The sequence below is a fragment of the Vicugna pacos genome, chromosome 20 (genome assembly GCF_048564905.1).
Source record: "Vicugna pacos chromosome 20, VicPac4, whole genome shotgun sequence".
Taxonomy (NCBI): Eukaryota; Metazoa; Chordata; class Mammalia; order Artiodactyla; family Camelidae; genus Vicugna; species Vicugna pacos.
The window spans coordinates 20,122,423-20,264,470 of record NC_133006.1 but is presented as its reverse complement, the minus strand read 5'-3'; the positions used below and the strand labels follow the sequence as shown (position 1 = coordinate 20,264,470).

General features: G+C 44.7%; 4 protein-coding genes and 2 long non-coding RNA genes across 16 annotated transcripts in view; 4 read left to right on the top strand and 2 right to left on the bottom strand.

Annotated features, from left to right (window-relative positions):
* Positions 1–1,891, top strand: part of MAPK13 (mitogen-activated protein kinase 13) — an 8,118-nt gene extending 6,227 nt beyond the window's left edge. For all 3 annotated transcript variants that reach the window (XM_072945130.1, XM_072945128.1, XM_072945129.1), the window contains 5 exons: positions 3–74; positions 648–727; positions 976–1,054; positions 1,135–1,311; positions 1,577–1,891. In XM_072945130.1, the coding sequence (XP_072801231.1) occupies positions 3–74; positions 648–727; positions 976–1,054; positions 1,135–1,311; positions 1,577–1,659 (491 nt within the window). In that variant the 3' untranslated portion in view covers positions 1,660–1,891. The remainder of the gene's footprint in view (positions 1–2; positions 75–647; positions 728–975; positions 1,055–1,134; positions 1,312–1,576) is intronic.
* A 28,875-nt stretch (positions 1,892–30,766) lies between these two features.
* Positions 30,767–64,276, top strand: BRPF3 (bromodomain and PHD finger containing 3). Of its 4 annotated transcripts, XM_031688461.2 has the most exons (13): positions 30,783–31,338; positions 34,343–35,822; positions 38,656–38,812; positions 41,177–41,308; positions 43,304–43,432; positions 43,710–44,022; positions 44,752–45,054; positions 46,661–47,170; positions 50,056–50,149; positions 53,645–53,742; positions 56,580–56,677; positions 60,372–60,526; positions 61,888–64,276. In XM_031688461.2, the coding sequence occupies exons 2-13, from the start codon at positions 34,369–34,371 to the stop codon at positions 62,069–62,071; spliced, it is 3,627 nt and encodes a 1,208-aa protein (XP_031544321.2). In that variant the 5' UTR covers positions 30,783–31,338; positions 34,343–34,368; the 3' UTR covers positions 62,072–64,276. The 4 variants fall into 4 exon arrangements, 2 of the variants coding, with proteins under 2 accessions (XP_072801228.1, XP_031544321.2); XR_012062177.1 differs by lacking the exon at positions 61,888–64,276 and having other exon boundaries at positions 30,768–31,338; positions 56,584–56,677; positions 60,372–60,425; XM_072945127.1 differs by lacking the exon at positions 46,661–47,170 and having other exon boundaries at positions 30,779–31,338.
* Positions 32,845–35,011, bottom strand: LOC140687711 (uncharacterized). The gene is made up of 3 exons (XR_012062179.1): positions 34,917–35,011; positions 33,922–33,993; positions 32,845–32,918 (listed from the first exon to the last, which is right to left on the bottom strand). It is a non-coding gene; the product is annotated as an uncharacterized lncRNA (long non-coding RNA).
* Positions 64,277–65,306: 1,030 nt separating the features above from the next.
* On the top strand, positions 65,307–66,332 carry LOC140687598 (uncharacterized). The gene is made up of 3 exons (XR_012061997.1): positions 65,307–65,492; positions 65,680–65,738; positions 65,983–66,332. It is a non-coding gene; the product is annotated as an uncharacterized lncRNA (long non-coding RNA).
* Positions 66,333–90,669: 24,337 nt separating this feature from the next.
* Positions 90,670–128,527, top strand: PNPLA1 (patatin like domain 1, omega-hydroxyceramide transacylase). 6 transcript variants are annotated; one of them, XM_072945125.1, is made up of 10 exons: positions 90,670–90,851; positions 110,336–110,373; positions 110,449–110,568; positions 112,356–112,421; positions 113,523–113,732; positions 114,670–114,730; positions 119,881–120,444; positions 122,849–122,915; positions 124,377–124,499; positions 126,215–128,527. In XM_072945125.1, the coding sequence occupies exons 1-10, from the start codon at positions 90,689–90,691 to the stop codon at positions 126,222–126,224; spliced, it is 1,422 nt and encodes a 473-aa protein (XP_072801226.1). In that variant the 5' UTR covers positions 90,670–90,688; the 3' UTR covers positions 126,225–128,527. The 6 variants fall into 6 exon arrangements, with proteins under 6 accessions (XP_072801226.1, XP_072801225.1, XP_072801224.1 ...); XM_072945124.1 differs by having other exon boundaries at positions 90,670–90,893; XM_072945123.1 differs by having other exon boundaries at positions 110,336–110,568.
* Positions 128,528–131,351: 2,824 nt separating this feature from the next.
* On the bottom strand, positions 131,352–141,812 carry BNIP5 (BCL2 interacting protein 5). Its single transcript, XM_072945817.1, has 11 exons — positions 141,194–141,812; positions 140,189–140,308; positions 138,517–138,581; positions 138,051–138,291; positions 136,862–136,993; positions 135,642–135,703; positions 135,068–135,314; positions 134,103–134,234; positions 133,126–133,190; positions 131,492–131,749; positions 131,352–131,405 (listed from the first exon to the last, which is right to left on the bottom strand). The coding sequence occupies exons 1-11, from the start codon at positions 141,810–141,812 to the stop codon at positions 131,352–131,354; spliced, it is 1,995 nt and encodes a 664-aa protein (XP_072801918.1).
* Positions 141,813–142,048: the final 236 nt, after the last annotated feature.

Genomic DNA, 142,048 nt, shown 5'->3' with positions numbered 1-142,048 from the left:
AGTGGACATCTGGTCTGTGGGCTGTATCATGGCAGAGATGCTGACAGGGAAAACTCTGTTCAAGGGGAAAGATTGTATCCTTTGCTACAAAAGCCATACTCCATCCAGGGATTCATTCCTTCAACAGACACTTTATTATTTAAATCTCTTTTTCCCTTAATGTGAAAGTGATACTTGCTCTCTGTGGAACAATTTTAAAATGCAGAGAAGCAAAATCATGAAAACTAGTCACCTGTCATTCCACCATCATGTAGAAAATACTTGAAGTTTTAGCACCACATATAGGAATTGAGCACCTGTGTGTGCTGCACAGGGATTGAGAAGATGTGGGGTCTGCCCTGCCAAACTCAGAGTGTGAGGGGCAAGATGCGAAGAAATGGATGGAGGTGACTGAGTGAGATGAGGCTGGGAAGGCAGCACGTCCAGGAGCATTTGTGGGGAGGGACCCTTAACCCAGCTTGGCAGGTGGGAAGCCTTCCAGAGATCTGAGTCCTGAAGGATGAACCTCCCTCCTGAAAGAAGGGGGAGGTGAGTGTCTGCAGCCTGGATGGTCCATGGTGCTGGGTGGGCCTGATTGAGGGGCAGCAGGAAGGGCACCTTCAGACCTGCCCCCAAGGAGTAAGGCTGAGCCTTAACCTGATGCCAAGACCTGGACCAGCTGACCCAGATCCTAAAAGTGACTGGGGTGCCGGGTGCTGAGTTTGTGCAGAAGCTGAATGACAAAGCAGTGAGTGGCAGTTGGGCCCAGGCTGGCGGGGGCTGTGCACCTGGCTGATCAGGGTCAGGTGGGCTGTAGACCTTTGGGGCGGTGGGTCCACCTGCACCTCCCCTCTGCCCTGGCAAGGGCTCTTGCCTTCATCTTACTTTGGATTCTGACCTGAGCCTTCTGCCCCACTCTGGGGGAATCACTGCTTTATACCCCATGGCCTGAGGGGCTGACAACTGGGGATTATTCAATGCTTTTCCGTGTTCCAGGCCAAATCCTATATCCAGTCCCTGCCACAGAGCCCCAAGAAGGATTTCTCTCAGCTCTTCCCACGTGCCAGTCCCCAGGGTGAGTCTTGGGGCCTGCAGTCTGTCTCAGCAGGTAGGCTCTCCCATTTCCAATGTGAGGCTTACACGCTGTTACTGCAGCTGTAGATCTGCTGGAGAAGATGCTGGAGCTGGATGTGGACAAGCGCCTGACGGCCTCGCAGGCCCTCACCCACCCCTTCTTTGAACCCTTCCGGGACCCTGAGGAGGAGACAGAAGCTCAGCAGCCACTTGATGATTCCTTAGAACATGAGAAACTCACAGTTGATGAATGGAAGCGTAAGAGCTGGGGGTCTCAGGCTCCTTCCTCTCTGCCTGCAGCCTCCCTCTCCTCTGCCTCCTTCGTTTTCCTGCCTGGCCTCAGCCGGCCCTACTGCTCTCCTGGAAACTATAGCCTCCTTCTCTGAGCCGATACTGTCTCTTGTGTGTACTTTTTTCTTCCTGAGCTGAGCTGACTTCCTGTTCCACACTATGTTTGAGGTGGGAGGTCTCTGTCTTGCCCTCACCAGTCCCTACCCACCTTGAGCCACCCTGCCTTTCTTAGAGCACATCTACAAGGAGGTTGTGAACTTCAGCCCCATCGCCCGGAAGGACTCTCGGCGCCGGAGTGGCATGAAGCTACAGTGACCCTCGCTGAGCCCAGGAATGACCACATGGCACTACCTGCCAGGCACTGCCTCTGGGACCAGTATTTATTTGTTGCTACTAAAGTTTCAACCCGTTTTGGATTATAGCCTTCCAAGCAGAGGACAGAAGGCCCTTGTCCTTGTGCAGGAAACAGGCAGAATTCAGAGTTGTTGATTGGAAGAAAATAGCTCTAATCATAACCGGCCACATTAAAGCACCCATCTGGAGAAAAGCACGTGTGTGGGGTCCTTTCCTTCATGGCGGTAGTGGGGCTGAGGAGTGGGCGGAACCGGGACAGGGATCTCTGGCAATGATGGTGTATTCGTTTGCTAGGGCTGCTGTAACAAATCACCACAAACTGGGTGGCTTAAAATAACAGAAATTTATTCCTACCGTTCTGGATGCTGGAAGTCTGAAATAAAGGTGTTGGCAGGGCCATGTTCCCTCTTAAGATTCTAGGGAAGAATCCCTCCTGGTCTCTCTTTTTTTAATTGAAGTATAGTTGATTTACAATGTAGTGCTAGTTTCTGGTGTACAGCACAGTGATTCAGCTTTATAGGTTTCTACTACAGGTTATTATAAGCTATTGAATATAGTTCACTGTGCTATACGGTAGGACCTAGTTGTTCATCTGTTTTGTCTATAGTAGTTTGTGCTAATCCCAAACTCCTAATTTATCTCTCCCCTACCCTATTCTATTTTCTAAATGAGTTCATTTGTGTCATGTTTTTAGATTCCACATATAAGTGATATATGGTATTTGTCTTTCTCTGTCTGACTTCACTTCGTATAATAATCTCTAGGTTCATCCATGTTCCTGCAAATGGCATTATTTCATTCTTTTTATGGCTGAGTAGTATTCCATTGTATAAATATACCACAACTTCTTTATCCAGCCATCTGTAGATGGACATTTAAGTTGCTTCCATGTCTTAGCTATTGTACATAGTGCTGCTATGAACACTGGGGTGCGTGTATCTTTTCAAATTAAGAGTTTCCTCCAGATACATACCCAGGAGTGGAATTGCTGGACCATATGGAAAGTCTATTTTTAGTTTTTAAAGGAATCTTCATACTGTTTTCCATAGTGGCTGTACCAAATTTCATTCCCACCAACAGTGTAGGATGGTTCCCTTTTCTTCACACCCTCTCCTGTATTTATCATTTGTGGATTTTTAAATGATGGCCATTCTGACCGGTTTGAGGTGATACCTCATTGTATTTTTGATTTGCATTTCTCTGATAATTAATGATATTGAGCATCTTTTCATGTGCCTATTGGCCATCTGTATGTCTTCACTGGCGAAATGTCTGTTTAGGTCTTCTGCCACCTGACCTCTTTTTAGCTTCTGGTGGCTCCTGCAATCTTTGGTGTTTTTTGGTTTATGGTTCCTTCACCCCAACCTTTGTCTCTGTCTTCACATGGCCAGCCTTTTCTGTGTGTATCTCTGTCTTATAAGAACATTAGTCACTGAATTTAGGTCCACCCTAATCCAGTATAATCTCAGTTCTTACTAATTACATCTGCAAGTACCTTATTTTCAGGTAAAGTCACATTCTGGGGTTCTGGGTGGACGTATATGTTAAGGGCACACTATTCAACCCACTACAGATGGCCATGAGGGAGGGGCCTTTTCCCAGGGCCTCTTTGTTGTGGAGCCAAATGGGTTTGACTGCTAAATTAAGGGAGTTGCAGAGAGAGCTGCAGCTGGTGAGACGCTGCATGCAGGTTATTTTGGGTGAGTGATCAGCAATCAAGATATGAAACAACAGCAGGCTTGTTAACTGGGAGCTGCAGAAGGCAGAAATAGGCTTTTTCCAGGAAGACGGTTCTTCTCCTTCTCCTTTTGGGAATTGTACATCTCTCCTGAGGTTTAACCTGACAATGGATTGGATCCTTTGGTTTAGGTTTGAAAACTTTGGTAGAACAAATTCTTGTGCACAAGCAGTCAGGAGCCTGGCCTGGTTGTCCCTGCCCTGAGCACATGGTGGGTCTCAATCTTCCCTGTGCACCAGGCTCTGGTTAAAATGCAGATTCCTGGCCCCACCCCTGAGATTCTGATTTAGCAGGTCTGGGGTTGAGACCCTAGAATGTTTGAATGAGGACCTCCCTCCTCACCTCAACACAAGCCCAGTGACTCTAATATCAGACCACATTTAGAAAAACATTTAGTGGACTTGAGTACCACTTAATTTGTCAAGAGGCCTAAATTAGAAACCTACAATGGGAGACTGAGGGGCTTCAGGTGAGCTTCACACTGTCATTTTAGAGACGTTAAAACTGAGGCTGTCAGAGCATTTTTAGGCCAGTGAAACTATTCTGAATGATGTAGTGGTGGATACATGACATTATGCATTTGTCAAAACTAGTGGAACTTACAACACAAAGAGTGAACCCTCAAGTAAACCATGGACTTTCTTTAATAATAATGTGCCAATATTGGTTCATCGATTTTAACAAATGTGCCATATTAATGCAAGGTGTTAATATTTAATATTAGGGGAACCATGAGGTGGAGGTAGGGAGGGAGAGAGTATATGGAAACTTCTGTACTTTTGGCACAACTTTTCTATACACCTGCTCTAAAAAATAATGCCTATTTAAAAAAAGAAGAAAAAGAAAAAGCTTGAGGCCCCACAGAGACATGGCAGACACCAACAGTTACAAAGTGGTGAAGTCAGGATTGGAACCAGAGCAGCCTCTGTGCTGAAGGCTCTCAACCCAAACTTGGATTCAAGGATTGCCTTCCCACACTTCTAGCTGGTCTCTCTGAGCTCACCTGGGGCAGGGCTAGACTGGTATGAAATGGGGGCAGCGCTGCTCCCAGTGAGGAGCAGCACACAGGAGGGTAGAAATGGAGGAAATGCCCACAAAAGAGAGGCATGGCTATCAGAGCCTGAGAGGCTAGAGGCTCCGTTAAAAGAGGGCTTGGCTCAACTTTCACCTGGAGCATTGAAATAGCTTTTGCTCTCCAGGACAGTGTGGGTGTCCCTGAGCCGTGCTACAGACAGAGCTGGGGAGGGAGGAATCCCTCTGTGACTCTTCTCCCCACACTTGGCTTTTCTGTCCTTAAATTCAGCTGAAACAATTCTCTAAGAAACAATGCTGGGTGCTCCCCTCCCTTTATTCTACAGTGAGCTCAGTCTTCTGTCCTCATTATCCCTAAACCACCCTGTGATTTAAGGTAAGAGTGGTGCCTGGTAGGATTCTCACCTGGTTCCTCCTGTGGGGCCCTGTGCTCAGCTGGGCAGCTGCCCTCACACTGGGCCAGAGTGTCAACAAGGCCCCCCTGGGCTATGGGCTCCTGAAATTTTTGGTGCCATGGATCTCTTAAAATATTTTCTTATGCATTAAAAACAAAAACAAAAAACCAACACAGGATCACAAAGGAAGCTAGTTATGTTGAAATACAGTTGTGAAAATATTTAAGTGTGTGATGTTGCAATACATGGGTTTCTTTACTAACACATTAACAAGATCAAGGGGTGAGCCTAATAAACTACTGTGAACTTTAAGTAGAAATGAGCATAAACAATGTTTCAAGATATCTGCATCAACTGTGAAGGGAAATGAAAAGCCCTGCTTTCTACTGGCCCTGTGAATGCAACTGTAGTTTGCTGCCTTTATTCATAACTGAGGAAATGGAGGCGAGTGGAAGTAAAGTTGTAATATTTTCCAATTCAAGTTCATGGACCTTGAACTTAGACATTCCAGTGTACATTCTATGGTTTATGGACCCCAGTTAAAAACCCTTGTCTCAGATACTAAAATGTGACCTTAGGGATCCTCTGCTACTACTTCTTTTTTTTTTTTTTTTACATTTTTTTATTGAGTTATAGTCATTTTACAATGTTGTGTCAAATTCCAGTGTAGAGCACAATTTTTCAGTTATACATGAATATATATATATTGTCACATTTTTTTCACTGTGAGTTACCATAAGATCTTGTATGTATTTCCCTGTGCTATACAATATAATCTTGTTTATCTATTCTACATTTTGAAATCCCAGTCTGTCCCTTCCCACCCCCAACCCCCTTGGCAACCACAAGTTTGTATTCTATGTCTATGAGTCTGTTTCTGTTTTGTATTTATTTATTTATTTATTTATTTATTTTTTTAGATTCCACATATGAGCGATCTCATATGGTATTTTTCTTTCTCTTTCTGGCTTACTTCACTTAGAATGACATTCTCCAGGAACATCCATGTTGCTGCAAATGGCGTTATGTTGTTGGTTTTTATGGCTGAATAGTATCCCATTGTATAAATATACCACATCTTCTTTATCTAGTCATCTGTTGATGGACATCTAGGCTGTTTCCATGTCTTGGCTATTGTAAATAGTGCTGCTATCTCTTAACCAACCCTCACTGCACCATAAACTGTGCCCACATCCCCCACCTTGTATGATGATAGAGACAGGTTGGAAATGCTCAGATCTGTACCTGGACACCTACAACATATATTACCCACCATTCCCCTGTGTTTCCCAACCTCGCTATCCAGGTAGGAATAGGTCAAACTGGGGCATTTGCTAGGGAATTTGCTGAGGCTTCTATGTCTAGTTTTCAACTAGGTGGAATCCTCCCTTCCCTACTCCACAGTGTTACCTCTAAACCATTTTACCAATGAAGACATTTGGGCCCAGAGTAGAGACTGGGGTCCAAGTCTCCTATTTACCACCACACTGTTCTTCCCACTGGAACAGTGGCATGATCACACACTGAGATCAATGTGTGCTTTTCTCCCAACATTACTGCCCCGTCCCCTCAACCACCACAGGCACAAAGGTAGCTGGGCCTTTGTGACAGGTTTGTGTTAACTGGCCAAGAGAAGAAACTTCCAGAAAGACATTTGTTTCTCTCAGTTTTCCCAAATGTCTCTTGAGAATATTTTGCCAGGACACTAGGAGAGAAAAAAGTTAGGAGAGGGGGAAGTGCATTTGAGAAGCTAGGTGGTTTCTCCTGACCAGAAGAAAGCAGAGGAACATTAGTGCCCACATTCTGTTGGGACCGTGTCCAGCTGCCTGTCAACACTCCGGAAAAATTCAAGAAAAGGCTGCTGGGTACACTCAAGAAAACTGGACCCTAAGCACAGGGCTCCTGGTCTTGGCTGAAATTCTGTATCCTAAGTGTGTTCTGGGGCAGCAGAACCATGCACCTGAAAGAGCCCTGTGCACTGGGACAGTGGTCTTCTGTGACAGACACAGTTGGTTCCTACTCATCAGCCATTCTCCCTTCTTCCTTAAATAACCCAAATTTGTTCAGGCCACACCTTGCCTAGGAAGGTAGGTCTCTCTTGTAACTCAAGGTGGAGACCCATGACTGTTCTAAACCAAGTGAGCTCAAGCCAGTGATTGGTTTAGGACTCAGTATGACCAAGAGGACTTGGGGGAAGTCTGGAAGGAGATCCAAGCGGTCTGTACCTGATATCTGCCCTGAAGATGGTTTTGTGAGCACTGTAGCTGTGGCAGCCATTTGGTGACCATGAGGAAACAAACCTAAAGATAAAAAGTCCACACACGGAGGATGATAGAATGTAAGGATGGAAAGATCCTGACTCCTTGGAGACATCAGGAAGCTGTGAAACCACTCTGGGGACCGCCTGCCTCCAGACTCCTTGTTATGTGAAATAACTAAATACTTTTACAGCTTAAGCCACTATTATTCAGGGTTTCCCCCAAGGATGGCCCTCACATTCTTAACTGATGCAGCATCTCAGTGGTTTTAGGTATAGATTGATGATCAGGGAGGGGGATTTCTTCATATTGTGTGGTCCATAAGATCCCAGAACTTTTATGTAATTCCAAGGAGGAACCCTAGTAAAGACCCTTGCTGAATCTCCTCCAGCCAAGCAGGAGGAGCCTTGGTTTTAGAAACTCTGGTTTAGTCCAGCCCCTCCTTTTTATTCTCCATCAGTGGACTGGCACCTCTGCCTCACCCTGTTCTTTCCCTGTGTGGTATACTAAGGTAGTTAAGTGTTGGGCTCTGCAGGCACACTGCCTGCTGCTTTGCCACTCACCAGCCATGTGACCTTGGGTCTCAGTTTCCTTGTCTATAAAATGAGGATAGTAATAATAAAGAAATTAATATAAGGAAAGAACTGAGAACAGTGCCTGGCACATGGGAAGTGCTCACCAAGCATTAACTGTTATTTTAAATTATTTTCTCTACCACATCCTTTTCTCTCCTTGATTACCCAATCTTCCTGACATCTTCACTTCCTCTTCCTCAACAGCAGTTTTCTCCACTCACCTGGTCTCCTTCATGTTAAATCTCTTGATAAGTCCTCAAGGGATCTAGTCCCAGTCACTTACATTACAGCTTATATTTCAACTCCAGTATCTGCAACTTCTCATGCAGGGTCTGGGAAGCAGCAGAGTGTGGAGTTGAGAATGTGGGCTTTGCATGCAAAAAGACATGGGGTTGAGAGAGGAGGAGGATAGGTTTAAGGAACTGGCTCGTGTGACTGGGTGGGGAGTGGTTGGAAGGTCTGAAATCTGTTGGGCAGGTGAGCAAGTTGGAAGTTCAGGCACAATTTCTATACATACTACATTCTTGAGGCAGATTCCTTCTTTCCTAAGAAACCTCAGTTTTTGCTCTTAAGGCCTTCAACTGACTGAATGAGAACTACTTTACAGAGGGTAATCTGCTTTATATAAAGTCAACTGATTGCAAATGTTAATCATATCTACAAAATTTCTTTCCAGCATCACCTAGACTCATGGCTAATGATACAACTGGGCACACAGTCCCACCCAAGATGACACATAAAATTAACCATCACACCGTGTGTTTGGAGTCAGGGTATTTACTCCTCTAAGCCTCATTTTCTTTCTCTAAAACAGATGAATAGAAGAGCCTGGTGAGAGGTAATGCACACAAAGTGCACAGTAAATGCTAGCTGTTGTACCAGGAGGTACCCCAAAACACATATTGACAACGACAATCCTCTTGGGAGTACCGGGAAGTACACACCATGGTGGCTGCTCTCAAGCTTGTGGCTGAGTTGTGGAGGAATCACACAAAACCCCGGAGGGGCACTGTGCTTATTCCCATCTGCTACTACCCAACAGACTGGCTCAGAACCTTCAGTTCATGTGAAAACTCCCAAAGAAATGAACCTTCGCTCTCTTTTTTATGGGGAGAGGAGCAAAGTTTCTCCATTGGGTTCTTCATCTTTGAGCCAGTGGAGGGCTTGGAGCAATATGTCAGAAAGAATTAAATTTCACTTTTTCAGCAGCCATTTCACATTTTGTGAGAACTGCATATTCATGTTGGTAAACAGCCAAGTAGGAACCAGATGATGGCTCAGTTTTCCTGGAAATCAGGAAATCAATCAAGCTGCCAAAATGAGATGACTGCATTGTGAAATACTGCTAACATTCCAGAAAGTTGTTTTAAGTAAGGAATTTTGTAAAATGGAAATTCTCTCTCCCTATTTCTCTTTCTTCCTTCCTCCCTCCTATTCTCCCTCCCTCCCTTCCTCCCCTCCTTCCTTCCTTTCTTCCTTCTTTTCATTCCTTTTTAAAGCCAGAGTTACCCACTGTTCAACTACTTCTAGTATGTTCAGCTTAGGCATGAGTTTTTAAGAACACGTAAGATGAGATACAGGTCTCTCTGCCTCTCTCTGAGACCTTTTCATTGTTCCAACTAATTGGCACCCTTCTCTGCCTATCCAGGAGTATGCTTGGCTTTGTCCACACCTGTCTCTCCTGTTTCTCGTCCTTTTTTCACAGTGAAACCACGATTTCAGCCACCTCCTTCAGAATCAGGAATAAAATGATTCCAAAAATCCTTCTCTCTGTCCAGTATCAAGCTGTACCTTAAAATGTATTTATTTAAATATATAAAATAAACTTTTTATTTTAGAATCATTTTAGATTTACAGAAAAGCTGCAAAGAGAGTACAGAAAATTTCCATGTACTCCACACCCAGTTTCTTTATTATTAATATCTTACAATAGTATGGTACATTTGTCATAACTAATAAATCAATGTTGATATATTTTTAACTAAAATTCATACTTTCAGATTTCCTTAGTTTTTATCTATTCTTTGCTATTTCAGGATCCCATCCAGGATGCCACATGTCTTCATAGGCTCCTCTTGTCTGGGACAGTTTCTCAGACTTTCCTTGTTTTCAGTAACTTCAACAATTTTGAAGAGTACTGGTCAGGTATTTTGTAAAATGTCTCTCACCTGGGGTTCGCCTGATGTTTCCTCATGATTAGAGTGGGATAATGTGTTTTGGGGATGAAGACCACAGGGGTAAAATGCCATTCCGACCACATTATATCAAGAGCATAACTATCAAAATGATTTATAACTGTCAACGGTAACCTTGATTACCTAGGTGAGCTTGTGTTTGCCAGCTATCTCCACTATAAAGTTACTTTTTTCCCCTTTTCATACTATTCTCTTTGGAACCAAGTCACTAAGCACAGCCCTCACTGAAGGGAGGGCAGTTACACTGTACCTCTTGAGAAGGGTGTGTCTGCAAAAATTATTTAGAGTTCTTCTTATAAGAGATTTCTGCAGCAATTTATATCAGCATAACTAATGGATATTTATTTTATACTTTGAGTTATAATTTAATAAATAATGTTAATAAAATAAAAACAATAAATGATAAAAGGTTCGCCTTTGATTTAATTTGTAGATTTTCTTCCTCTTGTGTGGATTGAGCCCATATCCCTGAAAGGACCTGGAGATAGTGCCCACAGTCAGAAAGAATCCACTCATCAATCTTGCAAACATACGGGGTCCTAGGGGTAGTGAGAAACACTTCACTTCTCCCATTTAGATGCTGGTCAATATGCAGAGTCCACTTTCGATAAGCATCCCGAAGGCCCTTCCCTGTCTGGTCTTTTTCCTTATTGATCCTCTCAGTCCTTTCCATCCCTATGTTCACCTACCCCTGGCAAGGAATTTGAAGGACCTTCATTCTATTTGCATGAAATAATAAAGCTAAATACAACAAATAACATTCATAGGGATTATAGCTCTCCTCTTCCTGCACACTTCCTAGTGTACTGTTTTGGGTACTTTACATATATTATTTCTAATCTTCACACTAATGGCAAGGTAATTGTTATTCCCATTTTACAGATGTGGAAACTGGGACATTGAGAGTTTAAAAAGTCCACCCAAGGTTTTCCTCCTACTATACAGTCTGCTCCTTCTCAGTAGTCTCCTTCACTAGCCTCTCTTCTTCTCACCCACCTCCTATGTGACTGCAGGCAAACCACTTTCCCCTGAGCCTCAGCTTCTTGTCTGGTGATACTGCTGGACGAATTCAATGAGATGCATAGAAAGTCTTCCTCATTGGTTTCAGTAAAAAGCATCTGTTATTACTGCTAATTTCATGAAGATTAAATTAATTTTAAAAACTATCTTTCTATTCTTCATTCCGTTTTCTACTTATGCTTGCTTCTTAATGGTCTCATCTATTCTCATGTCTTTAAATACCCATCTATGTCAAAAAGTACCAAATGTATATATCTACCTTGGATCTTTCCTTTAAATTTCAGACAAGTCAACATCTTCACTTGAGTGTTTTAAGATACAAGTTGGAGGTTCTGCTTCCAGCAGTCTTGTATTATACTAGCCTGTATCATATTATAATAATTATAGACTCTGAACAAAACAAAAGAACACAATTATCTGAAGAAACTGAAGAAACAAAAAGCAGGAAGAAACTGGAGGGAAGTCAACCACTGATAGAAGGGAGGTACAGTGGATAAGATTTGTGATTAAAGGATTTTTGCCTGAAGGCACTACCCAGAACACGTAGCATAGGATGGCCAGAATTCAAGTATAAGGTTGCTAGTCTTACTGGTTTGACAAGTCAGAGAATCAAGTTTAGAAAAAAAAAAAAAAACAACCCAAGAAAGTAAGAAGCCACAGAGACTTCTTTAAAATGTGTATAAAATTTGACCAAATCCTTGGCTGACTCTCGACCTGTGCACGTGCAGGGGGTACTCCAAGGAGCCCAGCAGAAAACAGCCAGAAAAAGAAAACTGGAAACTGAAAGAAGTGAGCAGAAATTTTAGCTGCTGACCATCTCAAGAAACACAGAATTTGGAATTTTATGCCTGCCAAGTTAACTGATAAAAATAGTCTCTAGAGGAAGATAAGAAAATCTAGATTTTCTACAATGTATCCTCTACAATGTCCAGTATTAGAAGACTTTTTTAAAATGGTAAACTTGCAAATAAGCAGGGAAATATGAACAACAGCCAAAAGAAAGTCAGTCAATAGAAAGCAATTCTGAAATAACTCTGATAGTTAATTAGAAGAGGAAGATTTCAAATTGGCTATAACAAATATGTTCAAGAACCTTAAAAAACACACTCATAATCAATGAACAGATGGGCAAATTCATCAGAGAACTAGAAACTATTAAGAAGAACCAAATGGCAATTCTAGGATTAAAAATTATAATATCTGAAAAGAAAAATTCACTAGATAGGCTTAATAGAAAAACTGAAGATGGAAGAAAGAGTGAACTTGAATAAAAATTTTAGAGAATTTATACCAATCTGCAGAACAGAGAGAAAAAATATTTTTAAAAATAAGCAAAGCTTCACTGACTTGTAGGACAATATCAAATCATCTAACATACAAGTAATACAATTTCTAGAAGGAGAGGAAATAGACAATGGGACAGAAAAATTATTTGAAGAAATAAAGACTAAAAACTTGCCAAATTTGGTAATAAATATGAACTTACAGATCCAAGAAGCTCAGGAAAACCAAAGCTTAATAAATACAAATAAAACCATTCCTGAAACATAATCAAACAACTAAAAAAATCAAGTATAAAGGAAAAATCTGGAAAATGACCAAGAAAAACAACATGTACATACAGGGGACCAGCAGTAGAAAAGTTAGCTGTCTTCTCATCAAAAATAATGGAGGCCAAAAAAGCCAATGGAATGTCTTATTCAGTGTGTTAAAAGTAAAAAGGTATCAGCCTAGAATTATATATCTAGCAAAAATATCTTTAAAAATTAGGATGATGAGGGCGGGGGGAGGGTATAGCTCAGTGGTAGGGCAAGTACCTAGCAAGCACGAAGTCCTGGGTTCAATCCCCAGTACCTCCATCAAAAATAAGTAAATACATAAAAAAAACCCAATTACCTCCTTCCCCAAATAAAATAATAAATAAATTTTTAAAAATTAGGATGACAGGAAGATCTTTTCAGATAAAGAAAAAACCCTAGAAAATTAATTGCTAGCAAATGTGCACTACAAGAAATGTTGAAGCCAGTTCTTGCAGGGGAAATGACAACAAATGGACTTTAGGTCTCCAGGGAAAAATTAAAAGCACTGGAAATGGTAAAGTGCAGGTAAATTTTAAAATGTATATGTATTTATATATTTTTTCTATAAAACTATATATATACATAGACAGTTGATCCTTGAACAACACGGTTTGAACTGCACAGGACCACTTATACGCGAATTTTTTTCAATAGTAAATACTATAGCACTACACGATCCGCAGTTGTTTGTATCTGTGGAGGCAGAACCACGGATACTGAAGATTTGTGTATATGAAGTGCCAGCTTTAAGTTATATGTAGATTTCTGACTACATGGAGGATCTGCACCCGTAAACTTTGCATTGTTCAGGAGTAAACTGTGTATTGTTCTGATAGTTTCTTTAAAAGAGACATGAATATTTTAAGTGAAGAATATGTATCACTTTGTTGTAGACAGCATAATATATATGTATGTAATATATATGAAAACGATAGCACAAAAGACAGGTTGAGGAAGTTGACTTTTTTCCTAATTTGTTAGTTTTTTTAAAAAATTGCATGACTGTTAAATTGTATTGAATGCCTTTTATGTAAAAATTATGTTTTCCCCTTTAAACCTGTTAATATAATGAATATATTAATAGATTTTCTAATGATAAATTATCTTTGGATTCCCATGGTAAATCCTTCTTGGTCATAATACATAGGCACACATCTATTATTAACATCTTGTGGTACATTGGTCACAATCAATGAACTAATACTAAATACTCATATTAGCTAAAGTTCATAGTTTACATTATGGTTCATTCTCTTTGCTCTGTAGTTCCAGTGTGCTTTGATAAATACACAATGTCATGTAGCCACCATTACAGCATCATACAGTATCATTTCATTGCTCTGAATGCTCCATCTATTCATCCTTCCTTCCCTCCTGCTGCACCCCTGGTAACTACTGATCTTTTTACTGTCTCTATAGTCTTGCCTTTTCCAGAATATAGGTGGACTCATCCAGTAGGTAGTTTTTTTCACACTGATTTTTTTCATTTAGCAATATGCATTTAAAGTTCCTCCATGTCTTTTTGTGACCTGATAACATTTCTTTTCTCTCACTGAATAACATCCCATTGTCTGGATGTACCACTAGTTGTTTATCTATTCACCTCTTGAAGGACATCTTGGTTGCTTCCAGTTTTGGGCAATTATGAATGAAGCTGCTATAAATTTGTGTGTAGTTTTTGGGTGGGCATTAAGTTTTTACCTCAGTTCAGTAAATACCTAAGAGTGTAATTGCTGGATTGCATGGTAAGCATCTCTTTAACCTCACAAGAAATTTCCAAACTGTTTTCCAAAGTGGCTGTGTCATTTTGCATTCCCACCAGCCAAGAATCAGAGTTCCTGTTGCTCTACATCCTCATCAGCCTTTGTTGCCAGTATTTTGGATTTAACCAATCCCATAGTTGTGTAGTGGTATCTCGTTGTTTTAATTTGTAATTCCTTAATGACATATTAAGTTAATCATCTTTTCAAGTGTTTATTTTCCATCTGGATAGCATTTTGGTGAGGTGTCTGTTCAGATTTTTCCCCCATTTTATAAAATAAGCTTTTGTTTTCTTTTTGTTGAGTTTTAAGGGTTCTTTGTATATTTTGGATACATGTTGTCTTATCAGATACACACTGTACAAATATTTTCTCCCAGTTTGTGACTTATCTTTTCACTCTCCTAACAGTGTCCTTTGGAGAGCAGATGTTTTCAGTTTTAATGAAGTCAAATTTACCCATCTTTTTTTTCATGGATTATGCTTTTGGTGTTGTATATAAAAACTCATTGCCAAACCCAAGGTCACCTAGATTTTTTCCTATATTATATATTTACCAGACTTGAAATGTTTGGCTGTTTGTTCCTCTTCACAATATCACCCCCTTTTGACTTCATCTCTGAAGTTTCTGGGCCATTCACTTAGTTTTCGCTATTTCAGCAGTCACATTTCTGAATCCCTTATTTTTCAGACACTAGTTTTCTTTCCTCTTAGGCAATCATCTCCCTGAGTCAGTAAAAGCCAATTACTTTTTCAGTTTTCTAGTGTCTCTGATCTCTAACTGTGTTCTCTGACTTTTGGACAGCCATCACTCCACTCTTTAATCCTCAAACCACTGCCACAGAGGTCTAAAAGGAAAGAAAGCAAATGATATGAAGGTAGCGTTTGCTAGTTTCCAGAACCAATCTCGGGAGATAAAAGAGCAAACACTTCCCAAACTCTGTAATTGCAGCCTGTTTGATCTAAATTCATATCCAGTGCTCACTTGTTAATTAACAGCCTTCTTTATTGATTTTCCTTGCAGACTTAGCAAGGAAACTTCTGTAAGAAAAGATTTCAGTTACAGAATTTAAACTGATACTATCTCTTACATCAGAAAGAGAAAACTAACTGGTTTCTTCCCATTTGCCTTTTCTTTTTGTAATCTGAGTTCCTAAATGTTCTAATAATCATGTTTTATTCCGTTTGAAAATAATAACAGTAAGAAATGTGTTTTATGGACTTGTTAGGTAATTGATTTTATAAATGACTGCTATTTCTGATTAAGTGTGCTTCTTATAGAGATAACCCACTAAATCATTTACATAAATTTCTGACATGTTTAATTTAAACAAGCTGAGGCAAAGTGTGTATTAGTTTCCCAGGGCTGATGTAAGAAATTTCCACAAACTGGGTGACTCTAAATGATAGAAATTTATTCTGTCATAGTTCTGAATGCCAGAAGTCAAATCAACATGTTGGCAGGGCAATACTCCCTTTGAAGGCTCTAGGCAAAAGAATCCTTCCTAGGCTCTAGCTTCTAGTGCTTACTGGCAATCCTTGTCATTCTTTGGCTTGTAGCTACATCACTCTAGCTTTTGCTTCCATCTTCCCTCTCTGTGTCTGTGTCTCCAAATCACCTTCTCCTTATGAGGACACCAGTCACTGGATTTAGGGCCCACGCTATTCCAGCATGACTTCATCTCACTGTTACATCTGCAAAGACCCTGTTCTAACTAAGGTCACAGTCAGGGTAACAGATATCAGGGTTTAGGACTTCAACTTATCATTTCGGGCAACAAATTTCAACCCACAAGAGTACTGCTAGAGGCCTAGGGTATAAAAGTCAGATTCAAAGGTGATATGCTAAAGAAAGAAAAACACAGGACAAAATATGCTTCAGGAAGAAAAACTGGGGTGATGGAGGTATGATACGTGCTTATAACAGCTTTGAAAAAGGGCTGCTTCAGATGGAGAGAGTTCCTATTCTAAGCCTTCCAAGAGAAGCAGGGTCTAAATATGCTTGACTTTAGCCCCCATCCCCCAAAGAATGAGGAAAACAAAGAACACAAATCTCCAATATTAACTAAAGGAAATTGTCAAAAGTGACTGAGAAAAAGTTAAAAGCAAAATAACCACAGGTGAATATGGGTAGGATGCGCTAGACTAGGTCTCATAATTGGTCACCAGCCAAGTTATAGAAGGCAATACGCTTGCTAGACTTTTAACTTTTGCTTCTTTGTTTTGCTTCATTATTGGTTGATCAGGTGACTGGTAAACATTTCTCATTTGTATTATTGATTGGCATTTTCCTCAACCATTTGCTCAAATCTCAAAAGGCATTAGCTGTGCTATCATGCCACACAAGACCCCTGGAAGTTCAAGGGGGAAAGATTTCAGAGTCCTTTGACTATTATCTGGAAGGAGAGGATAAGCCACTGGACTGTGACTCTTTTCCTCCAGCGCAGGGACACTTGAGGAAAGTTTGACCCCAAGTGGAACTTTTTATATTAGCAAGTGAAGTGATGTACCCATTAGAGAGAAATGAGGGTCTTGCTGGGGTTGCCATGTGCTGACTACCGATTCGAGGATGCCCTAGGCATGCTGTCCCTGCTTGTCACGATTGCTTTATATCTAGAATCCTTTTATCTTTTTCTGCATTTTTATCTTAAAATTTTCTTTCTTTTCACCTTATAATTCTCTTAAGGTATCATCTGTTGTGTTTTTCCCCCCGAACTTCTTTTAATTAGGTCTTCATTTATGAAATGATCTTCTTTTTATTTCTAATTATTTTCTGAATTCTGTCACTTAATCCTGAATTTTGTAATTCTGATGTAGGGTTAGTTTTCATACCATGTGTTACTTTACTTTAATGTCTCTTAGCTTGTTTCAAAATAATAGGTTAAAGCTTTGATCTACTGCTTGGGCTTGTCCTGGCATGTGTTCATTAGCTATATGAATGTTATGCTGTATATTATTCCCTTTTTTATTATAATAATTTTAATGGGATTAATATTGATTTTTTTTGTTGCTCATTTTTTTCAGTTTTTTTTTTATTGTGGTAAAATACACATTAAACAATAACTGCCCACTCCCCCTCAAACCCAGGCAACTTTCTATCTCTATGGTTTTGACTACTCTAAGTACACCATATAGATGAATTATACAATATTTGTCTTTTTGTGACTGATTTATTTTACTTTGCATAATGTCCTCAAGGTTCTTCCATGTTGTAGCATACTGCAGAATTCCTTTCATTTTTAAAGCCAAACAATATGTATATACTACATTTTGCTTATCCACTCATCTACTGACGGACACTTGGGTTGTTTCATGTTTTAGCTATTGTGAATAAAGCTGCTAAGCATATATGGGTGCATGAATATCACTTTAAGACCCTGTTTTCAATTATTCTGGGTATATATCCAGATATTGAATTGCTGAATCATATGGTAATTCTATTTTTAATTGTTTAAGGAATTACCTTAATTATTTTCCACAGAGGCTGTACCATTTTATATTTCTACCAACAGTGCACAGGTTCCATTTTCTCCACATCCTCACCAACACTTGCTGCTTTCTGCTTTTTTGATAGTGGCTACCCTAATGGGTGTGAACCAGTATCTCACTGTAGTTTTAATTTGCATTTTCCCTAATGGTTACTGACGTTGAGCATCTTTTCATGTGCTTATTGGCCATCTGTATATCTTCTTTAGAGAAACATCTATTTAAGTCCCTTTCCCATTTTTGCACTGGGTTGTTGTTGTTGAGTTGTAGGAGTTCTCTACATATTCTGGATATTTTTTCAAATTTTTTCCTTTTCTTTGTTGTTTTTTTTTCCTTTCTATATATTCTGGGTATAAATCTCTTATCAGATATATGATTCTCAAAATTTTTCTCCTATTAGGTAGATTGCCTTTTATATTTCATAAATTTGAATTTTAGGATGAGTTTTTCTATTTCTGCAAAAAACATCGTTGCGATTTTGATAGGGGTTACATTAAATATGCAGATTGTTTTAGGTAGTTTTAACAATATGAAGGCTTCCAATCTATGCCTATATGATGCATTTCCACTTATTATGTCTTCTTTAATTTCTTCCAGCAATGTTTTGTAGTTTTCATTGTTTTTCACCTCAATTCCTCAGCATTTTATTCTTTTTGATGCTGCTGTAAATGGCATTGTTTTTGAAATTTTCTTTTCAGATGATTCATTGTTAGTGTGTAGAAAAGCAACTGATTTTTCTGTGTTGACTTTGTATCTTGTTACTTTGCTAAATTTATTTAAGTCCTAACAGGTTTTTTTTGTGTGTGAAATCTTTAGGGTTTTCTACATATAAAATCATATCATCTATAAACAGAGATAAAGCAGGCAACTTTGCCTTGTCCCTTTTGTTGCTCATTTTTACATGAAACTAGTTTTCCTGTTTAGGGGGAGGTGTGGTCAGTAGAGCTTTTCTAACTTCAGAGTTCTCTTTTCTGTTTTTGTGTAGCGTTCAATAAATGGCAGCTTACTTTCTGGGGTTTCCTGGCTCTATCTACCCCCATCCTCCACCCACTTTATTTTGCCTTTATGTTTCCAAAGTACTCCCTCCCCTTCTCCCAACATACACAGTTTTTAAAAACTTATTACGTCACTCTTAATATTGAGTAAACTATCAAGAATCAATAAATACATGAGGGAAATCTCATGAACGTCAGAACCCAAAACAAAGAAGCAGAAGAGAAAGAGTTAATGTAGAGAACCAAAGAAGACTTAACAAAAATCTTAGCCTCAAAGAGTAGCATCCATGAAATGGGAATGCGATAATATTAGAAATGAAAGGAGGCAGAATGAAAAGAAGCAGGCAGAAAATAAAAAAAAGTCTTGGAAATTTAAAATAGGAAAATATGAGAGGTTTTTAAAGATACAGTGGAGAATTTGGAAGGTGAAGTTGAAGAAGTTTCCCAGAAAGGAGAGGGAAATAGGGAAGTAAAGAGAAGAGAAAAGAGAATTTGAGGATGAATTCAGGTCATCCAACATCCCATTTATATAGTAATTCTAGAAAGAGAAATGAATGAAAGACTCCCCCAGTGCCCTGGCACAATGAATGCAAAAAAGACCTAAACCAAAACACTAGTGATAGAAAAAGGAAGGATCCTAGAAGCTTCTCGAGAGAAAAAACTGGTTACGTAGGAAAGATTAGGAATCAGAATGATACCAAGTTAGAAGACATCAGAATAATCCCTTCAAATGCTGAGAACATTGTTTTCATATTCAAGTCTATGCCTAGCCAAAATATCTATCAAGTATGGGAATAGCATAAAGACATTTTCAGGCATGCAAGGTCTCATTTATCTATTCTTTCTCAGGAAGCAACTGGATGACATTTTCCACAGAAATGATGGTGGAAATAAAACAAGAAAAATAAAAGTCATGGGACCCAATACAAGAAAGAAGCAAAAGATATCCCCAGCTAAGGTGAAGGGAAATCACAGGAAGAGTTGTGTGGCAGGCCTAGGGTGCAAACATTGGGAGACTCCAGAAACAACAGAATGGATAATTTACCAGATACAATTAACCATGTGAGAGGAGGTTTTCAGTACTGATGGAACATTTAGAGATGGATATAGTAATATGTACATAGAAAATTAAAATTTTAAAACAGGCAACTATTAATTCCAGGAAAGACAACTCACATGAAAAAGAAATATAATTTCTGTGTGGCTCATTTGCAAACATTTATATAATCATAATAATGAAAAACAGAATAGAGATTTAACTAAAAATTATGATAAAACAATTTTGGGAATATGAAGTGAGTGGTAGGAGATATAAAAAATTAAATCCTCATTGTCTATAGTTAAAAGACAACAGATAATGTATAAAATTGAAAAATCAAGAACAGTAAATGTGTGTTATTTAGAAATGAAAGGTAAATATTAGAAAGAACTACTAGAGTTTGAAATAGTTGCTTGTGGATTGAGAGAGGAGTTGGGGTGAAGCAAGGATCTCTGGGTTTTACTTTAAGCCTCATAATATTATTTGACTTTTTAAAACTGTAATTTCATAATAGTTAATATGAAATATATTTAAAGTTAAATGATATTATTTCAGAGCTAAGTGGATGGATTGAAAAGTGGCTGTAATAAATTGGCCTTTCGGAATTCAGTATGGCAGAAAGAATGTGCATTATGCAGAAAAGAGTTAACATAGCCAAACTGACTGACATCCTTTGAAATGCCTGCTTACCTGGCTGGCATCTGGGAACCTCCTGGATTTCAGAAAGATTCTCACCACACTCACTGATAAGAGTTGTTCACTGTGCCTAAATTATTTGTGCAAACAACATGTTTTATGATAGACACCTGTTTTCCTTCTGGAAGTCTGGAATTTGAGTACATGCCACCAGGCAGTGGGTGCCTATGTAACCAGCCCCCAATAAAAACTCTGAACAGTCTCTAATGAGCTTCCTTGGTAAACAACATTTGACGTGTGTTATTACAACTCATCGTTGAGGGAATTAAGAGCATCCTGTGTGAAGGATTCATGGAAGCTTGGGCCTGGTTTCCTCCAGACTACACCCCATGTGACTTTTCTGTTTGCTGATTTTACTGATTTTGCTCTGTGTCCTTCCTCTGTAATAAATCATAGCCGTAAATATAGCTGCATACTGAATCCTGATTCCCCCTATCGAATTACTGAATTTGGGGGTGGTCTTGAGGACCCCTGACACGCGTATTTCATTCCAAATACTCGTTAAACTAATAGTGTAAACACAGGATGTGTGCGTGCAAGCAGTAAAACTCAATTCTAGCTATCTCAGGAAAAAACAGAATTTATTGGATGGGTTGAAGGGAGGAGCTCACAAAATTGAAAGGAGACTGGAGGAGGAAGCTAGAAATCAGATATAATCTAGCCAGATCATTGCCACCTCTGCCTATGTTGTAAATAGTATCTTAAAGTTTTTTTTCTCTCAGTTGCTGGTATCAGAAATACGATTTATTGTTGCATCTTATATCTAGCCACCTTGCTAAACATTCTTATTATACCTAATAATTTGGTTGGTTCTAAAGGGTTTTCTCTATAGAAAGTTACATTATCCATTAATAAGTTTTGATCTTCCCTTTTCAAACAATAGACCAGACCTCTCTTTCTCCCTCCCAGTCTCCCTCCTTCCTTTCTCTCTCTTCCTCTCCCTCTTTCTTCCTTCTTTCCTCCCTCCTCCCTCCCTCCGTTTCTCTCCTTTCCTTCTTTTTCTGTCTTACTGACCTTCAGCACAATGTTATGCAGGGCCTATGGACATCCCTGTCTTGTTACTTAAAGGAAATGCTTTTGATATTTCCTTATTGAGAATGATGTTTGCTTTAGGTGTTATGTCAGATACCCTTTAACAGATTCAGGACGATCATTTCTATTCTTACTTTACTAAAAGTTGTTTTATTATGATGAGTGTTAAATTTTATAAAATGCTTTTCTACATTTATTAAGATGATAATTGGTTTTCTCCTTCACTGTTAATGTGAAGAATTGGTTCTCTAATATTAAACCATTCTCATATCCCTGGAATTAGCCTGACTTCGTCATGATTTATTACCTCTTTTTTACATCACTGATTTGGTTTGCTAATACTTTAATACATTTGTATCTAGGTTCACAAGTGAGATTGGCTTTAATTTGATTGCTTCGGGAATTAAGTTTCATTAATCTCATAGAATGAGTTGGAAATATTTCCTTTTTTCAGTTTTCTGGAAGAGATTGTGTATGAACGACATGAACTGTTTCTTGGAAAGTTAGTAGAATTCACCTAATAATTATTTACTCCTGATGTATTTTTTGTAAGAAATTTTAACAATTTTCAGTTTCTTTAATGGGCATAGGATTATATGAGATTTTTACTCCGTTACATTTTTCTAGGATTTTGTTCATCTAAGTTTTGTAAAATGTTTTCTCTTAAATCTCTGCTGCTTCTATCGTTATGTTCCCCTTTGCATTACTAATATTTTTTCTCCTCTTTCCTCTCCCCCCTACCCCTACTGCCTATCAATTTTATTACTGTTTCCCCCAGATAGCTAACTTTTGGCCTCGTTGATCATCTCTAGTCTATTTTTCTGATTGTTACTCTAATCATTTTAATCTGCTTTCTTCCCCTTTGTTCTTTTTCTAACTTTTTAAATTTTTTAATTTTCAGACATTCTTCATTTCTAATGTAAGCATTCAAGGCTGTAAGCTTACCTTGAATTACCACTATTCTTTGTTCCTCACGTTTTAATACACAGTATTCATATTACTGCTCAATTCTAAATATTTTGTACATTTCTTTTATGATTTCATCCTGGACCCAAGTCTTGTTTTCGAAGCATGTGTGTGCTAAATTAACTTTTTTATTTTGAGATAATTGTAGGTTAATTAGCAGTTATAAGAGATAATACAAAGAGATTTCATGTATACTTTATCCAGTTTCCTCCAATAGTAACATCTTGCAAAACTATAGAAAATATCACAACCAGGATATTAACATTGATGAGAATTCAACCTTTTATGTGATGAGTCATATCTCTTGCTGCTTTCAAGATTCTCTCTTTGTCCTTGGCTTTTGACCGATTGTTTGCGATGTGTCTAGATATAGATCTATTTGAGTTTATCTTGAGTGTGTTGAGCTTCTTGTGTGTGTAGATTCACGATTTTCACCCAATTTGGGAAGTTTTGGGACATTACTCAATTTTTTTGGTTCCTTTCTCTCCTCTCCTTCTGGGACCTCCATTATGCATATGTTGGTACACTTCATGGTGTTTCATAGGTCCCTGTGGCTCTGTTCATTTTTCTTTATTTTTCCTCTCTGGTCCTCAGACTGGAGAGTCTCACTTGACCTATCTTCAAGTTTGCTGATTCTTCTTTCTGCCAAGTTGAATCTATAGTTGTGCCCATCTAGTAAAATTTTCACTTCAGTTGTTGTACTGAAGTTCTCTTTTTGTATTAGTATTTATACTTGTATTGGTTCTTTTTATAATTCTATTTCTTTACTCATAGTCTGTATTTGGTGAGACATTCTCATACTTTCCTTTATTTCTTTAGACATGATTTCTTTTAGTTCTTTGAATATATTTATAATAGCTGACTCAAATTCTTTATCTAGTAAAGTCTGTGCATCTAGGCTTCCTGAGAGTTTCTATTAATCGTTTCCTCCCCCACCGCGACCCCATGTCTGTCATATTTTCCCATTTTGTTGTGTGTCTCATTAAGTTTTTTTGAAAATTAGACATTTTAACTAATATAATGTGGGCAACTCTGGAAATCACATTCCTCTCACTTCACAGGGTCTGTAGTTGGTGGTGTTTGTTGTTGTTGCTTCTGTTGCTGTTTGTTTAGTGACTTTCCTGAACTAATTCTGTAAAATCTGTATTCTTTGTCATGCGTGGCCACAACAGTCTGCTTGCTTAGCTTAGTGATCAGGTAATGAATGGACAACTATTTCCTTACATGCCTTGAATTAATAAGTCTCCCAGCCTTTGTCAAGGGTGTGTTTTGTGTGTGTGTGTGTGTGTGGTGTTAGGGTATATCTTCAAGATTCCAGCAAAATGCAAACAACTCTGCTTTAGTCTTTACTTCCCCCTTGTGCAAAGCTTTAAGGTATCCTAGCCATGAGAGAGATTAGGGTCTTCTCAGAACTTTCCTGGGTGTGCACACAGCCCTGCATGTGTGGCCTTCTAGATTTCCAAGAATATGTTGGAACTTTTCAAAGACTCCTATAGATATCTTATTCTGAAGTTTTTCCTTTTAAGCTTTTTGTCAGCTTCTTCTTTGCCCTACCCAATTGTTACCACCTAAGATACCTGTGATGTTAAACAACTGCCACTGATTATTTTTAATAAATGCTCCAGGGAAAAGGGTATTCACAGAGAATGAACTCTGAGTTTATTATTGCTAAGTAATAATCCATGATATGGATGTACCACAGTTTGTTTATCCATTTACCCATTGAAGGACATTGGAGTTGTTTCCAGTTTGGGGCTTTTGCAGATAAAGCTGCTATGAACATTCATGTACATGTCATTATGTGAACATAAGTCTTTATTTCTTAGGGATAGATGCTCTGGCATGCAACTGCTAAGTCATATGCTAATTGCATGTTTAGTATTTTTCAATAAACTGCCAATCTAGAAGACATACAAAAAATGAAAAGAAAGTCCATGATTGTGGATTGGAATAATTAATATTGTTAAAATATCCATACTGCCCAAAGCAATTTACAGATTCAATGCAATCCCTATCAAAATTCTAACAGCATTTTTCACAGAACTAGAACAAACGATTCTACAATTTGTATGGAACCACATAAGAACCCTAAATAGCCAAAGCAGTCTTGAGGAAGAAGAACAAAGATGGAGGAATCATGCTCCCTGATTTCAAACTATATTACAAAGCTATAGTAATAGAAAAAAGTATGGCATTGGCATTAAAAACAGACACATAGATCAATGAGACAGAATAGAAAGCCCCAAAATAAACCATGAATATATGATTAATTAATTTATGACAGCCAAGAATATATAATGAGGAAATGACAGTCTCTTTAATAAATGACCAGTTGGAAAAACTGGACATCCACATGCAAAAGAATGAGACTGGACCACTATCTTACACCATACACAGATGTTAACTCAAAATGGATTAAAGAAACCATAAAACTCCTAGAAGAAAATATAGGCAGTAAGCTTCTTGACATCAGTCTTGGCAATGACTTTTTGCATTTGACACCAAAAGCAATGGTAGCAAAAGCAAGAATAAACAAATTAATCAAACCAAAAATCTGCTCATATTGTTTTTACTTTTGAGAATTTAGTGAGCTTTCATGTGTTTGTGTTTTGAGATAATGTGCTATATATATAGTTTTGTAAGATATAACCACTGGGAGAAACTGGGTGAAGAGTACATAGGACATCTTTCTCTGTATTATCTCTGCAACATCTTGTGAATCTATCATTATTTAAGAATTGAAAAATTTTAAGAAGGAGAAGTGAAGTATTGATATATGCTACAACACGGATAAACCTTGAAAATGGTAAAAGAAATCAGTCACAAAACAACATATATTGTATGATTCAATTCACATGAAATGACCAGAACAGGCAGATGTACAGACAGAAAAGTCAATCTGTACTTGCCCAGAATTAGGGGGGAGGAGGGAGTAGGGAGCGCCTGCTAATGGATATGAGGCTTTTTGGGGGGGTGATGAAAATATTCTAAAATTAGATATGCTGATGGTTGCACAACTTTGCAAATATTCTAAAAATCACTGAATTGTATAATTTAAATGGATGGATTTTATGGTAAATAAGCTATATCTCAATAAAGCTTTAATTAAAAAAAACTCTGCTGCTATCATCTTCCTAATGTTAGTTTAAATTTCAAATTCTTTCTTGTTCTTTGTTCATTTTTTATAATATTATGACTTGTCTTTGTAAAAAACCTCTATCTTTGAGGCCAACAAGTCCTATGATCTGTCATCTGCAAGCTGGAGAACCAGGAAAGCTACTGGTATAATTCAGTCCAAGTCCAAGGCCTGGAAACCAGGAGCACCAAAGTCCAAGGGCAGGAGAAGACAATGCTCTGGCTAATGAAGAGAGCAAATTCAGCCTTCCTCTACTTTTTGTCCCATTCTAGCCCTCAACAGATAGGATGATGCCCATCCACATTGGTGAGGGTGATCTTCTTTACTCAGTCTACTGATTAAAAAGCTAATCTTTTCCAGAAACACCTTCACAGACACACCCAGAAATAATGTTTTATCAGCTACCTGGGCATTCCTTAGCACAGACAAGTTGACACATAAAATTAACCATCACACATATGAATCACCTAGGGGAATTCTGTTAAAACGCAGGTTCTAGTTTGGTAGGTACTATTATTTTTGTGCATTTTCTCTCTTTAGTAATATTATACCAAGTAGATGGCTACTTGCAGGGTCAGTTCTTTTGCTAAAATATGGAAACATTTTATGGTGTCCTGGTTTCACTCACAAGTAAAAGTTTAGGATTTAACAAAAATGCTAATTAAAAGTTGAAATGAAAAGACATTAAATCAGGTAAAACAATTTAGACTTGCCACATACTATTTACTTCCAGGTTTGTGGGTTAGTATCCCACTGAGTATATGGTAAAATGTTCTAGCCAGAATTCAAGTCCAAAGAGGCCAATGCAAGCCATATCAAGTGGATCTTTCAAACCACATTGTACCATACTCTCTTGCCTGGCTAAATCTTACAGCTTGAATTATTCAAGCCATTTCCCTGCTTTAAAAATCATAAGGAACTACTGCCCCTTCACATCCAGTTCCCTACCCAACAGATTCTATGCTCCGACTTTGTTTTACCTTTCCAGTCTTTTCTCTCACATCTCCCATTTTTGGTCAAAAGGGGTAACCTCTTGTTCTCTGAATCAATCTTATGGTGTCCCATCTTCCTCTGCTCATCCGGGTGCTCAGCCTGGACCACGCTCCCTCTACCATCCTCCTAGCTGACACTCAACACAAGATTTAAGGTGGAGTTCAAATGGTACCTTTCTCACAGAGCCTTCCCCTCTTCTTTAAACTCTCATGCCACTTTGCTTGCATCTCTCTTGAGGTGCTTATACCTTGTCACATGTTTTAGTTATTAAGATACATGCTTTCTTCCTGTGATTAGATTTTAAGTGACTTCAAGAGTAAGAGCATAGCCTTTTCACCCTTGTGGTCTTCACAGGCATATAACAGAACCTAACAGGCAGCTCACAAATAATTACTGAATGAATATGTAATTTAGTGTGACCAAAAGAGGCTCCCGAGAACTTGAGCTGACTTACTTCCTTAATCCTGGGCCCTTAGACCCAACAGGGGCTCCTGAGTAACCCTTTGCCAGCCTCTTAATTTGCAATGATTGTACCAGTGTTGTCAAAACCTCCTAAGTTTGAACTTAGATTCATCACCGATCTTCTCCTTTGTTCCTAAGTTCAATCAGTCATCAAACTGTTGATTTGTTTTCTGATTCCTGATTTGACCCTTCCTTTCTCTACCATCTCTTCTACCATTCTGGTTAATGCTCTTTTACTTTCACAAAGCCTAATTATCGATAATAAATTCTTCCTGGTTTACCCAATACTATTCCTGTTCTAGTTTATCCTATGTATAATGGATACCATAATACTAATAATTTCATAGTTACAAATTGATAAATGAGGTATGGCATGCATACTGGATCTATTTGGTAGTGCCCACTGTATCTTTAGAGAATTCTGCCCACATCCTCTGGTTCTGGACATGAATAATGACCAGACCTCATCAGAGTATCATGCCTTTCTGGCCACAGCTATTGTTCAGGTTGGCTGAGAGACAGTAAAAGACCGTGTCCCAGTGACATAATTTGAGTCCCTTGACTTGATCTTACCTAAAACCAGATGCACCCCTGCACTTTCTGGTTATGAGAATCAGTAGACGTCCTTTATTAATTAAACTAGTTTGAGTTTGTTTTCTAAGTGCAATAAAGATTTTTAAATAAATACAGTGTGTTAAAGCACTAAACACAGTACCTTGCACAGAAGTATTAGGTATTATTTTTGATTATCCCTATACCCTTGCCAAACTCACATCCAATTCGACCTTTTCTTTTTTTTTACATCTTCCCATACAGACCAGCTAGGATATTTTCCTTATTATTCCCTGCATATTGTCCCTTTGCCTCGGCTGCCCTATCTTCAGCCTAATAATGCCATTCCACGCTCTTTTCACCAATTCACATCCATCACTACTTAGAACCAGGCTAAAAGAAGTGTCCTATCCTCCATTTGAATAGTGGTGGCTCTACACTGTTCACTGCCTTACCTAATGTCTCCTGCATGTGTCTTCCAGTTATTTCTAGCTTGCTTGATTGTACACTGTTCAAGGCAAGGAAAAATATATTCTATGCTTACATATCATTACTATACCCTTTCTAGGTTGAGATTTTGTCATTATTTTCCAAAGCAATTTACACAGTGTTGGACACAGAGTAGGTGTTCAAAAAGGGTCTGTTATAGGAATAAATGAGTGGAATTAAATTTAGAGGGTGTGGTATTCAGTTTAAAGCCTGTTGTCAGCATAGCTAAATTTTTTCTTTTTCTAAGCAAACTATATTCTTAAAGCATTTTCATTACAGCATAAAAATATCACAATGATTCCAACCTCCAATATTCTTCCCACTATGATTTCAGAATTCTTTTAGCCAAAGTTTAAGGAAGGAATATTCCATTAAAAATGATTTAACACAACATTGTAAACTGACTATAACTCAATAAAATAATTTAACACTCAATTAAAACCTATTTTCTTCACATCACACATATTTTGTTAATCCAGTGGGTATTGCATCTGAGGTTTCTTGCTTTGGTAAACTACTGATAATACTAAAGCACTGACAAAGCTATCCTGAGATGCTAGGGGAAAAAAATTGAGGGAAAGTTTTTGTAGTCACGTTTCCTCTCTCGGTTCTAAATGGTAAAACATTCTCTTACTCCAAATAAGTTAGTCTCTACTTTAAAAAGCAGAGTCTTTAAAAACTACTATTTGGAATCAAAGATCTCTGTCTCTTTTTGTTGAATTTAATTGCTGTATGGCTTAATGGAAAGGCCAAGGGCTGGTAAATTTAATCTCAAGATAGCTAAAGATTAAAGTGAATTAAATTTAGTGCCTATGGGATTTTTGATACCTGTTCCAAATTTGTTTTTAATGACATAACTGTCCCGTGTTACATTTGAAATTACATCATAGTGAACTGGTTATGTGTGCTAACAGGAACCAATTCCAAATATTAAAAATAAAAGTGAGGACAACTGTAATGTTACCATTAAGAAAGTGGAAGTAGAAAATGAAAGAAACACTTAGGTTGAATTAGGTCTTACTATGAAAGCTTTGAATAGAAAAACCTGGAAATCATATGTATCAGGTTAACAATTAATTTTCAATAGCATTCAAATCATCATTTCACTTTCTGTTACAAGTGCAGACTAATATATTTTCTGAGAGTATTTATTCATTTTTTTAATTTCAGTAGAAAAATATAGCTCCCAATCACACAAATAGAATTGTACATTTTAAGAACATCTATCAAGAAATGAAACTTACTAGTCATATGTAGAAATGGTTATAGTTCACATTTTAAAGGAACAAGAAATGAAATTCAGTATTCTTGTTTCTATTAGAGACAAATCTTTTTTTTTTTAAACTAAAAGTAATTATAATATTCTCTTGCCTCTGGGGTTTTCCCTTCCACAGTTAATCATCTTTTCTTCCACACCTTCCTTCTAAATGATTATTCCCCCAGCCTTAGAACACTTGACATTAATTTCATATTATTTCACCTTCACAGCTTTCAAAACATTGCCCTGCCCTTGCTTACCTCCACGTGCCACTCCCTTTTTCTTTAAAAAAGAATTGGTTAATGAAGTAATTTTGCTATCACTTTGCCAGAAGGTGCTACCAAGTAATCAGGAAAACATCTTTATAATACAAATTTGCTTCCTTACCTTTATCAAACTTTCAAATTCAAAACACAATATGCTTATATTTCTTAGGATAATGAACACCTATCATTCAAAGGTAGCAGTTCGTTCAGTTTAAACATTTAGAAGACTTGGATCCTAAGCCTTAATCCTTCTTTCTCTGACTCTAGAATCTGTGTCCTTGATTATCAGAACCAAGCTAGAAATTGTCTTATCAAGCTACACCACCAGCGCGGGCATCGGAAACGCTTTCAAAATATGCCATTCATCTCCACATTTAAAGGCAGCCTATTCATACACCCATTATAAACATCATTAAATATTGGTGCTTCAGACTTCAGTTATACGAGGTATAAGTTATCCAATTTATAGGCAAAACGGGGGTGACAAAGAAGCCCTCTTCTCTTCTAAATTTATTTACCAAAGGAAAAGCCAGTCTGATCACATCTGAAAATCTTAAGTCGCCGTTTGTCAAACATCTGTTAGAAAGCCGCTTATTGCATTAAAATAACCGACTCCTAGCCGAATCAGGTTTAAGAGTTTCCCTTATCTACAGTGACCAACCAGACGTCCTTAAATAGATTGTCAAACTTTTATGTTTACTCTTTTAAACACAGAATGGAGAGGATGGCACACAGCGAAAAGTCAGGTCTGTTTCTTAAGAAGGATGTCTTGTGGGGAACAAGAAGCTCACCTGTACACAACAGAGGCGAGTCTTCCCCGGCGGTCCTCACTGAGAGTATGGACATCGACAGACCTTTGTCCTCCGGACTGGAGCACGGGGGGAGGAGGGCGACTTTCTGCGAGTAGTGCAGGCACCTGCACCCCAAGAAACTACAGACCAGTTTTGACTTAAATGATTGTCCTGGTTTAACCTTTGGAGGGACCCTTTAGCTCAGGAGGGGGTTTGTTGTCCCAGACCTTAGCCACCTTCTTCGCAGGGCTGGGGGGAGGGGACGACTAACCACTCTAAAGTTAAGAACCTCTGTCTTTCCCAAATGGACCCGAACGTCCCCCAGCTCTCACATCGGGCTCGCCCAGGGGCAAGCTGAGCCAGGGTGAAGCCGCGGCTGAGGCGGACACAGATCCCGTCTTTGCTCCGCGCCCCTGCCGCGTCCGCACCGCCACCGTGAGGCCGAGCAGGGGACCGTGCCCTGTGGCGGCAGCAGCTCCGCGCTCCTCTCCGCGCCGCCCCGGCCGCCGCCGCGCCGGGCACGGGCGGGGGGATTTTTTCCCCCCGTTTCCCCCCTCTTTCGCGCTCTCGCTCCTGTTCAGCGGGAGAGCCCGCAGAGCCAGGGAGGGAGCGAGGGAAGGGGTGGAGGTGGCGGCGGGGGGGAGGCCGGAGGGGCGGATCCTGCCTGGGGGCTGATCCCTCCTCCCCTCGGCCGGGCTCCGTGGCGGCAGCGGCGGCGGCGGCTCCATTCCCCCTCCTCCCCCTGTAGCGGCGGCGGCGGCAGCCGGGCCGGGGCCCCAGAGCGGGCCGGGAGGGGGCACGGCGGTGGCCGCGGAGGCCAGCGCAGTAGGAATCTGCGCTCCTCTCCCAGGGCCGCGCCGACCTGCTCGACGGAGGGCTGGCCCGCGCCCAGGGGCCCCGAACGGAGGGGCCGGGCTGGCGGCTGAGGTAATGGGGGCGGCAGCGGGGCCGGACGGAACGGGAGCCGGGGCGGGGGCAGCGGGGCCTACGGGGACCAGGGACTGCTTGGGGTTGGGGAGGGAAACAGGGGACTTCCTGAGCAGGGCAGGGGCGGCGCGAAAGCTCTCTCCTAGAGCGAGGGCGGCGGCGGGGAAGAAGAAGGCGGGTGAGGGGGGAGCTGAAAATCGAGGACCCCCTCCCGCAGCCGCCATCTTGTTTCCCTCCCCCGGCCCTGGAAGCCGAGCCGCCGAGCCCCGCCTCCGCCACGCTCTCCAATTGGTCAGTCCAGATGAGAGTTCCACCCCTTGAGCGTCTCTTGGCCCCACGATTCCTGCTGACGGGCAGGTGAGGCGGCCAATGGACGCTCGCCTCCGTGCCCCGCTTGTTCGCAGGAGCTAGCTTTCTGAGGGATCGGACTCCGCGTCAGTGCCTCTGGCGCGCTTGCCCCCTCCCTTCTGGTGAGGAGATGTTATTTCCCTCCTTTCTTCTCCGAAGGGTCAAGATTCTTCTGGAAGAGGTGCCCCTTTAAAGGGGCAGGAGACTTGGCCAGGGTCCTTACTTGTCTCATGAGTATCTCGTGTAGAGTGCAGGGGAAACAGTCTAATTGCAGAAACTCCTCATTCGTCGCGGACCTGGGTGAGGTGGGCCAGTGAGGGCTCAGGGGGTGCCGAGAAGATCTCTGGGGATGTTGTGGAGTTGTGTACGTGGGAAGGGCTGTGTGGGATGAGAAACTCCCGCCAAAAAACTAGACTGTAAGCTCCTTGCGGGCGAAACTGATTTCATTTTCCTCAGCAGCATTTTCCTTCCCCTTCTAGAGTTTTCCCTCCAGTGTATAGAGGCTTGGGTAGCACAGCAGAGCTCTCTGTAGATGCTTGCTGCTTAGTTGAGATACCTGCTACGAGCTGCCTAGGTAGCGATAGGGAGGGAGAATACACAGTGGCTTTAACAAAGGAGGGGCCACACCCCCTCTCAGAACTATTTCAGGTTACTATTGAGGTAGATTTTCACACCTCTGCAAGTGTCTCCATGCCCTTGAAGGGATGGGGGCAATAAAGTAGGTCTGTTGGCCCAGGTTGCCCCCCAGGGAGTTGGCATTTGTTAGGCGGGTAGTAGCCAAGGGCCGCTGGAACCTAGACAGGATTCCTGTGATGATTCTGTTTCCTTTAGTTCCAAGTGGGGTGTGTGCCTACTTGGCACTGTTCCTCAGTCAAGTTGGTTTTTGTTTGTTTGTTTGAGTCACACTTTGAGTTTGGAAGGCCTTTTAAATAAGAATGTTCGTAATACCTTATTAACAAATAGCAACCCTTAAGTGATAATTTTATTAAATTCATTTACTGATAGAGTATGGGGGCACAGAGAGATTCATTGACTTTCTCTGGGTCACACAGGGCCAAGATTAGACCTAGATAACCCCAGAGCCTCTTTTTGTACCCGACCATGGTATCTCTGGTGTTCTTACATCGCAGGGAGATGAGTTGAGCAAATCAGAAGATCCAGGTTTGAATTGTAGCTTTATTACTTACTAGTTTTAGGTTGAGTGACAGCTTTCTGAGCTTCTGTTTCTTCCACTGTAAAATGGAGATGAGAATATCTTTTCTACCTTCCAAGCTAGTTGTGAGAAATACTAAAAGTAAAAAGGCTTTGTAGTTTGTAAAAGTGTGCTAAATTATCACCATCTCCTCTTTATAGATAAAGGTGGTAGATCCCACAGCAAGGGTGACAAATTCTGTTTTTCTCCTTGAAATCCTCTGCCTATTCATACTCTTCCAGTCTCTGCCCATACCACAGGACACCATATCCCCAAAGGTCTTTCCTGGTACTGATGGTCTCAGTAACTGCCTACCACAGCTCTTTATGAGCTTGTCATAGTTCCCTCCATCCAGAGAATGATGTGAGAAAAATTTAGAGCTTTCTCTTTGTTGCACAAGGATAGACTGGGTATATTTTGGGAGAGAGGGACTTTTGGGGTAACAGAATGCATTGAAAGTTTACCTCAGATATTGCCCCAGTTAACCTGGCCTTAGATCCACTGAGGGTCCCAGATAGACCACTTATAACTTCAGTGACACTTGGACCACTCCCAGAGCTTCCAGGGTTTCTGCTTAGAGATGTGCACTAGCCAGTGCATCCTGAATGCTACCTTTTGCAGACAAAACCTTGCATACGGTAGTTTGAAGTCCTTAGACCACAAGTGGTAGACATTTTAGGTGCCTTCACCCCTTCACCCCCAGCATGGTCAGGGGATGGGGTTTCTAATCATGGTAAGATAGGTTCGGAGAGGGCTCTAGACCTGTGGATTTTTGATTCCCCAGTGGGGCCATCGTTCATGTACAAAGCTTGTAAATGGATGCTGTCTTGTTTTTTTATTTAAAGCTCTAACCACCCTCTCCTCTTTCATAATTAGCTGTTCCACAGCCTTATGTACATCATTAGGACATTAGATCTCTCCCCATGTTGCACTGTACTGATTTGTTTACTTCTCTGTCCCTTCAGTCAGACAACTCCTTGAGGGCAGGGATCATGCGTGTTTGATTTCTCATTTCATTTAACTAATACTTATTAAGTGCTTACTTAGGAGCCAGGCACCATTCCATGTACTGAAGATACAGCAGTGACAATCTCTCCTCTCATTGAGCTTACATTCTAGTGGAAGGAAGCAAACATACGTGAGAAATAGGTAAATTACATAGCACAGTAAACAATGGTAAGTGTTACAGTGAAAAAAAAAGCAGGGTGAAAGATTGCTGGTAGAGGAGAGGGTTTTGCAATTTTAGATAGAATGGTCAGAGAAGGTCTCACTGAGAAGCACTGTTTGTGGAAAAACTTGAAGAAGGTGAAGGAGCAAGTCATCTGGATGTCTGAGGGTCAGGATATTCAGACAGAGGGAACAGCCAGTTTGCTTGGTGGCTACTTGATCAGATAGAAGGGTGAATGATTGCATGCATGCCTGAACATCCAGATCACTCACAGTCTCCTGGCCTTCTCTCCTTAGGCCTATCCCTTTGGTTCCCAGGTGCCATGAGGAAGCCTCGCCGGAAGTCGCGGCAGAATGCCGAGGGCCGGCGCTCGCCATCCCCCTATAGTCTGAAGTGCTCACCCACCCGGGAGACCCTGACATATGCCCAGGCCCAGCGGATTGTTGAGGTGGACATTGATGGACGTTTGCATCGTATCAGCATCTACGACCCACTCAAGATCATCACAGAGGATGAGTTGACTGCCCAGGATATCACGGAATGCAATAGTAACAAGGAAAACAGTGAGCAGCCTCAGTTCCCTGGCAAGTCCAAAAAACCCTCATCCAAGGGCAAGAAGAAGGAGTCCTGCTCCAAGCATGCATCCGGCACTTCCTTCCACCTTCCACAACCCAGCTTCCGCATGGTGGACTCAGGCAGCCAGCCAGAGGCACCCCCGCTGCCTGCTGCCTACTACCGCTACATTGAGAAGCCACCTGAAGACCTGGATGCAGAGGTAGAGTACGACATGGATGAGGAGGACCTTGCCTGGCTGGACATGGTGAATGAGAAGCGGCGAGTAGATGGGCACAGTTTGGTGTCGGCAGATACCTTTGAGCTGCTGGTGGACCGACTTGAGAAGGAGTCGTACTTGGAGAGTCGCAGCAGTGGGGCCCAACAGTCACTCATTGATGAAGATGCTTTCTGCTGCGTGTGCCTGGATGATGAATGCCACAACAGCAATGTCATTCTCTTCTGTGACATCTGCAACCTGGCTGTACACCAGGAGTGCTATGGTGTCCCCTACATCCCCGAGGGCCAGTGGCTATGCCGCTGCTGCTTACAGTCTCCCTCCCGGCCTGTGGATTGTGTTCTCTGCCCCAATAAGGGTGGCGCCTTCAAACAGACCAGCGATGGGCACTGGGCCCACGTGGTGTGTGCCATCTGGATTCCTGAAGTCTGCTTTGCTAACACTGTGTTCCTGGAGCCTATTGAGGGTATTGATAACATCCCGCCTGCCCGCTGGAAACTAACCTGCTATATCTGCAAGCAGAAGGGGCTAGGTGCAGCCATCCAGTGCCATAAGGTGAACTGCTACACAGCCTTCCACGTGACGTGTGCACAGCGAGCTGGGCTCTTCATGAAGATTGAGCCAATGCGTGAGACCAGCCTCAATGGCACCATCTTCACAGTGCGCAAGACCGCCTACTGTGAGGCCCACTCACCGCCAAGTGCTGCCACTACTAGGAGGAAGGGTGACTCCCCTGGAAGCCTCAGTGAGGTTGGGGATGAGGAAGGGCTGAAGGAGGGCTGTGGGGAGGAGGAGGAGGAGAAGGATGAGGTAGAAGAAGAGGAGGAAGATGAAGGTCAAGGTGGGGTAGGCAGCTCCCTCAAGGGAGTGTCCAAGAAGAACAAGATGACTTTGAAGCAAAGGATCAAGAAGGAGCCAGAGGAAGTGGGCCGAGAGACACCCTCCACTGTCCCCATGGTCGCTGTCCCACAGATACCCTCTTACAGGTGAGCCTGCCCAGGAGGGCTTCCCAGGAACTTGTGGTTTCTTCTTGGGCTGATGTTGGCCCTAAGCCAGGCTTCCTTCCCCAAGGTTGGTGAATATCTGTTCTCTTCTGTGCTCTCAAATATAGACTTCTCCTTTGGGCCCTGGGCTCGCCTGGCCTGGTTTGTGGTTTTGATTGTGCCCTTCAGAGCAATGTATTTCCTTTGGTTCAGAGTGAGACAGATACTTCAATTACTTAGAAACCCAGGATGTTTAAGGCAGTATTTTTTAGCAGGGCACAAGTGGAATTTTGGACAGGATGGTAATTAATTATTAGGACTGTCCGTATATTTCTCAATGTTTAGCATCCCTGGTCTTTGCCTATATGTGTCATTTGCATTCCCATCATCATTAACTGGCCTTTGTGACAACCTCAGATGCTGCCCACATATGTTTCCAGTAACCCTTTTGGGGATAGAATTATTTCCAATTGAGAACTACTGTTTCAAGGGGTCAGTATGAGTATCTGCTGTCCCGAAGTCTCTGTCCTGGAAATAATGGGGACTTTGTGTAAGGGGATGGTCATGTGGGGAAGATACACTATTCTCCTGAGAAGCTTTTAGAGTTAGAGGAAAGAAGATTACTCAGCTCAGTTGTGTAGCTAAGTTACCTTGGCCCCCACTGAGTCTGTGGAGAAACTGTTGTACCTGTTTTAAACCATCAGAGAGGTAGCTGGAGCAGTTGGAGGGATGGGAGCTAGGCAGAGAAGCAAGAATCAAGGAAGATTTTCCAGCGAAGGCTTATCACACTGATGATGTTCATTAAAAAGTATACAGTGTTAGAGCAGGAAGGTATCTTGAAGATTATTCATCTAACATAGTCCTTGCACCTTCTCCCACACCCCTAGATGAAGAAACTGCGGCCACAGGAGGTAAAGTTGTTCACTCCTTTATTCATTCAACAAGATGTTTATTGAGCACTTACTATATGCCAAGTCCTGTTCTAAGGGCTGAAAGGAACCAGGGGAAAGTGACAGACCTTGGACCACAGCTGGGGCTTATGACATTTCCAGGTTCTGCTCCTGCTGTCTGTCTCCTTGATGTAAAGGATAGAGAGAAAGTACTAGAGGGCAGTGGGGAGTATGTGAGCAGAACAGGCATCCAGACCTGTCAGTCTGGAAAGGAGACATGAGCAGAGAAGATCGGGGTGAGGGGCTCTTGTGAGCCATGGCTGGAGTTAGAATCAGTCAACTGGAAATGGGTCTTCTAGTCACAAAACTGTTCTAGGCTCCCCTCTTCCCTTAGGTGAGTGGGTTCTTGCTTAGTTCCCCTCTGCAGGGTGGTTATGCCCTGGGGCTATACTTTTTGGTTGTCAGGTCTGCTCTCATAGGTGGTGTCTTACAGGGACCAGCACAGCATGGTGGCTAAGAACCAGACAGACCTGCATTTGAATCCTGCTTCTATCACTACTTACCTATGTGATCTTACCTATATGATGAGTTACTTAACTTCTTTCAGCCATAGTTTATTTGTAAATGAACCTACCTAATAAGGTCATTGGGAGAAATAGATGAAATAATGTGAGTAAAGCACTCAGCACAGTGCCTGGCAAATAGTAAGCGCTCAATAAATGGTGGCTACTGCTGCTGCTGCTATTTTATTATTATTATTCTTTTCCCCACCTGCACAAATGCTGTTGGGACCCTCCATGGCCAAGGGGTTGTAGAGGGAGGGGGCTGCCTGCATCTGGGCAGGTGTGCTTGGCATGGGCGTTGGTTGGGGAATCTGTCCTTTGGGGAAAGGCCTAGGCCTTGACTTTGTAAGCTTGGCTTTGGGGCAGGGATGTCTGACCATGGAAAGACACAAGGCCTAGGTGAGCAGTGTCCAGCTCGACATGAACATCCTTCTTAGTGTCCATCTTCTTGTTTAGCCCTACTTATCTTCCTTTCAGTGGAAATACCACAGGAACACTGAGCCAATTTGGGGACACAGCATGGTTTAACAGAGAGATCATGGGTTCAGATCCTGCCTGGCTTCACCATTTTGTTAGCTGCATTAGTGACTTTGACAATTTATCAGCCTCTGTTCCTAAGTTGCCTTTCCATTTTTTGGAACATGGGAATAATGTGACCCACCTTACAGTATTGTCATTAGGGTGGAGATTATGGGCTCTCATGAATTCCCTTCCCACCTATTCCCCCCCCCATGTGTTATTGGCTTAAATTCTGACCCCAAGTCTATTTTGGAGTAGTTTAGCCAAATAAGTTTTCAGATTCTCCATCTTCTTACACCTTTATATCCTCTCCCCCTCCATTTGGTTCAAAATTAGGCATTTTTGGTTACTGAGATTTTTTAATGAAAAGCCAGAGGTCAGACAACTCCAAGGGGTTGCATTTTGGCTCAGAAAGCTGTAGCCTGCTGTATTCCTACTTGGCTGTAGACTACTCCCTGGTCTGGTGGGACCCTTAGCCACAGGGGGCAGGTAATAGTGACCACATTGCCTACAGCTTACTCAAGTTCCTGTTCTCTTTTGCTGCTCAAGAGAAGAGGGCAGGTGTTGGGGCACAGGCCTGTTTCTCAGAGTCCAGAACTGCAAGATCAGGGTTCCTGGCAGAGGGTTCTTTTGGTGGATCAGAACTGCAAGGCAGGAGGTGGAAAATCAAGTGAAATATCTCATGCTGAATCTGAGCTGCTTAACTTTGCTGTCCTTTTCAAGCCTTTCTCTGAGGTGAGGCATTTGACTACTTTATTCTGTCTTCCTCTGTAAGGTTCAGAAATGAACCAGAGTATGGAGAGGAGGCTGTAATCTGGGCTGCCCACTGACCCTGTCTTTCACTTCCCTGTACCTCTACTCAAGGTTGAACAAGATCTGTAGTGGTCTCTCCTTTCAGAGGAAAAACCAGTTCATGCAGCGGCTTCACAACTACTGGCTGTTGAAGCGGCAGGCGCGGAACGGTGTTCCCCTCATCCGGCGCCTGCACTCTCACCTGCAGTCCCAAAGGAATGCCGAGCAGGTAGGTGAAGTGGTGATTTGAGGACAGTGGAGGGAGGTGGAGAGTGAAGAAGGAGAGACGGTTGGTGTGCCCCTCCATGAGCACTCTGCAGAGCTTTGCCTATAGCCATCACCCAGGTGCTCCATCCCAGGAGCTACCTCCAGCACTGTAGAGCTCTTCAGACCAGACAGCATCTACTTCTGGGTGATAGAGGCTTGGCTTGGAGCAAATTCTAGGGGAGAGTGGAGAGCAAGCCCAACTTGCCCTGTGTGGAGGGAAACCTTTTAGATATGATGGAAAGGAAGAAGGCTGGGAGAGTCAGGCAGCTGTGTTGCAAGAGTTAGGAAAAGGGGCACTTTCCTCAAGACATTATACTGCTGTCTGCCAAAAAAAAATTTCATAGAAAATACACAGATTAACCATCTAAATTGTAGCATGCAGCCTGCCCAACTGTGGTGGCCTTTCAGCCATTAGCAACTGGAGTTGCTGCATGTTTAGTATTTTTTGAGACAATCAATAGAAGCCTCCTGAGAGACTGTTTTGTTTTTTTCTGGTTTTTTTTTTTTTGGTAACATATTAATCTCTTTCCTCCTTCACTTGTTGCATTACTTCCACCTTTAGGTATTCCCATACCACTACTTCAGAGATGAAGGAAGCCTTTCCATGACTCTGGTGTCCTCTGTGTTCTGTCTGATTTCACTTTTGCTTTTTGTAACTGAAGTCCTGAAGGGAGGGTATATATTTGATCTCTCCTTGAAATGGTCTGCCTGCTTCCCTGTAGCCTCCTCTAGAACACCAGTGACCCCCTCCCAGCCCAGCAAGTCTTTCCTCACATTCTCAACTTATAGACCATTGGACTGCATTTGACACCATGATCTCTTTGTCTTAGAGCCTCTCTGTGACACATTTTTCCACCTCCTCTATACCTCTAACTGCACCCTGTGCTGATCCTAATTCTTCCTCCTTTATGGTAACATTCCCGGGGGCTCTGCTGCCTGCCTGTCAGTTTGGAGAGCTTGTCCACTTTCATAGTTGTCAATAACTGTGTGGCAGTAGCTTCAGGTTTCTTGTCTTGTCCCCTCCCTTTTTTCTGTCCTCAGTCCCTCTGAGGCAGAGGAACTATAGATGTCCATGTAGATGTTGTTTCCTATAACTCAGATGTTGGAAACTGAATTCATTATCTTCTTTCCGTAAACATATTTCCCCATTATTGTCATAGAACTCTTCTTCCTTCTGACCTCAGATGTTCCCCACCTTGGAGTTACTTTTGACTCTTCTCTCCATAGCAAGCTGCAATTAACCATCCCCCGATCTCTTTCAGGGCATTTATCAGTATATTGCCCTTTGTCTTCATTTCACAGCCACTCTGCTCACCCATCCCGCCCCGCCTCTTGATTTCAACAGTAACTTTCTAGGTGGTCTCTAGCCTCTAATTCTTTCTTTGCTCTACAACTGGTATTGTCTTACTTAACCATTTTCCATCCTGTCATTTCCTTTTCCAGCATATATTCTCCCTCTCCACAGAGGCCATGTCCACGCTTTTTGCTAGCTGGATCTTGGGTCTTCTTTGGCTTTTGTGGTTCTCCAGTTTCTTTGCTCTGGCCAGCCCATTTTTCTTAAAAAGCAAAGGATCACCAATTCTGCCCCCCTGCTTCTGCCCTCTGCTCCCTTCAGTTCCAGAAGAGGGCTTTCTTAACTGCTTCATTCATCCATGTCCATCACTGCATGTGAAAACCCTAGTAAGATTGCTTCTCCCAGGAATCCCTGACCTAACCTCAACCCACTGAGATCCTGTCTAATTTATGTCCTCTTAGCATTTTATATTCAGTTTATCTGTTCAGTTTTTGTTGTCTTTATGCTGCTGTGCCCTTGTGCATCAAGCCCTGGACCTTTTTCTTCCCTCAGCTACACTGTGACTTCTTTTAGGGCAGGAATCATGATTTTGGTGGTGGTAGTGGCGGTGTTTTAAAGTGTGTTCAAGTCAGTTAAGTACAAGCTTATAGTAAAAACTTTGCTTTGTTTCCTTGCCAAGTCAAAGCTCTACGGTGAAATTCTTTCCACCCTTAGGTATCTATTAGCCTCCTTCTGAAATTCTTTCCAGCCCTGAGGATGCACATCTGCTCCCTGATGTCCCTGGGGGTTGGGAGAGCAGTCCCAGCTCTCAGGCTAGCAGTGGTTATTGTGCTACAGTGAAGAAACATTGTTATAAGGCTGGGGAAGCAAGGAGGAAGGCATGGGATATAGAGGGAGTGGAAGGGCTCTCCAGGACCATGCGTCCAGAAAGGAGACAGGGCTCTTACCTGCTGAGGCCCCATGAGGCTTGAGCAGGGAGGGAGAGGACTTTGGGCAGGAAAGTTCCTTTTTCCTTTCCCATCCTTCCTGCAGCGAGAGCAGGATGAGAAGACAAGCGCAGTGAAGGAAGAGCTGAAATATTGGCAGAAGCTCCGGCACGACTTGGAGCGGGCTCGGCTGCTAATTGAGCTGATTCGGAAAAGAGAAAAGCTCAAGCGGGAGCAGGTAAGGAGGAGTCCCCAGGGCTCTTGTTCAAGATGTTTCTCTCCTACTGTCAGTGTGGCTTTAGGAGACCCAGGAGCCCCTGCCTGGTATCAGCTTTCTCACCTTTCTGCCCAGCACTGTGGGCTTCAGGGCCTGTCTACTCTGCCTTGGGTGTGATGCTGCTGATAACTTTGAACTTTGGGGTTTCAGCTACTGGTGGCCTCTAGCATAAGCTTAATATCATATGCCTGGGCCCATCCCTGGATTTTCTGATTTAGGAAATCTCAGGGGGAGCCTGTCCTTGAGTATTTTGAAAAGCTTCTCAGGCCGTTGTGATCAGTGGCAACCTTTGGCCTGGAAGCTTCTGAGAGTTCTCACTTGGCCCTTACAAACTTATTGTCTTGAATCATTTTAATTTTCCAACCTCTGTTGAAGGAGATTCTAAGCCTCTGAGCATGGGGAATGTTGAGGTAAGTAGTGTAGCATAGGAGTTAGGAATATGAGCTGTGGCACCAGACTGCCTGGGTTTAAATCCTGACTCTGCCACTTACTCCTTGTGTGACAGTGAGTAAATTGCTTAATCTCCTTAATACCTAAGTTTCCTTGACTATAAAATGAGGATAGTAATAGAATCTGCCTTATAAGGTTATGAGGATTAGATGACTTAGTTTATATAAATAGCTTAGAACAGTGCATGGCACATAGTAGGGCTATAGAAGTGTCAGCTGCTGTCATCATCCGTATTGATGGTCTTTGCCTCCCTGAAGTGTCCACTGTGACACTCTGCACATGACAGAGAACAAAAACTCTTAATTGAATGGATGATGAGCCAAAACTGTTCTATCTGGTCCAGGAATAACAGCTGTTACTCGCACGCCTGGGTTAAAGATGTTCCTTTTTCTCTTTCTCCAAACTCTGCTTCACTGTTCAGCCCCAGCACAAGTCCTTCTTTCATGGACCTGTAGCCTGAATTTACACATCTGAATCTGGGCAGCTCTTTCCATATTTAGCAAGGGTGGGCATGGAGGACATCTCAGGATCTTGTCCATGGATTGAACCGTCTGTGCTGTCCCAATGCTGGTCCCACAGCTGAGCTTTTCTTCCCATTTTTGGTTCAGAAGAACCTAAGGGGAAAGGAAGCAGGCAGAGGATATAAGCAGGCTTGTTTTAATATAGCCAAGAGATAGGAACTTCTCTTAGTCTAATCCATGGCTTCCCAACCTTTTCACATTGGGGCACGTATCAAAAATAACATTTGTACAGCATACTGCTGCAAATATGTCAGGCTACTTGCTGCCTGACGGGTGAGTCCAGAAGTCCTGTTCACTCTAGTTGGTCCAGACTTACCAGGGGCCAGTGGGATAAATATCTCAGCACGCAAGGTAGGAATTCTGGCCCAACGTACATTTTATGTCATCAGTGTGCCCTTGGACTAAGTTAGACCTCAGTTTAAATCCTGTCTGTTCTCTTCTAGCCAGATGACCTTGGGTTACTAACTCCTCATCATATTCTTTTCAAACCTCAGATTCCATATTTGTAATATGGGGGTAATAGTTTCTCCTTTAGGGCTATTGTGATGATTGACTGAGGTGATGTAAGTAGAGAGGCAGTGAGGCTTAGTAGTCAAAAGCACACTCTGTGAATCCCAGTTCTGACCCTTAATAGCTGTGTGACCTTGGATCAGTCACTTGTTTAGTCTCTTTGTCTTAGTTTCCTCTTTGTAAAATACCTCATTTGTGTGTGAATGTTAATTTGGCACTTAGTAAGGACTAAGTACAATATTAGCTATTATTACCATAAGCTTTGGTGTGGTGCTTAATATATGGGAACAGTTTACAAAGTGGTCGCTGTTGGTGTCATTATTTCTGCACTGAGGGTTGGGTGATAGCTCCTCAAATACTGGTCAGCTTCATATCCTGTAAAAATTTGTACGTGATTGATGAAAGTCAGGTTATCAAGAAAAAGTTTGGTGCCACTTTGGGAGGATGTCCTGATGTCTCTCCACCTTCCTCATAGGTCAAGGTGCAGCAGGCTGCCATGGAGCTGGAGCTGATGCCATTCAACGTTCTGCTGAGGACAACACTGGACTTGCTACAGGAGAAGGATCCCGCACACATCTTCGCTGAACCTGTCAACCTGAGTGAGGCAAGTTCCCCCTATACTTTCTGAGCAGTGAGCCCCTCCTGAAATGGAAACAGGGTGTGAGGAGGCCAGGAGATGGCTGGGCCATAGGGGTTCCTGGCAAGGCTAGTAGACTTATCCATGGTGAGGGCTCAGTAGGCCAGGGTGGGCCAGGGCCCTGGGACTACGAGTGAGCCCAGCATGGCCAGACCAGAAAACGGGGAGGCAAGAGTACTGATGAAGGGTGCGCCTGTTTGGCTAGTAAATGGTTGTTGTAATTGTACAGGTTTTATATGTTTAGGTTCCAGATTACCTGGAATTCATATCCAAGCCAATGGATTTTTCTACTATGAGGCGGAAGCTGGAGTCCCATCTGTACCGCACCTTGGAGGAGTTTGAGGAGGACTTTAACCTTATAGTTACCAACTGCATGAAGTATAATGCTAAAGACACAATTTTCCACCGAGCAGCTGTCCGCCTGCGGGACCTGGGAGGGGCCATTCTGCGGCACGCCCGGCGGCAGGCAGAGAACATCGGTTATGACCCCGAGAGGGGCACCCACCTGCCCGAGTCACCCAAATTGGAGGACTTTTACCGCTTCTCTTGGGAAGACGGTGAGAAGCCTGAACAGGTGGGGAGGGGAGGGGGCATGAGGAGGCGCAGGTACAGGGCCCAGAGAGCCAGAGATCAGGGTGGGCCTTGGAGCAATAGGGTAGACTCCAGGAGCAAAGCTAGGGATAGGCACAGGCTGGGATATACGTGCTTGTGGCTGGAATAGTTTCAAAGGTTTGAGTTTAATTCACGGAGCACTTGAAAAGTAGGAAAGAGAGGAATCAGGTACTAGCTATCTGAAAAGCTAAAGCTTCATCAGGAGTTTTTCTCTCCTGGACTCCCCCTGTGTGGCATTGAAGCATAGGGCAGTGGGAGTGCAATGCTGTGGGTGTCTGGCTCATTCAGAAGAGTGCAGGTAGAGGACCAGAAAAATGGAATTGCCTCTGAGACCCCCACTCTACCTGCCCCTGCTTTTTGCTTCTTGATGGCAGCAGCCAGTCACCACAGCCGGAGGATTGCCAGGCTGCCTCGTGTCTGCTCCATGGAGCCCGTAATCATGACTGTGAACTGCTTCCTGCAGATGTTTCCCAGATTCTGACCTTGTCCCTGTGTCTGCCCTCTGGGCAGTGGTGTTGGCCAGGGCCAAGGCCCCACAGTGACACTGCTGGAAGCCAGTGGCCCAGGCATTACGGGAGAATATTTTGCATCCAAAGGAATCAGCCCCCTCCCTTCCCCTTGCCCTGGGCTGGGCAGGTCCTTCAGCCCCTTCTGTCCTCCCTTTTCCCTGGCAGTGGACAACATCCTCATCCCAGAAAACCGGGCCCACTTGTCCCCAGAGGTGCAGCTGAAGGAGCTGCTGGAGAAACTAGACGTAGTGAGTGCCATGCGGTCCAGTGGGGCCCGGACCCGCCGTGTCCGCCTGCTGCGCCGGGAGATCAATGCCCTTCGGCAGAAGCTGGCACAGCCACCACCACTGCAGCTACCATTGCTGAACAAGACTGTGTCCAATGGGGAACTGCCAGCAGGGCCTCAGGGGGATTTGGCTGTGCTGGAGCAGGCCCCACAGGAGGAGCCAGAAGACGATGGGGACAGAGGTGAGAGACATTCACGGGCAGGCAAGGGGCTGGGGGCCAGAGTAAGGGAGGGTTAAGGGAAAATCCCATCGTGGGAGCATCCTTCCCCAACTTTAGGTCTGATCCTTGTGGGCAAACAGAAGCCCTGGGAGGGTCACACTTCCATGCATACCTAGGGATAATATCAAAGTATTTGACAATCAGTAGAGACCAAAATTCATCAGTCAGAGTAGATGTTGGCTGTTGTATTGGAGGGGGCTCCTGAGAGCCACTGATAGGGATATTTAGTTGCCAATTGTGAGCAGGTTCAGGGAGTTTCAGATGCTGGGGCCCAGAGGCTGTTTGCTAACTAGTAAAGAAGTATTTCAATATTTTTCACCTGATATGGTCATATTGTACATACCAGTTAAATATTAGCTCATCTTATACCATGATATAGAGAGGCTCTTAGAGCAGGTTAGATTGTGGTGTTGGGGAATGGAAAAAAAAAAAGTAAAGATGGTCTGGGATCATGGCTTTTATTCCAGCTGGCCAAGTCTGCAGGCCCATGCCTAAGCAGAAGAGCCCAAAACTACAAAAGATAGCTGGGGGAAGTGGTTCTCAGAGACCCAGGGGCCTTATCTGAGTTGCTTTCCATCCTCTCCACTTTGTTGGGGGCAGAATTGCTTCTTTTATACCAGCCCTTGGATCTGAGCCTACAGCTTGGGAGGGCCTCTCATCTGCACAGTCCAGAAGGTTGGGAGTTATCCCCAGAGGAAAGGGGGCCAAATTGAGGGAATGGCCTATTTTATTTTAGGCTGGCGGAGAGCAGGAATGAGACTGAGAGGTCACATTTAGCATTAGAGGGCTTCGTGTCCATTGTGACCCTTCTCAACTCCCCATATGGCAATCAGCATGCCACTTGTATCCATCCCCACTCCTGGGCTGAGGTGGTGCCATCATGCCCAGTGGACCTGCTGCAACAACTTCTAGAGGTTTCAAGAAATTTCTAGGCCTCACCTCCCAGAGATTCAGGTTAGGGAAATTGTCTCACAAGTTTCAGTTTTTAAGTTTCAAGGTGGTAGGTGAACAGACGTGTTTGGGAAGCACTTTCATTTTTCCACATCTGTAAACTTATTCTTTCTGCTTGTCCTGCTTGCTTCACTTGGGTGATCTGAAATGAAATACATTGACAGATGGGAAAACATCTGTGTCTAATGAGAATTGTAGATCCCTAATCTGTGAGGCTGAGACTTACCTAACTATTGATTAAGCAGGGGGTTTTAGGCTTTCTGTGGTGTAGGGCAGTGGTTTGTAACCCTGACTTTATCAGACTCACCTGATAATCTTTCAAAAAAAAATATGTATATCTTTAGTGATCTGGTCTCAATTGGTCTGGGATGGGACCTTGGCATTGGAATTTTTAAGAAACTTCTGAGGTGATTCTAATACATAGCCAGAGTCTAGAACTACTACTGTAGACACATTTTAGTCCTACATCCTCTTTGCCTCAGACCTAAGACCTGGCATGCGTCTCACGCCTTCTAATAGCCTGTGCTTTTGGTTGTTAGTTATCAGTGTCATTATCTGACTTATAGCGGCAGACTTTTTCTAAAATGTTCAAGCAGGTTCTCTTTTTCTCTAACAGATGATTCTAAACTGCCTCCCCCACCAACTCTGGAGCCCACTGGGCCTGCACCTTCCTTGTCTGAGCAAGAATCCCCTCCAGATCCCCCCACTCTGAAACCCATCAGTGATAGCAAACCTCTAAGCCGATTCCTGAAGCCCAGGAAGGTGGAAGAAGATGAGCTCTTGGAAAAATCACCTTTGCAGCTAGGGAGCGAGCCCTTACAACGCCTGCTTAGTGACAACGGCATCAGTAGAGTGTCCCTCATGGCCCCCGATACATCCCCCACCAGTGCCCCACTCAGTGGTGTGGGGCGCCGCACATCAGTCCTCTTCAAGAAGGCCAAGAATGGGGTGAAGCTACAGAGGAGCCCAGATAGGGGACTGGAGAACGGCGAGGACCATGGTGCAGTGGGCTCTCCTGCCTCTCCTACCAGCATAGAGGATGAACGGCACTCCCAGAAGCGGCCGAGGAGTAGGAGCTGTAGTGAGAGCGAAGGGGAGAGGTCCCCGCAGCAGGAGGAGGAGACAGGTGACCTCTCCTGTGCCTTCTCTCGCTACTTTTCATCTGCTTTCCTGCTTTGCCTTGCCAGCCAGCCCCTCCCCCAGTTGACTGCCTCCCTAATGGCCCCTGAGGATGCCAGTAATAGCACTGAGGGCCCTATAGTTCACAGGCCTGGCACACAGTTAATGGCCTGGGGAAATGGGCTTTAAGCAAGTGTTTTGACAGGGCCAGATTTTGTCAGGGGTTTTCTTTGTCCCGGGGGATAAAATGCTATATATGATGAAATGGTTCTTGCCTTTGTTTTAGTTCATTTATTTCTCAGATTTATATTAGGTGTTATTGTAGGCCCTTCAATATAAGAGTGAGAATCAATAAATAAAACAGACAAATCTCCTCCCTTGTAGGATAGGTAGGTTAAAAGCAAATGAGTAAGTTGTACTTTATATTAGAAGCTATAGAGAAAAGTCCATCAGGGAAGGGGAATAGGGGATGCTGGGGTGGTATTAGAAAGGGTGGCCAGGGGAGCCCTTCCAAGGAGGTGACATTTGAGTAAAGATCTGAAAGAGCTAAAGGCGTGAGCTGTTTGGGTATCTGGGGAAAGAATGTTCCAAAAAGATAGACTAGCAAGGGCACAGGCCCTGGAGGTGGAAACATGCTTGCATGTCTGAGGAACAGTGTGATTGCAACACAGTCAGCCAGGGATGGTAGGAGATGAGGTTCCAAAGGCAAGTAATGGGGGCTCGCCACTGAAGAGTTCTTACTGCATGTTCAGTGCAAGCTGGTCACTGGTGGGTAGTAAACTAAGTCAGACTCAGTTCCAACTCTGAAAGAGTCCACTGGGGACACTAGGTGGTCTCCCGAGAGGCAGAGATGTCACAGTTCTGGATAGTTTGTGGTTAAGTGTAAGGTGACAGCACTGCTAGTGGTGTTCAAGGAGTAAGAGCTGGGGAAGTTGGAAAGTACTCACAAGGAGACAGTGCCTTAGCTGGCCCTGGGGGTGAGGACAGTAGAGCGGAGTAAAAGGCTTAGGCCCTGGTGTGTGGAAACAAGGACAGAGTCCCTGTGAGGAACAGTTTGGAGAGAGGCTTCCTGGAGCATCAGGAGCCAACGCTGTAGGCAAGGTGGGCCAGGATGTGCAGGACCTCCATTGCCAGACAGAATAGTCTTGGTGAGATATGGAAGGCTGGCTGGCTTGGCAGGGAGGGGCCTGCTCTTGGCTTTTGCTCCTCGTGTCCCTCTCATGTCCTGTTATGTGGTGGCTTTGGGCTTTGTGGCTAGCACATGCTTTTCTCTCTTCCTGCCTAACACTTTGTTGCCAGCAATACCTTTCCATCCTGTCTGGCCCAAGCTTCCCTGTATTAGGACAGTAGGTTGGTGTTAAGAGTCAAGAGCTTGAGGCCTGGAGTTAGGCGGACTTGAGTTCAAATCCCCTCTTCTTACCAGCTGTGTGTTCTGGGGCAAATTAATCAACCTCTCTGAGCCTATTCCTTATTTCTAATATGGGGCCAGTGATATCCACATTGCAGGGCTCTAAGGATTTGAAATAGCCTACATAAAGCACTTGGGATATAGCAGTAGATGGTAGTGGTTATTGTTGTCATCCTTTGAACTGTGTCAGGCACAGCCAAACAGCACTGAGAACACTGTGCACTAAAATTAAAAAGTCGTGCTATTGGGAAGTAGATCTAGATATCAGGCTCATGGAGCCAAGAGGGCCCGCTGCATGGGGTTATTGCTAGAATCTCTTTCTCTTCCACCATCCCAGCTACCTTGCACTCAGGAATATTTTTACACAACCCTAGAGGAGTCTCAGAAAAACAGATGTTGATCCTTTACAGATGAGGCACCTGAGACACAGCTGGCTTCCGTGATTTAAAGCGAGATCATAATGTTAGAGGAATAACCAGGTTAGAATCCAGGTACATTGGCTGAGACACCTGCTCTTATAGATGTGACTTGCCTCAGTTTTCTGACTAACATATATGTGACTTAGAGCTCCTGAGCTCTTGGCTCAGCTATGAGACTTACAGGATTCTGGATTGTGGCTGGGAATTGGATAGATAGGAGAGTTAAAGCCTCCACAGTAGATGAGAGTCACATTCCTGTCCCTGGGGTGACCAGTCTTCATTTGCCTCTGTAGGGCTCCCTGCTATAAACAGACCTTCCCTCATCGATACTTAGTAGCATTCTCCATAAGTAAGAAGTACTACTGTCACTTCACAAAAGGAAAAGCCAAGGCTTAGAGAGGAAAAGGGATCCATATTTCAGGGCCCAGGCCAAAACCAAGGAATCTGACTCCTTATCCCAGGAAGGTCTGGTTTGCTTTAGATCTGCTGAAAAGTGCCCCCCATCCTCAACTCTGACTAGCTCTGCTAGATATTTCAGGGTGTGGTTGACACAGCCCTTATCCTGTCCCAACCTCCCCTGACACCATCCCAAAAGAATGAAGTTAGCTGTTGCCGGCTGTGTGATAGATAGGGTGAATGAGTGTTTATCCAAAGAGGCGATGTGGGTGGGCTCCCCAAGAGGCAGAGGAGACTCCCTGATAATTGAGGCTTGAAATTAGAAGCAGTTCCTGGGACTTGTGAGCCAGCCAGTGTGAGGAAGTCTTGGTATTTCCCTTTGTAGAGAAATGACAGTAACTGGAATGAGCTGGGTGCTATTTACCTTCCAAAAAACCCATAAGGATGGGAAGGAAAATACAGTGTCTGCTCTGTGGCCTAGCCAACATTTCGCCCAAAGCTTCATCAGGTTCTCACTATCACCCAAGACCTGTTTCCCAAGAGGAAGGACCAGTTGTCCTCTCCAGCCCTCCTTGCTGAGCCCTCTCAAGGCAGCTGCCTCACACTGCGGCATGTGTCAGTGGAAGAGGGGGTTTCTGCACTCAGGTTCACTCTGTGTGTCCTTGGCAGGTGTGACCAACGGCTTTGGAAAGCACACCGAAAGTGGGTCTGATTCAGAATGTAGTTTGGGTCTCAGTGGTGGACTGACATTTGAAGCTTGCAGGTAAGAACACTTGTGGCAGCTCTGCCACCTCTCCATTTATTTTCCTTTCAGCTACAGATTGAACCTCCTCCTGCTTATCTTGGTTTTTTTTTCCCCCCATCTCTGCTATTTCCTGAGGCCTGTGTCTGGTAGCTCCTGGGAAACAGCATGACCCTTGGGGTTTGTGGAGTTGAATTTGGCTTGAGAGGGTGGGGATAGCTGAGTCTATTGCCCCATGAAGTTAACATTTGAGCTGGTCCCCACCCACCACCCACCCCTCACCCATTTAGATACCCCAGTTATAGACATGGCTTTGGCCTTTGCCTTTCGGGGCATCATAGCAGTGGCCTCTTTGGAGGTCTGGTAGGGGAATAAAAAATGGACAGATAAGAAATTTGGAATTGCCTTTTAGTCAGACAAAGGCCCCAGCTCTTTTACCATCCTTGAGCTAGGAGAGGATGGGTTTCTTTTCCATTCTTTTACCTGAAGGAAGGGTTTCTGAGACCAGAACCTTCAAGTTTCTTCGAAGTTGAAGAGTTTATCGAGTCCCTCCTGTGTGTTGTGTGCTCTGCAAGACACCAGGGAGTGTGGGACCCTTGGAAATGAGAGACTCTCAGGACCACAGAGGAAAAATAACTTGTCCTGAAGGCTGGCCATATGGTCCCTCCACATGGCTGCTGAATGGATCCTGAGTTCACTAAAGGGGAGGAAAGTTCTCATGGCAGCACCCAAAGACTAGTATCTGTGTTTGAAGCACTTCCAAGGCAGGTTAGGTGACTGTTTGGCACTCTGTCCTGGCCGCTGAGCTGCTGGTGGAGCTATGGGAGGCTCCCAGCTACCCCTTGTGCCTGGACTGCTCCCCTGCTGTGGCAGGGCCCAGCTTTCAGTGGCTCCTTTAAGATTTTCCTCCCCACCGAGCCTTAGAAATGTCCTAGCTTTCTCCCTCCATGTTGCAGCTCTAGAGATATAGGAGGAGTGGTTGGGAAAACACAGTTACCAGACACAGAGAAGAGGCAGAGATTTCATAATCTTACCAGATACTTCTAGTAAGATTATAGAGTTTATCTATAATAAACTCTCAGGTTGGCATTCCTGACTCCCTTCAAAATTAGGTTACCTAGAAACCCAGTTCATTGGAGTAGGGTAGGAGCAGGGTTATCAAACTGTCCCCTCCTAGCCCTTGACTAAAGGTGGAAGGTGTGTCTGGCCCTTCCCTTCATGAAAGGTGCTCTTCCCAGTTGTGAACCACAAGAAGCAAGCCCTCTGGTTAGCCTGTTTGCCTTCCTGTCAAAATGCCAACGCCACTGATTCCTCTGGGGCCCTGCTCAGTATATGAACAGTGCCCTTGGAAGGCATTTCTTCTTTAACTCAGTAGTTCTCAGTAGAATTTTAGGGTTTAAAACAGGAGACTCAGGACTTCAAATGCAGGATTTTTTTCTTTTTCTTTTTCTTTTTCTTTTTCTTTTCTATACTGCAGTGGTAAGTACACAAAGAAAAATCTTACTTATTAATTAGACTGGAGTCACATAATCCCAGAGATAAAGACATGTGAAGGAATTTCTGATCACTAATCTCATCTCATTCCTGTGATGTCCTTGAGTTTATCTTTTCTAATGGTTTTCTGAGCATGTTGGGGCTCTTCTATGGGTCCCTCGTTCAACTATTAATTGAGCACATACCATGATCCAGGCACTGTTCTCAGCCCTGATAAGGTGTCTATTCTCAGATCTTATCTTCTGGAAGGGAGAGATGAATGTTAAACCAGTAAACAAAATAATTACAGATTGGGCTGTCTGCTTAGGCCTGGGTAACTTGGAGAGAGGGCTGAAATGCAGGCCATGATCAAGTCAGTTGTGCTTTCTTCTATGAAACAGGAACATATAGACCTAGTTTTGATGTTGCATCCTATCTCATTGAGCTCAGCCTTTTCAGAGTAGAATCATCTGATATACTATTATATACAGATATATATGGATAATATTTAAAGTGAGACATTAACATTTATTTCCTTTCATACAATATTTACTATATAACTGCCATTTATTGAGTACTTGATATGTGCTGTAGTGAGTACTTTCTGTATTTTGATTATTAAATCCTCACAGCAACACATGGGGAACATAAGCCTCAGTGAGGTTAAGTAACTTGCTCAGGATCACAGGATGAACGAGTAGAAGAGCCAGGTTCTAAACCCAGGTAGTCTGGCTCTAGAGTTTCTCTCTTAACCACTTTGTTGTGCTTAATCTTCTGTTATATTTGAAGATGTCTCTCCAGATCAGTGATGTGAACTTGGAAAGACTTTCCTAGTAGAACTACCAGTACCTTATATTTTTGTAAGGTCTCAGATTCTCTAAGCCCAGTGACAGATTTTTGTGGGGTGGATGGGAACTGAATCCTGAACATGAACTGGGTGTTATTTGTTTTCTCCCCAACAGGTCCTAATATTGACTAATAGGAAAAAAGCTCCCAACCTACTAGTTACTGAAAAATTATGATTCATCAGGTTCTGGTTGTGCCAGGTTTTCTGTTTAAGACCATGATAAAGTCAATTATGAGTGAGTAAAACAGGAGTACCTTACTCTCCAACCGGTCCTCACCCTAGCCTCTTTTTATCCCACTAGGGGTTTCTTAAGCATTTCTGCTCTTCTGAAGATTGTTGACCTTTTCAGCATTTTTTTGTTGTTGAAAAAATTATATAGCGGTAATATTTTTTAAAGTTCGGATGGGAAAAAATCCTAGGTACATCATTCTTGCCCAGAGGCTTCTAACTGTGATTGTAGATTAGAATTGCATTGGGAGCAATTTAAAAATGTTGATGTCTGGGTGGGTTCCAGTTATACCATTTTTCTGGTATTACTATACTCATTTTTGCCTATTACCTTCTAGTCTTTGTCTAATATATATTTTTTTACCTCCTTGCAGTAGCCATATTAAAAAAAATACTGGTCTGCTTGTTAGTTAAAAAAAATCTGTCTCTGTCTAAGAAAAACTTCACACACATAAAGTGGAAGTGAGAAGTGGATTTTTTTTCCAATTTAAAAATATGTCTTTTCTAATTAAGGAAGTAAGACATGTCCATTATAGAAAACTTGGGAAAGAGACAAAGTTTTGTGCTTCAAAAGTAGTTTCTAAAGAAAAAGCAATGTAAACCACAGAGTAAAGAATTCTGGGCAGATGTGAGATGACCAGGCTGCTTAGACTCTGGAAGGATTGACAGGTGCCTGGGGTGATCTTCCCTCTGGATGAAATCCAAGGTTCCCAGGCAGGGGAGCAGACATCTCTTTTCAAGTTCAGTCCTTACACATGGATGAAGTGATTCCTTAAAGCCTCATGGGAACATTTTGGTCAGAAGTATATCCTGGGTTAATATGAGTTTTTAGGGGAAAGTGAGAAACCATTCTCCCTGAAGGGTTTTTGCAGCTCTACTCATAGCAGAGGTGGGAGAGCAGGAGTGGGTATATTAGTCATTGAAATTGCTCATTTCGCTCCCCTTTTCCCTCCCTGCTCTGTATGCAGTGGTCTGACACCTCCCAAACGCAGCCGTGGGAAGCCAGCCCTGTCTCGAGTGCCCTTCCTGGAAGGTGTGAATGGAGACTCTGACTACAGTGGCTCAGGTGAGGAGCGCTGTACAGGTGCATCTGGGGGAACCAGGCCTTCCAAAGAACTAGCTCTGTTGGCTGCAGCCAGATCCTGAGCTCCAAACCCTGGGGCACTGGGTAGGGAGATGGCTCTTCCTCCTGGGTCATTCATACTTTTTTTTTTTTAATTCATCTTATTTTGAATAGGTAACCCATGCCATGGTGACAAAAATCAGAAAGGTACAAAAAGGTGCATAATAAGGAGCCAGTGCTCCCCTCCCTAGAACAGCCACTATTAGAGGTTTCTTTTGTCTTTTTCCAGATGTAATCCATACATACGCAAGCCAAAAACTTGTATGTGTATTTGAAAGAGCCAGCAGAGAAGCTTAACGTGCATGTTCCTCTAAACTATGCCTTTTTTCAGTTAATAATATGCCTTGGAGATTCTGTGCTTTTTATTTGCTGCCTAATGCCCCATTACATAGGAGTGCTGTCATATACTTAGCTGGCCCCCTGCAGATGGGCATTTAGATCATTTTCACTTATTTGTCATAGTCAGTGTTGCAGTGAGCAACCTTCTACATAGATCATCTTGTATCCCTGGGGAGTATGGCTGTAGAAGTAGAGTTGCTGTATTGAAGGAAGTGTGCATTTGTAATTTTGGTAGTGTCAGCCTGCCCTCACTGGAGTGATCAGTAATAGCCTGTATCACTGAATTTTCAGACATAACCCTGTAATTTCATGTGATCCAAGGCTTCCACCCCTCTCATGAGACCTTCTACTCCAGCTAGTCCAAACAATAAAATACGTGGGTCTTGTCTCCTTGGACCAAGGGAATAAAGGACAAGGCAGGGCCAAAGGAGAAGGCTTGGGTGGTGCTCAGGTGATGTGGGTGCACGGCCAGCTGTTCTCTGAGCACGTCTCTGTCCAGCCCTCCTGTGGGAGATGTGCATTCTGGATGCTTGAAGCTTCCATCTAACATACAGGCTTTGGGGCTTCTCTTCTCCACTTTCCTTTTCCTAACTGCTTTATTTCCCCATAGCATCAGTTTCTTTTTCATATGTGTTTTGATGAATGCATGCCTGCATGTTTCATTACTGTCTGTCAGTGCCCAGAAGGCAGGGCTCATGTCTGGGTTAATCTGTACAGCATCTAGTGCAAAACTGGGAGCCGACTGACACATACTTTGTGCTTCTAGTAGTGACATTTTATTTTTATTTTTAAAGCCACATACTTATTAATATGGTGACAAAGGAAATTTAAAAAGGAAACTGACCTCCCACTGTTCCATCACCTTAACACGATTGTCTTCATTTCTGTGTTGCCTTCTGTTTGTTTTTAACAAAATGCTAATCCAAAATACATGCTCTTTTGTATTCTGCTTTTTTCAATGTTAGAACTTTTTAAATTTTGACATAACTTTGTATCACAGTCATTATTGGAACAGTGTATCTTCTAATCAGTGCATTATAATTTACCTGTTCCATATGAGATAGTTATTTCCAACTTGTAACATTATACATATATGTTATACATTATACATTTTTGTTCAAAACCTTCTTATTCGTTTTTAAAGTTAATTTTTCTAAGAATAAATTCCCAGGGAAGGAATTTACTGGAGCAGATGGTTCATACTTTTTTTTTTTTTATGGCTCTTGAGACATACTGCCAAATTATATTCTGGAAGAATTAGACTGGTCTGCAATTTCCTCAGCAGTGTATGATTACACCAGTTTCCCCTCAGCCTGCCTCTTCAGTATTGGATTTTATCTTTTTGTTGTTATTGCTCTGATTGAATAGATAGAAAACAAGACCTCATTAATTAGTAGTACATTTTTGAAAAATTATAAATATGGGTGGTCATGTTTCCTTAGGACCTTATTTTCTACTCTGTGGAATTTGGGCCTTTTTCCTTAGTTGAGTGTGGTCATCTCCCCATTGTCAGTTTATAGACATGGGGAGGGGGAGGGAAGTTCCTCTGTGTGCTCATTTGTGAAGTTCCCATCCATGTGTTCTAGTGCACTGGGTGCAGAATACAGTTAAGCTGAAGAGGTGCGGTGCCTGCCCCAGGCGGGACACCCAGTGAAAGGTTCTGACAAAACAGGTGCACAAAGGACCTGCAGACCTGCTTGGCTCTGCTGAGTGCTGTGCAGCCAGGTGACGTGGATAGCCAGGTGTGGCCCTGTCAGAAAGGAACTCATTTAGCAAGTAGTTTAACTGGGATGTCCATTTCAGGTATGTTTTTCCATGAAGGCTCCATCATAAGGCCGACCAGTAAGGAAGTCCCAAAGAATAGTTTGTGGCTTTGCCAGGCTGGGTTATGGTCTTCTTCCTGATGTCCTGGTGATGAAGCAGTTAACATTTTTCCAAAGAATGTTGTCCTAAGGTTCTAGTTCAGAGGTCAGCAAATTGTAACCTATTGCTTGTTTTTGTAGTCTGGATGAGCTGAGAGTGGTTTTTACATTTTCAAATGATTGAAAATCAAAAGAAGAATTGATGAATGCATGAAAATTACACAAAATTCAAATTTCAGTGTCCAGAAATAGAGCTTTATGGGGACACAGCCATGCTTACTCATTTATGAAGTCTCTGCGGCTGCTTTCGTACTTCAACAGCAGAGTTGAGTAGGTGCGACAGAGACCCTGTAGCTCACAAAACCTAAAATATTCACTATTTGGCTTTTTACGGAACAAATTTGCCAACCCCTGATCTAGTCTTAAGAACTAAGGAAAGGGTAGGGTAGAGGAAGGGTGGAGGGGATGTTGCTGACTCATTCCTGGGCTGCCCTAGTCAAATGGAGGTCCCAGGCAGGCCTCCTGGGCACCATTCCAAGTCCCCTTCCGGTGCTGTCTCCTCCCCTCCCCCACCCCCAGGCAGAAGCCTCCTGATGCCCTTTGAAGACCGCGGAGACCTGGAGCCCCTGGAGCTGGTGTGGGCCAAGTGCCGAGGCTATCCCTCCTACCCCGCCTTGGTGAGTCTGCCCCAGAGGCCACCCTCCTCCCTCCCGCGGGCGGTTCTGGCCCCTGCCTTGCCTTGGGGGCTTATCTGAATGGATCAAGCCAGCAGAGGCGGGTTGCCTCCAGCTGCAAAAAAGAGGGAGGTTTTACCCCAGCCAGGGTGGGTCAAACCAGAAAGGCTCCTAGCTTAGGGCACTTTTAGTAGGCTAAAGTATACAGACAGAGGTTAGGGCTCTTAGGGATTTAATAGCATTCATTTATTTGCTAAAAAAAAAATAAAAAAATTATTATGCATAAAAATAATACGTGTTCATTGTAGAGAACTGTAAAAGCTGCTGATAATGCTTAGATGTTTTACTAAACATCTGTCATGCTAAGTTCTTAAAATACTGAGGAAGGTATGGTTATTTTTTATAGGGGAATAAATTGAGGATCTATTTGCTACCCATGGTTATCTAGCTAATAAGTGGCAAGATTGAAATTTGAGCCCAAGCCTCAAAATGTGTAATGTCAAAGCCTGTGTTCTGAGCCACTGAGTTCAAAATCACCCACAGTCCCGTCTGTTCAGAGATTACCTCTTGATGTATATCCACTCAACCTTTTTTTGTTTAATGCATAAATATGAGACCATACTCTAACCTCCCCTTCACTTAACAGCACACCATGAGCATGTTTGTCTTATGCCATTAAACAGTCTTCATTAGTATCACTTTAATGACTACATTGTCTTCAGTTGTGTGCATGTAACTTATTTTAACCATTCCCTTGTTGATCAGTTAGATTGTTTTAAATTTTCCACTGTGATAAACAGCTGGCAGTAAGCATCACTGAAACTTAACCTTCGTACACATCCATGATTATTTCTTTATAGTGAAGAAGTCTTAGGAATGCCTTCTTGGAGCAAAGTCTATGCAAAAGTCTGATACAAATTGCCAAGTTCCCCCTTAGAAAATTAGTTCCAGTTTATACTCCCATCAACAGTAGCTAAAATTTCCATTTTTTTTCCATAGTAGCAGTAGTTAAAAATTCTGTTCTAACCACCTTGATTATTATTTCTTAGGGCTCTTTTTATATTGGGAAGGTAATGTTTATCTGGCCCTGGAAGATACTGATTCTAACCTTTGGGGCATGTCAGAATCATCTGGGAGAATTTTTTTTTTTTAATACAATTCTGAGACCCCACTCAGAACTATCGTATCAGACTCTCTAAAGCCAGACCAAGGCAGGAATATTTTTTAAAAAGCTTCCCAGATGGTCTGCAGCCGGGGCTTAGAACTACCCCGCCAACCTCTTGCATGCACACAGAGCTCTGAGCCTCTCCCAGCTCATTCGTGTCTGTGGCTCATCTGTCTTAAGCAGCCTCTTAAGGTAAAGAGAATAAGAACTCTGATCCTTTTTGGACAGATGAGGAAACTGCAATTTCCAGAGGTTATACAATTTGCTGGAGCAATGTTGGAACCCATACTGCCTGCCTCACCCACTGCTTAGTGATGGCAGGTGGGAGATCCACACTGTGAGCCTGTATTGAGCTTGGGCCTGGAGCTGCCTTTATAGGCTCCCTGCCCTGCTGTCCGTGAGACCCCGCAGCTTAGTTGTTGGAGAAGTGGTTAAGGTGTGTCGGTTTCATTTTGTTTTTCTAATCTCATAGTGTAAAAAAGCCAGTCTAAATCTAATCCCTTTCTTTTTCCTTTTTAATTATCTTCTTAATCATACATTTTCTTCCATGATTAAAGAAATTCAACCACCACCTGAACACAACCTGCGTTTTTATTTTGGTTTATGCTCTCCCATTCGTTTTCCTGTGTATACTTAAATATGTATTTGCACCCATAGTGAATATACAGTTTTTAATCTCTTTTTCTGAAGCTTTTGTTCTTTAAAAAAAAGAAAAGTCTTTTCTGTAAAAGTAATGTATCTACATTATAGAAGTTTTGGAAAAATAGAGAAAATCAACACAAAGCCCTCAGCATTCTGACATGTCAATTATAAGCATTTTGTTTTATTGTGTCTATTGTTTATATATTATAGCTGTAATAATAAATGTACACATTTATTGTGTAGTATGTTATGTTATCACAAGCTTTATTTCCATGTTGTTTTACATCTGCATAACATTTGAATGAATGGATCATTATTATTTTGGGACACATTTGCCTCTGTCTTCTTTAAAAAAGAGAGGAGAGCTCTCCTTCAGAGACAGACTTGCCCATCTTGCTTCTACCCTTGGGGGGACATTTTTCACAGTCTGCCCCACATTCCAAGCCAGGTACCAGCTGGCTTGGTTAGAAGAAAACATATCAGCGTTAGCCTCATTGTCTTGTTCTATAATCGAGGAAGCTCAGGAGGACTTGTCTGGTGGTTCTCATTAGCTTAGCTTCAGTCCCAAGAGGGATAGACAGGCTGGGAATAGAATTCTTACCAAATCATACAGCTGGGGGCAGGGTAGGGGTGAGTCTTCCTAAGAATAAACTCTTAACCAGATCACCTGCTTTTAGCTGCTTATCTTGAGAGGGATGTAGGAAGCTGGCAGACACCCAAAAGTAATTTATTATTATGAAAAGAGGCCCCCTGGGACAGGGTATAGGAATTAAGATTGCTCCATCTCTGGAGAAAGCTGCTTCCTCGGTAAGTTTCCAAGTCTCCCTGGCCTTGGTGCACAGAGATTATTAGCCAGCTGCTCTGGAAGCAGGGGCTGTGTAGGAGGCACTGGGCAGCAGAGGACCACGACTTGTCCAGGGACCTGGTTTTTGTCCCCACCAGCTACATTCTCCTTTTGTGCTTGGCATTTTCCTGTCAGCTAATACCTGTCAGCAGACTTCTCAACATCAGCAAGAAGATGAAATAAGATGATGATGTGTGAATGATTGGGAGCTTTGGTAACTTTGTCAGTGCTCTGTAGAGCTGGAGAATTACTGTGTTGATGCCACCAGGCATTTTGCTGAGCCCCTGTCCTTGTGGAACATGCAGCGTTGAGGATTGATTCTAATAGTGGTCCTTGTTTCCAGCCACATCATTCTCCCCTCTCCAGCAACCCTCCAAGCTCACTCTTCTGGCTTCTCTCTGATCTTACCATGGAAGTGTTAAAATTGTATCTGGTCCATGCACCAGAAAGGATTATAATAGACAGGAAGGTGGTAGGTAACCAGGGGATCTATTTAGGTAACCTATACAGAAGGGATGGGCCCTCCTGCTGACAGAGAACCTTCTTCACAGCCATGGTGTCTAGGAAGGCTCCTGAGAGTTTAAAGTGAATTACAAAGGTTCTGAAGGGAAACTGGCAGGGAGAAAAATGACTTCCATTCCTCTCCCCTAAGGGACATTGGAAGGAAAGCGTTTGTCTGTCTGGTCTGAGTGTCAGCGATATTCCACTCACTTGCAACAGCCCCCCACGCTGGCTTCCCAGTACTTCTCTCTCAGATCCAGGGCCTGACAGTTCAGGGAGCATGCTCTCTCATCAGAAGGATTGATTAGGAAGGGTCTAAGGATTAGGACAGAGTCCCCTAAGGATTAGGGAAACAGAGTCAAGATTTTTGTTTTGGGGCACTGCGGGTCATTGGAAGAGGTCAGCCCCTCTATCACTAGGTTGTGGACAAGGCCAACTCCCTGCACAGCTTCAGCGTGGGGTGGTTCAGGGATTAGTCTTAGGACAGGGGGCACTGTTCACCCCATCCACTCCCAGCTGAATGCTGTCTCCTTTCCTGCTTCCAGATCATCGATCCCAAGATGCCCCGGGAGGGCCTCCTGCACAATGGTGTCCCCATCCCTGTCCCCCCACTGGATGTGCTGAAGCTGGGAGAGCAGAAACAGGCCGAGGCTGGAGAGAAGCTCTTCCTTGTCCTCTTTTTTGACAACAAACGCACCTGGTGAGTGAGTGCTGCTGCTGGGAGGGTGCACCAGGATGCAGGCTGAGGGGCACAACTGGAAGGATGTTCTAATGCCGATGTACTGGAGAAGTACATAGAGGGGCAGTGGACTCAGTCACCTGCCTCTTCCCAGGTGAAGGTGAGGGGTTACTTGCCAGCAGTTAGCCCGCACTTGCCATGTTAATAGTAACTTAGTATTACTAATAACACTGCTTAATAATGTTAATAGTGACTGAGAGGTGTTGCAGATCCAACTCCCTGGGAAACACTCTTGAGTAGGAGAGTTGTATTAGGAGGCTTACTGGGGAGAGCTGGGGGGTGGGTGAGGGCTGCAGCGTGGGGCGGAGGAAGAAGCTGACCTGCAGCACACTTGCTGCAGAGGCCTCAGCTGATCCCGTGGGGAGCTCTGGAGCTGGGTGGCTCATTAAAGATATCAGGAATTGGGGCTGTGCCTTTGTACCCCCATGTCAACCAGTCATGAATGCTGGCTGCCACTAGGGAGTGGGGTGACCTTTGTGGAGGGAGATTTCTGGAGAGGGACTCAGTTGAGAGCCTGTAATCTGCCAACACTCCCAGTGGCTGCCGGAATGCATGTCTCAGTGCTGGGCAGGGTGTTTGGGACAGCACAGGGTCCGCCACAAGTGGCTTTTTTGCTCGTGGTTTACAAACTCCAGCAGGAGGCTTCTTTCACCTCTGCTTCTATAGAGTGAGGAGGCAGGACTAGCTAATAAAAATAATAATAATAGCCGCCACTTATTGAGCGTTTACTGTATGTCCTTATGCAGATTGCTTTACATACATGATTTCGTTTGATCCTCATTTAAATCTTCATTAATTCTATCCCAATCCATTTTGCAGATGAGAAAGCTGAGGCTCAGAAAACCAAGACCCCATAGCCAGAACTGAGATACAAACTAAGATCTGGCTTCAAAGGCTGGGCTCTTAGCTACATGTTAGATTCATCCCGGGACCTTTTTAAAAGCACCAGGTGCTGGCCCCACCAGAGATCAGTTCATGATTCCTGGCATCAGCTCCACTTCCTAGCCATAATGCCCTGACTCCCCAAGGCAGGGCGAGGCTCAGAGCCCTTCAGATGGCTCAGCTGGTCTCCCAGGGGGCACAGAGGCTTCCCTCTGCTCCAAGGCCTGACAACCCATTAAACTGACTGAGCGTCCTGGAGCCCAGGAAAGGGCCTGGCTGCAAAACAAGTCCCCTTGGTGGCCTCCTACCTGTGGTGTCCCAGTCTTCCCTCTTCTGCCCTGTCCCCTCTCACTGACTACTGGTACTGGGCAAGTGGGTTTAGAGGAGCCCTCCTGTGGGACCCACCATGGCCCAGGCCTCTTACTGTGCTTATATTTTAGGCAGTGGCTTCCAAGGGACAAAGTCCTGCCCCTGGGTGTGGAAGATACTGTGGACAAGCTCAAGATGCTGGAAGGCCGCAAGACCAGCATCCGCAAGTCAGTGCAGGTGGCCTACGACCGCGCGATGATCCACCTGAGCCGAGTGCGGGGGCCCCACTCCTTTGTCACCTCCAGCTACCTGTAAGGGCGGGGCCTGGCCTGCATCTGCCTGCCCTGCCTCCATCCCGCAGGGCACAGAGAAACCTCTTCCTGCCCCAGCCAGATGTGTGGCCAGCAGCTCCCCTCTTCCATGGCAGGCTGGGGACTGGGCTGTGTCCTCCCCAAGGGCAAGGCCCCAGTTTTGACCAACTGTATGGTTCCCCTCGCGGGCCTGCTGTGTGCCAAAAACTCCCACCTGAGCTCCCTCAGGGGCTGGTCCACTGAAGAACCAGTTAGAAGTAGAAACAGCTGTGAGGCTTGGGCTCGGCCTAGGAGATAGACCTGGCCCCAGAAGCAAGAGATCCTGGGCTCTTTCTCAAGGGTGTGCCTGGCCCCCTCACCCCACTCCCAACTAACTACACCTCAAGGTGAGCAAGGCTCTGACACTGAGCCCAGAGGTGCTGTGGATATACTTGGGTCCTGCGGGAAGTCTCACAGAGCTCACCCTCTCTTTCCCTCCATCACCCATCCTCATACCTCTTCCCAGTCCCATCTTCTCTGCATCTCTGCCCAGTCTCTCTTTTTCCCATGTTCCTTTCTCTTGTGCCAAACTGACAAAAACCATCACCAAACTGATCTTTTTCTTTTTATGTCTCATTCCCTTTGAGGCCAGCTGCTATGCTAGGTGGGTGCCTCCACCTGGCTCCTCAAGGCCCAGGACAGAGGCCAGCCTACCACTTGGGTGACGCCTTCACCAGCACACCACCCCCTACCTTCATATCTGCTTCAGACAAACAGCTGAGGCCAGGCTGTGAGAACTTGCCCCCATGAATTGAGACAGGGCTCCTCCTGCCCGCTTTTGTCTTGCCGGGAGGTGGGCTCAGGCTTGGCAGGCTCCTGGTCAGCAGACCAGACTGGTTGTATGAGTGTTCATCTGTCCACTTGGATTCTGAGGGTTGTTGGGGTGGAGCTGTGCCCTTCGGCTGGGTCTACTCTTTCACCCCTCCTATAGTCTCCTCTGCAACTGCAGCCTCCAGCATCAGTCTCCACCACCATGGACGGCATGGTGCCTCCAGTCCAGCGTCTTCTGTCCTATGCTCTGCCCTGCCCAGCCTCTGCTGCTCCGAACTCCAGTGAACGCATTGCTTTTATTTCAAACCCTCTGTCCCCTTCCCGCTTTTCCTTCAACCCCCTCTCCACCTTTACCTTCTCAAAAACAGAAGGGAAAAAAAAAAAACTGTGAAATGAGAAATGCTGACTGACAAACCAACACAACTTTCAGAGGCTTTGATGTCTGTTCTCTGGATGTTTCTTTTCACCTCTCAAACACCAAAGTCGCAGGGCCAGGTTGCAGGCCACTGATCGCCATGTTGATTTTTAACCTGACGTTCTTTTTAATTGTTTTAAATTTTTCATAGGGGAGTTTTGGACAAAACGCAGTCCCTGGGGAGATCACTGCCATTTTTACACACGTGACTTTTTAAAAATACAACCAACCAACCGCCACGACTTCTTATACATTTGGGACACGAGCCAGAGTTTAAAAGGGAATCAACAAAACTCTCTCTATAACATAAAGGATGGGGTTTTGTCTTTTGTACAATAATAAAACTACATTACAGCATATGGCTAGGGAAGGACATGGTGTATATAATTGTAAAATACTGTTCTAAATTATTCAGGCCTATAGCTTCCATTCCTGGAGTCCTCCATTGTGTGGCTGAGTATTTTAAATGCACACAGTGTGGTTTATTTAAAGGAGCCAGTGCGTCCCCCCTCTCCCCAGGTAGTCGGCTGTGGACTCTGTGACCTTTGTCTCAACCTGTGTTGTAAGATCTCGGGGCTTTCTCTCTCTCTCTCTCTTTCTGTGTCTCTTTCTTCCTTTCTTCCCCTAAACCCTTTCTCTTTCTTAGTCTTTCTCTGTTTTTTTCAATCTCTTTGAATCTTTCAGTCTCTCTCTGAGTCTCATTTTTAAAACTGCTCTTTTAGAACAGGAAACGGCTCAGATCCTGCTGTGGCGTGGGGCCTGTGTGTCTCAGTCGCATCTGCTGTGAAGCACACGATGCTCTATTTATTGTAGAAAGTGACTTTATTTGCTTTCTAGAATTGTTTATAACAGATGGTATAAGAGAGGTAATAAACAGAGAAAAATCTATGCTTGTAAAGAATACAAAAGTTAATTTTACCTACTATAATATGACTGTCTGAAACTTATTTTCTCTCTGAGAAATAAATGTTCTAATGGGCAGCAGTTGCTGTGTGTGTTTGAAGTCATCAGTGGGGCCTGCCCTTCTGTTCCTAATGTCTGCAGCTTTCCCCTTGTCCCAGGAAGCCAGGGGCCATTAAGAATGGGGTTGTCTAGCAGTTGCAGACTCCAGCTGGAGAGGGCTCTGTCTGTCTGCCTGCCCGTCTGTATCTTGGACCCCTGAGAGGGGTGTGAAGGTGGGTTCTGACGTTTTCCTCCCCAACAGCTTCGCCTTCTGGGAGCTGTGGACAGTCCAGCCTACTTCCCACTTTTTGGCTTCCCTGTGGTCTTGTTCCTTTAGGAGCCTCTGCCCCTCATTCAGTGGGAAAAGTGGCCCTTTGGACATCTTGGGCAACTGTTCACCAGGCTCACAGAGTTGGAGACTCTAGGCTGCTTCCGCCTCCTTTGCTGTTATTGCCGTCCCCATTCTATAAAGGAGCCGGGACACAGGGAGACGCACAGCATGAGCTGAGCTTCTTTCAGAGCTGGAAGGTTGAGTTGAGCCTGCCTGCTCTTCATTTTTCAGGCAAGAAAACAGGCCATGTTACCATGCTTCTGTGCTTGACTGGGAGTTAAGTGTCTCAGTGGTATGGCTGGAGGACACAGGAGTCTCCTGATCACCTCCTCCACAGGATCTTTGAAATTCTTGTCAATGAAGTCACTAAAGTGTGAAGGTTCTCAATCTGGTATAGCATTGATAGAGTATGTCTAATGTACTGATAGTCCTTGTGTTACGTGTTGGGGGTGCAAAACTGCACATCCCTAGTGTCAGGACGCTAACAACCTGATTTATCACAGACAACTCTGAAAAGGCTTCCAGAAGAATGAAGCAATTAGTTCAAGCCTTAGAAAATGGGGTTAAAAATCCCTATACATGAACTTATGTTTTGAATTATAAAAACAATTTAGAAGGAAATTACAAGCTCACCATATAAAACATTTTGGAAATAAAGGGAAAATGACCGGATGGGTAGGATTTTAGCAGGTGAGGATAAAAAGAGAAGTAGATGAAGCAGTTTAAGCAAAAAGAGGCCTCAGGGAGGTATGGTGCGTATTCCGACTCTGGGCTAACCACCATCCTGTTTCATTTAGGTGGCAAGGCAGTGTGTTGGGATTAAGACCCCTGTCACTCAATTGCTGTGTGTCCTCAAGCATGGTACTGGACCTCTCTGAGACTGCCTTAATAGAGGACACTGAAGCCAGGGCAAGGCATTAGTACATGGTAGGTGACAACATCCATTGAAGGCCTTTGCATAGGGAAGAGCCTTGATTGGAACTTGGCAACTAATTAGACATCAGAGTCAAAAAGGAGTGTTAAGGCAGGGTCATTGTGTGGCTGGAGGGACCAGCACTGGGTTCGTGGGTGAAGAGGAAGAGTTTAATGTTTGATGAGTTTGTGTCGCTTACAGGACATCTGAGGAAAACCCCCAGCAAGCAGATGGGACTGGGCCTGAAGTTCGAGTGGAAGGTAGGAAGAGATGATGGAAATGTGGGGCCACTGGAGCCCAGCAGGACAGTTAGGAGAATGGCCAAAGAGAAAGGGGGAAGGACGGGGCTGAGGAAGGCCCCTTACATTTAGAAGCTGGGGTTGGGAGACAGAGGATGGAAACAGCACCTTCAGAGGGGTCTTGCCCCCAGGGGGGGCCTCATGCAGAGAGTGTCAAGCCCTAAGGATCATCCAGCAACCCCATCACCCCCAACTCATTTCACAGAGAGAGGCAAGTCAGGTGTGCTCAGCATCACAGAGCAGGAAGAGGCAGGGCAGGACCAGAACCCAGAACTCAGCACTCTGCTCTTCTCACACCCACATATTCAGAGCCCTTGAGGTGAGTAGAAGCTTCCTTAATGAATTTTATCAATGTTGTGATTAAAAATCATGGACTCAGGTCTAAAATATTATGATACTGGAGCATATAGGGACACTCTGACCAGGAATAGAAAATCTCAACTTTCCAAACACGTTTAAAAATATCATTAAAAGCATTTGCCAAAACCCTGGTCAGCTTGGCCACTTCCATTAATGTAGTAGTTGCCATTAACACTTGAGTGTGAATTTGCCTTTCAGACAGGCTCTCCTGGCCTGGCTTATCTGTGAGCTTTGCCTTTGAGAGAAGACTGCCAGGCTCTAGGACAGGTACTGAAGGGAAATACAGTTCAGGGGTCTTGTCTTCCTGGCTCTGCAAGCCCTCCCACGGTATATGTAGGGCAGAGTGTGGGGACATCTGGTCCTGCCAGCTGCAGCCAGTCTGGCCTTTGCCGAGGGAAGGAGGTCTTTGGGAGAGGGAAATGGTTTCTCCAAAAGATGGAGAAGATGTTTCTGCCTCACCATGTGGTGGGGAAGAGGGGCCAGAGGGGTGTGTGTCTGCTGGGCCAGAGCTGGGGGGGGACCTCTAACTCGACCTAAGCACTTGAGGGTGCCCTTCTGCTTATCCTTTTCCTTCAAGCGTGGAAAGAAAAAATATATGTATGTATGTGTGTGTATATATAGGTTTTTTTGTATATTTAAAATGTATTAATATGTTATTTTTATATATTGCATACTATATTGTTTATATTGTATAGAGAGATTAGTATTCTCTACAATTTTAATATTCTTAAGAGGGCCAGGACTCCCAGGCTACATGAAGTAGAAAAAGCTTATTATTCCCAATTTCATAAGGGTTGTGTTGTTATTTCAAAGAACATTGTGGGTCCTCTGCTTGGCACCTGTTAGGCTGGTGGGAAGTAGTGGGTTTCAGTCTAACTCCCCTTGCTTCTGAAGCAGTGTCTGAGTTCCTTCTTCCTCCTTTCTGCTTTGTACTGGACCCTTTTGGGGACCTAGAGGCAGTTTGAGGGATGCAACATTGATGGTTCCTGATGGGCAAGAGTGTAGGATGCACATAGGCCCAGGGGAGGGCCTCTCCTGCCAGCTTCACAGTCCAGAAGGACCCCCCGAAGGTTTTTATCTGAGCTGGTCACGAGAGACTATAAACTTACTCTTTGCTATCTAATTTGAAAATTTTTTTTAAAGTGCAAAGGAGAAAGTAAGACTTCTGATTACCCAGAAATAACTATTTCCACCATTTTAATGTAATTCCTGACAGTCTCATGTGTTTTCTTGGTAGAGTGTGTGTTTAGTTTCTTGTACTAGGGAGGTGAGGGATCAGCAGGGAGCTGTCTGCCATCACTGCGGAAGCTCTCGGCATGACTGGAACACAAGGCCCAACAGCTCCTCCGCCCCAGTTTAACTTTTCCTCACTTGCCGAGTATCATGAACCGGCCTAAGCCAACCATTGCCTGTTATTGTTGTTCTATTTTTTCCCTTTGTTTTGTAGTCTCTTGCAGTTGAAATTGAATGGGAGCTAAATATCTCTATCCCAAGAACTTTGCTAGGGTATAATTCCCTCAAATAATTCCTGGACCAAATTCCACCACATGTTCAAACACCTTTGAGTGAGGAGGCCCCCAAACTTCATATATTTTCTTCTCCAGCTTGAGAAGTTCCCACTCTCTGCCCTCTGGGACAGCCACCAGCACCTGGCATAAAAAGTCACTCCAAGAGTGATGGACACACTCTTCTGAAGGCAAAACCAGCAGCTGAGTAGTCAGGTCAGGGGGCTGGAGCAATGGAACTTCAGACCAATAATATTTTTGTTGTTTTCAGTATACCTTTACATATAATAATTAAGGTCCACAGACTGTAAGTTTAATCTCCATGAATTTTTACATATGTATCCATCCATGAAACCACCACCCAGATCAAAATACAGAGCATTTCCAGTGCCGCAGAAAGTTCCTCATGTTCCTTCCCAGTCGGTGTCCGCCTAGCCCAGCTGGGGAACCCCCACCCCCATTTAGGGGCTGGATGAGATAGGAGAGCTGTACTATGGTGCCCAGCCAGATTCCTGCTTTGGCTGTTTGGAGAATAAGGTACTTCTCAATTCAGAGTAAGACAGCCCTCCTGGGCCCCCTCCTCGGCCCCCTCCTCCTCACCCCTGGTGGTTGTGCTCTGGGGGACGGAGCCCAGCCTCAGAGGCCTCCTCACTAATGCAGACCCATGCTGGGGACACTTCAGTCTTCAGGAAACCCGTGCACAAGCAGGGCATAAGGCATCCCTTGCACATTGTGTCCAAAACTTTTCTTGCCCGCTGGCTGATGCCTGCAAGGCCATGATCCTTGGAGACTTGCCCATGATCCCCGTTTCCTTTGAGTTATTGGTGTCGTGTGGAGATAAAGAATGTGTGGGCAGGTTTTGATGAGGCAGTAGAGCAAAGGACACTGGGTCCTTGAGGGGAGGATTAAAGAGGGGATGAAAATGGCCTATTTCCTGTTGGCTGACCTTGGTGACACAGACACACACTTCAGAGCCATCAAGGATGAAGGCTTACTGGAGTGACTTCAAAAGAATTACTCAGATCACAGGTGGGTGAAGGTCTGAGATAAGACCGTAGGGTCAGGTGAAGAGACCCAGGGAGGGAGCCTTGTTTGGAAACAAAGCTCTAGAAACAAGATTGCTGAGCCCAATTGATGTGGGCAGCCATGTGAAGCCAATTCTGTCCTTAGGCGTAAGAGCGTGGTCGGGTCGGCCTGGGCTGAGGGAGGAGGACATAGACCTCCCTGGGCCATCCCACAGGGCTTCTGGCTCCACTTGTGATTCTTGGCTTGGAAGGTTTTGGCTGCCAGAACCCAGACATTCCTCCTCCCTCCCTTACACTCTCCCTTCCCTTCTCCCTCCCCTTTCTGACTCCCTCTCTCAGTCTCTCTCTCTTCAAATTTTATTATTATTTATTATTTTTAACTTCAGTTGATTTACGTGATTCAAAATTTTAAAAATTCAAGAAAATCTCCCTCCTTGTCCCCAGCCTTCTAATTCTCTTCCCAGAAGCAATCAGTTTTATCAGTTACATGTGTAACTTCCCAGAGGTAGTTTAGTATCAGCATATGTGTGCACCTGTGTGTATGTGTTCCCTCTTTTATACAAGTGGTATCATACTGTTCATATTGGTCTAGGCCTCATTTTTAAAAATTGTTTTTGTTAAATAGTGAGTAGACAAAAATAGTAGTTATACAATATGTATAAATTAAAAAAAAAACCCACAATACAATAAGCTACCTGGTACCTGACAAAGAAGCAGGGCTTTTAAAATCCTCTAAGTGGCCCTTTCCAGCCCCACTTTTTCTTCCCCTAAATACTGTCCTGAATGTTATGCTTATCATGCTTTTTTTTTCTATTATGCTTTTTTCCCACCTCTGCCTTATATTTATATCACCATACAATAAATATTGTGTAGTGTCTCACACTTTCTGGATTTTGAAGAGAAGGAAGTGTACTGCATGAAATCTACAACTTGCTTGCATCCCACCCATGATTAGATTACAGTCCTGAGATTCATTGGTCCTGATACAGTCACTTGCACTCTGGTATGGAATTCCACTGTATGAAGATACCACAATTAATTTTTCATTATGCTATTTAAGGACATTTGGGTTGCTTCCAATTTTTCGCTTCTAGGAACAGCACTGGTGTGAATGTTCTTGATTGTTTTTCCTGGTGTATATGTTTGGGGGGTTGGTTAGGGTAAAGATTTCCCTGGGGGCACTTGCGGGGGCCTAGAACACACATTGTCAACTTCAAGGCAAACTGCTTCCCAGAGTGGTGGTTTTAATTCACACGCTTTCCAGCTGTTTGAGAGTTCCCTTTGCTTCACTCCTTGCCGACGCTTGCATTATAAGTTTTTAAGATTTTCCAGACTGATCATGTGAGATTGTAACTCGTTGTTTACATTTTATTTCTCTAATTATGCACGTTGCATTTTTTACTTAAAATATACTTTGGTGATTGTTCCATATCAGAGCAGTAAGGACTTCCTCTTTCTTTCTTGAGCTGGAGAATGTTCTATCATATGAAAATCTGACTGATTTAAGCAATTCCTTACTGATAGACATTAAATTGGCTCTAGTGTTTTACAGTCAATTCTGCAATGAATAGCTTTGTATATCAGTGGTAAAGTGCATCTGTATGTGGGTGAGTCTATATCTAGGTTTCTTACCTGGAATCTTCTGAGACGTTTGGATGAAAATGCAAGACAGTTCTTTTTTTATTTTAATTTTTTATTGAAGTGTAGTTGAATTACATCAGTTTCAGGTGTACAACAAAGTGATTCAGTTGTACGTATACATACATATAATTTATTTTCAGATTCCTTTGTATTATAATTTATTCCAAGAAACTGAATATAGATCTTCATGCTATACAGTAGGTCCTTGTTTATCTATTTTATATATAGTAGTGTGTATCTGTTAATGGAAGACAAATTTTGCTCCCCTCTGGCCTGGCACATATCTGTTTCTGGCAAATTCCCTTAATTCCTCCACTTCTCCAGGATGGAAACTGTATCTGCCCTGTCAGGTTTCACCACAGCACCTTTTCTCTGAGGTGCTTATGCTCATCTTCCCCCCTTTTCTCTGAACCAACCTGTTTCCCCTTTACTCCCCCCACCTTCACACAAATTCCTCACGGGTGGTCCTAGCCCAGCTCCTCCTTCCTACAGCTGTCCCCATCTCAAGAAATAGTATTCCCCAAGGAGCCAGACTTTGCCTGGCCCTGAAGGAGAGGAAAAGAAAGCTGATGGCAGCCCTCACAGAGTGGATAGTCTCAGAGCAGGCAGGGCAACAGATACACAAAACAACCAAGAAGACATAGGACAGTTCCCAGCCCAGCACCTATTAGCTGGGCTGCCCAGGCAAACCTCCATGTGCCTGGGCCTCATTTCTTTATAAAAGAAGGACAGTGACACTTCTTTGGTGCTTGGGACAGAGTGGGGCCGATGTTCATGCACTTGTGGGTCATAGTTTTCCTTGTTATCAAGGACTTCTAATTCAAGATGCCATGCTAATAACTATGGTAGATGCAAGGGTCTGACAGCACCCAGAGGAAGGCGAAGGAAGCCCAAATTGGAGGGGCTTCCTGAGGGAGGAGATAGTTGAGTTGTATCTATCAAGATAGGCATCATTTAAAAGGCAAGTGGGGTAATCTCTCTTGATAGGAAGACCCTTGAAATCAGAAGACTGGAGGCTGAACGTGGAAAGGTTTGAGTGTGCTTGAGAATCAGTGAGTAATTTGGGGAGAGACATGAGTGTAAAGGTTGTGGGACTGGGCGCTGGAGATGTGACTGGAGCTCCATCTTAGAGGCCTCAGTGGGCAAAGTGAGGTCTTAGGGTGGGCCCAGGAATCTGATTTGCAGCAATTCAGATGCACATTTAGGTTTGAGAATTGTTTTTAATTGCTGAGTAAAGAAGTGCAGCCTAGGATGATGGGATGTGGGGTTCAGCAGAGAGCCCAGCAGCTGGTCTGCAGGATTCTTTCTTTGGGAGGAAGCGTGAAGGAAGCATTGTGTTGCATTTGACTCAGGACTCCCCCCTCAACCCTAGTCCCCAACACACACTGCTTTGACCTGGTATCCTGAAGGCACAGGGTTCCCATGGGCTGGGTGCCTGGAGCATCATATGTGAAAGGAAAAGATGACCTGCACGTGTCCTCCAGGAAGTTTGGAAGCTAATCTGGGGAGTAGGAAGCCCTGGCTGGTGAAACAGCTACAGCAACCATTTTTCAGCTAAGCACTTTAAACTCATTATCCTCAGTCTCCCAATAGTCCAGGTGGGTTGGAGGTATTACCACATTATCATGTCTCTTTCACCCTGAAACTGAGCCTCAGAGAGTTTGAGTAACTTGTACAAGGTCACGTGATTAGCGGAGGTAGGACTCTTATCTCAGCCTTACTCTCTGGCTGTTTTTTCATACACAGAAATACTAATGGCCGGGGCCTTCAAAGCCTGATTTTATTTTCTTGTTTATTTGCCAACAACGATTAGAAAGATTAGAATATCTAGCCAACATTTGTCAAGTCCTCACACGTTCCAGGCAACCTCTGGACATACTAGCACGTTTACTTCTCAGAAACCAAAAGGGTAGGTGCCCTTATTATCCCTGTGCTACAGGTGACGTTAAATGAGTGGTAAGAAGCAGAGCTTGGCAAAGCCCACTTTCTTAACTCATCTACACCTTTGCTTCTTAATCAGTGATGTTTAATATATGATGCTAATAAATTATCATTATAATATTATCTAAAGCCTCTGCCGAAATGGTGGCTCTTTCCTTGGTATTTCAGGGATGACAGGAAGGTCCTTCATCTGTTAAAAACCTAAACACCTTCTCACTAGTTTAGGGCTGCTTAGGGTTGCACAAGTAGGGCTATATACCTTAAGCTGACAGCTTTGATCCTCAATAAAACAAGATATTCCCAAGTATTTTTCAATCTTTTGATGCTCAGGCCTGCTTTTCACTCCATAAACAGCTCTGTCCCTCTCTGTAGTTCTTAAAAACAAGAGTTTTTCCCCAAAAGTAACATTCAGTCACACCTATTATGTATGACTCCACCACTGTCACTATTTTACTAATTCTCTGAGGATTTTAGCTCCTGTTACTGAACCTGAATTTGGGTCCACTCAACTGACAGACAGCAAAGCTAATCAACTGACACCAGGTTGTAGTGAAGGAAAGGACAGTGTTTGTTGCAGGCACTGTGCAAGGAGAACGGGCAGCGAATGCTCAAAAGATCCAAACTCCCTGACGGTTTTCAGGAAAAGATTTTTAAAGGCAACATTAGGGGTGTGGATTGCAGGGTGCCTGATCAGCTCGAGGATATTCTTCTGATTGGTTGGTGATGAAGTAACAGGGTTATGTTGTTTCAGGAGTCAATGTCTTCAACCTCCTGGTCCCAACCAGCCTCAGGTGTTTTCATCAGCAGTTTTCATGGCAGGGAAGGAGGGGGGTAGGGGTCTGGTTTCTATAAAAACAACTTAGGAATGTGTGCCAGACCTTGTTATCTCTATCTTTCAGGGAGCTGGGAGTTCAGTGACTCTGCTGTGTGGCTGATTTATAGTCTAAATTGTTACCAGTTTCCCAACCCAACAGCTATTCTTTGTTTCTGTGTGTTCACATTTCCTAATCGTTAACTCTTGAGCCGGCCTTCTGAGACTGAGGGGAGGCTTGAAGCAAAGATTTTAATTCAAGAGATGGGGGACCTGGGAGGGGGGCTCCTACACCTGAGAGGGTCCTAAAGAGTCCTGCTCAGTTTCATTCCCAGCTCACTGTGCTCTCCCCAACTCATCCCAACATCCTGGTGCTTTCACCATCCACTTGCCTGATCCACTGACGCTCTGGCCTCCCTGTTCTTCAGCCTCCTTTTCCCCAGGGACCTCCCCCAGTGTGGGCTCTCTTCTCAGCTCCACACTCAAGCCCTGGACTCTCAAAAAGATCCCACGTTCAAACCTCTTTCTAGCTCCTCTCTTCAAGCCTTTTCTCCCATGGGCCCCATAGCCCACTGACTTCACCACCTTTCACTGTCCCCTTCAAATCCCTCCTCCCCTCCTTTCCCTGCCTCAATTCCATGGTTAGTTATTACAGCTCCTCTCTTGTCTACACCCTCCACTCCCATACCTTGAGTCTGCTAGATAATACTCGGCAAAACTACAGCCCAGTTAAATCCAGCTCTCCATCAACTGCACCTGCTCTACCTTTTATTTCACTTGTTTACTTTTCTTGCTTCTGTCTGCCCCCATAGACCATCAGCCCCATGAGGGCAGGTACTGTGCCTTGGTCCCCTGCTCTGTCCTAGCATCAGAAGGGTGCCTGGTGCACTGCCCAGGCATATTCAGTGAATGTTCATGTTTGTTGAATGAATTTCTTTCAGCGTGTGGGGAAGGATCTGAGAGCTAGTTTATGGTAGTATCTGGGGGAAAAGTGGAGGATGGAAATCACGTTGTGTCCAAGTAGGGATAGAGAAGGTGGAGGGGCAGGATGAGAGGATGAGGAAGACAAGCCAGAGACTCCTTAAGTTTGCCCAAGGAGAATGCTGCTATTCCTTTCTAATTGGCTCTTCTTGTTCTGGGAGGAGATCTTGAAAGAGTTCTTCATTCTCGAGCCCAAATTACAGAATTCTAAACCTTTACTAAACTATTATTTCCTACCATTCTTGGTTACTTAAGGCTTCCGAGAAGACATTTGGATGGCTGTGATTAGCACGGATATCTAAGGCCAGGAGTGACCTAACCAGTCACCTCCCACAACCCCTGAATTTACAAGCAGGGAATTGATGCCCAGAGAACAGAAGGACACATGAGTGCTGGTGGCAGAACCAGAGCTCGAACCCAGGCGTCTTGCCCTGCAGTCCTGGGTACTCTGCTGCTGCCTGCTATGCGGCCCCACTCCACTGTTAATGTGCTGTCATTTGCCTGATTGTGCTTGAAAGAAGCAGAGAAAATGTTTTGTCTAACCCACACTGAATACTCATGAAAAACTCTGTGAAAGAGATTTATCACCATTTTGGGTCCCTGGGCTCTTTAATCAATAGAAATTTATAAGAGGCCAGGCTAGGAATTCAGGCAAGGCTTTACTGGGACTCCTGCTATAGCACAAGGGAGCAAAAACAAGTAACAGGTTCCCTTGCTGGCTCCCTGAGCCGCCGGGTGGGCTGGTTCCTTAAACAGGGTGAGGGTAGGGGTGGATCAGTGGGTCAGGCCAGAGGGGCGACTTAGGTGATCTGCCCCCTCCCTTGGTGGTGCTGTGTGTAGGGATCATGTGCAGGGATCACCCTGCTTTTGCTCCTGGCATCTCAGAAGTGGCAGTTGGCTCGTGGCCTTTTTTTTATATTATTGTTCATAATTTCCCTGACTGCTCATGCATGTAGTTTTAGTTCCCTTATAGTTTCTTTGTATGCTATTGCTGGAGGAGACATTCAGGTGCAAGCACTGCAGTAAAGGGTCCCAGGTCCCAGCCTATCTCAGATTAAAGGATCTAGCGAGTCTCCAGCCAACCTGTATGATGGGCTTACAGTGGGACACACATTCCCTCATCTGATCCCCACAGCAGCCCCCTGAGGCAGGTGCTGTTTTACCCCCATTGTACAGAGAAGGAAACTGAGACACAGGAGGTTACACAACTACACACGTAGTTAGGCAGTGACAGAGCCTCTGTGTGATTCAAGAGCCTCTGCTTATAACCTTGATGCTCTCGGTTCTTAAATGCCATACCGAAATGACTTTTCAATTTAAGCAAACTTTTTCCCCGGAAAGATTTGAGTCCTGTCAACAAAAAGCACTCTGACCCTCTGAAACAGGATGTGGTGTGACAAGGTAGGCACTGCTTGCTAAATTGGGTGCTGGTGGTATTTCAGCCCCAAGTCCGAAGGGGAAGTGCTAGAGGGCAGGGGAAGGGAAACTGATGCCTCGAGAGTCCCACTTGGTGCCAGGTGCTTTCTGTACATCAGCTCCGCTCAGTTCTCCCAATGGGCCTAGGCCATGGGGTCCCACAGCTAGTCGGTGGTAGAAGTGGAATTCAAACTATACACATGTTTTACTCTATCAAGAAGCTTCTCAAGGCTGTGTTATACAGGATGTGTTTGAACACCACAAATAAGGCATTTCTGGGTCATGAGCTTGGAATCTGAAGTAATCTCGGTAAGTCCCAGCTGAGGCTCTGACCATTACATTCTTTCCTTCTTCTTATCACTTGAGAACTGAAAAATTCTGTACAGACTAGACTTTCCACTGAGATGGGTTAAAGAGTTTGAACCAACTAATCACTAAGTTTTGACTCCAAAAAAGGATACAACTTATTCTTAAGTCAGATGCATTTTTTTAAAACTAAATTGTCCACAGGATCCCAAGTTTAGCATTTTTGTCTTTTTAAAGATCAGTGAACTAATGTGAGGTTTCTAAATAGTGGCAGCCCAATCTAATAGAAGGAACCATGGCGTGGGAGTCAGGACTCCTGGGTCTTGGGCCTGGCTCTGACTTGAGTGTGACCTTGAACAGTTTATCTCCCATTCTGCGCCTCAGCACCATGAAAATAAAGGGCTTGTGTCTGATGAGCTCTCTGTTCCCCTCTAGACCTCAAGTTCTAGGGTAGGACCATGGGCTCTGGACTCAGATACTGGAGTTCAAACCCCTGTGTCATCATTTACTAAGTAGTAAGTGAACATGTTGGACAAGCAGCTTAAGTACTCTGGAATGCAGTTTCTTCATATGTAAAACAGATTGATAATACCGCTTCACAGAGTTGCAAAGATGGAACGGGAAAATTCCATAGTGCCCAGCACGAGCAGAAGATGCACCCAACATTGGTTAGATGCAGTAGTCATGAGAGTTCTTTATATGTTATTAAAAATCAGTAAAGAACCAGATCATAAAACGCTGAACTTCCACCAATAAATATTTATTGAACATATATTCTTCATTTGTGGTGAAACTTTGGGTTGGCTGCCCAAACCGTTCCCAGCCCCTTCTTAGCCATTTCCAACCACAGAGACTGGAAATCTGGATATCCTCTCTTCTAGCCTTGCTGGAAGCGGGGGGGTAGCTGTGTGATCTATGTTTTGACCGTGAGAGATAAGCTATCAGGTGGCTTCTAGGGAAGCTTTTGTTCCCTGCTATAAGGGGCAGTCACCAGAGGAGAGCTCCCTGCTGCTGCCCCTTCTGGTTTTTTGTTTTTCTTTTTTCTGCCTTAAAAATAAATATATTATGTGAAGCAGTGGCAGACATCTTATGATCACAGACATAATCACAGGGAGGAAAAGCCAAGAAGCCAAACATGTCAGTATAAGGCTGGACAGAGCCTGGGTCCCGGATGACATTGAACAGAGAAACCAACCCCAGCAGCTGCTATCAGACTTCTCACTATGTTAAAATGCAAACCCTGTTTGTTTAAGCCACTGTCATCTGGGCTTCCTGTTCTGTAGCTGAGCCCATCTTATCTCATACATCATTCAACAAACATTTATTAAGTTTCTACAAGTACTAGACACAATTCTAGCTATGAGGTTTACAAGGAGGAATGAGACATCTTTAAGGTTTTACAGCCTATGCAGGCAGACAGCCAAACTATTTTTTTAATGCAATAAAAATATAAGAGGTGGTACAACTGAAATCTCTAAATGTTAGCCTGAGCACGTAAAGGAAGGGTAGACAATTCCTTCTAGACTGAAAATCCTTTCAGAACAGTTTTTTTTTTAACCCATACATCTGTAGCACTTCTCTTAGCATACAGTTAATGCTCAATAAATATTTGTTGAAATTTGGCAATTGTTATTGCTGCTCACCCAGCATGAAGGATGATCTCACTCCTATGCCTTTTCGAAGTTAGGTGTGGCTATGTGTCTTGCTTTGGCCAATGAAATGCTAGCAGATTTAATATAGGTCACCTTCAGGTGGAAGCAGGTAAAAGGCGGTGTGATCTCTGTGTTCTCCCTTCCCCCATGCTGTTTGTTGCTAGAACATAAACCAGCCAAACCTGACTAGTATGGTGAATGAATCATTAATTAACTGAATGAATGAAAAAATAATGGCAGTGTTGGGAATGGATTAGAGGGGTGGGGAGACCCAAGGCAGAAGTTTGGGGCTGATACTAGTGGTTGCCTAATAGAAACTGCCCCTTCACCTTTCTCTCCTTCCTGCTGGCAGAGCCTGCTTCCACTATAGAGATGGAAACTGTCAGACAATGGCTTTCCAAGCATCCATGGATATGTGACCCAGTGCTGGCCAGTGGACCCCAAGGGACAGTCTTCTGAAGAGCTTTCTGGAAAGAGCTTTTCTCCCAAACAAAAAGAACAGACTTTCCTCATTATTTAAATCACTCCAAATTGAGTTTTCTGTTACTCGCAGCCAGAAGCACCCTGGTAGAACATTGATTGCTACAACGTGGCAGGAATCCATGTGAGAGATGAGGCTTAGTGAAAGGATAGAGAGGAAAGGATAGAGTTGAGGAAATCTCGGAAGCGAAATCAATGGGACTTGGTGACTGACTGGGTGCAGGGTTGAGCTGCATGCTGTGTGGAATAAAAGAGGTTTAAAACCCAGTCACTGATGTCAAGGATCCTAGTGGGAGAGACACGTACTGACTAAAAACACCAACTGTACAAGGTAGCCTATGCCAAGGACCGATGTGTACCATAGGAATTGTGAGGAGGGAGGGCTGAGGAGTCAGCACAGGACTTGACAGATGGCTGACTTTGGGTTTGGATGAATAGAGAAGACGATGATAGTCTGGGCAGGCCCTTACCAATATATCTTAGACCAAATTTTATAGCTGTTACTTTACAAATAGTCTTTGCCTTACACGTTTCATTTTTAACTTTATTTCAACCATTTCCACATATTGGATCAAAGGCAATAGAGGGACAGTTCAGTTCAATACCAAATATAATTTAAATGTAAGCATCATTTAAAATATGGCTACTTAATAAATCATTACGTGGATACACTGTAGGTCATTTAACTATTTCCTTACTCTCAGCTACTCTGCATTTTTCAATGTTCAAATATTTAAAACCGTGCTGTGGCGAGCTTTTTTGGCTAGAGTGTTTCCTATGCCTTAGATTAGTTCCTTAGGATAAATTTCCAGAAGTGGAATAACTCATTCAAAGAAATGTTGAAAGCAGTGAGCCTCACCAAAGACACAACTACTACTATTCTCGATAAATAGCCAAATTGCTTTCCAGAACGGTTCTATCATTGCACTTGAGAATTTTGTTTAACATTAAAAATGTCACACTGACTTAAGAAGAACTTAGTATGTATTATGGCTGTTTTCACCTTGAAAGCTTAGCGCTCAGGATTGTCCTTTTCATCTTAAGTTCCTTAGAGTCAGGGTAACATGCTCCTGTTCTGAACTTACATGATCTGAATAAAGGGCTTAAATCGTAGGTATCTTTTTTTTTTAGTTTCTTTTTCTTTTCTTTAGAGATCTCACAATTTTTTTAAACCTCCACTTGTGCTTTGTTTTTTCTTGGAGGGGGGTGGTAATTAGGTTTATTTACTTATTTAATGGAGGTACAGGGGATTGAAACCAGGACCTTGTGCAGGCTAGGCATGCACTCTACCACTGAGCTATACTCTCCCCTTAAATATCATTAATTGAGCTAGAAAGCAATATGTTTCCTCGTCTTTTCTAGAAACAAAACTCCAACCCTTCATCAAACAGCTAAACAAAATAACCATTAAGTAGCAAAGTAAATAGTCCAACATGATGAATTGCTTTTTAAACAATAAACTCTTAGGTTTAAATAATAATTAGGTTTCTTGATAAATAAATGCTTCTGTTCTTTTCTCACTAATCCTGAACTACTTTCAATCACAGCCTAATCTCATCTTGGTCCTGATCCTCTGAATAGAATGGGCTATTCTAATTGGAGTTAGAATTAAAAAGTCCTTGCAGGGCTGATGTAAGGACCTATCTGGCTTCCCAGATCAGGAATCCAATATACTGGCTATAGAGTCTACTTAACCCTCAGCTTTGGCCTCAGACCATCCCCACGCTCACCCCAGCACACACACATGGGCTGAGACCACTCTGGGCCCCAAATAAACAGACAGTGAGGGGCTGGCCATGTGTACTGAACTGTCATCTCTCTCCTTCTGAGGGACAGGACAGTCCTGGGCATGGAGAGAGGAGCACAGTCCTAGCAGAGACTGGAAAATGATATTCAAAGGGATGAGCAGAGGCTCACCCCCAGTTTGGCTAGACAGCAAATCACTGCATCACTGAAAAACCACAAGAGTACCTGAACAATGAACCGGCAACCTTTTCCCCAAACTATAGGACTAATCAAAACTCAATATAGTAAGTTTCACGTTACTTCTCTGAATCTCATTTCCTCTTCTATAAACAGAGATTTAAAAACTCTAGCTCTCAGTATTGCTGTAAAAACCAAATGAGGTGATTATGTACATGAAGGTCTCTGAAAACAGATTAAGAAATTATTATTAGCCTTTTGTTTTCACTAATAATACTGCAGCTAACATCTTTGTTGCAATTTATAGTTTACAGTGGTTCTCAAATTCTAATGTGCATATGAATCACTTGGGAGTCTTGTTAAAAATGTGAATCTTAAGATTCAGTAGGTCTGGGGCATGAGATGCTGCTGCTGGTTCATACAACACACTTTGAGTAATAAGGGTTTTCAGCCCTTTGTAAACATGAAATTTTCTACTAGTCAATTCCTGACAGACTTCAAGTCACCAGTTTGGACAGTTGTTAGTATATCCCATACGTTATATGATGAAAAGTTGAGGTTTGAACTGATTGCTGGAATAGACACCCCGGGTGGCCAAGTAAGCCTTGTCTCGGGTTTGACAAACTGTTCCCAGAAAGTAGGTTTCTCAGGAGAAATCCAAGGCCAATGGATCTTTTCTTATAACCACAGCTAAAATTAAGGACCAGCGTTTTTCTCTGATAATTATTTAAACTAAACTAAGCTGAGGAAGTCGTGATTTTCATGGGTTTGCTGCTTTGCAGGCTGTGTACATCCCGGTGCTGGGGGGTGCCTCCTTCTAAAATTATTATCTCTTGAAAAAAGTTTAAAGTATGCCTTTTAAAAACTATTGAAAAGATAATGTAAAAGTATCAGTAAGGACCATTTTGGAAAAGGAAGTTTCCCCATAATCCCACCACACAATGGTTTTTATTGGTACAGTTCCTTTCCAGGTGCCACATTTTTATGTACTATATTTCTTTGATTCTAAAATACTATCAATGTTAAGACTCAGCATTGATTTAGTAAAAGCTTTTTAGGAGATAAAAAAAAAAACACCACAAGAAACTATTAAGAATGGCCATTGATTGTGAGATATATTCCAATATCAGAAACCATAAAATGTGGATTAAAATTATGCCTTAGACTTGAGGAATATAGTAGGAAAAAATACATTGATCTATTTTACCTTGCTACATACCAGGAAATATTTTTAATTATTTGATTTTTGAATCAGAAACACGCTCAACTGGTTCAACATTCAGAAGGTACAAAAGTGTTGTCAGTGACTTGTTCCCAGCTGTTCACCTTTCCATCCCCTCCCTAGAAGCCCCCATGTTTTCAATCTCTTGTGTGCCAGTCGAAGGTATTTTGTGCTTATAACTGCAAGTGAAGTCATATTCTTTGCTCCCTTTTCTTACACGAGTGGCATCATATCCTACTCCTTTTCCAGAATCTTGCTTTTTCACTTGACGGAATATCATCAGTACAGGGGGAGGGGGTATAGCTCAAGTGATAGAGCACATGCTTAGCACACACAAGGTCCTAGGTTCAATTCCAAGTACCTCCTCTAAAAGTAAATAAGTAAACCTAACTACTTTCCCCCTCAAAAATTTTAAAAAAAAAAGTTAAGTTTAAAATTTGAAACAAAACAAAAATTTCATCAAGATTGAGCCACATCATGCCCAGACCATTTTGATTTCTTTTGTTTTTTCTATGATTACATTACAAGCATTTCTCTATCTTTTTATACGGTCACTATAATTATTCTTCTCAATGACTGGTTTTGTGGGGTGACTGGGCCACAGTTTAATAACAACTCCCTGTTGTTGAGCATTTAGATTGTTTCCAGTGTTTGATTAAGACCAGGAACACATGATGACCACTTCGTCATTCAACATGTATTTATTTGACAATCATAAATTGCCATCCTCCTAGGTACCAAAGTGCCTTCCCCTACAGGGCTGACAGTCAAGCAGTGGGAGCCACCAGGGAAATACACGAGAACACAGAAGTGTCCCCATTCCCCCAAGGAGCCTCTGAGTATAATCTGGGCTCCCACAGGGGTAGAGGAGAGAAGAGCAAGGTGATGATGGATCCACCTACAAGCACTGGCCTGGCTGGTGTGAATGAACTAGTTGGTTACAGCTTATTCATCAGGCTTGTGAGCCTGGCTAATGTGCATCCACCGCAGGTACACATCCAACCCCCACGTGCTGACCAAGTCACTGCCCAGGGTGTCAGCTGCCATGAATTTACAAAGGTTACAGTAAATAAAGAATTAAGTACTTTGTAAGTACTTACCATATGCCAGGACAACCCTCTAGGAAGTGTCCTCTAGGACAACTCTCTAAGTATTATTTTCCCATTTTATACATAAGAAAACTAAGGCACTGAGATGTTAAGTAAATTTCCAGAGTTGAAATCAACATAGTTGTGATCTGAACCCAGACAGCCCGGCTCCCTGACCAGCTACACTGTACTGCCCTGAGAAAGGTAGTTGTACTGAACCCTGGGGCACATTTTGTCTTTGTTCTACAGATGTTGAACCAATCCCTTTCCTTTCTTAAATATCAATAAGGGTAAACTCAGGATGCCTTTAATTCTCAATCATTGAGTGAGCATTTTCCTGGATTGAGCCTGGCATTTCTTCCAAGGATTGCTTGTCAGTACCTTTAAGGTGGGAGCCCTACTCCTCCCCTGGGGGAGGAGGTGTAGAGCCTCTTCCTACCCTGGAGCCAGATGGTACAAGGAGACTCAGAGCCTGTGGCAGCTCAGACTGCAGGACTCAGACAGCTGGTCTTGGGGCTGCAGGGACCTGGGCGAATCTAACTGGCTCAGACCCACCCCAAACTTCTATCGTCTTCCCTCTGTCCCCTGACCCTACGCCCATCCCACAGACAACTTCACATTCCCTACTTCTCCCAACCACTTCTTCTTGGTTCTCAGATAACTCCCTACTCTCCCGGCAAAGGCAAGCCTGGATCTCATCAACCAGCATGTTGCTGCCAGCGCTGTCCTGTATGTCTTCAGACCCAGCTGCAGAGCACATGTAATCAAACCGCCCCGATGATGCCCAGTCTCCTGCCCCACTTCTGATAATTCGGTTTCTTCTCAGCTATTGGAATGAAAGGCCCTCTTCACCTCAGAATATTTCAAATGCCAAAACAAATAGCGACGTACAGCAAATGGTACCACCTACAACAATTCTTTGTTTACTGTAATGGGAGTAACACTGAAAACAGAAGAAGAGATTGGCAATGAAAAATGGGTTTCCCTCCCACCCTCAAACCCTGGTCCCCCTCCTCAGAAGTGGTCACCCTCAGTAATTTTGTTTCTGAAATTTTACATTCATACACATAGGGAATCTTTTTCCCCACTTTTTCAATATAAATGGTAGCATACTATACTTACTGTTTGGATCCTTGTTTTGTTTTTGTTTTTGTTTTTTTAATTTTAATTTTTCCTATTTACCAATATAGCTCGGAGAACTTTCCACATGAGCACATCCAGTTCTCTCTTATTCCTTTATGTGGCTACATAGAATTACATTATATGGTAAATTAATATATACACCGTAATTAATTTAACTAGCTTTCCCCTGATAGATACTTAGGTTACTTCTAGATTTTTGCTATTATGATTGGTGCTGTATTTAATAACCCTGTACATATATTTTGGGGGGGGGAGGCCTGCTGTGAGTATTTCTGCAGGACAAACTCCTACAAGAATTTATTTTATAAGAGATGGCACCAAACTGCCCACCAGATCACAGTTTTTCAATAGACTGAACGAATAGCTTAGTCTTGATGGTTTAATCATTTAAAATAACTGAGACTCTGTTTTATATGAGAGGACATCATTATGACTTTAAGACATAAGACATAAGCCATAAAGGAAAAGAATGATACATTTTACTACATTAAAATTTTAAACTTCTGTACTATAGAGACATTATAAAAAAGTTAAAAGACAAGCCACAAACTGGGAGAGAATATTTACAGTGCATTCAGTGGAGCTAATATTAGTGTGAACTTTTACACATTATTAACAAAAGGCAAACCCTGCCCTCACGCCAGTGGGGAAAGGCTAAGAATAAGCAATTCAGAGAGGAGGATCCTGGAAGGACAATGAATGTGTGAGATGATAATTAGCTTCATAAATAATCAGGAAAATATCAGTGAAACAAGATCATATTTTACACCCCTCAGGTTGGCAACATTTTAAAAATCTGGTAATACCAAGAGAAGGGAAGCAGTTAGATCTCTTATTGCCTGGGGGTGTAAAATGGCACAACCACTCCAGAGAGCAATTTGGCAACACCTAGTCAAATTGAAGAAGTGCTCTGTTTTCCTATATTTTCCTGTTGTGTGTATTCTCGATGCTTTGGCACTTGTGGCTTCCCTGGCTGGGAGAGACCACCCCTCCCAGGGCTAGCCAATTCTTAGCTATAGCAAAGGGCTGAAAGCACCCCTTTCATAGCAAAGTAACTGATGCAGAGCCCATGCTCTGAACAACCTCCTCTGTCTGGATCTTACACTCCAGGAAGCCATATTTCTCTGCCCTAATCACTCAGGGCTAGGTACTAGACACCTAGAGACCATTTTCTATAGTCCAGAGCCTGCTGGCACTTTAAACCAGCCAATCCTAAGCTGTTTCTCCTGCCCTGCCTTGCCTTTCTTGCAGAAATCATAACCAAGTTTCTGGGTCATGCTTTCCCCTCATCTTCCTCCTAACCAAGCCTGGTGCTTCCCCACGTAGGCCTGCATGGCATGGCATGCCCCTTGTCTCCAGGATGTAAGTAATACAGTTTTTTTATTGGCATTAGCCTCTTTATGTCCTCATTCAGTCACTTCCATAAACTAAAATCCCATAGATACAATTGATACCCCCACATTATGTGACCTGAGAAGTTCCCATATGATGTAAAGGAAGATGTATAAAAGGGTACTCACTGCATAGTAAAACACTGGAAACAACCTGAATTGTCCATCAGCAAGAGACTGATGAATATGTTGTCCCATGGTCATATCCTATATGAATTGGTTACCAAAAGCAGTAACATGGAAAAGACTAGAACCATGTATTCCAATGCTGGATGAAAACAGCAAATTGCAGAATAGGTCAATGTATTTGCCTATGTGAAATTTTTAAATATTTATAAAATAATGCTATCTATTGTTTATAAAACATTCATATAATAAAAATATAAAAACATGGGAGGGAGAGTGGGGGTAAAATTAGGAAAGTGTTCAAAGGAGGTTTCACCTCTATCTGTGATGTTTCATTTCTTTAAAACCAAACAAATATTTGTCCAAGATGTGATGGAATGTTAAGATTGGTTCAGTCTGCCTGGTAGGTACATGGACATTTGCTGTTCTCTTTTTGATACTTCAATTCATGTTTGAGCTGTTTCATAATGATAAGAAGATATGATTTAGGCTACATAAATGACCCCAAGGTCATATAAAAGAACAACATGACAGGATGCCAATAAGTTCTGTCCCCATCTCAACAGTGTCAAGTTTTCTCTTTTCTCCTTAAGTCTTTTTTTTTTAATTTTTGACTTTTTTAGGAAAGGTGTAGTCATTTGCACCCCACAGAGGATATAGCTATGTGCTGATCAAGTATTCAGAATTTAAGTCACAGACCTTAAAAGGCAAGTGCTATTTCAGAGGACTGTTCAATTAGTTTGCAGAGCCCCACTTGTTTTTCAGGAGGAATAAGGAAGAATATTCTGTTCTATTCTAAGTATTTTTAGAATATTCTAAAAAAAATTCGATTTATTCTAACAAAAGTAGTAGTTGGTAAACAATTTCTGAAAGGTATAATGAAGTTTTTCTGAAATTTTCAGATTAAAATTTTCATAATTTTCATGAATCAGAATTATTTCAACTATAATAACAAACTGTCTATATCGTAAAGTATTTCTTTTGTTTTTACTAAAAGCAAAGGGCATGTTTTTAATTTGTTCTTCTCAAGATAATATTTCTGCATCTTATTGGAAATGTTTAATAGTCCTTGTATCAGTCAGGAGGTTTTTAGCAGCAAATATCAAATGCACAGTGTCTTCAACAATAAAGGCATTCAATTATCTGATATGACAGGAAGTGTACAAATGGTTTGGGGTTTGGTGCAGTCACTCAACAATCTCCTCAAGGACCCAGTCTCTTTCTTTCTCTTCTGCTATCCTCAGAGAAGCCTCCAAATCAGCCCTTAATAATCCCCGCCTTCTGGTCACACAGACCAACCCTGGTAAATGTGGGAGGGGTGTGAACATGGCAGAAGGGATGCTATCGTTTCTGAGAGTGTTATAAAAAGACTATGGCTTCCATCTGAGGTTCACACTGTTTATCTCTCTTACTGTCTCTCACTCCCTTGCATCTCTCACTCTGGGAAAAGCAAGCTAGCAGCTTGTGAGCAGCCCAGTGGGGAGGCCCATGTGTTGAGGCACTGAAGCTTTCTATCGATAGCCAGCTGAGTACTGATGCCTACTAACAACCATGAGAGCGTGTTTGGAAGTGGATTCTTCCACCCCAGTGACCCTTGAGATGATTGCAACCCTAGCTATCAGCTTGACTGCAACCTCATGAGAAACCTGAGCCTGAACTGCCCCCACCACCCCCACAGCTAATCCATTTCTGGGTTCCTAATCCTCAGAAATTGTGTAACATCATAAAGATTTGTTATTTGAAGGAATTAAGTTTTGAGGTAATTTTTCACACAGCCATAGGTAACACACTCAGTGTGTCTGCCATGTTTCCGCATTGGGTACAAGATGGCTGCCATAGCTCCGTCCTCCATGTTCTCCTAGGACAACATCTCCAGCAGGAAGAAAGGGGGATGGGGCAAAAGGCGCTCTCCTTATGTACCTTCTCTTTTTATCAAGGAGGTAAATCTTTGTTGGGAGTCACCCAGCAGATTCCCTCTTATTTCTCATGGCCAGAACTGGATCTCATGATGGCTTCTAGCTGCTGGGGAGGCTGGGAAACCAAGTATCTTGCTTTTCAGTTGCTTTTATAGGGAAGTGGGCAAGGAACAAGTGGGCTGGGAATGGCTGCTGTGTAGTAACAATGGCATCTCCCAGCTCTTCCCCCAGTTTCAGTTTGTCTGGTTGTTCTCAGCTGGCATCATTTAACTTGTTACTTCATACTCCATGTTCACTGTAACTGGAAGTTAGGCCTCCATTAGATTCAGGTTAAATGTTCTTGACACGATTACTCACGGTCAATGCCATGACCTTCATACTCTCTCACATGAAGGAACAACCAGGTTCTTCCCTAAATAAACATTTTACAAGATTTAAGTAGAGGGTGCTGCACTGTTGATGAAAAGCTAACCTGGAACCCCATGCCGTCTTTCTTCCAGAGCTGTGTCATGGGTGGTTTCACATATCTTATCTTATATTTATGGAAAATCTAGATTCTTCTATATATTTCTTTTGGGTTGTCTTGTTGGAATTATGTGTGATAAGCAGTCTCAGTTTCTTGCACGTGATTTCCCCAGGGGCCGATGAGTCATGTGCACAGTATTAACTTGGTGTAAAACACCTGAGAGAAGTATGAGTGGACTTTAAAAGTCAAACACAAAAATGTTGGGATGTGATCTTTTCTTGCTGGTGTCCACATGTAGTTCATAGGACTTTGAGTATAATGTCAGGAACAAAGGGAAATGAGAAGAACCGTCTGAGTCATTTAACACAGAGGCGCAGGATGGGTGAGCCGCGGCCCACCAGCCTCGTCAGACGCGCAGAGCACTCTGCCAGGATCAGCACCTGGAACACAGTAACAGTTCCGATGGAGCCTTTTCATGCCCAGTCATGAATTTCCAGTTTGCTTGTTTGCGCAGAGGCTGTGCTGTTCCTGCTCTGGTCTCCACTGTCCCCATGGAACTAAAGACTATCTTAATTCCATGAGGACCGTTGCCTAATCCAACAGCCAGGCCTGAGGAGCGTGGCGCCAGGGGCTGAGTCAGGACAAGGGGCCGTCTTTGAAAGGGTGGTGGGCGGTGGGCCCTCAGCCTCCCCCAGCCCCCACAGTTCATGTAGAACAGGTGGCCTTGCTTCCTGTTTCACTGGGAAAAGCAAGATGACCAAGAAGGAGAATGCTAGTCCAGGGTTGTCTTCCTTCAACGTGACCCTGTGCCCACCTCCTGCTGCTTACCCTTCTCTGCTTCTCAATGGCAGGGGTCTCTGCCTGCCTCTCTGGAGCCTCCCCTGCCCTTCCTCCAAGGCTCCAATGTCCTGCTGTCATCCCAGACATGTCTTAGAGTAACCTCATCCTCCACCCAGTTTTCCTAGTTCTGTCCCAGTTTTCCCAAGACTGCCAAGGCAGCCCCACCCCTCCCAACACCCAGACTAAAAGTGAGGTATCAGCTATGACTCGTCCTGCCCATCCAACCAGTTCCTCGGTCCTGAGAGTCTCTGAGGCAATGGTTTCATTAACTTATCTTTCTTCAGCCTCCACCCTGCCCTGGCCACCAACATCCCTAGGAGGATGCAATGCTATCCTCCTTCCTCATCGTCCAGCCTGTCTCATTGCCCTTCCAAGATCCTGCATGTTGCAGATGGATCACACCTTCCTCTGCTGATCCCACCTTTTGGTTTTTTTTGACCCCACCTTTCTATTCCACCTTATCTCCCAGGTCCACCTGTTCCAGAAGCGTAGGCCCTTACTACCCTTTGATAATAATAGACATACCAAGTGTCAGACATAATTACAGCCATGTCTGAAATTTTATAGTTACCGTCCAGCATAAGCATCATTGTCCCTTTTATAGCTGAGGAAAACTGAGGCCCAGAGAGGTTACACATGTCACACTGCCTATAAATAGCAGAGCTGGGATTCAACTTGTGTTTGCCTGATCCAAAGCCCTTCATCCTGTGTAACTGCCCACCATCATGCCCATTCCCTCTCTGTAAAGAGCTCATGCTGTTCCCTGCCAATACCCTTCCTCTTCCTTGCAGCTTCTTCAAACCCCTCAACCCACGGCTCTTTCACATAGCTTCTCTGATGGTTCCAGCCCACGCTGCTCACCCTCACCTCTTAACTATTCTGGTGTGAAGCTCAGTCCTGCACAATTTGGTACTAGATTATAGACTGCCTTAGTATGGTTCTCTGGCTATTTCCCAAGAAGCGTAGGTGTCTGAGTTAGGGGATGGTGTTTCCATTCCCTCCCTTTTCCCAGGGCCCTCAGTACAGAGCTGGACAGGCCAACTGGATTTCCCAGGAAGGAGGCAGTGTCTCCATGTTCCAAAAGCTGATTGGACCCCACCCAGCCACACCCTACTCTTTACCCTAGCTGGTTGGTTGCCTCAGAGCTCTGCGTGCATACGTGCATGCACACATTTTCTCTGTCACAGACACATTTAGTCAAAAGTTCCCTTCCCAAACAGAGACGGTTATATACTTGGAACTACCTACCCAAGACAGAAAAACCCCTGCTGACCGAACACTGGGTGCTGCCCCTAATCTGAAATTCCAATACAGATCGGTGAAGCCAACAGAGTTCGGGGGAGCTTCCCGGGGCGGGTTGAGCATGGCTGTCACATCTTAACAGAGTATGGAGCTACACTGGGCATTGGACAGGGGGCTCAGTATCTCGATTCCAATTCTGATCCTGACTCTGATCCGTGGTGGGGGAGATGGAGAAGGGAGAGACATGGTCTTGTCACTTTGTTGCTTTGTGACATCCTCAGGCAGTGAAATTTGAGGACTGTGAGGAAGACCCTCTATGCCAGGGCCACATCGCACCACACCAGAGGGGCATGACCAGTGCCTCCTGGAGCTAACCCTGGTCGCTCCCCACCCACTGCCACCTTGCTTACCCTTTGAGCTCCAAATCTTCTCTGTCTTGACCCAGATGCCCCCATACTTGGTGTCCCTATCTGTTCATCCTTGGGATTAAATATTGTCATCTCAGATTTCTCCTTTTAAAGTGAGAAGAACATCACACAGTATGAAGCCCCAAACACTTAGAATGATAGAGATTTCAGACTGATTTCTTCTGGGACACTTAGGAGACAGTATAAAAATTTGTGGCTTGGAGAGAAGGTACTAAGAGTTAGGCAGGGAGAAAGGGTGAGAGATGGAGAGGCGGTGGTGGGTGGGGCCCCTGAAGCCAAACCTCTCTTCCTTTACAATTTTGGTGGTGGCTGGTCCTAACATGTGAATAAACAAACAAGTGAATAAGCAAAGGGCCACTTATGTAAAAAAAACAAATTAAAAATGATTGTGTAACACATCATGCATACCACACAGAGCCTGTAGGAGCCCAGGGAGGGGTGTCATTGTGGGGGTCATGGGTGGTGTGAGCATGTTTTCCTCAAAAACCAGAGCCAATTTGGCAGCCCTGCCCCTGTGGGAAGAGCACAGCATCTTCCTGGAGGGAGGCCAGCATTTAATTCTTTATTGCTGCAGTGTGTCAGGGAGGGAGGCACCTCCGATAACCATCAGTGGAGGTTTTGCAACCTGATGAGTGAATTCTTGGGGCTGAGGGCTGAGGCCTCCTCCTTGGGCTTGACCCTGCGTGGTGGCAGCCAGCATTCCTGGGGGTACCAAGCATGGGCAGACAGGGGCGACTGCAGGGTCAAGATGCTGCTCACGTGTCTGGGGCTCTTCTACACTGCGTCCTGGGCCTGAGGCCTTTACCAGACTCTGGGGCTGCCTCCTGACAGAGCTCAACAGGTCCAGGCAGCTGCTGCCTGCGCCACCTGTGGGTGTCCCAGCCACCTGGGGAGAGGCAGCCCATTCCAGGCTCCCAGCTGGCAGGGAAGCTTGGCAGCAAGTTCTGACAGGAGAGCGGCCAGCACTGCAGGGTTCCTCCTCACCACTGGAGGCCCCAGGCTGGGAAGATGGAAGAACAGGTGTTCAAGGGCGACCCAGACACCCCTCATTCCATCTCCTTCTCAGCCAGTGGATTCCTCTCCATCTACCAGGCCGGGGCAGTGGACGCCTTTCGGGACCTGGCCCCTAGGATGCTGGAAACGTCCCATCGCTTTGCCGGGACGTCGGCAGGTGCGGTGATTGCGGCCCTCGTTATCTGCGGGGTTGAAATGGGTAAGGTCTTTGTTCTGAGTTCCCTGCGGAGCCTGTGGAGTGTTTCCACAAATTGGAGCCTGAGGATGGCTTGGGGATGCTTCGGGGAACAAAGCCAGGCCTTCTGGGTGGCAGGAAAGGAAGAGGTGGGTCGAGTGGACAGCATTTGAGGTTGGGATCTGCCCAGTTTCAGTCTCTGACCCACTGGGTGAGCTTGGAACTGCCTGTCCCTCTCCCTCAACACTCTTACTCGTGATGCCCTGTCTCCCAGGGCCTGGGAGAGGGAAAGGTAGCATCTCTCTGACATCCTGGGCTTTGAAGTTACTCCATGTCACAGTCATACATTGAGGTGAAGAGCTTCTCTGGCCTGGCCTCCTTTAAAATGCAATATCCTTGGGAAGGAGAGCTTCACATCTTCATCATCTTGGTGGGGGTGGATTCGTCAGACCAGCTTCCAGGTGGCTGGAGGTGAAAGCCCTGGAGCTGGGTGGTGGACGGGGGAGGGAAGCTGGGAAGAAACGCGGGAGATGTCACTTCACCTCCTGCCTGCTAGTCTAGGGGCCCCAGCGAGAAGGATGGGGCCACACACCCAGAGGCAGAAGTGCCATCTGTGCCAGGGTAGCAGACACGTTCTGAGCCCCACAGAGCAGGCCTAGACCTGGTCCGAGAGCAGCCCGACATCCACAGGGGCTGCCTCAGGGTCGGGGCTTGGGGGCATTTATTCATTTACTGCACTACCACTCTGTGCCAGCCTCTGTTCCAGGCACCGGGGACGGAGTTCCTGCCCTGCTGGAGGAGGAATTCTAGAGAGAAGAGACACGTAATAAATATTCAAACAGGTAGTCTTACAATGTCACATCAGGAAATGGTTAGATCTTGATGGGTAAAATTAAAGCAGGAAAGGGTCAGAGAATAAAGTGGGGACTATTTTAGTAAAGGTGGTCAGGGAGGCCCTTTTGGAGGAGGCGACTTTCAAGCAGAGGCCCAAGTAAAGTGAGAGAACCAGCCATTTGAAGATGGAAGAGGAAAGACTATTCTAAGTGGAGGACCAGCCAGGGAGCCACTGGGACTGGGGAGTGGTAGGTGAGGAGGAGGGAGGTTGGGGATAAGGCTGGAGGGGCAGGCAGGGACCAGGTCACATGGGGCCTTGTAGCCAGAGCAGCAAGCTCTGATTTCACTCTGGGAAAGTGGGGAGCACAGGCCACTGGGAGGGAGGCAATGCGCGGAGCACCCGCTCCACAGGACTGGATCCCAACTCTGCAACTTATCGATGTGAACCTGGGGCAGAATAATGCTCTGTGCCTGTTTCTGCATCTGTCCAGTGGAGATTGTACTAGTGCCTAATTCCCAGGGTTGTTAAAGGATTAACGGAGCAAGTGAATATATTGCTTATCACAGTGCCTTGCACATGGCAAGTGCTTAGTACCTATCAACTACCTCGTTTGGGTTTTTAAGGAACCCCAGCCGCTGGGCGGAGTGATGGAGGGGGCAAGGTAGAAACAAGACCAGGAGGATACTACTGTACATCTAGGTGAGGGATGAGTGTGGTGGGAGGCTGGGCAGTGAGGGTGGTGAGAATCGGTTGGATTCAGGATATACTTTGAAGGTAGGGCCAGTGAGACTTGCTGAAGGGCCAGCTGCAGTGTGTGAGGCAGGGTGTGAGCAGGGCCCCTTTCTGCCTGAGGATCTGAGCTGGGTGAGAAGTCTTTCTCTTTGTTTTAAAGAATAATTGTAATGCCCATTCACTGAGTACCTCTTAATATGCAAGATATTTTTTCTTTCTGCTAATTCACAAGTAATACATTTTTTCTCACTATGCAGAATTATAACAGTGTAAAAGTATTTGAGTTTTTAAAAAAGCCTCCACTCATCTCCTCCTTGTCCCCAATCCCACTTTCCTTCCTGTAGCCAGTGGAAGGGCTCTGCTTGGATCCTTCTAGATCTCTTTTATGCCTAAAATCCTCTATGAAATGTAGCAGTTAATGCTTCAGTCACGCAATGGACCCTAGGACAGACCTTCAGAAAGGGGCTGTTCCATTACTCCTACCCTCCTCATGTCTTTATTTCAACTTCGTAAAATACACCGTCTGAGAGGGTCAATGGTGTCTTCATCCTCAGGCACCCAGGGACTATTCAGAATTAATTTACTTCAATCCATTCAATAAATACTGCCAAAACCTGACTTGGCCAGGCTGTGATGGGCATGTGGACAGCAGGGGAGAGGAACTCAGACCCATGAGAAGGACAGCTGACGGTGGTGTAGCCAAGGGCTGTCAGTGTGGGGGACCAAGTACGTGTGACTGGGAGGGAAAGGAGAGACGTGTGTGGGACTTGCTCTTTTCACAGCATGTTTATGAGATTGATCCATGTCACACTAGTTACTTCATTTATTTTAACTGTCATGCAATTTACAATTAACTAGCACTTCCTTTATATCAGCCTCTGTTATAAGTTTTTGGTGTATTAGCTCATTCAGTCCTTACAACAACCCTCTGAGGTGAAAACTATTATTATCTTCATTTTGCAGAGGAGGAAACTGAGTCACAGAGAGCTTAAAAACTTGCCTAAGGTCATACAAACAGTACTTGGTAAAATTGGTGTTTGAGCCTGGTCTGGCCTTTAAACCACTCTGCTTCTTGACCAAGCAGTGTCAGGGGGTGTGGATCCTGGTTGTACAGATCAGGGGAGCCTCTCTGAGCAGGTGGGATTTGCACACAGACCTGAAGAAGGTGAGTGAGTGAGTCACAAGACTATCTGGGGAAGAGCATTCAACAAAGAGGGACACGTGACTTGTATAACATCCTGCCGTCAGTTAGAAGCAGAACAAGAACCAGGACTTGGTCTTCTGACTTTCTTCAACCCTCTACGTCTTTTACCTACCTCTTCCAGTGTTTATTCCATTAAGACTGTATCATAGTTCACTTAGCCATTCTGTTGATGGACACGGCCAGGTGTTGCTGTCATACACAACACCTCAATGATCATCCTTGTTTGTATCTCCCCGGCCCACCCGGACCGTTTCCCTAGGGTACACGTCACATTAACTTTACCAGACTTATTTAAATTAGTCTCCAAAGCGATTGCACTGATTTAACCACTAGCAGCGTATACAAGTTCTAATCTCCCCACAATGTCATCAACCCTTGGTACTATCAGGCTGCAGAGTTTTAAGTCAATCTGATGAATGTGGAATTATATCTCATTTTATTTTACTTATTTAATCCACACATCTTGATAACTAGTGATGTTAATTAAGCATCTCTATGTATTTATCCACCACATGTTTTTCTTCTTCTGTAGCTTACCTGCTCATGGACATTTCCTGTTTTTTCTACCATTATCGTTTTCTCTTCAACATGCACATGTTCTTTATATAGTCTGTATGTCATTTGTCAGTTATAGACATTGCAGCTATCTTATCCTATTCCATGGCTTGTCTTTGATGATGTCTCTTGTCATTCAGAAGATTTCACTTTTAAAGCAAAGGTATCAATCTTTTCCTCTTACAATTTGTTTCTTTTAAATATCGTTACTTTGTTACAATGACATCTATCTTTTCCTTCAAAAGTTTTAAAGTTTTGCTCTTTCATATTTAGATTAATCTATCTGGAATTTATTTTGTGACTAGTATGTGGTAGAAACTGAAATTTATAATTGTGAGAACCAATTACCCACACCATTTTTAGGCAGCCCTTTTCACGCTTGTTTGAAATGCCACCTCTGACTTATTCAAGTTCCTGGGTTCCCAAAAATCTGTTCCTGGAGTCTCTCTTCTCTTCCATTGGTGAATTTGTCTATTTCTGCACCAGATCACACTGTTTTCATCACTATAGGCTTATTAATAAGGCTACTTACATCATACTTGGCAGTCCCTCCCCTCCTCTTTCAATTCCTTCTCCAAATATTGACTTGATCTCCTTTTTCCCCAAGTGAAAGCAGCTCTGTTGAGATTTTAATTGAAATTATATCTTCCCATTTATAAAGTAGTCTGTCTCTCTGTTTCTTCTGGGCTTTCTTGTCCTTCAGTCTTTTATTAGATTTATTAGTTTTTGTTGCTACAGGGAACGAGATCTTTTATCTATGACATTTTCTAACCTAATTGATTATTGCTGATAGATAAAGGAATGTTGATGGTTTTTGCTTATTGATTTTGTTTTGAGCAACCTTGTGAACATTCTTAATAGTTCTAAAAATTTCTTGGTAGAATACCTCATACTTTATATGTAAACAATCACATTATCTGCATATAACCGGAGGCTTGTCTTTTTTTTTTTTTTTTTTAATTCTTCAACATGTGGTCCCCAGGCCTCTTTCCCACAGGCCATGCTCCCTCCTCTTGTTCCCAGCCTGGGCTTTTGTGTCCTGAGATTGTGTTTTGTTCTGTGGAAGCTGAGCAGCAGGTCTACCTTCTGGCAATGTGTGTCTAGTTCTTGTGATAGGGCCATTTTGAGGGTACGTGAAAACGTTTGTAAAAACACTTAACACAGTGCCTGGTTTTCATTAGGAAAATGAAATTCATTTATTTGTTCATTCATTTATTCACCTGGGGAGAGGTGGTCTCCCTGACAACCAGTAAAGGGGATTCAGGATTTCCAGTCTGGGACTGGGAACTTGTCTCAAAGCTGTATTTGCGTAATTTTGAAAAATAAAATTTTTTTCTTATCATAGTATGGGGTTTTGGTGGACTTAAAACCCCATCCCCACTTAAGCTACTACTTGGCACCTTCCCTTTATAAAAGCTTCATGGCAAGCCAGTCATTCATTCATTCATTCATTCGTGCAGTAAGTGTTTATGGAGCATATACTGGGCCCTGCAGAGGATACAGAGATATGAGACTCCACCCTTGCCCTCAAGGAGCTTACAGTCTATTCAAACTAAAAATTAGGCGCCAAATAGTTATAATACAAAAAAGTTCCAACTGAATGTAAGAAAATTAAAAGGCAGAGAATGCAGAGGGAGGGACCAAACAGCTCCCTGCATGTAAGGCCTCATGGAAGTGGCATTTGAGCTAGCACTTAAAAGTTGGGTAGAAGTTTGACAGCTAGAGACAGGTTGGGCAGGAGGTTGGGCAGGAGCTTGGGCTTCTAGCTAGGATGCTGGATGACAACACAATGAAGTCACATGGTGGGGAAGAAATGTGATGCTTCCTGGGAGTGGTGAGGAGTGCAATTTGCCTGGTGTCAGGTTGATGTGAGTTTCTGAGAGGCAGCTTTTGGCACCACAAGAGTTGTCTGAGATGGGAAAGGGCTGTTTCAGAAGAGGGACAGCCCCTGCCTGCCCTCAGAGAGGCTGACGCAGAGACTGGAAGGCACCTGCCTGGTTGCTACTCCGGCAGGTCCCCTTCATTCAGCACCGTGACTGACAGGACCTGTCAGTCTGAGGTCTCCAGTCTCCCGGACTGAAACCTACAGTGAGAAGTATTTTTTGCATTGTGACCTAGTGTGAACATAAATCTAAAAGAGGTTTCATGATAGAATATTTGGCGTACTCTATGCTATAATTTTGTTTATACTTTCTACTAGTCATTAAAAACTTCTTCATTTAATCAATTGTTCTCAATCTTGCCTGCACGTTCAAATCACCTGGGGAGCTTTTAAAACATCCACTGCCCAGGCTTCTCCCCAAAACGAATTAAACCAGGATTTCTGGGGGTAGAACTCAGCACCAGTGTTTATTCAACTCCCAGGTGATTCCAATGTGCAGCCACGTTGAGCCCCAGTGCACTTTGCAAAACTAAAATGTACTACCTCCCGAAGATTCTAGCACTGCGTGACCAGGTAGTGGAAATGGGTCCAGCATTTCATATGGGAACTTGTGAAATGCCCGTCACAGTCTTGGAATTATGAAAATTCTGTATCTAGTTATAAGTGAGGAATGACTTTTTCCAGGATAGAGAGAAAGAGTTTTACCACAGTGGCTTTAGGCTGAACTAGATTCTGTGATTTCTCCTGGCTAGGCCATCAATGAGGAAGACTGACCTTGGTTAAGGCGCTGGTCCATCTCTTTCCCTTAGCCCAAGCCCCCATCCAGTCTGCTTTTCTGGTTAGTCTCCCAGCACAGATCTCAGTGCTGGGCAGGTACCAGCTTCAGTGGCTGTTCCCCTGCGGGGTGAGGCGAGGAACAGGGGACTCAGCTGACTTTTAACTGAGCTCATCAGGTGACTTTGTTCTGTCCTCTAAAGTCAATTATTCCCGATACCTCTCAGGCTACCTTTTCAACACCTAACCCACCAAACACCTAAACCACTAAATAAATGTTAGGAGGGTGGGGCTGAGGATTAGGACTGAGACTGAGAGCTCTTCTCTTCAAGTTCACAGTAGTCTCAGGGTGTGTCATACCTCTGTGCCCTTGCTTGAGCCATTCCCCTCCAGGGATGCCGGCCCCCTCCTCTCTCCCTGTGTTGCATCTCCCCATCCTCCAAGGCCTACTGCAGACGTATGTCACCTCCCCTGGGAGTCTTCCCTGATTCCTGTCAGGCACTAAATTCTTGGTGCTTCCACAGCCCACTCTAGGAGAGCACTTGTCTCAGAGACTGGAATCCCCCTGGGAAAGAGCACTTGCCTAGGAAGCAGGCTGTCTGAGTTCTGAGAACAAAAGTATCTACAGTCAGATTGTGAGCTTAGCTCGCCACACACATTATTTTCATATGGTCTTTCAGAGTGGAGTTTGGTAAGCAGAGAGGCAGGGTTCAAACCAAAGCTGGTCTGACCCCAAAATCCAAATTCTATCTGCCCACCCTTCCCTCTGGCCCCAGGAATCCACTCAGCAGTGAGTGTCCTTGGACCACCCTGAGCCTCAGCTCAGCTACTGAGCAATGGGAGGGAATAATGCCTGCCAAGCCCTCCCCACTGCTGGTTTTGGAATAAGCAGTGGTTGCTGTGAAGGAGCCTTGCAAACTTGGATTGATATTGCAGTTGCATTGGTCTGGGTAGCAGAGGCTTCAACATAACACAACAGCATTGCTCCCTTGTGTGGCCTTGGCATTGCAGCCCCCCAAGACTGATGTGGTGGCTCCACAGAGTTAGGACCCAGGTCCCTTCCATTGTGTTGCTCACAGTCCAAGAGGGGTCCCCGCCATGTCCTCATTCCAGCTAGTTGGAAAGGGAAAAGGGGGGCACAGTTACTCCTTTTAAGGGCAAACCTTGAAGGTGACACACACATCATGTGGCGTTACATCCCATGGATCAGAACTTGATTACATGGCCACACCTGTCTACAAGAGAGCCTGGGAAATGTAGACTTCATTCTGGGAGGCCATGCATCCAGATAAAAATTGGAGGTTCAATTACTAAGGAAGAAGGGGAGAATGGATATTAGGGACAACTAGTAGTCTTTGCCACAGTAGCTATATTTGGAGATGTGATGAAGAACCATCAGCAGGCAGCCCTCCTGGCAGCTGGGGTGTGAGTGCCCCAGTCCTGCTAGGGGGCCTGAGCAGTACACCACAGCATCCACTGTGTCCCCTACCTAGAATGACCTTCTGTCTTTCCAGAGATAACACTTCTTCCCAATACACCCTCCCATTTTACCTCAGTGCATCTCTTTCCATGATTTCTAGTTTGCCCATAGAATCTGTCCATCTGTTCTAGCCCTTGACAGTATCCTGTCTTAATTGTTTCAGATAGTGTGCCTCATTTCATCAGCCAGACTGGTTGAGCAATCTGAGATCTTATTGGTCCCACGGCTCCCACCAAGAACTGCTTCATAGACTCCTGACAGTTGCTGGCCATTGGCGAGCGTGATACTGAATGTTTCTTTGTGGTTTCTATTCTGACTTTAAGATAATTTTCTGCAGTTATGGATATGACTTATAATACTAGAATGTCCTAGAAGGAAGGTCAGCGAGTCCAAATCCTTCATTTTATGGATAATTGTATTTAGACTTTGAAAGAGGGAGTGACTGGCTAGAAGTGGACCTCACTTAGGCCAGTGATTTTCAAACCGTGTTCTGAGGAACTCCAGAGTTCTGTGGGGCTGAGGGGAGGCAGGGAAGTGGGGAGCAGGGAGAGGGCATACGGAAGGCCTGGGGCCTTCCTCAGCTTCAGCAAGTACAGCTCTGCTATTGTCCATTCTTTCTAAAATTTCACATAAAGTATTACAATGATTTTTTTTAAAGTTTGAAAGCCACTGTTTGAGTCAAATCCACTTAATGTGCAGACAGAGAAGTTGAGGAACAGATTCTGGCTGAATCACAGTGATAAAATAGACCACTCATCCATCCATCCATTCTAGGTCCTAGGGATCCAGCAGCAAACAAAACAGCTGTCTGCCCTCATGAAACTGACATTCTCTTGGTAAAATCAAGCCGTAATAACCAAACATACAGAAAACACCAGCATGCATGCTCCAAGAAGAAAATTAAGTAGGTGAAGGGTGTGGTGAATGATCACAGGGTGAAGTTTCAGGTGGCCTGGGCAGGGGAGGCCTCTCTGAGGTGGAAGGAAGGGAGGGAGAGCCACGTGCTCTGAGAGAAGAGTGTTTCAGGCTGTGAGATCAGCAGATGCAACAGCCCTGCGCTCAGAAGTGTTTGCATTTTTAGAAAGGAAAGCAAGCTGTCTTTCTGACAGGAAATGGGCTCCAAAAGGACTTTTCAAAGCACATGAGAGGGCTGAGGAGCAGTGGGGTACCCCACCCCACAAACGTGGACACAGCAGGACCCAACACGACTCCTCCTATGGAGACAGGATGCTATAGATGTTTTGGTCTGCCTCCCACACCTGGTCCAGAGCTGCCCTGGGCAGCTCCTGCCACCCCTCCTGGGGCCCTGGAGCCCAGTGTGGCTGAAGTTACTGTCATTGGCAGGTGGCTTAGGTGTATGCTGGGCAGTGAGAACCTTGGCTCTAGTGACTACTTTTCTCAGCCACCCCTGTGCCTATCTTTGTCACTCAGTGAGGAAAAAGACATTCCAGGGTTATGGAGAACGTAGCTCCCAGGAAGGAGGAGTACTGGGCTGGTGTTCTAACTCTGCCACTAATCACTGTAGGTCCTTAGCCCACCAGTGACCTGCCTCACCCTCAGTTTTCCCATCTGTAACCTGGGGGTGGGGACATATCCCTTGGACAGTATGGTGAGGGACAAAAGAATTCATGGATGTGCCTGGCACTGTGCCTGCCAAATACTCATCACAAAATAAGTTTTTGATGAAAGAATGTTGAATAAATGGATGAACAAGTAAAAGAAGATTATCTTGAAATGGAAAAGCATAGGTAACACAGCTTTTTAAAAATTTAACCAAAGAATGTCCTAGAGAAGTTATTAAGCTTATTAAAACAGATTACTGGACTCCAACCTGGTCTGATTAATATTTTTAATATTATTAAATATTTAATTATGAGCTCATCTGCCCAAGAACTTGGCTAATTATTATTTTTTACTGAAGTGTAGTCGATTTACAAAGTTAGTTTCAGGTGTACAGCAAAGTGATTCAGTTATACATATGTACATACGTATATACATTTTCAGTTTCTTTTACATTACAGCTCATTACAAGAAATTGAATATAGCTCACTGTGCTATACAGTAGGTCCTTGTTGTTTATCTACTTTATATATAGTAATGTGTATCTGTTAATCCCAAACTCTGAGCCTATCCCTCTCCCTGCCTTCCCCCTACAGTTTGTTTTCTATAAGGACTTATTTTTCCTATGGGAATTCTGTGTGGCCTGGCAGTGGAAGGACTGTCTGAGCTAATTTGCCTTGGCCCTGGTCAGGATTATCAGCAACTCAGGACAAATTTTCATGGTAATTACCCTGCAGGTTTTGTCAATTCAAGCTCTAAACCACAGGTAATACAGATTTGGGACTTTGTGTTTTTATGAGAAACTGGGTTTTTCAACCAGAGCCCTGGGCAGAGACAAGCCATTGGCATGTTTCGTTGGCCCAGCAGCTGTTGGCTTTTAGTAGGGTCTCAGTTCAGCTGCCCCTCACAGCCCAGAACCGCAGCCCCTGTCCCTGCCAGTTTCTGGTCTGGTAACCATATCATCAGCTTTCTTTCTCATGGCACTCGTGGGCTTTCAGTTCCTTCTTCATTTCTTCTTTCTTTCTTGTGAAGTCAACCACGTCTCATGATTTTATTTTATATCAGACTCTTCGCTGTGGTTGCTTTTCTTGTTGTGGTTGCTGATGATGATGTCCCTAAAGCTGGAGAGGTTCCTTTCTAGCTCAGCACTCTCATTACTGGAGCTGGAAGTCTCTCCAAAGTTCTTTAAGACATGGATGAGAACCGCCAGTTTTTCCTGTTGCAGGTGTGTGTGTGTGTGTGTGTGTGTGTGGTGTGTGTGTGTGGTGTGTGTGTGTGCGTGTGTGTTGCCCAGATATAACCTGAAGTTCAGCCCTAGCTGCTGGGTGTGCTTTCAGAATTAAAATGTCTTCATCAAAAACCATTCCTGGAGTTATTTTTCTGCCTGAGATGGCAACATTTTCTGTAAAATAAACTCTGTTCTGATTCACATTGTAGTGTCACACTAATATTATTTATCAAGCACTTGGAATGTGCCAGGTCCTGTGCTCAAAGTTTTGCATGAATCATTTGCTTTTATCTTCTCACAGCCCTATGAAGTAGATGCTATATTTATATCCATTTTACAAAGTGGGAAACAGGTGTTCAGAGAGATTAGATAACACAATGAGTTCAGACTGCAATCTCTCTTAACTTCTATATTTCTATATCTTCTCTAATCATGATTTCAGAAGTTGCTTTGCAAGCAGCACCCCAGCTTTCCTACCCAATTCCATGGGCCAGGCAGTCATTTGCACATTGGTTAAGAAAATGAGATCAAATGATATGATGTATGTGAAGAAAACTTTCTATAAAATGCTATAGAAATGATGTCACTGTATGGTGGTGGTGATCACTCCCACTACCACGTTCAAATCAGTATCTTTCAGTTCACTCAAAGTAACTTGTGTTTTACATGTTCAACTCTCCAACCAAATGGATAAAGATTTTCCCCAAATAATCCTTCAGACTCTTAAGTAGAAGAGAATTGAATAGAAAATCAGATAAAACTCTGAATGTGCTGGTCAGTTAGTGGAACATCTAACTATTTGGAGAGCAGCTCATGCAGTGACCCACATTGATTCATTCCCCGCAAAATCCGCAGGCATTAACTGAGCCCCTGCTGAGTGGCAGACACTGTGTGTTTAATAGTCTTGGTCAATCTGTATTTTTTCACTTTAACAATAAAAGGCTTGTTATTCTGGAATACTGATAGATTTACAGAAAAGTTGCTGAGATAGTTCTGTACATCCTTCCTCCAGTTTCCCCTACCGTTACCATCTTACATAACCACAGTACATTCACCCACCCTCAGACATTACCATCGGTACATTACTATTAACTATAGATTTCACCAGTTTTTCTACTGATATCATTCTTCTGTCCCAGGATCCAATCCAGGATCTCACACTACATTTGGTGGATCCATTTTTAAACCAGCTCACTTAGAGTGTATTAAAATAGTGTTGTTTTCTTTGCTTCACTTTGGGATCAAGTTCAGCAAAGATGGTTGAGCTCTGTTTTGGAGTCTACAGGGAAAAGAGGCAGACAAATGATAAACAAATCTCCAGGCTGGCTTGACTTTCATTTAAATTAGGAGTTGACCCATCAAACCTGAGGGTAACCCAACTCTGTCCTTCTGTGACTACCACATAAAGAAGAATCTCCTTTTCAGCCCCAGCTCAGGGTCTTGTGTCCATTGATGTGGAGGTAAGAGTTAGGACCAAGCCTGACAGAGCAAACATACTTTCTGGTTTGCTCCCTCAAACCCCAAGTCTGGCTGAGTCACTGAAGAATTCCATCTTCCTGACCACCAGGTGGAGGGTCCCAACAGCTCAGTAGAGAAGATGCTCTTTGATCTCCTCCTTTAGTTCATTCATTTAATCATTCATTTTTTAAAAAAAATTTTTGGAGGAGGAGGTAATTAGGTTTATTAATTTTTAGAGGAGGTACTAGGGATTGAACCCAGGACCTTGTACATGCTAAGCATGCACCCTACCACTTGAGCTATACCCTCCTCCCCATTCATTACTAATTTATTCAGCAAACGTTTATTAAATCCCTACAGTGTGCCAGGTACTGAATCAAGTGCTGAGGTATAATGAGGAACAAAACAGAAATAGTCCCTGCTTATGGAACATGAAATAGTTCATTAATTCATTCTGGAATACCTACTACTAAGTGTTCAATACTGAACTAGGCAATAATGGGGGAGGAGGGTGTTCTGGATACAAGTCCTGTCCTCAAGGACTACAGCTAGCCAGAGAGACAGGACAGACCACTCAGGACAGCCCGAAATAAATGGTGTGGGCAGTGATGAGAGAGGCCTAACACTGGAGGTAATCAGGGAAGGCTTTAAGGAGGAGGCCCAGATCTTAAGCTGGGCTTTAGGGTGAAGTTTGCATGGAAGGTTGAAAAAATAAATAAAAAGAAGAAAAGGATTGTGCACTTTGTGTTGACTGATGAGAGAAGAGACTGGCCTGGCTTGAGAAGGGGCTCTGGGTGTGGAGTATATGTATATACATTTGAAGATGCGATTTGAATTCTGTTGCTCTAAAGAGAATCTTCCTGTCTCCTAGGGACATCCGAGCCCTTAGGAGATGTGCCTCAACTAAATCCTAGGAAGGCAGATCCCAAGAGCCTTTGTGGAACGTCCCTTCCCACCCCACCTCACTGGAGGCTCTGGAGATGGAGGCCATTCCCTGGTGGAGACAGTGAGCTGTGTTGGAAAGAACACTGGCTTTGAGGTCCTCAGGACTTCGAGGCCTAGCTCTGCTGCTTTCTAGTGTGTGACCTTGGCCAGGTTACTGGTTGAGCCTCCATTTCTTCATCAGTAAAGAGGAGATAACAGAGTACCTCTGTCAAAGGAGTGTCATGAAATTTAAATGAAACTACAAGACCTCGGAGTCTGACACAGCATACCTGGCACCAAGGAGGCACTAAAGAGTGGTAACTAGTAATCAGTGGGATGGGATGGAACTGTGTGGTTTCATGAGAACTTCAAGATTCATGTAATATGGCGAGAGACATAGGTAACAGACCCAACCAACTGAAGTCTTGGACAGTTGAGGCAGTGACTGCAGGGCCTACCACCAGTCAGTAGAAGTAAACTTTAATTATTGTGATTTTGAAAAAGAGAGGCATATGCATTCCTCTGCAGTGGTGCCCTAATTTGGGCAAATCCTGATTGAGGAGATGCTCTGAGATGGCCTTTTCTCTGTAGAGCAGAGGCTCACCTGGAGGTCCCCTGACTGCATCTCACACACACACGCAAGCACGACAAAAACTAAACAAAACAACTCTTAAGACTAGAGGGTGACTAGTCAGAGTTCCTACCTTATCCCAGTGTCCCCTCAGTAGTGCCGAGTCTGTAGGGTAAAACGGGCCACAGCCTGGATGAGTGGCAGTATTGGTTTCTACCTTGGAGCAGGATCCCAAACAAATTTCTGCGTCCACCAAAGAAAACAGGAAAAAAAAGCACAGGCAATGGCCCTGAAAACATTGTGAGGTTCCAGAGAACTTTCTAGACACATTCTCTCTGCCTCTTTCATCTCAAGGTAATCAGTAGATCCTTTAGTGGAAAGTTGTGGACACTGTGCCTGGTGGAGAGGCACACAGGGGCAGGGTGAGGCCCCAGGCCCTGGGGAAAATTCCACAGACACCTTGATAGGAATCCAGTGATGAAGCAGTGGGAGGCGCTGCTGTTTCCATGGCAACCTGATATAAGATGATCTGAACCTTTTATGCCAGTTCTTTAGAAAGCTCTATGGTTAGAAAAAGGTCTATGTGGAATATTGTTATTATCCATAAAAAAAGAATCTTGTTTTTGTTTTTGTTTTTTTAAGTGCTTATTGGGTCAGAGTTGCTTGTTTTTGGCTAAAGCCTATAATGCGTTCAGAAAAGAGCAGGATAATGTGTGTTTTCTCATATATTCTCGTTCCAGTTTCTGCTAACATAGACTGTGTGGCCTGGGGTATATCCATCCATTATTCGTTTTTCCATTCAGCCAGCAAGCTTGACGTTCAGCCATATTTATTGAGCTTTATCCTGGGTTGGATTTCTTACCTGTAAAATGAGAGAATTAGTCTGGTTTAGTGTTTTTGACTAGGCTCCTAGATCCTTAGGAGTTTCAGGGCCATGCTTTCATGGCCTTCATTTCTAGAGTGGGCTGCAGCGATTGGTCAGGGCCTGAGAACTCACTTGCCTTCAACTCAGAACGGCCCTGTTTTCAGTTGTTTTATCTGTTGGGCTTCCATTTGAGGTTTATTTTGAACAAAGTCTCCTTGACTGAAAAATTGCTGCTCCAGAGGTTCTTTGTGAACCTTCCAGTGGTGACACTGCAGCTTCAAGCCAAAAAAAATTTTTTTTCCATCCGTGCCCCTGCAGTGTGGGATATAGAAATAAAACGGTGAATAAACCAAGGCCTCCCTCCACCCCACCCCCTGCTCCACCGCCCAGGGACTCGCTGTCTCTGAGGTTAAACTAGGATTATAAGTGTGAAAATCTGCTTGTGTAAATGACTGTTGTTTAGATAATCTTAATTATTATTATAGTGGAGTCAGGCAGTCGAGATATGCCCACAGGGAAATACAGCTTATAATTCAGCCTACAATTAGGGACCAGGTAAAAGCAGTAGACTCCCAGGGACTCAGAGAATTGCAGGGCTTTCCTGGGAACTCTGCCTGCCGGCGCCTCCCCAAGGGCTGCTGCACCCTAGCTACCCTGAGGCCCACCGCACCCGCCTGCAGCTGGGGAGCAGGGCCCACGGAGAGGGGTGCCTTGCAGTGATTGGCTGAGCTGGAAGTTGTTGCTAGGTTACCAATCCGCGGGAGACTGGGACCGCTAGTCCCATCCTCCACGGCAGATTCATCTCGCACAGCCAGCTTAATTCGAGCAGTCTGTGAACAGGATCCCCAGCAGTTTAAATTGTCAGCTGCCAAGTGCCCATCTTTCTAGGATTTAACACTTAGCAGAAAGCTATGTGGAGGAGGGGAAGAGAAGCCCTCTGTTTTTATACTCTGGGTCACCTTGAATAGCTTCTTCTCTCTCTGGGATGCAGTGTCCTCCTTTGATTTCTGGGTTCATTCATTTATTCATTATTCATGCACACATCCATGTTTATTAAATGCCTACATGTTCCATGTACCATATCAAGTGCTAGGGACAAAGGAGTGAATGAGATGGGGACCATCCTTGCCCTCACGGAAGGGGAAACATTAGGTACTTAAGCAAACAAATAAGATAAACACATATCTAATTATTTGTTTCCTTTCCCTTTAATTGATTTTACTACGCCCCTCTTTTCCTCTACTAAACCTGTAGGGTCCCCTAAGTTGACAGAAAAGAGTGTTGCTGCCAACCATGCCTAAACTACCTTCCACCTGACCCATTGCCTCACCACACTCTGAAACAAGGGAGCATCCTCTCATCTCCACAATGCTTTTACTTTGCTCTCTTGCACCCACCAGTGAACCTGAGTGCACCTTGATAAAGATGTGGGGCAAGGATCATTGTCCCTTGTTTAGATGAGAAATCTGAAAGCCAGAAAACATCAAGAAGCTCTGATCCATGGTCACATGGGGGAATTACTGACGTAACCAATATTGAGCACTTACTATGTTCAGGCTTTTAAAAAGCTGTCTTCCTCATAACAATCCAGAAAGGCAAGCATTATTTTTCAAATTTTATAGGTGGCAAAATTGAGGCTGGAAGAAGTTATTTGCCTTGCCAGTGATGAGCCAGATAGTATGTCACAAAGCTGGGATTTGAACCAAATCTCTCTGGCTTCAAAGCCTGAACTCTTTGCAAGAAATGTATCTGGTCACAGAAAAGAGTTTCTGAGTGACTGAGACATGGGGTGGCTTCCAGATACCCTTCAAAACCTCCCAGCCCCAGGATATTATTCATTTTTCTACTGAAGTTCTTGGGCCAATAGACTCATAAAACCTGGTGAATTGGCCATACTTACCAATATAGTTAACTCTTTTCTCCATTCATCTATACGGGACCATCTTGTCTTCAAGCTTTTATTGGGTAATTAAGTCAAGCAGCTCTTCCTCATTAGCATTTCCATTATTTGCTTTGTTGAGTTTTTATTTTCCTTTGTTCACATACTGAACAAACACCGAGCACCCACCAAGTGTCGTGGGAGGTTTGTTCTTTCCAATAGGCGTAGGTGAGTGTGGCCCATTCTTGCCCTTGAGGAATTCCCAGCTTACAGCAAAGTTTCTGAAGGGTCTTCTGTGGGCAAAGTGCAGTGATAGGTCATGGAGAGGGGAGGACCACAAAGACCTGCCCTCAGAGAATCTCTTAGTTTGGGAGATGGACTTACAGTTAGATAATACAAAGGTGTGAAAGGAGGTGGGAGGGAGGAGAAGTGGATGTGCCAAGTGTGGGCTGGGGATGGAAGCAGCCCACCTTGAGTTTCCTACAGTGCTGCTTTTAAATCCCATCTTGCTGTGGTCATTGTGGGACACTATTTCCCAGAGCCTGGCAGCTTGGAAGGAGGCCTTTAAACTAGGGAGAAGGTGCTGGAAAGAACAGAGATGCATAAAGAAGCAGGCTAAATTTATCCCTTCTCACAGAACCCAGCAATTGCTATGCTTAACACTTGACTTTCTACCAACAGAGACTTGTTTAACCAGAAGATTAGTTACTTCTCCCTGGGGAAAGAGAGAGGAAGAGAGAGACAAAGGGAGACAGGGAAAGAGATAGTCAGGGACTCAGAAGACAGAGATGCACAGAGAGAGACCTGAAGAGAAGCCAGGAGAGACAGGGATAAAGGCATCCTTTGGTACACAACCTGAATGGGAGAAATCAGACCATCTACTGCCCCCTTCCTCTCTGATGACATTGCTAATTTCCAAATAGCACCATTTTCAGATGTAAGTATATAGGATATATTCTATATGTATATAGGATATATACTTATGTCTACATTATCTTGGCCACTGATTTGTCCCTGTCACCCGCCACCATCCCTGAGTAGCTGAAAGGTGACTGTACATGGATAATATACAAAAGCAGTGATTTAAGTATTACAAGATTAAATATCCATGCCTTTGATCTAGTATTCCCATCTCCAGGAATTTATCCTAAGGAAAATAATTAAGGACACAGGCAAATAAGTTAGCAAGAGATTATTCATTGCAGCGTTGTTTAGAAAAGCAAGGAAACAAACTAAATAGCCAACCCCTGGTGGGGACCTGCTCACCATAGTATAACCTTACAATAGTTGTCCATGCTGCTTGTAAATTAGGTTATAAGTAGATACTTATTGGTGTGGAAAGACATGATTTACTAGGTGAAAAAAGCAAGTTACAAATAGAGTATATAGTATGACCCCATTTAAGTATTCTTATATGTAAGAACAATATAAAAAAACAACAAGTGAAAAACTAAAAAAAAAAAACAATATAAAATACAGTCTAAGAAAACATAAATGAAATGTTAATCTCTGGGTGAAGGGATTCCAAGACATTTTAATTTTTTTCCTTTTGCTCATCTTCATTAACATTTTTTTTCCACAATGAACATATATTTCTTGTGTGTTGAGAGCAAATTTCCTTCCAGCAGTCCCAGGGAACGCCTCCTGTTGGGAGTCCAGGAGTATATGGGCAAGCTGAACCAGGCGTTCCTGGCTCTGAGGCATTGTGGGAAAGGTCACCAACCCTTGAAGCCACTTCAGGCTACTCATTAAGAATTCTCAAAACAACATGTCCCTGCCCTGGCTTGACTCCCTATCCTGACTGGTCTTGCGGGCAAGAACTCAGTGACCCAAAACCTTGGTATCCAAATGCTCAGTTGCTTCATAACCTACTGGTGGATTGGCTGCCACCCTCCCTTGAAGGAAAAAGCTGTTTGTACAAGTTGATGCAGTAAAGCTAACCTTTCTGAAACTGCAGGGCTTTCCCAGATCCCAAGAACACCCTCCCCTGTAAGGCAGTGATGGCTAAGATGCTCTGTTGATCAGATCAGTCCCTACTCTACACATGCAGCTGTGATTCAGGATGTTGGTGAGAAAAGCCCGTCACCATGGCAACCCAGACTCACTCAGACTCAGGGATAAATCCAACACCCAGGGAAAGGAGGTGGGGTCTGGAGTCAGAGCAAACACTGCCTGGCTGTCTAACCTCAGGCAAGACACTTAGCTTTTTTTTTTTTGCCTTGGTTTCTGCATCTGTGAAATGATGCTGAAGCTCCTTATCCCATCTACCTCCAGGATTAATAAGGAATAATCTGTGAACTGTAAAACACAAGAGGAGTAGAGCATCTCTAGCTTTGGTTTGTCCTCAGATTGCTGTGTGTGACTTTGGGCAAATCACTTAACCTCTGTGCCTCAGCCGCTCTATTTGTAAAGAGGGGAGTAATGTCCACAGTGATAGCTTCTCCCCCATGAGAATCCCAGAATCTCAAAATTGGAAGGAATCTTAGCCCTTTCCACCAATGCAGGAATCCCTTTGGTAAATTCTCTGACCGAGGTACTCTTCCAGAGGGTTTGCACAGGGTAGAAATTAGCAATTGGCTGCTAAAGAAGCAGGTACAGGCCCGGCTTTGAAAGCTTTCAGCTCAGTGTAGTGGAAGGAGTATGAATTCCAGGGTCACACACTCTAGGTCAAAGTCCCACTTTGTCCACTAACTAGATGGTTGACCTCGGGCAAGTTATATTACCTCTCTGAACCTTAGCTTCCTGATCAGTAAAATAAGGATAGAAATACCTACCTTACTTATTGCTGTGATAGCACTGCTTACTAAGCTTACAACCCTAACTTCCCCAGTGGAATTCCGGGGGTTAGGGAGGCAGGTTTCACCTTCTTCTGCCACCTCCCTGAATAATACATCTGCCCTTCCAAGCCCCTTCTGGTCCCCCCGGGGACCTTGCAGCACTTGTGTCCATAGTTCAGGGCCTTCTCCCTCTCAGGTCTGTACCAGCGGCCATACAGGGAAGGTGATGTAATAATTTCAAGACAGTTCACCCTTTCTGTAACTTCTGTGCATCAAGGCCAGCACCCCCTCCCACTCACAGACTTCACGGGCTTAGACTAAGCAAGCATCCCAGGGTGTCACTTGGTGACGGCTTTCAACTGTAACAGTGTTTTAATGGGAATCTCATACAGGGCAAAAAGCCTCTAAGACCCTAAAAGAATGCAGTGTGGTGATGGACTTCCAGGCATGGTGACAGGAAGTTGGGGAAAACTATTTGGGGGTAGGAAAGGGGTCCTTTGCCCTCAGTGTGAAAGGAGGCAGGATGCCTGACTAGCTGTGGGCTCTCTGGAGCCAGTGACTTCATTCCTCCGTGCCTTGCTTTCCTCGTGTGCAGAATGACAGGTTGATGCCTGAGGACCCTCTCTGCGTCAGAATTCTAGGTGTCCCCATTTGTTGGATGCAGGATGAGATGGCAGAGTCGCTGTTGACCTTTCTTGGACACCCGGTGCTGATTTCCTGCTCCTCTCTGCTTCCTCCACAGAGGAGTACCTCAGAGTCCTCAGGGTGAGCGTGGCCGAGGTGAGGAAATTCTTCTTGGGTCCCTTTTCCCCATCCTGCAAGATGGTGCAGATAATGAAGCAGTTTCTGTACAAGGTCTTGCCTGAGGACTCTTACAAAGTCGCCACTGGGAAGCTCTACGTGACTCTCACCCGGTTGACGGATGGAGAGTGTGTTGTTGTTTCAGAGTATACATCCAAGGAAGAGCTCATCGAGGTGAAGGGACTGGGCCCCGGGAGTGGGGCGGGGCCTTGGTTGTGGGACAGAGCCGGGAGTGGGGGCTGAGCCCTGGGAGTGGGCGGGGCCGGGAGTGGGGGCTGGGTCCTGGGAGTGGGTGGGGCGGATGGGGCGGGGCCTTGGCTGTGGGATGGGGCCAGGGAGCGGAGGCAGGAAAAGAGAGGGTGGTCTTGCTCCTCTCTCTGTCTCTCTCTCTCTGTCTCTCTCTGTTCTCTCTCTGTTCTCTCTCTCTCTCTCTCTTTCTCTAGTTGAAGCATAGTCGATTTACAATGTGTTAATTATTTCTGGTGTACTGCGTAGTGATTCACTTATGATTACTTTTCATATTCTTTTTCACTATAAGCCATTCATTACGAGGTATTGACTATAGTTGCCTGTTCTATACAATAGGACCTTGTTGGCCTGCTTCTCTTGACAGGTCCCTGGGATGGTCCACCTGTCTGCCTTCCTTCCTTCTATTTTCCCTAGTTCTTCCCTACCTTCACCCCCCTGGCATCTGTGTCAGGCACACTTTTAGATGAGATGAACACAGAAGCCCAAGATAAATTAGATTTGGTCACCATCCTACACTGCAACACTTGGCACCTCCCCCCCCCCCTTTTTTTTAACCTCTGCCCTAGTCCTGAATCTTCTCAGAGGTCTGCGTGTGTTGGCTACCAACAGAGGTTCCATGGCTCCTTTAGGGCCTGGGTTGCAGTGTATCACCCCTGAATTATTCCCAGTTTGTGGAAAGAGTATCCCCTCAGCCCCATCTCTCCCAATGGCCCTCGATAAAAAGGATTATTACTAAATGGGTTAACACTTAGGAAAGGGCACTCTGACAGTGCACTATTCTAAACTCATAAATTTTAGTTATGCATTATTATTGCTGGAGAGTGCTGTGGATATGCCCAATTTTCTTTTAGGACAAAGTTAAGTTGCATGACCCTCCATCCCATATTTCTACCCTCTTTCCCTCCTCTGAATATAAGGCCCTTGCCACCCATCCTCACACCCCGACACTGGCATGGCATGGGTAGGGGATGAATAAGCGTGGGCATGGACCCCTTCTCTACCCACCTCTTGTCCCCCTGGGTTTATTAGCAACCAGCTCTTCAAGATTTTTCTCTCCCCAGCCCTCTCCCACCACCTCCCACTCCTGCCTGTGTCACCCAGAGCAAACCATAAAACAAGCTTCGGTGCCTTTGCACCTGCCATACATTCTGCCTCAGTGTCCTTCTCCTACCCACCCCTCTTCACATGCTTGGTGAGACTCCAGTCACTCCTGCTAGGGAACTTTCCTTCATCACTTCCCTGCCCGACAACCCCTGGGTTGGGTGCTTCTCCTTTGGGTCCACAATGCCCATGGTCACTCCCATCATAGCACCTCATAGACACCCTGTGTCCTGCCACCTACTTATTTACACCCCCTCTTGGAGCATTCTGAAAGATGGTCATCTCGTCCTCCTTTGATTCCAGGCTGAGGCCAGATACACATTAATGGTTTTTGAATCCCATTGGATTCATGGAAATCTGGTGCTAGAAGGAACCCTGGAGATCATTGAGGCCACCCTCTCCCTTTAAAGCTGAGACATGAGGTCCAGACTGATCAAATAGGTTACCAAGGACCCAGCCAGGAAATCAATATGGGGCTCCACTTCCCAGGGCAGTGCCTCCACCTTGGGTTTAAGGAGGGGCAGGCTGGCAGTGGTCCAGAAGCCTGCAGGTGAGCCCTCCCAACCTGGTCCCCAGGACTTGGGCCTCTCAGCCCCATTCTTTCCCCACAGGCCCTGTACTGCAGCTGCTTTGTTCCTGTGTACTGCGGCCTCATCCCTCCAACTTACCGTGGTGTGGTGAGTATTTCAGCATGCAAGGGCAGTGAACTGGGATCCAGGGGTGCCTCGGGGCCGCTGTGACCCACATGTGGGAGGGCTGGTCTGAGAATTCAGTGGGAACACCAAGAGTTGAAAAGGTCCTTGTGTTTTCCTATGCAGAGTTCCCAGTGTAGATGGATTTCTGGGCTTTAAGATGACCTTCCTTCTCCAGGTTGGGCTTCTCTCTGGACCCACCAACCCATTACTGAGCCCGGCAAGTTGACTCCACAGGCTTGCCAGATTTTCCCCATAACAAAATGCAGTAGGTCTGAGACTCTGCTTCTCTAACCGGCTTCAGCTGATGCTGGCGCTGCTGGTCCACAGGCCACACTCTGACTAGGAGGATCTAACTCATGCCCCCTCGTTTTATGTACAGAGAAAATGAGATCCAGAGATTAGGATTCAGCTGGCAGGTGGACCCCATACTGCATGTCATGCATGCAACTCTCAGGCACCCCAGAGAGTTAGAGCCTTGGTATGTGTGGTCCTTTGTTCATAGTTGAGGAAACAGAAGCCCCAAGAGGGGAAGGGACTTGAAGGTGGACACACAGTGGCCAGTGGCAAGGTCATGGCTGGAGGGTCTCTGGAGGTTGCCAAGGATGCCTGACCTCAACACAGAGGGAGATGGCTTGGACCCATGGCAGTCTGGAGCGGGGATATATCACAGCCTTCTCAGACCCGCCATGTGTACACCTTCTCAAAAGGCTATGGGGACAGGCTCCATTCCCCAGCTCTGCCCTCAGCCACTGAGGGACTCCACAAGGGGTAACTGTGACTGGGGAGCATTCACTCCTGGTTTATCCAGTATGGATGCCTGCCTCCCCACAGAGGCCCAGGAGCCCCAGCCTCAGCACCATTAGGTTAGCTGAGGGGAGATGGTACAGGGACAGAGCACTGGGTTGGGAGTCCAGAGGCACCATAGTCTCACTGAGTGACCATAGGGGCATCACTTACCCACCTGGACCTCAGTGTCAAGGCTTCTCCTGGGGGACCCATTTCTTTGATGTCCCTGAGTAGGGTAGCGGACCTCTGACCCCCATATGAGAATTTCTCACTCTGCCTCCTCTTTCTGCCCCACAGAGGTACATTGACGGAGGCTTCACGGGCATGCAGCCCTGCTCCTTCTGGACTGACTCCATCACCATCTCCACCTTCAGCGGGCAGCAGGACATCTGCCCCCGGGATTGCCCTGCCATCTTCCAAGACTTCCGCATGTTCAACTTTTCCTTCCAGTTCTCCCTGGAGAACATCACCAGGATGACCCATGCCCTGTTCCCCCCAGACCTAGTGGTGAGAGACGGGAGAGACCTGGAGGGGCAGGGGGGGTGGGGGAGGGTGATGGAGGCTGGGGTGCCAGTGTGGCCCACGCAGTTCATCTGTGTTTTCTCCCCTCAAATGATCCCTTAAACTTCCTCCTAAAGCTGTATCCTGGTCTTGCTGCTAACGAGGCATGTAACTTTGAACAAGTGCCCTAAGTGCTCCCAGCCTGTTTTCTCCCCTGTAAACTGAGATGATGTCAGAATCACTGAAAAGAATGTTGCCTGAACTCATCCACTCTGACATGTAATGTGGGGTCAGCAAACTATGACCCAGGGGTCAGATTAGCCCGTGGCTTGTTTTTATACAGCCTGTGAGCTAAGAATGGGATTTCTATTTTTAAAACGTTGTTAAAGTGAAAAAGAAGAAGAAGTGGCAGAGGCTATACATGTCCTGCAAAGCCCCAAATATTTACTAGCTGGCCCTTTACAAAAAAGGCATTGTGGGCAATGTCTTGTGCAATCCTCCAGCATCCTCTGTGATAGATACTGTTATTATTGCCATTTTACAGGTGAAGAAACTGAGGCTGTGAGAGGTTACATTCACACAGCCACACAGCCAGTAAGTGGCAGCACTGAGAGTTGAACCCAGTCTCCAAACTCTGCTTTTCACACGGTCCAGATGCACCTTCTCTGATTCTACTATAAACATCTCACCTTCTCCCGCTCAGGGGAGGGTACTGACCAGCTGTGAATGGTTTGACACATTCATGCAGCATCACTGTGGACACATGATCAAAAACTGCTCCCATTACCTTAGCAGATAATGAGAGATGGGACACTGGATGGGTGCATTTTGAAAATCCCATCAAATAAAGCTTAAGAGCAATGAAAGTAGCTGCTCTGGGCAAGGGGACCGCTCATGTCTGCTGCCACAGCCTTAGTTATTTTCCTGGTGTCCCACCTTGCAGATCCTGCACAGTTACTACTACCAAGGGTATGAAGATGTCGTTTTATACTTGAGGCGGCTGAGTAAGTACCCTGTGGGGCCCCAAGGAAGGGGAAGTTTGGAGGGTGGGGCAAAAACAGGAAGTAGAAGGGCTGAGTAGAGGGACATTTCCCCCAAGTTTGTGAACAGGAGACGTCCTTCTCCCTGGAAAGCCAGAAATGGGTGCAGGAACCTGACAGCCTTCATTGTCCAGGACAGGCCACTGCGGCCAAAAATTAGGATCTAAGTGGAAAAGGGGCTTTAGATTAACTGATGGGACAGTGTCTGGGGCTTTTGTAAAAAATATATTCTGGGTTTAAAAATGATGTTTTTCTCGTATCTTCCTGGAGAACTCCATTTTCATGTCATTTCATCCTCTTTCCAATAAAACTATATTGTTAATGTAGAACTAGATGTGACTAGTTTACATTTGTGTGAGACTTTGAGTGATATATTAATCAACAAATGAGAGAGAAGATCCCTTGCCCCATGTTGGTTTGGAAAACATGGTTCCACCCCTGTGTATCCTCTGTGTGTTATTTGGGTGGAAAGAAGATTCTAATTACATGTATTGTACACTAACTCCATGAAGGCCATGGCAAACATACTTGTTTAAAGGAAAGGGGGAAAAAAAGACTTTTCCATATTTAGAATTAATTCCATAGAGCACATTTCCAGAAAAAGGGATTCCTGCATCAAAGGGTGTTTACTTAATATTATATCATAATTTTTTTTCCATGTTGCCATATGGTCTTTGTAACTACCTTTTTGGCAGCTGTGTAATATTCCATCACAGTTGTACAGAATAGTTTGATTATTGAGTTTCTGAATGTTCAGTATTATAAACAATACTGTGGTGAACTTTTTGTGCATGTAGTTTAAAAAAATATTTTAGGAGTGAGATTAAGGGGTTAAATGAAGTTTTTTCCCTAGGTATGTTTCCCTTTTTTCTTCAAAATTGCTTACTGCTTTCCTAAGCTCCCCTTGTCCTGACTCTGCTTTCTCCTGTGTCCATTCTCCCAGCTAGTGTGGTGGGAGCAGGAGAGCAGTGTGGAGAGAATGTGGGCTCTGGAGGCAAGTAGCCCTGGTCCAGAATCCCCATTCCCCCAGCTGTGTGAGCTTGGGGAAATCACTGCCCCTCTCAGAGTCTTGGTTCCTAATCTGGAAAAAAGGTCTAGATCCTGGTTCCTGTCACCTACCAGCTGTGTGATCTTGAGCAAGTAATTAATCTCCTGGGGCCTCAGTTTTCTCAGCTGTACAATGGACTAATGGTGGAAACTACTTCAGAATTTTATTCCTAACCATAGTCAATCCAGACCACTGCCCCCTCTGACCTCAGAGACAGGCCCCTCCTCTCAGCTCTGTGCAGGACAGACTACTCCTAACCCTAACTATCCTCTGACAACTCCTCCCACCACGCCTCCTCCACATTTACATAGGTGACAATTATGAAGCTAAGCCCCAAGTGTCCAAAAGGAGGACAACCTGAGAGGTGTGGTGGCAGAGGAGATGGGGGTCTCACCTATGGAGCCTCAGAAATAGGAGGGTTTGGTTAGGGCCTAGGGTCCTTTCCACCACCATCTGGGGAGCCCCTCCATTCTTTCCTCAGTGATGGTGTATATTGAGGACTTGGGGTTTGGGGGTTCCCTGATTTGGTTCTTGGATCTTGGAGCAGACATCAATTCCTTGCCCCAGGAAACCCCTCCATACCTGTCTCTCCCCTAGAACTTTTCCTTTCTCTTCCTCTCTGGGCAAGCCCTGGAGAGTGTTGCAAAGTGGGTTGTTAAGCATCTCTATTATCCCTCATTTCTAGTAGCCCCTTATTCTACCTTCTTGGGGGGAACCCAGTGCCCTCTCATCTTCCCCCTTCCACCCTTAGCAGGTGGACATTTTCAACAGGTATGAATGGGGGTCTTAAACCCAAAGATGAAACTCTAAGAGTAGCATTGCAGGCATCCACTCCTGAATTGTGGCAGTATATGGAGGATGGCAGGTTTTCCCAATGGTCTTGGAATCACTCCAAGTAGAAACAGACACAACTCATAAGGGAGAAAATGTCTTGGGCTGGCTGCCAGCTGTTTTTGCTTCCTCTTCCTATTTGCCAGTATGTGTGTGGCTTTCTCAGTGCAGGTTTTGACATTACCACCTAAATCCTCTTAGCTTTGGTGAGGCTGGAGTTTTCTCCCCGCACCAGATGCGAGAAGGAGATTCCAACATATCCTGAGAAATTGTGGTTGGTGCCCAGAGCTACACTCTTAATCCCCACCTACCATCTGGGAACAGAAAACAGAAGTCTGCCCTAGCCTCCTGCCTGCTATCTAAACAGGGATCAGCTCCACCAGGAAGCCACACCTGCAAGGTGTCACCCTCAACTCCTCAGCTCACATCCGGGCACCCTCTCTTTCCTTCCTCCTAAGGGCTCACATCCACCTAGTTTTTTCTGCTGCCTTCCTCTCCACTCTTGGCCTCCCCTAGCAGCAGCCTTCTCCCAAAGGGAAGGTCACTACTTGCTGGCATCCTTGAAAATCCACATTCCTCACACAGATGTGTGGACGTGGGCGTTGAGGGAGGTTGGAGCTCAGAGGATGCCGTGTCTGAGATACTCATCCCACATCCAGGCCTGCCTGGCTAGACTGGCCTTCCTTCCTCCCCTGCTTCCTCCCTCACAGTTTGATAAGTTGTCACACACAACACACACACACGCACACATATCTGTGAAACCAGCACCACAATCAAGATATGAAACAATCCGTCATGCCCAAAGTTTCCTCATGCCCCTTTGGGACCCCTCCCACCGCCCCTCATCCCCCCATCTCCAAGCAAACCCTCATCTCTGTCATCATAGATTAATTTACAATTTCTAGAAATTTTGATAGATGGAATCTTATAGTATGAACTCTTTTTTTGTCTGCATTCTTTCACTCAGTGTAATTATTCTGAGATTCATTTATATCATTGCATGGTGTAAACAGTTCATTACTTTCTGCATTCCATTCCACTGTATGAATACACCATAGTTTATTTACCCAGTCACCTGTTAATGGACATTTAGATTGCATCCAATTTGGGGTTGTTATGTATAAAACTGCTATGTACATTCATGCATGAGATTTTGTTTGGACAAATGCTTCCATTTCTCTTGGGTAAATGTCCTCAAGGTTCATCCATGTTGTAGCATGTTGTAGGAGTTCCTTCCTTTTCAGGGCTGAATAATACTCCACTGTGCATATTTACCTTATCCATTCATTCATCAGTGGACATGTGGGTTGCTTCCACCTCTTGGCTATTGTGAATAATGCTGCAATGAACATAGATGTGCAAATATCTCTTTGAGATCCTATTTCCAATTCTTTTGGATATATACAGACTAAGGCATACACCCAGAATGTATATTTAACTTTTTAAGAACTTGACAAATTGTTTTCCAAAGTGGTTGTACCATATTACATTTCCAATAGTGTATGAGAATTCCAATTTCCCCACATTCTCACCAACAGCTGGTATGGTCAGTCTTTTTCATTTTAGCCATTTTAATAGGTGTGTGGTGGTATCTTATTGTGGTTTTAATTTGCACTTTCCTAGTGACTAATGTTGTTGAGCATCTTTTCGTCTGCTTATTAGTTGTGCAAATATCTTTTTAGTGAAGTGTTTGTTCAATTCTTTTGCCCATTTTCCCCTAGACCTTTAATAAGCTTTATTTTTTAGAATAGTTTTAGATTTACAGAAAAAAAATGAAAACAGTACAGAGAGTTTCCATATACCCCACATCCAGTTTTCCCTATTATTATGTCTCATACTTGTTAGATCTTATAGCATGGTACATATGTCATTTGGTACATAGTATGGCATATTGTTTACAATTAATGAACCAATGCTGATAAATTATTGTTAACTAAAATCCATGCCTTATTCAGATTTCCTTAGTTTTTACCTAGTATCCTTTCTCTGGCCCAGGATCCCACATCATGTTTAGTCATGCTGTCTCATTAGGCTCCTTTTTTATTGGTCACAATTGCTCAGACTCTCCTTGTTTTTAATGACCTAGGCGACTTGAGTACTGACCAGATATTTTGTAGATTGTCCTTCACTTGTGGTTTGTTAGATGTTTTTCTCATGATTAGACTGGGGTTATGGGTTTGTCATCTCTCCTTGGTATCTCAAAGGCCCCCTAAATGCAACATGTCCCAAACTCAATCTGTGCTCTCCCCACTTCTCCCCGGACCCACCCCTCAACGATCATAGTCTCAGCCAACAGCACTGAGATCCATCCGAAGATGCAAACTACATACCTCCTCTCACCCCTCAATCAATCCACTACCAAGTCTCATTTATTTTACCTCTTAAACAGAATCCTCTACTTCTTTCTAGCTCCTTCCAGGTGCAAGCCTCACACACTTCTTCTTCACAGCACCCTGATAGGTTTCCCTGGGTCCCCTCTTGCTTTTCTCAGCGAGTCTCTACACAGCAGCCATGGTGATTTTGTCAAAACCAGAGACAGGTCAGCACCTCTCTGCTCGTAAGTCTTCACGGTCTCCATGAAAACCAAGGGTCCTTGATGCCACCTATAAGTGGCCTCCTCAGCCCCATCTCCCACCACAAGTGTCCCCACCCCTGTTCCATGAACACTGACCTTTCAGGCCCTCAGCTTTCTCATGCTCCCTCGAACCTGTGGCCTTTGTGAGTGCTGTTCCCTCTGTCGGGGGTGCTACTCCCCATCCCACCCTGGCCATGCCCTGGACTGCTCCCCATTCTTGTGTCGGTGCAAACATCACTCCCTCCGAAGGCCTCCCACTGAAGTCCTCCCTGTTTCTCTCTCTCCTAGTCCCACGTTCCTCTCTTCCTACCTCTTGTCTTGGTAAAAACTTGAATTTATTTGGGTGATCAGTGCCTGCCTCCCTGCTAGACTGTAAGCTCCAACAGGCCAGGAACCATCACCCCTGCTTTTGTCTACCTCGCCTCCTCAGTGCCCAGTGGAATGCCTGGTACATATAGATGCTCAATAAGTATCCACTGAAAAAGTGGATCAATACACAGTCACATACTCAGTATAAATTCAAGTAAATAAAGAAAGGCCATTGAAAAGCACTAATACTTTTTACGAAAATAATTTGGGAAACCATTTTTTTGTAAATACTATACTGATGCCAGGAGGATAGTAATGCCACCTGTGACCCTATGCTGTTGTACTTTCTAGATGCTGCTTACCTTAATTCTCCTTCCAAGAGAGTGATTTTCCCCCGGGTAGAATTGTACTGCCAGATACAACTCGCCCTTGGCAATGAGTGCCCTGAACGCAGTCAACCAAGCCTCCAAACAGAGCGGACTAGTCTGAAAGAATCCACACAACTTCACACACATCCCAAAGAGGAAGGAATGGGTGGCCATGGTCCACCTCTGTCCCCACCTGTGCAGGCACCTGAATCCACATGTGAGTGGCCTGTGGAGTCACCTGTTTCACCACCTGCATTGCCACTGGCCTCATCACCATCACACCCTCCAACTGACCTGCCACCTGTATCACTCCCAGCTGTGCACTTACTACCCAGCTCAACTCCTGGGCAATCACCTGTATCACCATCACAGCAGGCACAACCAACTGGGTCACCACCCAGATCCCCACCCCTTCAGTCACTTCTGTCCCCCAAGCCATCCCTGGGGCCTTCCACTGTGGGAGCACTTCCAGCATTGCCCCAATATTCTCCTCCATCATCACCTACACAGCCACCTATGGAGGAACCAGACCCTGAACAGCCTCAAGGTATGGACCCTTCTGGCTTCTCACAGCTTCTTCATATCTTGAGCCCACTGGCAAGTGTGTAACAGCATGGTAACTAATTACTGTAGCTTTAGAGGGGGTGCATTGGTGAAGTTAGCCCTTAGCATTAGCTGCTCTACTTGCTATGAGGACAGGGCACCACAAGAGGGCAGTGTACTTGACATTTTGTTTCTGCCTTAGTCCAATCTTTGTCATTGTGGTCCCCAGCCAGCAGCAATAGCATCCCCAGAGAACTTGTTAGAAATGAAAATTCTAAGGCCCTGCCACAGACCTACTAAATCACAGATTCTGGGGGAATGGGACCCAGCTGTCTTCCTTTTTTTTTTTTTCACAAGCCATCCAGGTGATTCTTTAGCCCTCTCACATTTGAGAACTGCTATTTTTATTGTGAAAGCCATTGTGCCAGGGTGATGCTACTCAAAGAGTGGTCTGTGGACCAATAGCAGCCTCTGAATTATCTGTTACTAGTTCACAGTGAAATGAGTGCAGAAATTGAGAGTAAGCATTTAGAAATGTTTATCACAATAATATAGAGACTTGACATCCAAGAGCTTGGTCACTTTCCTACTAATTCATTTGCATTGCATTTCACAAAAGTGCTAGTCCTTTATGGATTGTAAACAGGATTTTAAAAAACTGGCTCTTCACCACAGATAGTTTGAGAAGCAGCTTTCTGGGGGCGCAAAGATGAATAGTTCTCAATTCCTCACTCTCAGGAAATCTCCCCTCCAACAGAAGGAATGGCATGGATACCAACCTCAAAAATACAAGAAGAATTCTTAGGTACTATATAACTAACAAAAATAGTGTTGGGGGTATTCACAGAGAATAAGATCACCTCTCTCTGGAGGAATAGCGGAGGCTTCTTGGCGGTGACAGGTGAATTGAAATGGGCAGGATTTTGACAATTGTGGTTTGTGGGATCCTACAGAGTAGAAAGAACATTTCAGATTTTGTTTATTCTAGAGGCTGAGGTGCAGGGAAGGAAGGTGCAAGGTACATTCAGGGTGAGGAAGATATCTGTTTGGCCTCTGTGGATGGTCTGAGTGGGGATCAAGGGAGAGGGGCCCAAATGATGGGCTGAAGCCAGGTCCTCATGGTCCATCAGCCAAGCTTCTATTGTTATTATGATATACAGTAGCAGAGATTAGCAAGTTTTCCTTCTTTGTGAATCTGCCCCAAGTCAGGAATGAGCCCCCTTTCCCTGGAATAGGTTCACTTTAATTCTTTTGCTCACAATGGGACAGAAATATCAGGACAATGAGTCAGAAAACTGGTCAGTGTTTCATCTGCTCTCTTATTGCTTGTTAAATGAAATGCGTTTATCTTATATTATTACACCTGTGCTTTAAGGCAGCCAATGGCCTGAGGAATCCTGGGCCCAGAATTGGCATTCCTCACTCATATTGGGGGTGGACAGAGGGTTCAGATAACTGAGTGGTTCCCAACTGGGAGCCATAATACCCCAGGAGACATTTGACAATACCTGGAGACATTTTTAATTGTCACCTAGTGGGTAACATCTAGTCGGGAGATGCTGTGAAACATCCTGCGATGATGCACAGCCCTCACAACAAAGAATTGCCTGGCCCTTAACGTCAGTTCTGCTGAGGTTGAGAAACCCTGTTGTAGCCTCCAGCTGAGTGTCAGCGGGGACATCCTATGCCATCTGAGGGAGCTGAGCAGAGTGGAGCCCCCAGGGGTTCGTGATATCAGTCGTTTTGCCATGGCCATGTTGTTGTTGGGGGTGGGAGGTATTGCAAAAATTCCTAGGAAAACCCATAAACAAAGGAACCACACATAGATTTGGGAGGGTGAGGGTTATCCAACAGGTCCCCAGATGAAAGAACTTCAGGTAGAGGAATTTAAATATATTCTATATTATTATTATTTACATATATTACATAATTACGTATTAATTTTCATATATTATATATCCCCATGCCGATTAAAAACATGCAAAGAAAAAAATCAGCATAAAAAAACATGCAAAGAGCTTACTTAAGAACAATGGTCGTGAAACTATTCAAATTTTCTATTCCAGTAAAAAAGACAAAACCATTAAATAAAGCAGGTGATGGAAGAAGGTTCAGGCCTCTATGAGGGATTTTCCTGAAAGCTTTCCCTAACACAGCTGCTTTTTGTAAGGAAATTGTTGATAAGATTACATCAAGGACTAGCTTCAGGCCTTTCACAGATGACACTGCCCTGGATCTCAGTCAAGTCCAACAATACGATTCTGGTCCTAAATATGAGAATAAGAGAGTTCTTTACTGTTTCAACTATTCTCACTTACTTCCAATATATTGTTATTTCAAAAATGACTGAGTACTCCTCCCCCACCCCATCTCACTTATGTCGCCTTTATTTTTATTTTTGGCTGTAGCTTCCTTTGCCTCTTCAAATTCAAAAAGCACCGCACCTCTGGAAACCGCCAGCAAGCCTCACACAGTGTAAGTGTCTCCTCAACTGGGAACATGTTCTTTCCTTCGGTTAGACGAGGAGCCCCCTCCTCTGATACTTTCCATCTCTGTAGCTGCCCGAGGAGCACTGGGATCCTTTCCTGGTTTGTGTGATTACAGTGCACCCCCTTACAGTTCACAGACACCCCCCCAACTTCTCCCTTCTTCGGTGGGGGCAACGTGTGGGAAATGAGCCTATTCACGCTGACAGTGCCATTCCCGTCAACACCCCACTGTGCACACAGGAGAATGTACCTGCTCTGAATGCAGTGGGAGAGTCTGCACCCTCGTATCTGACTTCCTGGTGATGTCTCAGTTCAAGACAGCTAGCAGGCATGCTACATCCTAGCCTTAGGTGGACCCTGCACAGTATAAATTAAGGGACTCTACCAAAGACTTCCCTTAATTCACATTATTTTCTACCAGCATAATAAGGGGGCTAATATTCCTATACTGTAGACTGTCCCCAGAAAATCTTTGTTTATGATGCACACCAGTTGTGTGGGTTGTGTAACAGGTACTCCATTATTGTCTCAGCAGTCATTATGAGAGGGCTTAGGGAGCCATGTTTTTTTCCCTTCCTTGGGAACTTCCTTACCCAGGCTCCCTTGCTGGCTGAATGCCAGCTGGGTTAGCCAGTGGGAGGCACCAGCAGGAGATCAGAGGGTGGAGCAAGGGTATTTCCGCCCCCTAACTCCATCCCTCCCTGCCTTCCGGTAGCTCTGGCAGTGGCTGAATTTCTCCATGGCCACACTTGCGGGTATCGGGAGACAGGGCCTGAGGCACTTTTATTTTTGATATTTCCACTCGATATCATATCAAGTATATTAAACATACCTGCTTCTCACATTAAGTATAATTTTAATTATAAAACTTTTTGAAAGTGTTTCCCTAAATTTAATCATTTTGTGCTTGGGCATAACTTATGCATTTTGTTCACATGATTTAAACTCTATTGCATTGACATATAACTGTATAAAAGTGTGAGTTTCAGTGGGAAGGGATAGACTGGGATTTCAAAATTGTAGAACAGATAAACAAGATTACACTGTATAGCACAGGGAAATATACACAAAATGTTATGATAAATCACAGAGAAAAAAATGTGACAATGAGTGTGTATATGTCCATGTATGACTGAAAAATTGTACTGAACACTGGAATTTGACACAACACTGTAAAATGATTATGAATCAATAAAAATGTAAAAAAAAAATAAAAAAAAATAAAAAAAAAAGTGTGAGTTTCAGCTGACTAGTTGGCCTGATGTTACTTAGGTAAATATACATTGATTACAAAATAAAAGTTCACTGGGGAATGCTGATGTCCAGCCAGAGTAGAGAACCATAGCATTGGTGTCTACCTGTCTACCTTTTGAACCAGAGCAGGGCCCTAATAGTGGAGTACACAAGACAGGTCATCAACCAACCATTATGTCATCTATTTGCCCAGGGAGAGCCCTGCTGAAGATTGCAATTGGGTGAGCAAGGTATTCAAGAGGAGCAAAAGACAAGTGGCACCAGAAGAGGCTTCCCAAGACATCCATGATCTAAAAAAACCAGGCAGCAAAATGCAGTGAGTATGACTAATGTTTCTAATAACACAGGGAGGAGCGGGCCTTGGGAACGGTCTGCAGAAAGATTACAAGAGGTAGAAGGGGAGTCAGTGAGGGTGGGGATGAGGAGCTGGGCTTTGGAGTCAGACTCACTCAACATAAAATCCCTGCTCCGCCACAGTCTCACCCAGTGAGTGTGCTTACAATGCTTGGTCTTTCTGAGCCTCTGTTTCCTGATCTCTAAAATAGGGCTAATACCAACTCATAAGATTGTTGTGAGGGTTTAAAAAGATCAACCATGTAAAGTGTTTCACAGAGTGGAAGGTGTGTAATAGCACTCAAAAATTAGTAGATATTATGGTTATATAACTCCTAGAGGTTAACTAGCTGCCTCTCAGCTTCTGAATAGAACTATACTTAAAAACCAGACTAGGCAGGTGGGTGCCCATGTGACTCAACGTGTAGAGCTCCTAACTTTGCCAACCTTCAGCTAAAGGTCCTGACCAATGTTAAGCCTTTTTCTTAAAGACTTTGGCTATATTAAATTGTCATTGATAATCACCTAACCTTTACTGAGCACCGTATTAGTGCCAAGCACTCTTCTGGGCTCAGGATATCAAAGACAAATTCAACTCAATCCCCAACTTTCAAGAGTTTATCCCCAAATTGAACTTTAGACCAAAGACAAAAGAGTAAAATCAACTAATTTGCCAAACTGTGAGCCCCATATAAGCCAAATTTTGATTTTTTTACTAACCCATTTCTTCAAGGTGGACTCTGCAGGTGTCTTCCTGCAGTTTTTCAGACAGGGCAAGTGACTTGCCCAGGGTCACAGAGCAGGTAGAGGAAGGCTTAGAAATCAGGACTTCCAATTCCCCCTTTTTGTCTCATTTCCCTTCATATGTGCTTCCTCGACTCCGCACATCCAGGTCTCCTCCCTGTCCACCCAGCTTTCTCTCTGCTCTCCACTTCCGAGACAGTCTGGGTCACCTACAGGCCTCATCCCAGCTAGATCCAGGAATACAGTTGCCCTGAGATGTGGAATTCCCCAGGGTGCCCCTGCTCTGTCCAGGGATGCTGTGGTGACCCCTGAGCCCCATCAGCTCAGCTTCCTTTCTGCCCCTACCTGCCTCTTCCTGGTCACAGTCAAAGCCAACATTAGCCCATGTAATGCCTTGTGCACTAAGAAAACAGCACTCTTTCCTCGAGAGCTTGATCACCAGCTGGAAGGTTGTTGTGATAGACTGATTTTGTTTGAGCAATTGACAGCCAACTGCTAGAAAACTGTATGAATGACACACAAAGCTACAAAATGTATACATAACATTCAGAAAACTGTACAAATAACATATGAAATAAATATGTCTATGAACTGCCTACCCTTTTTTATCAGCAGTGTATCCTTGTGCAGTGTGCAGCCTGCACAAATGTACTCAGCACCCTGGAGGCCACTCTTCTTCTTCTCCCTTCCTGAAAAGCCAGACTTTTGTACATCAAATAATGTTTCAAACACTCTTTTATCAACTCCTGCTCTGCAAATGGAATTCTCCTTTTGCAAAAGACCCTTGTAAAATAAAGTGAACCCTTGAGATTTCCAGTTTTCATCCATCAGCTTACCTACTTGCTCAGGATGCCCAAGGCATATGAAACTGTGGGGACTGATCTCAGTGGAAATAAGGGGAGGGAAGTCCTAGATGCAGAACTTAGAAGTGATGAATTTGTGTCCTTTTTCTAGGAAGCTGTGAGCCGAGAGAGAAAATTTGAGTTGGAACAGGAGAGAACTTGACGCCGGTGAGACCGAGCCTTCTCCTCGCAGCTCTCAGACACCCTCCCCTCACCCCAGGCCTTCCAGGGACCGAGGTGCCACCCACTGCCAAGCCTATCGGTCTAGTGGGTCCTGCTTCCCCCGGGCAGGAGCCATCTGGTCTAAACACCCGCCCAGCTTCCCTGTGGTCTTTCTACTACCCTCTTCTGGACAGACAGATGGACGTCAACACAAATGGGCACTGAAGAGGGTGCAGCACAGCCTCCTCCCAGCCAGCTGGGCTCAAGCCTTCCTCTCAACCCAGCTCCTAGGACCTCGCCCACAAGGCAGAACTCGGGGGGGTCAGACAGGGCTGAGGCATTTCTGTTTCCTGTGGTGTCTTCTTCTGTTGTCTGTTTTTGTTCGTACAGCGTACGAAAGGCTTGGCTTGGAACCAGCGGACTCCACTTGAGTCACGCGTGGGACTACCCTGGTGGAGCTGATCTGATCTGACTCGCAGCCATTACAAGTTCCCCAGAGATTATGTGATGCGGCCGGCTTGAGCGGGCCGCCCCAGCCTTCCCCGAGTCCTGCTGTAATTGTAGAGGAAATGGGAGGCCACACGTGCCTTCCCACCCCCAGCCCCAGCCCGAATGAGAGCAGACTCTGTCTCCTCTGCACACCTGTAGTGAAAATGTTCCACGAGAAAGACACCTTCAGCCTCAATTTTTCCAGCCTGTCCAGAAAAAATTTGGCTCACTTCTTTGCAGAGTGTGAATAACCTCTAGCCCCAGCCAGGCCCAGTACGGAAGCCTGGGCTGCCCACAGGCCTCTGGTGCATTTGCTTAACAAATCCTAGAATGCAAATCCCAGTGGACAGGGTGGAAGACAGCCCTGAAATGTGGCCCCTGAGATGGACACATGTAAATTTAATTTAAAGCTCAGACGCTCTTATGTTATATGAGTATCGATAAATCCTCTTACGTATTTTCCTTCATTTTCTTTAATTTCCCTTTTCCCCATTTTGAGGTAATTAAGAGAATTGTTCTTGCATTTGTTCCAGGGTTGCCAGAAAAAAATACAGGACACCTTGTTAAATTTGAATTTCAGATAAACAAAGAATAATTACTTAGTATAAGTATGCCCCCAGCATTGCAATTATTTGTTGTAGATCTGAAATTCAAATTTAACTGGGCCACCCATATTTTTCTCTGCTAAATTTGGCAACCCTAATAATTCCTTCCTCCCTTTTTTTTTTAAACTGACACTAATGGATTTTTTTTTCCCTGATGTGCCAGTCACTGTGCTTTGAAATTGGGAGCTCTCACCAGTACCAGAGTCAAGGCCAGGACACTCCTTGGCCTTCTAAACAAGCAAATCACAGACACCTACAGCACAGCCCTCCCTGTAACCCAGCTAGCACCCCAACTCAGCCAGCTGTCCCCTGACCCCATTATCTCTGACTCACCCACTAAGTCTCCTGACTTCTCAGGGTGAGAAATTCGGTCATGTCCTGATGTCAATTGCCCAGCTTTCAAATGCGTTCCTAAAGCAGGCATCAGACTGGCCTAGATGTGGTAGGTGGCCCCATTTTGCCTCCATGGTGAATAATCCAATTCAAGTAAGACCTTTGTGCAAATCAATTTCTTTATTTGCTCAAATAACAGAGTACAAAAATGAGACTCAGATGCCAGCATCAGAAACTCACCAAATACTTATACAGCTTAAAGAATATCATTCCAAATAAGAAACCATGTGCAGAAGGTTCCTGACCCTCATTTCAGAAGGATTCTAATCCTTCACATTTTGGCACCACGTTCCTGAACATCATGTAAAATCAATCCATAAATACCTCCCCCCTCCCCCCACCACTTCTCAGAAGCAGCGATAACACTAAAGGACTTTCAGAATCTAAAATGTTGCCTCAGACTTGAGGGCAGTCCCATCTAAGTGCCCAGGGCCTCTCTGCCCTTGGTTTTTCCCCCTCCCCAGCCCCACCTAATGGTGCTCACCACAAGTTCAACACAGCAAGACAGTGTCTACTGAAAGTAACAAGAATGAGTTTGCCATCCAGGTTTTAACACCCTCTCCCCATGGCCTCGTGTTCCAGGTAATGTCCAAGGGCTCATAGCCCTTGTTCATAGCTGTCAGGCATGCATGTAGAAAATGGACACATGGGAAATTGTCCACCTGAGCCAAGTTGTTGAAACTGTTCAGCTGTGTAGAAGACAAAACCTCACCTTTGTGCAAAAAAAAAAAAAAAAAAAAAAGAAGCCCCTGTCTCAAGACACTTTACTGCTATGAGCTGGAAAATCGTCATCATAAATCTATAAATTCACAATGTCTTGGAAGTGAATAGCACTTCCTGGGGTATGTGCTCTTGAGCAGTGCACACTCTTGCAACCATCCATAGCCATCCAGCTTGAAGCTCTCCCCCATTTCCTGAAAACTACCCAGACTGTAGCTGTAATAAAAATAACAACATACATAGACACAGCACTATGTTATTTCAGAACTCTTCACATTCATTTTACTGGCTTTTGGCAAACCCCCATGAGATAGGAGAGCTGCAAAGCATCAACATTTCTCTGATTGTAGAATTATAGGATACAGAGTTGGAAGGATTCTGAGAGACCAGTTGTCCCCAGTCTATAGGTCTTCCCCATCTGGAGGCTGCAGAGTTCCTGGGAGGATCTACATATTCATATGGGCATAAAGCACTGTTGGGTCAACTGGATAATTATGTATTATACATAGATACGCATCTGTTAAGTGCATGTGGATGTTCTGGTGAGAGATTAACCAAAAATTTATTTTTAAAACTAAGACTCATTTAAAACTAACATCTGAAAAATGTCAAAAGGCCTCTTATGTGATGAGGGCATATCATTAGCCCTGGTAGATCATGAAAATTACATGATAAAAAAATAAGGGCACATAAATTGGCATTAGGCACTAGGGTTGGCCCCAGAATGCAAAGGCCTTGACTCCTGGTCCAATGCTCTGGACCAATGACTGTTGAGGTAGCTCCCCCATTTCCTCCCTAACTCCCAGTTCAGAGTTAGAACCACTGGTTGCACAATTCCGGTTGAGGACCAAGGCCTCCCAGCGAATGCCTAGCAGAATTGTCTGGATCTCAGGGGTTCTTCCCCTTGATCATTCGTCCATTCACGCATTCGTCCACTTATTCATTTGGTCAATACTTAAAGCTCATTGGGGTGAGTGTATTTCACCAGAGTGAAAGCACTTAGTACCTCGCTTTAGAGAGACTTCAGCATAATAGAGCCAGAAGGGGTCTGATGGGTCACTAATCCGGCCCAGAATCCAAGGTCTGGAGAAAAGAGGGCACATGGGACATGTACAAGGTCTTGCAGCAAGTTTGGGACAGATCAGCAGGTGGAATCCTGGTCTCCTAAATCCCAGTCCAATGCTATGTCCTCCAATGGCCTCTGACCCCAGGTTTGTGGAAGAACACTTTGTGCATTCTCTGTCTCAAGAAGCCCACAGTGATGCATGAATGCAGAATGGCTGCCAGCTATTGTCTTCAGTCCTGTCTATGTAGCACTGGATTGGGACATCACGGAGCATCTTCAGGGTTTCCTGGCTAAAGCCGCCAAAGTTTGGATAGTTTGAGGGAACTTGAATGCAAAGCACAGTTTTCAATCTGGACTTTGGGTCTGAGAGCTTGTGATGTTCTGGGATGAAAAAAGAACACAGGTTTTAACCACAGCCCAATTATGTGTGGGTCCCACCCTGATAACAGCAGACTTCTCATGAACCCACTGGCTTCCACCTCTGGGTCTTTGCTCACACAGTACTTCCTACCAGCAGTGTCCTCTTCTTCCTTTCTTCCCATCTACAGCCTCTCCATCCTCAAAGGTCAAAATCAATGCCTGCTACCTCCTGGAAGGTTCCCAGAACCAACTTGCTTTATTGACTTCAGTTTTTGCTAATTTGTCATTTAATTGATATTTAATTTTGTCATCAGTGAACATTCTGTCTTTTCCACTAGCTGAACCTTCCACCTGCCTTCATGGCACCTTGCACAGCTAGGCACATAGGAGGCTCTGAATGTCTACTGGTCACATGAATGAGTGAATAAATGAATGAATAGTAAAACCAGTAGATGGAGTGAGGGCTACTGCAGATGTCAGAGCTGAAGTGTCTCTAATATCTTTCACAAAGAACTCAGATCCCTCTGTAAGCTATTACCTAACCCATCTTGGAGAGCAAATTATCTTCATTCTCTAGGAGAGGACAATGAGTCTGAGAAACGAGAGGTCTAAGGTTACGAGGAGCTCCCACCAGGAAAACAAGCCAATGCAGGACAGACCATTCGAATGAAAAGTTCAAGTGTCAGGAATTAAGACCAGCTTTCTTGAGAGATGTGTCACATGGCTTCTAAAGGTAATTCCAGGAGGGGAAGTCTAAGAGTTTGACGGTGACACCATTGCAATAAAAGTCTGATTTCCCAGGGGACCTTCTGGATATAGAAGTTCTGGTCCTATTTGTCCAACACCAACAGGACATTTCACTCCTTGAAAATCACAACTTCACTCAGTAGTTTCTGCACTATAGATCTGGTCATTTAAGTGAATTTGAAAAGGGTGGGGAGAATTTTATCAGAGTCCACCAGAAAACTCAGATTAAAAAAAAATAGTGATAGTTATTATCTCTATAGAGACCATCCCAGAGCCTCAGGGAACAGAGGTTATTGGGAATAGCATGAAACCAGTCAAAAGAGTGAGTGACAGCAGAAGAGTGGCTCTTCGTAATCAATCAAGGCAGGGTCAGTGAAGGATGGCTTCTTGGAAGCCTTCCAGAACCAAACAGCCCAGGGATCCTTCTCATCTACCTCAGCCACCCCTTATTTGATATGTAATCTTACTTCACTTTCTTCTTCTTTTTTTTTTTTTCTATGACAGTCTCAGTTTGGGAAGGCAAGCAGCAGAGCCCAAGAAATAAGAGGGCAAGCTAAGATAGTACCCAGTCCAATATTCCATACTGATATCTAGAAGTATGAAAAGGCATATCCAAACTGGAGATCAGAGCCAAATAAAGAAGGTGCTTTAATTATCAGATAAAGCCAGAGAGAGTTTTGGAAAAGAAAAAGTCCACTGTGGTTGTCTCAGAAGGCCTCCATAAGGAGGTGGCATTTGAGCTGGACCCCGAAAGTCCTGATCTGAGCAGGGGAGGGGAGAGGACAGTAAGGAGATCCTGTGGTGATTGTGAGCCTGTTACCCTTTGTGTCCAATTGCCCTTTCTCACCTGCTGGGCCTCCCCATATGGGAACTGGCTATAACTGGGTTGCCTGTAGTGTAGGCCCACGAGGCTGAGGGTGACGTTGCAATTGCTGACAGAACATTTGTTAGCCAGGCCAAAGACAAACGGGTAGGGACTCTTGGTGAGGTTCCTGTCCGACTCGGTGGAAGGGGTCTCTTGGCTGCGCAGGGTGGCTAGCAGCTTTCTGAGGGAGGAGTCTGAGAGCTTGTAAAAAAATTTCTTAAAGCTGGGGTGTCGCCTGATCTGCAAGCAGAAATGAAAGCAGGCCATCAGTGTTGCTGGCAGGTGGCTCCCTCCCATCAATTGCCCCCTCCCCAATGCCATACAGCCAGGTTGGGCGCCTCATCGTCCCTGAGACAAGCATCCCTTGTTAAGTTCCTCCATCACCCGTAGCCTCTCAGAATCTGTTCTGCAAGTTTCAGCTCCAAGCAGCTCAACACAGAGGGGAGAAAAAAATGCAGGTTTTTGGATTTAGATAATAGATGCTTAAATCGCATTTACTAGCTGTGTGAACTCTCTGAGCCTCTGTTTGGTCATGTATAAGATGGAAGTAATAATATCCCTACCACCACCATTGTTGCTGGGGGGAGGGGATTAAATGAGATAGTTTACGTAATGTCTTGGGCAGAGTGGATGTTGGATGAATTTCAGTTTTCACCCTAAGCCTCCTCATCTTAATACCTAAATGTTTGAGGTTGGATTCTCCAGAGGTGGACCCAGAGACCAGGACTCGGATGCAACTCATTTAGGTGATAAATGATCCTGGCAAACATGGATGAGGGAATGGAGACCTGGGACAAAAATGGGACAGCAGCCCACTTGGGCTGGCAGCTCCTGATCCACTCAGGGCACTCTGGGAGCCCATGTAGAGCACACTGCTCAGAATTATCACCCCAAGGGGCAAGGGAGTAGGATATGTATACACCAGCTCCCATCTGCCATTGGTTGAGGGCTGCTCCTGGGGAGGTGGACAGTGCTCATTCTGGCCTACCACCTGGGTGTTAAAATGGCTCTGGGGGCCAGTCTTCAGGCAAAAGGATGCAGGTGCTGGCCGTCAGGAGCTGGGCCAGGTGGTGTTAAGGCAAGGAACCAACTGCATCTGCTATACTAATTACTCATCTGTGACTTGCCCTCACTCCTGACACCTCTTCCTAAGTGATCTGTGTAGGTCTCTCCAAGTAGACTGCAAGGTTTTCAAAGGCAGGGAACCTTCTGTTATAGGCTATCTAGTAGGGGAGGAAAATCTAAATGCTTGAAAGAATTGGAGACCATGTAAATGCTGAACTGTGTGCCAAGGCAGAGTGATAGGAGAGGACAAGATCAGAGGGACCGGCAGCCCGGACCTGGGGAAAGAGGCTTCCCGGACTGAACTTCAAGGAGGATTTGGACTAGGGGAGGTCCTGGCTGGCAGAGGGAGCTACATGAGGTTTATATTCATTTAAACTAATATTTTTCTCATTTGCCATATGTCTGGCATTTTCTGTATATGTACTAACCTTGGCAAGTAGGTATTTATCCCCTATTTTGCAAAAGAGAAAACAGAGACTCACAGAGGTTAAGGGACATGCCATAGTCACGCAGATGCAGAGGTGGGGATTGAACTTGGGGTCAGTCCTCACCTGGTCCCCTAACTGGCCATCCACTTCTTGGAGAAGGGCCACCAGCTTCTGGATGATCAGCTCCTCTAAGGAAAATAAAGAAGGACTGAGGGACTGTTGACAAGCTCTGCAATAACACATCCACTGACTACAGACAGTATTTTGTCTCTGAAGCACAGTACAGAGATTAATTAGGAAGAGCAAACAAAAATCTTCCCCTAAACTAGGGTAGAATGTGAGAGCTTCATCTGGGTTTGCTTTATCGAAATAGAAGGGACTTTGGCCTGCTGAGCCTCACCTGTTACTGCATTCAGCTCCATTTGATGGATGAGGAAACTGAGACCTCCCAATGTCGTTACCCAGGCTACAGAGCAGTGTGATCAGGAATGGGAGTTGGGACCAGGAACAGCTAACCTGAATGCAGGGAGGGGACATGCCATGGCTACTGATGGAGCAAGAGTGCACCATTGCCTGGGCTATAAACGGCAGTGTGCCAGTGGCTGCTTGTACCAAGAGTTAGTTGTAAATATTCAGAAAATTTGTGGACCCATTGTTGTAAACTGTTGGCAGCTTGAAATCGGCCATTGTGAAAATATTTATACCACAGAAATCTGCAAATGCTACAAATCAGGGCTTCCCCCTGACCCTCTGCCCCTGCCCAGCGCTTGTGGCCAGTACACCACTGGTTGTGAGACCCTGAGCAAGCTAGGAATTTTATAAGAAACAATTTAGGCAAAGTAATGAGATGGGGGGAGGGTATGAATTTATATCTGCAGAATAGACAGGTTTTCTTTACCTAAAGAAGGCTCTCCACCTGCAACTCTGCCCCAACAGCCCCAGTTCAAAGGCCAACCGCGTCTTCCCCCCTGCCCTTCTAGAGTCTCCTGAGATATTCATTAGCCTCTTTCCCAGTTTCCTACTAGGATTCAACCTGTAAAATCCATGCAAAAGGGAAGCCCCAGGGCCACCATCCCAGAAAAGAGCAAGGTGCCACTAACTGGATTCACTCGCTCCTCCTCGCTGAGGTCCCGCTTCTGGCTTGTGGCTTCTGGCCTGGGCGGGTACTTCTGAAGACCCATCTGGCTCCCCTTCTGCAGGCGAGGGCTCATGGAACTTGAGATCCTCCGGATCTGAGGGCAGAAAGGAGTTGGTATGAGTGTGTCTGCACCTGTTTCAAATCCACCAGCACATCGCTGAACCCAGGTTCTGACAAGAAGCTGTCCAAAGGCACTGGCTCCAGAGGGGTCCTGGTTTCCCAGGCTCCTCGGGGAACCCCTAGCCCCATTGGACCTGCCTCAGAGGGGTTCACAGCGCTCCTTGGTCCTCCAAAAGTCTCATTCTTCTTTCTTCCACCCATCCCCCTGGCCTCCTCACAGTCTGGGAGGAAAACAAGCAGTCCTGCCAACAGGCCCCACCGAGCGAGCCCCCGTCCCCTATAACTCTGCGAGGCTTGCTGAGCCCTTGGCCTGTCTGAACCTTTTTCCGTCTATCAGATGGAAGTTAGAGGACCGACTGACCTCACAGGGATTAAGTAGGCTAAATGAGATAAAACGTATGAAAGTGGCACGCCGCAGGCCGTCCGTAAATGTCAGGGGAATTGTTGTACACCGGTGGTTCTCATGCTTCGGTGCAGTGAGGAAACAGAGGCCCGGGCCGTATCTTACTTCATCAAACCTGGGTCTCTGTTTTTCTATCAGCTTTCCAGGTGATTCTGATGCATGTAGCTGATGAACAGATGCACTGCTCTCACACCACCTTTGTTTTTAGGTGTTTAAGTGTGTGAGTGCGGGGTAGGTGGTATTGGGGAGTGGTCCTGGCTGGCAACCAGCCCGCTTTCTCCGCTCCACAGCCCTCCCACACCCCCTCACTCTGCTCAGACACCACACAGCTGGCCAACCCTGCCCTGAGGAAGCCTGGGGCCAGAGGCAGCCTCTGTTACCATGGCAACCCTGGGCCTGCTCACCAGGGTTGCTGGAGATGGAGGGCCGATGGCCCCCGACACACAGCGGCAGAAAGCTGGGCCTCTTAGGCAGCCGGGACTCTGGGCTGGCAGCACCTGCAGTCCCCAACCCGACTCTCTTGGGCTCCTTGGAGCTATGTTTTTTATGAGAAAAGGCTTTTCTGAAGCTGGATTTTCTCTCTTGGGATTTCCTCCTGCAGGCAGGGGCCAGGCTTTCTACAGTCACCTCTGGCTCCTGGACTTGAAGTTGCTGCAGGAGAGATAAGGGAAACTGAGTCAGGATCCCTGCCTTTGAGGAGATTACAAGTGAGCTGAGGAAAGAGACCAGCAGCCCCTGAAACAAATAGAGACCCACTGTGAACCAGAGGATGTGTCCCAGGGAGACGAGGGGTTGATGCTTAGAGATGGGGAAACAAGTATGCCGGCAGTGGCCGGGGGAGACTCGGAAGAGGAGAGACTGGAACCAGGCTCTGGCAAGATGTAGAACTGGGGGAGGGGCAGGGGAGTTATTGTGCCGGGTGGGGGTGGGGGTGTCCATCGTGAGGGTCAGGGTCTACATGGGGAACATCTTCCTCACCTTATCTCCCCCCTGCTCCTCTGCATCTTGGAGTAGGGCAACGATCTTCTGGATAAATTCTTCTAGAAAAGAACAAAGTGGTTGCTCACACTTGAGTGCTGAGGGAAGCTCTTCTATGATCAGTCTTCATTTCCTAGGGCCCAGTGGCTCCCTGGGTGATTCTCACAGATCTCCAGGGAGGGGCGCTAATGAGCTTGCATTTGAAGTTGTCCTAGACCCAACCCATGGGGACCACAGATTCCTCAGAAGTGGCCTGAGGGCACAGCTGGTTTCATGGGAACCTGTCCACTTATCCATTCACCACTGAGGGCCCAGATGTGCCATGTTAGGTGTGAGGAAAACTGCCTCCAGGGGAAGGTGCCTCCAGGCCATCTAGAAAGCCCTGATCCCCACAATTTCCTGCACCCTACTCCTTCCCCTTCTTCTAAGTAGAAGAAGGGCCCGTCTTAATTCCCCTTCAGGGCACATTTTCTGTGAAAAGCAAACACGGCAGAATGGGGGTGAGGGGGCGCAGGGGAAGCTGATCTTCAGACACAGAACTGACGGTGATTATAAGATTCTAGGCATGACTCTGCCAATGATAGAAGAATAATAACAGTGATGGCAGCTCCCATTGGTTCAGCTTCTCTCCTGGGGTCCCCACCCCATTTCCTATCCTCTCTACTTCTCCTGGGGCTGTGTTCTCAAGCTGGGCTACAAAACAACAATAATAATCATAATAAATGGCAGCAAATAACATCTATTAGCTGCTCATGGTACTGCCCAAAATGCTTTATTGTCATTGATTCATTTAGAGCCTCCAACAACTCTAGGAAGTAGGTACTGTTATTGTCCCCATTTTACAGATGAGGAAACTGAGACCAGAGATGCTATAACTTGTTCAAGTTCACACAGCTGGAAGAGGTCAGAGCCTAAATTCAAATCCAGGCCCCAAAGATCATACCATCTGAGCCCTTTCCTTGCATTTCCTTATGTTGGCCTCCCCAAAGAGGTTTCATCACTCCTGTGGTTTTACAGCAGAGGCTCAGACAGGGTAAGTAACAGTACTCTGGCTCGGGGCCTGTGCTCTGGATCCTGCACTGCCTCCCCAGCCTGCTGAGCTCAGAGGGAGGTAAGGAGAGGTCTCTGCCTCTCTCTGGTTCACTTTCTCTTCTGCAAGTGGAGGAGTCAGGCCAGATGTTTTCCAAGGGGCCCCTGAGAAAAGGAGAGAGGGCACTGACTGAATTCCGAGGCTCTGTCCCGCTGCGGATTCTCTTCAGGTCCCCGGCGTCCTGCTGGGGTGCAAAGCTGGAAGGGACTGTGATCCACATCGACTGTAGACAAAGCCTCTTGGACTTCAGGTTCTTCCACACCTGAGAAGCAAGAGGAAATGGTGGGTGTGCTTTGTCAGTCTGACGGTGTTAACTAATGCACAGAAGTTAGCGGAGATGCCAGAATGTACTCTGGCTAGTGTACACAAAGGCCTTGGTTGGGTGGAGGGGAGCTGCTGGGTAGGGCCATGGCTCTGACTACTGAAGACCAAGCTCTCTAATCCATTTGCACGTCTATACAGCGGGCGTTCCTGGGCTTTGCTCCCCTCTCCTCCCTCTCCTGGTGCCTCATCCCTCCACCCTCTTAGCTTGGAGAATTAAAGGCCTGATGCCCTGGCACAAATTAACATGTTACAGCCAGAATCCCCTTGCCTGAAAATATCTCCCTTTGTGGCCTGAAATCCGACCCCTGGGGATCTACTCTTTGGAATTAAAGATTGCCTCCTCCTTTTAAAATGTAAATTCCCCTTGCCAGGATGATCTGCTAGGCTGTTGTTCCTCCCGATGCCCAGAATGACCCTCTCTCCCTGTAGCTCCGGCTCCATCATTGATGGGCCATGTGACTACCCATTAGCACATTGTTTTACCTTCCTAAGCCTCAGTCCCTTCATCTGTGAAACGGGGATAATAAGGTGTACTTCATATAATGGCTGTGAGGACTGACTTGAGTATAGACACACAGCAGGGAAGTGTCTTGTTTTACAGGTGAGGAAACTGAGGCACAAGAGGGGGAACGATACAGAAAGTACAGCTTGGAACCCGGATATCCTGCCTCTTAAGCTCCAGTTCCTTACCGCACATGCTACCCTCTACCAGGGTGGAAGCTGAGGCTGGGGAGAGATGAGGATGGTCAGGGGAATCCCTGAACACAGTTTCCATTGAGGGCTTAGCTGGATTGCCTAGATGGTAAGGCTTCATGTGAGGAGGTGACCTTCTGGTATCCCTTTTCTCCTCCACACAGCCCTCCCCACACTGCTCAGGGCAGAGCAAAAGTCAGAACTGAGATGGCAGCTCTTAAAATGGCCAATTCCAGCCCTGAGGAAGGTTGGAGAGCTGGAGGCAGCTGTGGTGTTGCTATGGTAACTGTGAGCCTGCTCACCAGGGCTGCTGGAGCTGGAGAGCCGATGGCCCCCGACACACATGGGCAGAAAGCTGGGCCTCTTGGGCGGCCGGGACTCTGTGCTGGAAACATCTGCAGCCCCCGCTCTCTTGGGCTCTTCGGAGGCATATTTCTTAAGAGAAAAGGCTCTCTTGAGGCTAGACTTCTTCTCTTGGGATTTCTTCTGAAAGACTAGTGCTGGGTTTTGCAGAGCCACCTCTGGCTGAGGGGTTTGACGCTGCTGTGGGGGAAATTAGAGAAACTGAGTCAGGCCCCTGACCTTGAGGAGACGGGAAAGCTCCCCGAGAAGCAACTGAGGAGCAACCAAGGGCTTCAGGGTGGCCCCAGACGAGGGCGGTGACAGAACCCAGAGCAGGGGAACACTAAGGCCTGGAAGGACAGCTGGGGCTGGAGCGAGGAGGAGGGGGAGGGAAGGCAGCATCTATGCAGACAGTTTGCTCCTCACCTCCTCCTCCCACTGGTCCCCCACTCTCTGGAGCAATTCCACAATCTTCTGGATGATAGCATCCTCTGGAAGAAATGAATGCACCTGGTTAATCTTTCTAGATGCAAAGGGAACTCTTTCTAAAGACTGTCTTGGACTATTGAGACCTACTTGAGCCTTCTGTATTAAATGAAGGTCCTCTTAAAACAGCTCCTTTAGGCCACAGAAGGCAGGGGGTCGGGGGATGGAGGTGGGGGAGGCATCACATCCCAGGGGATGGTCCTTCTGCGAGAGGGTTAGAAGATCCACGGGGAAGGGTACTAGGCCGAAGTATGAAATTTTATGCGGGAAATTTCAAGTCAGTGCATTCAACTTGTGTCCCACTATTTCCTTTGAACTTTACAGATCTGTAAATATCTGCTTTGGGTTCAAAAAGCTGTGTAACCTTGAGTAAGTTTCTTAACGTCTCTGGGTCTTCATCTCTTCCCCTATGGAAGGCAGATCAAAATCTCTGTCCTGCTTCCCTCAGAAATCAGACCATCAAATGTGCTTGGAATATACTTTCAAAGCTAATGTTGATTTTCCAACTTACAAAATTCTAGCAGGGGAAATAGTAAAGACACAGCTTGAGAACTTGAGGTCAAACCCCAATTCCGCCACTCACCGGCTGTGTGACCTAGGGCTGGCAACTTTCTAGAGTGGACAGAGGCACTCCAGCAAGCATGACACAGCCAGCCTGCCACATTGCTGCCTCAACCACACTCCTAAGTCTTTACAGAGAAGCCACAAACAACTAAACAGTCTTCTTTGATACCCCAGTTAACCTGCTCAAAGACAATGTATCCAAAGTGGCCTCTGCTAGCTGCCAGCTGATCAGTTTACACCAAAAAATGTGCAAACAAGGTTCCCTCTTCTCAGGCTGTCTGCAGGTTTTTCCACCCCTCAGTCTCCTCCCTCACCCCTCTCTCACTTTTGAATCTTGTGGGTCTTTTTTCCCTTAACTGGGTCTACCAGCCAATTCCCTCTCCTGTGAGAAAACCATTAACATGTAAAATAAATGTCCTGCAAAAATCCAATTAAATGCCTTTTAAGTTGTTCTCTGATCCATGCATAGCTCCTCCATTTCATATCTTTTAAAATATGCCCATTCATCATAGGGAATTAGACTAATAGAGCACTATTGCTTTATTAGGGGCAATAACAGGATTGTGGATGTGTATGAGACTGCCTTTACTTCTTGTAGATGTGTGCTTAAGCATTTAAGTATGAAGCATCATTTTACTCAAAATGGTTCAGTAACAAAACTATACACACACACACACACAAAGCAAATATGGCCAACTTTTAACAATTGTGAGTGTGTGTAGAACTATCCTTTCCACTCTTTATATTTTTAAATATGTATGTATATATGTGTGTGTATATGTACTATATTCTTTATATATAAAAAAAGTCCCATGCTCATTAACACACAAGGCAGGAGCATTTGCCAGCAGCCACTCTAGTTCCTGAGGCTCCCTTCTGTGAAACTCTAACATAAACGTGACCAGAGCACCAGAAGGGGGAGATCAGCACATGCATTTTGAGAACCACCATCCAAAGTGTAAGCAGTCATCCAGAGCAATCCATCTCGTTTGGGAATGTCTGCCCCCCAGCTGCAGACAAAGAGGCCACTAAGCAGATTCTGACTCACTGTCAGGCTTTTTAAGCTCCTCTTCCCACTGGTGACCTGTGGCTTTGGAAGAAACTTCCCGGATGCCAGCACCCCTGCCTTTGAGGAGCAAGGACTGGTGGAGATCAGAAACTTCCTCACCTGGAATAAAGATGAAAGCGAGAATGTGTGGGTATCAGTGACATTCATAATCAAAAAATCAGAAACACACCAAGGTTTCCATTTGAAAAGAGGCTGCCTCAGCCTGGACATCCTTCTCTCCACTCCCCAAAATATCCTGAATCTTCCTTTGGTCTCGCCTCCCTGTTAAAAACATGGTGAGTTTTGAGTTCTACAGGGCAAAGTTCTATCTTCCTCCAGCTGCCTGTAGGACATTCAACTCCAAGATGCTAAGCATTAGAAAAGGAAGGCATCTTAGGGACCAGCTCCCTTATTTTGCAAATAATTAATTCCAGAGAGGGGCAGCAGCTTGCACTAGGTCACACAGCAAGTTTATTCCCAATGGAGCCAAGTCTAGAATCAGCACCCCAGCAGCCGGCCCTTTCTACTTCCCTGTCAACCACCACCAGTCCTCATATATAAACTAATGTTGAGGCTAGGGCTTCCCTCTTTGCCTCCTCCCTGCCTTTCTATTTCTCCCTTGTCCATGCTCCTTGAACCAGAGTACTTAACGATAGCAGTTATCATTTATGGAGCACGTCCCATGTGCCAGCTCTGGGCCACAGCCCCGCCATGAGACAGCCACTGCTAGGATCTCTATTGTATCATTGTATCCTTTCAGAAACAAAAGTCAAGCTAGCCCCAGGTCACACAGCCAGTGAGTGGTGGAACTGGGGTTTGACCTCAAGCTCTCAGCCGTGGTGCTGTTATACCTCAGAGAAGCTTCACTGTAGTGGTGTCCCTGACAGTGACCCACCTTCCACATGCCCTCCTTTGAGAGGTTTGAGGAGCCAGCTCAGAGCACTCTAGCCCTTGGCAGGGTGGGGGGGAGCGCTGGGGTTACCATAAAAACAGGCATCTGCTCACCCCCAGCTGCTGGGCCCAAGTCGGCCTGTTCGCAGTGTGAGGCAGCAGCCATGTTGGCCTCTTGCCCTCCGGCCTCCTGATCTTGGGCCCCCTTGGTTTCCTCAGCACCATGTTTCTTGTGACCGTATTTCTTGCGGCTGGCCTTCTTTTGAGATTTCTTCCTGGGAGCTGGCTCCCCCAGTGCCTCGGGGGTTTCTGTGGGCGGGAGGCCCTCCTTCCCCTTCTCCTTCTTGCTGGCCTTCTCCTTGGGCTCCTCAGGGCCTGAACCGAGGAAGAAGTTTATCATGGTCCTCAGCCACCCCTGCTGGGGCCGCCACTGGGCCTTGTCCTTCTTGGTGTCCTGTGGGGGCCCCTGTTCACTGGGGAGAAACTCCTTGGTCTCCTCTGGGCTGAGGGCTGTGGCCGTGATGCCCTGAGCCTCCACAGACTGAGCTGGGCTCTTAGGACATCTGGTCCCATCACTGGCTGTCCGGCAAAGCATCCTCCTGGAGGGGGTGGTGGGCAAGGAAAGGCACTGGCAGTCCCACGACTCTGAATCCTTCCTGGGGTTCTGCGGCCTGTCCAGAGACCTGGCTCTCCTCCCTGACAGAAGCTTTTTCGTTCCCTGCAGAGGTTCCATTGCACTGCAACCAAAACAGACAGCTCCCTTAGAAGAGGCCTCGGAGACTGCTGAGGTGAGCTAGCAGTGCTGACTGGCGCACCCATCCGACCTACCCGTTAAAGTGAGTAACATCAACTCTCAAAGCTGTGGTCTCATTTAAGTTCTGCAGCAACCCTGGGAGGGAGGGGTATCTTGGTTCCCGATTTTCAGAGGAAGAAACTAAACCACGAAAGGTCGTGCCCCAGATTGTGCAG

Coding starts and splice junctions, on each gene's coding strand:
- BRPF3 (XM_031688461.2), top strand. CDS start 34,369: ATGAGGAAGCCTCGCCGGAAGTCGCGGCAGAATGCCGAGGGCCGGCGC. Junction 41,309..43,303: donor AAAAGCTCAAGCGGGAGCAG/GTAAGGAGGAGT, acceptor CCTTCCTCATAG/GTCAAGGTGCAGCAGGCTGC. Junction 43,433..43,709: donor AACCTGTCAACCTGAGTGAG/GCAAGTTCCCCC, acceptor TTATATGTTTAG/GTTCCAGATTACCTGGAATT.
- PNPLA1 (XM_031688463.2), top strand. CDS start 90,689: ATGGAAGAACAGGTGTTCAAGGGCGACCCAGACACCCCTCATTCCATC. Junction 110,569..112,355: donor CCAAGGAAGAGCTCATCGAG/GTGAAGGGACTG, acceptor CTTTCCCCACAG/GCCCTGTACTGCAGCTGCTT. Junction 114,731..119,880: donor TTTATACTTGAGGCGGCTGA/GTAAGTACCCTG, acceptor TGTACTTTCTAG/ATGCTGCTTACCTTAATTCT.
- BNIP5 (XM_072945817.1), bottom strand. CDS start 141,812: ATGGAACCTCTGCAGGGAACGAAAAAGCTTCTGTCAGGGAGGAGAGCC. Junction 135,704..136,861: donor GGACAGAGCCTCGGAATTCA/GTCAGTGCCCTC, acceptor GTTCTTTTCTAG/AAGAATTTATCCAGAAGATC. Junction 133,191..134,102: donor AGGAGGAGCGAGTGAATCCA/GTTAGTGGCACC, acceptor TATTTTCCTTAG/AGGAGCTGATCATCCAGAAG.